The sequence below is a fragment of the Vitis vinifera genome, chromosome 3, assembly GCF_030704535.1.
Source record: "Vitis vinifera cultivar Pinot Noir 40024 chromosome 3, ASM3070453v1".
NCBI classification, from domain to species: domain Eukaryota; kingdom Viridiplantae; phylum Streptophyta; class Magnoliopsida; order Vitales; family Vitaceae; genus Vitis; species Vitis vinifera.
The window spans coordinates 13,248,421-13,392,599 of NC_081807.1; the positions used below are offsets into that span (position 1 = coordinate 13,248,421).

At 35.1% G+C, this 144,179-nt stretch overlaps 2 protein-coding genes across 6 annotated transcripts; both read left to right on the forward strand.

Annotated features, from left to right (window-relative positions):
* The first annotated feature begins 17,448 nt into the window (after nt 1-17,448).
* Nucleotides 17,449-79,967, forward strand: LOC100266027 (CSC1-like protein HYP1). 5 transcript variants are annotated; one of them, XM_010646878.3, is made up of 13 exons: nt 17,449-17,724; nt 17,827-17,904; nt 18,785-18,875; nt 19,562-19,908; nt 30,609-30,764; nt 35,286-35,349; nt 35,623-35,832; nt 44,141-44,332; nt 62,591-62,889; nt 76,153-76,429; nt 76,884-77,159; nt 77,799-78,032; nt 79,368-79,967. In XM_010646878.3, the coding sequence occupies exons 4-13, from the start codon at nt 19,628-19,630 to the stop codon at nt 79,524-79,526; spliced, it is 2,148 nt and encodes a 715-aa protein (XP_010645180.1). In that variant the 5' UTR covers nt 17,449-17,724; nt 17,827-17,904; nt 18,785-18,875; nt 19,562-19,627; the 3' UTR covers nt 79,527-79,967. The 5 variants fall into 5 exon arrangements, with proteins under 5 accessions (XP_010645180.1, XP_059591996.1, XP_002269926.1 ...); XM_059736013.1 differs by lacking the exon at nt 18,785-18,875 and having other exon boundaries at nt 17,827-18,008; XM_002269890.5 differs by lacking the exons at nt 17,827-17,904; nt 18,785-18,875.
* Nucleotides 79,968-82,493: 2,526 nt separating this feature from the next.
* On the forward strand, nt 82,494-86,982 carry LOC100242077 (protein argonaute 7). The gene is made up of 3 exons (XM_002268637.4): nt 82,494-83,351; nt 84,045-85,266; nt 85,409-86,982. Exons 1-3 carry the CDS (start codon nt 83,030-83,032, stop codon nt 86,868-86,870), a joined length of 3,006 nt encoding a protein of 1,001 aa, XP_002268673.1. The 5' UTR covers nt 82,494-83,029; the 3' UTR covers nt 86,871-86,982.
* Nucleotides 86,983-144,179: the final 57,197 nt, after the last annotated feature.

Consider the following 144,179-nt stretch of genomic DNA (forward strand, 5'->3'; position numbering starts at 1 on the left):
AAAATATTATATATTTTATCAATAATATTTTAAAATAAATAAAATTATTTTAAAATAACTCGAATATTAAAATAAAATGAAATAAAATAAAATTACTGATTACTTAAAATAAATTATTTTATCTATCAATAATAAATTTTATTTTGTACTTTTTTGTAAATTGAAAATTGAAAAATACTAGCCAGTTTGGAATTATAGAGAATTCTCCCTAACTTCTAAAGTAAATCATTGAACATTATTTACAATGTTATAATTGTCAATGTGCTTGAAATGCTCTTATGAATTTAATATGGGAAGCTTTTTATGAAAGGAAAGAGAAAAATTTAGGGTATAATTCTCAAATTCAAAGTTTATTTCAAATTTCAATATTTGCTTCATTTTCTATTTTTTTTTTTTTTTGCTTTTATATATTTATTTGTAGAATTTATTTTGATTTATTAATTGTTTCCTATCCTGGTTTAAAATGGTATTAAAATCAAGTTTTGCTTGAAATCTTAGTGATATTATGATTTGGAACTGCATGCAATTATTGATTGAGTTTTGAGTTAGTTTAAATTGAATTTTCTATAAACAGTTTGATCGATCTAGATGACGGTGTTTGAAATATAGAAGGAGTATAAGTCTCATGTTGATGTGCTAGTGGTCCCTCTTTAAAATATTATTTGAATTTAATAGAGGATATGAATTGTTTCCTATCCTGGTTTTAAATGGTATTAAAATCAAGTTTTGCTTGAAATCTTAGTGATATTATGATTTGGAACTGCATGTAATTATTGATTGAGTTTTGAGTTAGTTTAAATTGAATTTTCTATAAACGGTTTGATCGATCTAGATGACGGTGTTTGAAATATAGAAGGAGTATAAGTCTCGTGTTGATGTGCTAGTGGTCCCTATTTGAATTTAACAGAGGATATGAATTGTTTCCTGTTTAAAATGGTATTAAAATCAAGTTTTGCTTGAAATCTTAGTGATATTATGATTTGGAACTGCATGTAATTATTGATTGAGTTTTGAGTTAGTTTAAATTGAATTTTCTATAAACAATTTGATCAATTTAGATGACGGTGTTTGAAATATAGGAGTATAAGTCTCGTGTTGATGTGCTAGTGGTCCCTATTCAAAATATTATTTGAATTTAACAAAGGATAAGATTGTGATTTTTTTTTAACAATAAATAATATTATAAGGAAATTAAGTAAATATAGTTCTAGACTTGTTATAATGGATAGTTATGCATATAATTTAGATGATTACACATATATTTCTAGTCAACATGCTATAAATATAGATTCCTTATTTAATTAAGGCTCAGTTACGAAATTAAAACTAGGCTTAGAATGAATACAAATGAAAACTCAATTGCATGATTTGTCAAAATTTTCAAACTTTAGTCCAAATGTTCATATTTTTTTATAGAGAATCTTATTCAAAAAAAATTTACTCATTATGATAATCATGAATTTCATATACATACTATGAAAAAAATATGGAAATAGTTGAAGCTATAAACCCAAAAGAAAATGTAAAAGAATTTGTAGAAGAAAAATTGAGAAGGGCAGTAAATGAAGTAACACTTTACAAAAAATAGTTAGTTCAAAATTCCAAAATAACTAGATTTTTACACCAATATACTATTAGTTCAATAGGAAATACTGTATATCTAGATTTAGTCTCTTCATAAATAAAACATAAATTATTTGATTTTTAATCTTTTCAACTTTGATTTGAATATCTTTGTTTAAAAGATTTTCTTCTATTATTTTATGATGTATTTCTTTTCCTAGAAATTTGATTTGTTGTTTTTTCTTTTGGATTAAATTTATTTGTTTATTAACAGAGTTTAATTCTTTTGTCTCTAGAGTATTTAGAAAATAGAAACAAATTTCTTGATTTTCATAAACTGTTTTAATTCCTTCTTCATAAACCGTTAGAGGATAAAGAAGGCTCAAGAAAGGTGTTCCTAAAATCAATTCTTTGTTCATATCTTTTATAAGAAGAAGAGAAATTTTGTAACAAACATTTTTGTTACTCCATCGTAAAGAAATTGGGGCACTTGTAAATATTAAACTTTTAGATACTAGAAATAACATAATAGGAAAAGGTCTTTTAGCTAATGCAGAAATTAATATGAACCAAAATTATGCGGTGTTATATACCACAATTTTGTATAGATCTTAAAGAATTCACAGAAAAAGTAAAAATAACTATAAATACTAAAGGCTATGATATGGAATTAGGAAGTAAGAACCTTAGTATAATTATAGGATTTATAGGAAAAATCACTAATGCTTTAAGTTTAAAATGCATGATGGAATTTGATGATGTAGTAAAAACCTTTAAAAGTAGAACTTTAAATATGATAGAAGCAAAACCTGTAAAAAAAAAAAGACTATTTATTAGGACGAGAATGAGAATTACCCTAAATAAATAAACCAGTAATAAAATATTCAACCTCTAGTAGTCTATATGAAAATAAAGATGGGAGTGCTAGTATAATTTTTGGAAACTATAAAATCGTAAATGTAGAGATCGGAATCAAATAGTGAGATAAAATCTGTGAATGTTACCACAATACAAGAAAATATTTTATTAAACATAGAAATGGAAGAAAATCTATATAGGAATTCAGAATTAAATAATATAATGTTAGAAGAATTTAGCAACCCAACATTATTAGTAGAACATGTGATCAAGAAAATTTTGCTAACATAATGTGTAAAAACTATACAGATGAACAAATAATTGAACAACTTTATAAAATTGATTTGATTAAAAAACTTGTAGATATAGAAACAATAAATCAATTTATTATTCAACCAAGGGTTGAAGAAAAACAAAAAATACTTCCAAATGAATTAGTAAATACGATAAAAGAAGAAAATAAAAAGGAATTGGCAAATTTAAAAATTGAAATAGTAAGGTATAGTAAACCAAAGAGACCTCAATAGAAAACACAAACAGAACCCTCTAGTTTTTTGCAACCAATATATGAATATAGAACAATATTAAATATAAACAATACTCAAGACCTTAAGAAAATTGGGAACAATCCTTAAATTCACCTGGTATAGTAGTATTCTTTGAAAATCAACAAGAAATTTATGAATTTTGTAAAAGTACCCTTAGAGGAAACATGTTACAATTTTTTAGAAACATGGAACAAGAAAACAATAGCTATTTTTAGAAAATTAGAAATAATTTTAGCATAACTGTGTTTTTAAATTTAATAAAACTATATTTTTTAGGAACAACCCAAGAAGATTTAAATGAACATGCAATATATCTCCATAAGCTAGAACAATTGAAATTGTGTAACCTGATATGTAAATATATATATATATATTAAAAATACAAGGACCTGTCGGACTTAGATTATGGAATGAATTCTCAACCTTTGAATACAAAAACTCTCCTTATATAGGTGCTAGAATAGAATTTGTAAAAAAATGGTTAGAAAGAGAATGTATAAGTATAGGGGGAAGAAGTCAAATAAATAAACAAGATATAAATCAACAACTTTATAGAAAATTACATATAAGAGAAAATCTAGACATGTGATGTAGAGAATATAATTTTAGAAGACCCAAGAATTACGAAAGATTTTTAAAAAGGAAGTCAAAAACCTTTTCTAAAAAATGACATTTTCAAACAAGGTATAAAAACCTAAAAACTTTTGGACAAAAAAAAGAACTAAGGAAAGGAAAAGACAGTGTAAATATTATCTTTGTGGTCAAGAAGGTCACATAAGACCCAAATGTTATGAACTTAAAAAACCACCAAATGAATGAAATAGAAATAACTCAAGTAAAAATTAACCTACTAAATAAATATCAAGTAGATAGTGAAGAAGAAGAACTTATTAATGAATTAGATTTTGAAAGCAAAAACTTAAGTGCATATATATAGTTTAGATGATATTGAAACTGAAAAGGATGAAGTTTGTATGATTATTGAAAATGAAGAAAATCAACTTAACAAAACTCTTTTAAATCTAGAAACAACATTTAGAAAGTAAAATAAACATTGTGAAAAGATTTACAAATAATAATAAAAGGGAATATCCTAACAGAAAAGAAAAACAATTCAAACTCTCGGGAGATGAGAGAACCAATAAATCTTGTAAATATAATCATATAGACAAAAGAACAAGTGAATACGGCAAATAAAGTTAAATATATTATATTTCCAACAACAATTAAATTAAAAACCTTAAAATCAAAACTAGATGTAATGTTAGATACTAGAGCTAACAAAAATCTTTTAGTTGGAACCTTAGTACCTCAAGAAGACCAACAAATATTAATCCAACCATTAGAATTAGTCTAATATAACCAAGAAAAACTAATATTAACTAAGTATATTTCAAATATACTAATCATAATTAATAATAAAACCTTAATACTACCTCGGACTTATCTTGTTCCCATTGTAAGTTTATACCCTTTTATTTTAGACTTAAATATTGTACTTTCTTTACATGGAGGCATAACAAAACAAAATAACCAAGTTTGTTAGTTTTCATTCTAAAACCACAACAATTGTTTATACAAATATAGAAAGCATGTGAAATAAATCTCATAACCTTATTTCTCACCAAATTAACAAAATAGAAAAACAAAAGAATAATATAATAAATGATTATTTAGAACAACTAGAGAATGCAACTAAGTTTAAAAAAACCTAATATCATAAGCAAAAGAAAATGGGAATTATAGGAGAAAATCCTAAAAAATATTGGAGTAGGAATCTGTAAAAACAAATAAAAACAATAGATGTAACATGTAACTTTATAATACAAAAGAATTTAAATTCAAATAGAAGAACTATTGCAAAACAATCTCATTAGACCAAGCTTTAGTCCTCATAGATTGTCAAGCTTTTTGGTTAGAAACCTTAATGAAGAAAAAAGAGGAAAAGTTAGGATGGTTATTAATTATAAAATATTAAATTGTAATATATATGATGATGCCTATAAAATACCAAATAAAGATTCTTTAATTAATTTTATTCAAGGATGTAAATATTTTTCTTAGTTAGATTTTTAAAAGTAGATTTTGGCAAATTAGATTAGATGAAGATAGCAAACTATGTACAACGTTTTCATGTTCTGGTGGTTTATATGAATGGAATGTAATGCCATTCGGACTAAGAAATACTCCACAAATATTTCAACGAATGATGAATAATATTTTTAGTAAATATTTCTTTGTTCTTGTATATATTGATGATACTCTAATTTTTTCACATACTTTTCACGAACATATAAAGCATTTAGAATTTATTTTTGAAGAATTAATTAGTCATGGATTAATAGTAAGTAAAAAGAAACTAAAATTATTCAAAACCCAAATAGAATTCTTAGGACTAGAATTAGAAAATGGACAAATAAAATTGTAAGACCATATAATGCAATAAATAAATAATTTTCCGAACAAACTAGAAGATTTAAAAACCCTTCAAAACTTTTTAAGATTATTAAACTATGCTAGACCTTATATAAAAAACCTTAGTAGATTAGCTAGACCCTTTTATAGTAAAGCTAAAAGAACATGCCAAAAATATTTTAACCAAGAAGATATTAAACTTGTACGAAAAATAAAGAAGCTTATAAAATATCTTTCAACCTTACATTTACCTTTAAAAAGTGAATACAAAATAGTCCAAACTGATGCTATAGCCAAACAAGGTAGGGAGGTGTACTTTTAGCAATAACTAACAATGGAGAAAAAAAACTTTGTAAATATTATAGTGGAACTTTCAATGACTACTAAAAGAACCTTAGTTCTACAAACTTAGAAATAGAAGTAATAATTTTAGTCTTAGAAAATTTTCAATTATTTTTTAACCAAGAAAAATTTACCTTAAGAACCGACTATTCAAATATTAAAAAATTCTTTGAAAATAAAAAATCTTCATAATAATCTAAAAAAAATATGGATAAAGTTTGAAAACTCTCTTATTGGTTTTAAACCTAAATTTGATCATATTAACAGAAAAGATAATATATGAACAGATTGGTTAAGTAAGTAAATAATTGTTGATGACTAATTTTATTTTACAGGAACATGGTTCAAAGGAAACAAACTAAAGCCAGAACCTTTCAATATAGAACCATATGTTTGAACAAAGTGTTAAATCCAAATGTAAGATTTAAGTTTTTATATTCCTAAAACCTTTTTAAAGAAGATAAGGTTATTGTATATAATTTTTTGCCTTTAAAATCGCAATGTTTTTTTAACCAAAATCTAGAATAAGCCTATGGAAAAACTATGTCAGCCTTAGCCCAACACCTACAAAATCTTCAAAATCAACTTATTGTCCTAGAAACCCAAAATTTTCAAAACCTCAAAATTCAAGAAAACCAAGAAAAATTGATAAAAGATTTGAAAATCAGCACAACATCAACCAATCAAACCAGTTTCGATAATCAACCTGAAATGCTTAATTTAATTAGGAAGTTAGCTCTTATTTCTAAACAATATGAAAAACTTGTTGTTAAAAATATAATGGAAAATGATAATTACTCTTTAGTTGAAACTCTTAAAAACCAAGAACTTTTGTATAAACATTTTAAAACAAAAAATAGGGTATGTGGCATATCAAGACCCCGATTTCTTCTTTGTTATATATCTTGCTTATGTAAATATGTTTATTGTAAATAAATAGATTTTTTATCTTGTACCTCAGTTTATAGATCGGGGAATTTTAAAAAATATTTTCATAAACCCTATATCTTAAATTCTTGAAAATTTTTCGGAAAAATTAAAAGATATTTTAATCTATTTTTTTAAAATCGAAATTCAGATCGACATTTTTTTTAAAACCATTCCACCCTTATTCCAAATTGTTGGATCAATATTATCAGCTTACCACCATGTTTATATAAAACATAATGAAGAACCACTCATTTCTCAACAAGAACAAGAATGGGAAATGACCCATTCAAATGAATTTCCATAATTTTTTCTCTTGATTTAGAGCTTTTCAAATTTATGACCATAGACCTACTCGAAATAAATTATTTCATCTTATTGGAGAAACAAAAACAATGTCTATTTGGAGAAATCAACCTTTATAACATACTATAGTTCCAAAACCTTTTACAGTCCCTCAAGAAGAAGATTTTATAACCGAACTTACTATAAAATTATCGGAACCATCTGCCTACTTCAATGATAACGCAACATTCTCGGATAGTTAGTTTTACAAGATTAAGAAAAGAAAATACCAAAGGAAAAATATTTTAAAATAAATTTGAAATTTATTTATTTATAAAATAATAAGAACTATGAATAAATTCAATACAATCCTCAAGAAAATACAATATAATTCTCTACAAAATCAATCCATAAAAAATATTATTGATCTCAAAAATAAAAAGCCATAGAGGAGGTAATCATAGTCTTAGAGAAAGGCATAGATAACATTTATCTATTATTAGAGATGAGAGGCAATCATAGTTCATATATTTGTTTTTGGTGATCATCTAGATTTTTAGTTTTTATTTAATTACTATAAATAATTATTTTGAATCAAAATTTATTAAGTAATAGTGATTTTCATCATATCTCATCCTATTCTTGTGGGTTGGTAAAGATTACACTTCAAAAAAATAATTAATAATATTGAGTAGTTGAATTTATTATTTTAAATAAAAAAAATACTTGTGTGATTTATTTTATTTTTAAAAGTCTGACACTCCTATGGGTTATCTCTTGAAGACTTGCAAGATGCTTAATAACTAAAGTAAAAAATAAATGATAGTGAAGTTCAATACACAACTTTTCATAAACCAACATCAATATTAATACTTTCATCTTAATTAAAGTTATTTATGATGTTATTATTAACTTACCAAATCAATCCATATTCTCACAAAGAACACTTCATAATATGCATGATCCAAACCTCTCCCTCTACTTTCATATTTAATTCATCAACTTTGAATTTATTTCAAAGTATACATTAAATCATTAAATTCTTATTCTCATTTATGAGTTTATTCTTGGAATAAAATATATATTTTTAAAGGTTAATGAAAATATATGTTGTAGAATTAATTAGTTAATGAAAAATGATAAGGAAAAATAATGCTCAATTGAAATATTTTAAAAATGGGATATAAGTGGTTTTTCTTTTGTCATTTTTAATTAATAAAAACAAAAAGATGTTGGGTATTTTGGTAATTGTGGGCCTACATATTAACATTGTACATTAAGCTATCTTATTTTAGTCTAATTAAATGTGATCAATTAAGATATTTTTTGGGCTTTTAAAACATCTCTTATATACACTATATGAGTTTTACAATGTGTAGAGACCAATTTTATTTTATTTATTAATAATGAGCCAATAAATAAAATAAAATAATAAGGGGTATAAAATGGTTTATGGTCCACAGTCTAAGCCAGGAGAAAAAAAATTGCATATTATTCACATCTCATCAATGAGTGATTGAGGATTCCCTACAATACTTGTTTCAGATGTGGAAGACAAGACCCAAATACAACATCTTATGAGATCAAGTTTTATTATCTATCCATGAAATAAAGTTTTGTCATTTATCTAGATGACAATTAGTTTTTATCTTCATTTTGTATGATTCATGGTTCTCAACAAGTGGTATCAATGCCACTTTTGTTAAATCTATCAGGATTAGATTTTATTTATTTATTTTAATTAAAGGTGATTCATGGTGGGTAGAGTTTTTTGAATTTGATTTCCATTCATTTATCCACCCTTGTTTTTTTATGTTTGGTTGTAAGGATTTTATTTTTTTATTTTTTTAACCCAGATTCCTCATATTTTATGTTGTAAATAATTTTTCATAAATCATTTTTCCCAATAAATATCAATATTTTCTATCGAAAACTATTTTTTCTTGGATTTTTTTTGCATAATTTTGGGAGATAATTTAAGTGTTTTGAGAATTTTGGGAATACATAAGAAGTGGTTGGGTGATAATGACCTATTTTTCGCCATTATCTTGTTGCATATAGATAAATTTAATCTATTGGGTCATTTGGATATTGGGCCTAAGTCATTTAGTCTATTGGGTCATTTTGGATTGTTAGACCTAAGTCTATTTAAGTTGAGTCATGTGATGGGTAGAATTAGGTTTTTGACTGACCCATTTGACATTTGATCAACTTGTTTAACCGATTCGGTTGGACCTTTGCTTACCATTTTGACTAGCTCGATTTGACCGTTGACTTTGATTGTTGACAAAAAAAAAACCTTCTTTGCATGTTTAAAATCCAATATTTCAATATAAATTAAATTGAAATTATATATCACCAAAGTGAGCTCTATTATGTAAATTTGTTTATCTTGAAATATGTGGATTTTATTAAGGAATTGTATTGAATAGTATCTAAATCTATGCATAAAATAATCGGCCAAAAGGAAGGTTATTTTTTGTTAGATTTTAGACACTTGTAGTAGTAAATATGTGAAATTTTGGTGATGTCTATGCATGCAACAAGTCGATCCAAAGATAAGCATATTGTTGGCAGGATTTGTTATCAATATTTATTAACTACATTTTTTATAATAGTACCATTTACAAATTATTATTCATCCATGTAAATATATAGTACATCAAGCAAACCTAATTAAGGGAAAACCGTGAGTTTAGGAAACATTCCTAAACAATGCCGTGAGTTTAGGAAACAATCCTAAACAATAGCTCCTAGAATATATCATAATATCTCAACATTTAGGAAACAATCCTAAACAATAGCAACTACTTTCCTAGAATATATCATAATATCTCAACAATATATTATAAGAGCCTATCTTATTGCTTTTATGTCATGTGTATACATGTGGTTAATTTTATTTACATCTTACATGCTTAAAGTAAATGACATTGTTGTTTATTGTGAGCTTATTATTTTATTCTACATTAAGTTAATGCTTCTTTTATATTTGCTAACATAAACAACATTCCAGTGCTTAATGACAATAACTTCGAAAAATGGAAAGAGCATATTACCATTTTATTTGGGTGTATGGATCTAGACTATGCAATCTGGATTGAATAACGTCATGCCCTTACTAATGATAGTATTACAAAACAAAGAACTAACTTTGAAAAGTGGGAGCATTCTAATCGCGTAAGTCTTATGATCATGAAACACTCTATTCCAGATACCATCATGGGTGCAATGCTTAAGCCAAATAGAAAATCGATTTGTTGGATCTGAAAAGGTTGAAATGAACACCATTCTATCTAAGCTCGTTTTAATGCAGTACAAAGGCAAAAGGAACATAAGGGAGTACATTATGGAAATGTCTAATCTTGTCACTCAACTGAGGGCACTAAACTTGGAGTTATTTGATGACATTCTTGTGCACATGGTCTTGATCTCTTTCCCTACACAATTTAGTCCTTTTAAGATAAATTATAATACTCAAAAGGAAAAATGGACTCTTAATGAGCTCATTACTTAGTGTGTGTAAGAGGAAGAAAGATTGAAACAATAAAATATAGAAAGTGCTCACTTAACTACTTTCTCTCATGACAATGCTGCCAATAGGAAAATGAAAATGGATGGCAAAAGAAAATGAGATGCAAATAGTGGGACCTCACAACATAAGGTGCAACAAAAACAGGATAAAGTCATCACTTGTTTCTTTTACAAGAAATGTGGACATGTGAAGAAAGATTGTTCTAAGTATGCAAAATGACTCATCAAAAAAGGTAAACTTCTTAACTTTGTTTGTTATGAGGTTAACTTAGCTTTAATACCAAATCACACTTGGTGGATGGATACAAGTGAAACTACTCACATAAGTGTTACAATGCAGAGTTGTCTAAGGAGTCGAGTGTCAATTGATGCTAAAAGATTCATTTATATGGGAAATGACAACAAAGCTCATGTTGAGGTGATTTGTTTATTTAGATTGCAATTAGAATATGGTTGTTATTTGGATTTGGATGAGACTTTTTATGTAACGTCATTTGGATGGAATTTGGTATCCATTTCTTGTTTGGACAAATCTGGTTACTTTTGTTCATTTGGAAATGGAAAAATTAGTTATTTTTCTTTCAATATTCAAATATGATTGGTATAGGTTCTTTGATTGATGATCTATATAAATTTGATATTAATGCCTCACATATTAATGAATTCTTGCATGCAAGTAATTGTGGTACAAGGCGTAAATTAACTGATGATCTTCCATGTTGTGGCACAAGTGTTTAGGACATATTTCTAAATAAAGGATTCAAAGACTTGTGTTAGAAGGAATTATTGATTCCCTTAACTTTTCAAATTTGAAAAAATGCATTGAATGCATTAAGGGAAAACAAACAAATGTCAGAAAAGTTGGTACCAACATGAGTTTAGGTGTCTTGGAATTAATTCATACTGATATTTGTGGTCCATTCCCTATGACTTCTTGGAATGGTCAATAGTATTTTATTACTTTCATAAAGAATTATTCTCATTATGGGTACCTATACTTGATTCATGAGAAGTCTCAAGCATTGGACGTTTTCAAATTCTATAAAGTTGAAGTTGAAAATCAACTTGGAAAGAAAATTAAAGCCATTAAATATGACTGTGGTGGTGAGTACTATGGTAGATATGATGGATTAGGTGAACAACGTCTAGGACCTTTTGCGAGATACTTGTAGGAATATGACGTCGTTTCTCAGTACACCATGCCAGGGACTCCAAGTCAAAATGGTGTAGTTGAGAGATGAAATCAAACCTTGAAGGATATGGTAAGAAGTGTGATAAATCATTATTTTTTGCCATAATCACTTTGGGGAGAAGCCTTAAAAACTGCAATTTATATCCTTAATCGAGTTCTTAGCAAAATAGTAGCTAAAACCCCATATGAGCTATAGACTAGAAAAAACTGTAGTATTAGGCATCTTCATGTTTGGGGTTATCCAACTAAGGCTAGGCCATATAGGCCTAATGAAAGAAAACTAGACTCAAGAATAGTAAGCTGCTACTTTGTTAGGTACTCAAAAAGGTCAAGGGATTTTAAGTTTTATGATCCCTCGATTAAGTCTTTTTTTTTAGACGGGTAATGTTAAATTCATTGAGGATGTTGAATATGGTGGGAGTACTGGACTCAGGAGCTTTGTCTTTGAAGAGGAATATGTTATTATTTCTATAGTTGCAACTGAAAATGATCAAGTAATTATGCTTGACATTATTCAAGATGCAAATCTAAACAATCCTAAGTTATCTCCCACTCATATTGAAGAACCTACTCTTATTCATGAGAAGGAACAACAACAACCTCAATTGGAAGTGTCATTAAGAAAATCTACTAGGGAGAAGAGAATGACGACTCCAGATGATTATATTGTGTATCTCTAAGAACATGAGTTTGATATGGGACTAGAAGATGATCCAATATCTTTCAATCAAGCTAAACAAAGTGTAAACTCCAAAAAATGGATAGAAGCCATGAAATATGAGATGAAATTAATGGAAGATAATGATGTTTGGGATCTTATCGAATTAACTGAAAGAGTAAAACCAATTGGTTGTAAATGGATTTATAAAACCAAGCATGATTCAAAATGCAATGTTGAAGATATAAAGCACGTCTAGTTGCCAAAGGTTTCACTCAAAAGGAAGACATTGATTATAAAGAGACTTTCTCTCCAGTTTCATTAAAATACTCTTTTAAAATCATTATGGCGCTTGTAGCTCATTATGATTTGGAGTTACATTGGATAGATGTGAAGACTGCGTTTCTCAATGGTGACATTGAAGAAACCATATACAAGGTGTAACCAGAGAATTTTGAATCCAAAGAATCAAACTTATGGTATGCAAATTAAAGAAATCCATCTATGGTTTAAAGCAAGCATCTCGTCAATGGTATCAGAAGTTTGTTCAAGTGATTACTTTTTTTGGTTTTAAGGAAAACACTGTTAATTAATGTATTTACCACAAGATCAATGGGAGTAAATTTATTCTTCTGGTGTTATATGTTGATGATATTCTGCAAGCAAGCAACGATATCGACCTGTTGCATGAAACTAAGAGATTTCTTTAAAAAAAAATTGAAATGAAAGATCTTGGTAATGCATCCTTTGTGTTGGGCATACAAATTTATCAATATTGGTCTCATGGTATTCTTATCTTATCATAAAAGGCATATATTGATAAAATGCTTAGTAGATTGGCATTAAGGATTGTGCACCAGGAGATACGCCCATTGCTAAGGGTGATAATTTAGTTTTCTTTAATTCCCAATGAATGAAATTGAGAAAAAAGAAATGAAGAACATCCCTTATGCTTTAGCAGTAGTGAATCTCATGTATGCTCAAGTTTGTACTCGTTCGGATATTGCATATGTAGTTGGTATGCTTAGCAGATATTTAAGTAACCTAGGAATGGTTCATTAGAAGGCAACAAAATGGGTCATGCGATATCTACAAAGAACAAAAGATTTCCTGTTCACATATCAGAGATATGATCATTAATTTAGATATCATAGGGTATTTCGACTTAGACTTTGCTAGTTGCCTCGATAACAGAAGATCCACTTCTGGCTATGTTTTTATGTTGGCTAAAGGAGATGTCTCATGGAAGAGTGTTAAGCAATCAATCATAGCTACTTTCACCATGGAAGCAGAATTTATAGCTTGTTATAAGGTATCGAACCAAGCAATATGGTTGCAAAATTTTATCAGTGGATTGCGTATTGTTGATGGCATTGAGAGACCATTAAGGATAAAATTATATTCTAAAAACAACAGAAGCTCGTTAAAGTCGAAACATATTGACTTGAAGTTTCTGGTTGTTAAAGAGAGAGTTCAAAGTTTTCAGGTGTCTATTAAACATACTAGTACAAACTTCACGATTGCAGATTCGCTTACCAAAGGTGTACCACCTAAACTGTTTCATGAGCACGTGGCTCGTATGGCTGTGGTTCATCTTAGTGATATATGCTTGTATAGTGGGAGTCTATTAATTGATGTTCATTAGTTAATGACAGGTTTTTCTTATCTGACTTAAATATTATTCTTATTTTGTTTATTGAAAACTCTGAAATAAAGTTATATTATTTCAATTGTAGTATTGCATAAAGTTTGAAAGTGTGTTGAACTATTTTGAGTTATAAAGTTGGACCAGTTGGAAATAGGCATGATATGTGATCACATTACATGAAATTTCCATGCTACACATCCATACTTGATCTATTTCGTTGATTGTATTAATGTGGTAATCATTGATGAGTCTAGTTATGAAATATGTAACGCCGATCGTCTTGATTCTATATTGGTATAATTGATGGTCCAAATTATTTTGAGATGCTTACAGTTAAGATAGCAAATATTGAGCTCACTATTTTTGTAATGTATAATTGTTTAATGACATATGTGGCCCAAGTGGGAGATTGTTGGGTATTTTAGTAACCATGGGCCTACATATTAACATTGTACATTAAGATATCTTATTTTAGCCTAATTAAATGTGATCAATTAAGTTATTTTTTGGGCTCTCAAAACATTTCTTATATACATTATATGGACTTTACAATGTGTAAAGACCAATTTTATTTAATTTATTAATAATGTGCCAATAAATAAAATAAAATAATAAGGGGTATAAAATGGGTTATGGTACCCAGTCTAAATGAGGAGAATTTTTTTTTGCATATTATACACATCTTATTAGTAAGTGATTTGAAAATTTCTTGTAATACTTGTTTCAGATGTGGAAGACAAGACCCAAATACAACATCTCAATGGATTCAAGTATGTCTTCCGATATTATTATTCTATCGATTTAGTATGAGATTTTAGTATATTTATCATCTAGATTTTTATTTTTATTTTTTGGGATTAAGTGTTATTATCTAGAAATAAAGTTTTGTTATTTATCTAGATGACCATTAGTTTTTATCATCATTTTGTATGATTCATGGTTCTTCGAAAAAAGATACTTTCGTGAGATCATGAGTAAAAATTATTCAATTTTTCTAGTTAATATTTTTCATTCTTATTTGTTTTATAAAAGATCAGACTATTAATTAGACTAGATTCCTTGAAAAGACAAAAAAAAAAAAAAAAAAAAAAAACTGAGGTTTTAGATATTTACCAATATTTAACTTTATAAAATTTGTTAAAAAAATATTTTATTTTCCTATTTTTGAAACGTAAGCATGAGATGTTTTATAGTTATTTGATCAATCCTTTTAAAAAAGTCATAAAAGAATAAAATTACAAGGATAAGAATGAGTGAAATTCTATCACCCAAATACTTGGGATAAACTTAATGATATTAAAATGATTTTTTTTTGTCAAATTTATATGATATAAAAAAAATTCCCTTATCATAAATAAATATAGTATATGTATATGATATGAGATATTTGATTGGATGATTGGATTAAAAAGAAAAAAATATAAGTATATTCGAAAAATGCGAGGAGACGTGTTGTCAACAATTAAATAACATGTCACTTAAATAATTATAATTATTAGTAACTACATGATTTAACCTAAAAATTTTAAAATCAAATAAAAGATAACTCACTACTAAAAACTATATATATTTTATATTTTTTTTTTCTATTGGACTATTAGAACATTTAAGTATTTAACTAGTAAACTTTTTAGATTTTTTTTGAAATTACTAAATATAAATCACTTGATAATGATCATTTTTATTTAAAGTTATTTATATAATACAATGATATTTATTGTCATCATTGAAACTTTGGCAAAAATCTCAAACCGTATCACTTGATAAAATATCAAATATTTAAATAAAATTTAATTTTATTAACAATTAAATAAGATATAGGTTATGTTTGGTTCTTGGAAAGTACCAAGAAAAGAAAAAAAATAAAGGAAAATGGTTTTTTCATATTTGGTTTTACTATAATTTTTTAAAATTAAATATAATTAAAATTAGTTAGAAATTTATATATTTTAAAATTATTTAATATTTATATAATGGACGAAATTAAATAAAATGAGTTTAAAGAAACATATAAAAATAATTTATTAATTTAAAATTTTATTTGCTTCATTTTTTTCTTTCATTCCACTTTACCACTTTATTTTCTTTATCTCACATTTTCCCTCAAATTTTCCGATAATCAAACATAACCGTATAACTTAAATAATTGTGTAGTTATTCGTAAATTAGTAATTCCAAATGTTTAAAAAATCTCAAAATGAAATAGAAGATAACCTATCACTAAAAAAATGTTTAATAAAAAATCATTTTCATTAGAATTTATTTTATATATATATCAGGATTTAAATAAATTTAACTATATACACATTAAATAAAAATTTAACTATATATTAGGATTTAAAGAAAAGGTTAACCAAAAGGTAGATAAACTTTTAGAACAAAGAAAGACAGGATCATTGGAAGAATAAAAATTAAATAACCTTTTAAAACAATTTGAAAACTTTAGTTTAAAAGAAAAACCAATAATTAGAACGAAAAATAAATCATTTTGAACTAAAAAGTTTAATAATAAAACCATGGAAATATTAGAAGCTATAAACCCTAAAGATAATGTAAAAGAATTTATCGAAGAAAAATTAAAAAAGCAATAAAAGAAGTAACACCTTATAAAAAACAATTAGTTCAAAATTCTAAAATAACTAGATTTTTAAATCAACATACTATAAGTTTAATATGAAATATTGTATATTTAGACTTAGTATCTCCATAAACAAAACATAAACTATTAAAAAATAAAACTGATAAATATATGTATTTAGGAATAATTCTAATAGGAATAATAGGACTCAATCATAAAGAAATTGAAATACTTATAAATATTAACCTTTTAAATACCAAAAACAATATAGTAGGACGAGCAATTTTAGCTAGCACAGAAGTTAATATGAACCAAAATTATACGATCATTAGCTGTATACCTCAATTTTGTATAGATCTTAAGGAATTCACAGAAAAAAAATAAAAATAACTGTAAATACTAAATGTTATGATATAGAATTAGGAAGTAAGAACCTTAACATAACTATAAGAATCAAGTTTTTTTTTTTAATTATGATAATTTTTCTAAAAGAAAAATATTATTTAAATGGGTTGTCTAAAAACATTATCTAAATTGATTATATATAATAATGATAAGATATATAAACACATATAATACAAATGATAATGTTATTTTAGGAAAAGAAAGTGGACATATAATAATGATAAGAAATCTGAATTAATTACATATAATAATGATAAGATAGAAAAGTATATGATAGAAATTGACAAAGATATTTTTAGAAACAAAAAGTGTGGTATAGATAACCATTTTGATACCGTGCTCTAAAATTTTTACATTTGGCGCATAAACGGACACGTTTTAATATGAAATTATATATATATATATATTTCTCATCTGCCTCCAAAGTATATGATGTGAAGTATGGTGAGGTGGGCATTATAATTTTGAATTTGGACCGTTGAAAACACGCCAAGCCTTTGTTCCAAGTGTGAAAGGGTTTGGATTGACCATAGTTTTGACTGGCCGTTGGCCGACTGATCCTCCCCGCCTTAACAACGGAACCGGTCCACCGATCAGTCGTTGTCAACCAATGGAATTATGCCAATTCACTTCCACTCTTTTTCTTCTTTCTTGGACAGCACGTTGTGATTCACCGCCTCTTTCCCAACAGGGGGTTGCTGCTTTTTGAAAAACTATCTATCCAAAGTAAATAGATCACTGCTGCTCAGTACGTGTCATCAATCCGCGTAGGTAAACGAGATTTGATTTTCTTTCGTTTGCTTTTAATTTTTTTCACTGTTGTGGAAATTTCTGGGCTTCGTTGCTTTTTATTTTAATTGGTTAATGTTTTAGGGTTCTATTAGCTAGATTTGGGTCTGGGTTTGGTGAATGGTCTGAAGCGCCTGGGTTGGCAAGAGAGTGCTATACATGGTAAGATCTTGTTCAAAGTCTGTGAAATGGGCATTATGTTGTTGTCCCTCTCTGGAGTAGAAAACCTCAACTTTTGGTTTCTGGTAATTGGGTTCTTATGGATGGTAAGTTGGCTGCATTTTTAGAGGAAGGTGGATTGGGGAAATGCTTTCAGAAAACTAAGAACTTCTGTTTTTCTTTTGAATGAAGGAAACTGGATTTGGTTCCTGATATTTTAATTTCTTGGGTCATGGGCATGGTAATAGTTTTGTGTGCCTAATTTATTTCTTTTGTTTTTCTGGTCACCCATAGTGTTTGTAAGTGTCTCTCTTATGGCGGTCTTTCGATTACCCTCTTGTTGGGGCTACTGAAGTTCATGTATGGGATTTTTATGTTCATATTGATTGAAAGAGGCAATTTTTGTACGGAGGGGAAATGAAGTGTGGTGAGATTGATTAAATTGAAGTCCATCCAGGGCGCTTCCTCTTTTTTTTTTTTTTTTTTTTTTGCAGTTTGGAGCTTAGGGTCTTTGACCCTAAAACTTGGATCAGTAATCCTTGCCTGAGCTTGGATTTGATGAATTGAATAATTATATACCTTTCTATATCAGTGAGTCAGCATTGTTGAATTATGCATGATGGTAAAGTTTTCTGAATGTTGTGCATTCTGACTAAAGAACTTTGGATGCATGATTAGGTGTAATGCTTGACAGGCCATACAGCTTTTAAATTCTCTGTTTGTCACAGTATGTGAGATAACTTTGTAGTACAATACCAAGCTAGCTTATCTTAATTATTGGGTGTAAATAGCAGGATATTTGCTTTGAATTCTAGTATGTGATCATTTCTTTGTTTGTTTGGGTGCTATTTTTTTTCAACCTTTATTTTCTCTCTTTTGATAGGTAACAAGGATGGGGTATACAAAGGATAAGGCTTATAAAAGAAAAACAATCTGAAGAAAACAACAGCAGTCTTAGTGACATCTCATTCATGGTTACAAAATTTCATAAACTTTATTGGATTTAGTGAATCTCTCCATAAGTTTCATAAGAAGTCTTAGCTTAAAATCTTGTATGCCTAAGTTAAGTCTTTGGATTCAAGATTTCTCAAATTTGTATGAACTATCTAATGATTTTTTCTAATCCTCAAGTAGTTGAAGTATAAGCCGAGTTTTGCAACTTTGCTCCCATGCTCATTACTACTTCAAAATTTTGAATAATTGTTCCATACATTTCATTTTTGAAGCATTTATACTGTGGATTAGTAAATTAAGTACAAAATAACATGATTCATGCTCTGGTTTTGGTCAAGGAATACATATGCACCAAGATGACCGTAAGTTCTAGTTGATCAAGAAAAGCAAAACAATGTTGTTTTATTTTGATCCCTTATTTTTATTTTTATCTTTTTGGGGCTGGGAATGTTGGAGGATTTTATATTTTGCTGTATACCTCTTGCTTATCATGTGCATTAACCTATCTCTCTTGGGAGTGATAATATTTTATTTTTATTTTTTCTGTTATAGAAGTCAGAAAAATGAGTAAAATGCAACAAAATTCTTTTCATTTTAGGTCTTGGTTTATGGAGACAGTTCCTTCTGCACCTTACAACCTGTGCCTTGTAGAGTCCTTATGAATTTTAGTTTGTCATTCCTAAGTATTTCCTTTGTGCTGTTGCAGTTAATCTTTTGGTTATGAGGATTTGATTGGTTATCTTTACCAAGAGTTTGAGATTACCTTGAAGAAATGCTTGTGTCTTCTCTTCTAACGTCTCTGGGAATCAATCTCGGCCTGTGTATTTTATTCTTTATGTTGTATTCTATACTGAAGAAACAGCCAGGTAATTTTGAAGTTTATGCGCCACGCTTGCTGGCTGAAGGAAAGTCTAAAAAGATAAGCCATTTCAACCTAGAGAGGCTCTTACCTTCTCCTGGTTGGGTGAGAAGGGCATGGCAGCCTTCAGAGGAGGAATTATTATCATCCTCAGGCTTGGATACAGTGGTTTTTATGCGCATTTTCATCTTTAGGTAAGTTCAGTTGTTTCTAAAGAAGAGTTTATTACTAACAAATGAAGCTTTAAAGGCTTAAAATGACCTTTTTTTTTTTCAAAAAAAAAAAAAAAAAAGTATATCAACTTTACATGTGTGTATTTCTCGATGTGACTTCATATCATAGTAGCCTGGAAGTATTATGTAAGGAACTTGACATTTATCAGCTGTTGCGAATGCTGCTAAACTTGCTAACTTGCTTGAACAAGAATGTGTATTTGAATTCCTTGTTGGTCTAAACTTTGAGTTAGATTTGGTAAGAAGTCGTGTCCTAGGAAAAAATTCATTCCCTTCTTTACATCAAGCTTTTTCCCTTGTATGTATTGAGGAATCCAGGTTGGAAGTCATAATGAAAACACCATTTGTACCATCAACTAAAATCTTTGCCCTGAATATCATGGTTGGGAAGGGCATTGTAGGAGGAGAAATGGATCTAAGGTGGTGCAACTATTACAAGAGATCATGGCATATCTGAGAAAAATGTTGGAGATTGAATGGAAGGCCCCAACAAGGAAACAAGGGAGTAAGATACTCTATAAGTAACAAAAGGCTGAACCCTAAGTTTGTACCTACTGCAAATACAACATCCACTGATGCTACTATGAATACTCCACCTACTGAGGACATGCCATTCACTAAGGAATAGATTGATCTTTTTTACAAGATCATGCTAAAATATGAGTTTCCTTTATCTTCCTGTGCTTTTGCACAATTTGGATCACATGGTAAGGCCTATAAAATCGGTTCGGTTTCTAATTCCAACACCTAGATTCTTAATTTTGGGGCTGGTGACCATATGGCTAGAAAATCTAATTCTTTTGTGTCCTAATGTACATCTTCTGAGGAAAAGGTTTAGGTTGCTAATTATTGTTTTTTTCTTGTAAAAGGAAAAGGAAATGTGATTTTCTCACCAGCAATTACTATAAGTTTAGTTTTAAATGTTCCTAAAATGACCTGCAATTTTTTGTCAATGAGTAAACTTACAAAAACCAGTAATTGTTCAGTCATCTTCTATCCTAATTGTTATGTTTTTTAGGTTGTGTCTTTGGGAAGGATGATTGGCAATGCTAACAAAAAAGATGAACTTTATTATCTAAAACATAGGCAAGGAAAAAAGCTTCAAGCCTATCAAATAAAGGGAACTCCGGAAAGAACTGAGTAAGAACATTGGTTGCTAAATGAAAGATTAGGTCCTTTTAATTAATTAATTAATTTATTTTTTGAAATTGTTTTAGAGGATATGCAATAGCCTAGATTTTTCCAAACTTAGATGTTATGTGTCTGAGTCAGCAAAGAATCACTGTGTTTCCTACCCTTTGAGTAATAAACCAAGTGATATTCCTTTCTTTATTATTCACTTTGATGTTTAGGGACCTTCTTGGGTTCATTGTTTGTGTGGTGCTAAGTGGTTTGTAAGTTTTATAGAAGATTGCTATAGGATAACATGGATTTATCTCTTAAAAGAAAAAGCTAAGGCAATAACTACACTCAAGTTATTTTACAAGATGATTCCAAACTCAATTTTGTGCACGAGGTGATTAGATCTGAAATAGGAGGAGAATACTTCAATGAAAAAGTTGGAATTTTTTTTGCACAAAATGGTGTTGTTCACCATTCTAGTTGTGTTTGAACCTTGAACAAAAAAGAGTGGTGGAAAGAAAAATTGGCACTTACTTGAGGTGGCTCAAGCATTAATTTTTGTAAGAAATGTCCCTGAACATTTTGGGGTAATGCTATTTGCGCTACTACTTATAAACTGAATGCCCTCTAAAACTCTCGGCTTTGATACTCCATTAACAATCTTGAAGAGTCAATTCTCTCATATTCCAAGTCTTGGTTCTCTTTCTCTCTCAGTCTTTGGTTATAGTGCATATGCTCTTGTTCCTAGTAAGTATAGATCTATACTTGATCCTACAACTATCAAATGCCTTTTCTTAGGATACTCACCTACAAGAAAGGGATATAAATGTTTTCATCCTCCATCTAGGAAGAAATTTATTACTAATGATGTAACTTTTTTTTTGAAGAAGAAAGGTGCTTAGCAAGGGGAGAAAACACAAGGTGAAGATCAAATCACAATCATGTTCTATTCCTTTACCTATGCCTACTTAGGAAAATGAAAGAAAGGAGGGGAATTAAACAATACGATAAGGAGAAAAAGATACTAAAAAAGATGTTGAACTACTCATTTACTCTAAATGTGGATTGGTATAAGAGTTTGTTCCCCATATGCACGACCCATACTCATTCTAGAAGAAGTTACAACTTCCAACTATAATCCTTTAAATTCCACACCAGATTCTTCTAACTCCACTCTTGTTGCTGGTATTGACGTGGACATTCTTATTGAAATCCGAAAAGGTGCAAGGAGTTGTACCAAACACCCTTGTCCAATTCTATGTCTTATGACAAGATAAACAACAATTACAAAGCCTTTACAACTGAATTGGCTAAGGACACAGTTTTGAAGAATGTGAAGGAAACCGTTGTTGATCCCAGATGGAAAGATGCTATAAATGAAGAAAGGAAGGCACTAAACAAGAATCAAACTTGGGAGATTTCTAATTTACCTAGAGGGAAACATTTAGTTGGATGTAAGTGGGTGTTCACCATCAAGTACAAGGCTGATGGCACCATGGAAAGGTACAAGGCATGGTTTGTAGCAAAGGAATACACACAAACATTTGGAGTTGACTATGGAGAAACTTTTACACAAGTAGAAAAGTTGAATTCCATTCGAATCATACTATCTCTAGTAGCAAACCGTGATTGGCTACTCTAACAATTCAGTGTGAAGAATACACTTCTATACAACAACTTAGAAGAAGTCTTATGGATACTTCACTTGGTTTTAAAGACCAATTCCACAAAGGGAAAGTTTGTAGACTTAAGAAGGCATTATATGAGTTAAAACAATCTTTAAGTGCGTGATTTGGGAGATTTACTCAATCTCTTCCCAAGTTTGGTTATCGATAAAGTCAGAGTGATAATACTCTATTCAAAGATTGAGAAGATGCAAAGGGACTTTCTTTGGTCTTGGGCGGGGGAAGGGAAGAAAGATCATCTTATCAGATGGGAGGTTGTTAGTAGACCAAAGGAGTTGGGAGGTTTGGGCTTTGGGAAGACTTCTATGAGAAATATTGCTCTCTTAGGGAAATGGCTTTAGAGGTTCCTTAGAGAAAGGAGTGGTCTTTGGCATAAGGTTATTGCGAGTATATATGGGACACATCCTAATGGATGGGACGCCAACATGGTGGTTAGATGGTCACACAGATATCCTTGGAAGGCTATTGCTCAAGTTTTCTAAGTGTTTTCCCCTTTCGTCCGCCTAGTGGTGGGCAATGGGGAGAGAATTCGTTTATGGGAAGATTTTTGGTGGGGTAACCAAACTTTGTGTTCTCAATTTGCTGATCTTTACAGAGTTTTTCTGTGAAAAACCTCACTGTCTCAAATGTCCTTGGCAATTCCTTTTCACTATCTTGGAATTTTAACTTTCGTCGCAATCTTACGGATTCAGAAATTGATCTCCTTCAGAGATTAATGTTCTCCTTTAGTTTTGTGCGTTTCTCTCATTCTTCGGTAGATTCAGGAGCGTGGTCTTTGTCTTCGTCAGGATTGTTTTTAGTGAAATCTTTTTTCTTGGCCTTGTCAAAAGTCTAAAATCCTATATTGTTCCTTCCGGCCAAGTTCTTGTGGAGTTCAAAAGTCCCTTCAAAGGTTAAGGCCCTCGCTTGGTTAGTAGCACATGGAAAGGTAAACACCAAAGATAAGTTGCAATTGAGAAGACCCTACAAATCTCTCTGTCCTCAATGGTGCATTCTTTGCAAAGGAAATGGAGAGTCGATTGACCACCTTTTTCTTCATTGTCCCATTACCATTGGATTATGGCACAAGTTGTTCAATCTAGCAGGGTTGGTTTGGGTCCCTCCAAAGAGTTTTGAGGACATGTTGGTTATTACTTTTAAAGGCTTGGGGAACTCATTAAGAGGCAAGACACTTTGGAAAATTGCTTGCCTTACCTTGATTTGGATGGTGTGGCAAGAGAGAAACAATAGGATCTTTGAGGATAAAGGGAGAACGGAAGAGATGTTATGGGATTTGATTCGGTTTTATTCTTCTCTATGGGCTTCTTGTACTGAAGCATTTAGAGGAGTTCCTCTAAGTGTTTTACAACTCAACTGGATTGCGGTTTGCGCTTCAAAAGTTTGAAGATTGTTGGGGTTTCTTTTTGTTTTTAGAGTTCTATTGTTGGGAGTTTTCTCCTTTGTTCAATTTGTGTAGGAAGGATCTCTCATCCTTCCCTTGGTTTATTCTCTTTCTTTTGTAACTTTTCTTTCTCTTGTATCTTTTCTTCTATTAATATATTCTTCTTCGTTTCTGATAAAAAAAATAAAAAAAATAATACTTAAATAGCCCCTTGAGAAAAGATGATCATACCCTACTCATTAAACAACCCCTTGAGAAAAGATTAACCATATCATCTATATTAAAAATATTATTATGACAAGTGATGCCTTTGAAGAGATTCATTAGATGAAGAGCAAGTTGGCTAAGGAATTTGAAATGAAAGATTTAGGAAATTTGTAGTATTTTCTTGTCATTGAAGTAATGAAACGGTTATGTTAGGATGTAAACTTGTAGATGCTCTTGTTGATCCAAACCAAAAGTTAGCAGCCAAAGAAGGTAGTGTTCTTTTAGATAAAGGGTGATATCAAGGCTTGTGGCAAAAAGGCTGATTTTTCTATCTCATACTTGGTTAGACATTGCATATTTTGTTAGAGTTGTAAGTCAATTCATGCATTGTTTGCTTGAAGAACACACGAATGTTGTGATAAGGATCCTAAGGTCTACCACAAGGAAAGTACTCCTATTTTCAAAGAATAATCATTTACATGTTGAAGACTATACAAATGTGGATTAGGCATGGTCATTAATTGATCAAAGGTTAACTATTGGCTATACCTTTGTTGGAGGTCTTTTTTTTCCCGATCAGAAACAATAGATGTATTGATTAATGTGAAGAAAACATGAGAACAATGAGAAATCCTCCCTGTGAGATACAAACTTGATCAAAAGATCCAATAAAGCCTCTACTTTATTAGGAGAACTGTACAAAAGGAATAAAAAAGACTATATAAGTATAACATCTCCTGAAATTCATTTGGGATCCTCACCATGTAGGCCCAACCCTAAGATGTACATATTGAAAACCAACTAAGCTGAATGACACTTAATGGAAAGGGTTTAAAAATATCAATACAGTAGGTCCAAAACAAAATATAGAAATGAAGTAAGTCCCACATCATCTCAGACATCTTCCGAGTATCCTAAAAAATCCTAGCATTCTTTTCTCTTCACACAATCCATAACAAAGTGAGACAAACAATCTTCCAAATCATCTTGAAAGCATTTCAAAGGAGATCAAGTGCCATTTTAGGAATTTATTCTTCAAGTCTTTAGGAAGCTCATGGAGGATTGAAGGTTTGGATTGGTCTCCTATTTTAGCAAAGAGTGCCGAGTGGTTGGATTTCCCTTTTTTGGAAGAGAAGATTCACAATGCTGTGTTGCATTTAAATACGGAAAAGGCCCTTGGCCCAGATGGTTTCACCATTGGATTTTATTAGCATTGTTGGGAGACGATTAAGGAGGATATTTTAAGAGTGTTTTTAGAGTTTCACAATAATGAGATAATTAATCAAAACACGAACATTACCTTCATTGCTCTAGTGCCAAAAAAATAGTCAAACTAGTAGGATCTTAGATTATAGACCCATTAGTTTGGTTACCAGTTTGTACAAGATCATAGCCAAGGTTCTTTTAGGGTTATTGTGTAAAGTCCTTCAAGACTATTTTTTTGACTCAAGGTGCTTTTGTTGAGGGGAGGCAGATTGTGGATGTTGTCTTGATTGCTAATGAGGTGGATGAAAAAAGGAGATCAAAAGAGAAAGGGGTAGTCTTCAAAATTGATTTTGAAAAGGCTTATGGTCATGTTGATCGAGACTTTTTGGACCATGCACTTGAAAGAAAAGGGTTTATTTCAAGATAGAGGTCTTGGATGAGGGGATGCTTATCTTCGGCGATTTTTGCAATCTTAGTGAATGGAAATGCCAAGGGTTAGGTTGAGGCATACCAAGGTCTACGACAAAGAGATCTCCTTTCCCTTTTTCTTTTCACCATTGTGGATGATGTTTTAAGTAGGTTGATAGTGAGAGCAGAGGAAAGAGGTTTATTTGAGGGGTTTTTAGTGGGCAAAAATAGGACTAGGGTGTCTCATTTACCATTTGCTAACGACATCTTCTGTTTTTCTAGCAAATTTAGTGGGCAAAAATAGGACTAGAGAGTTACAATCTCGTAAGCAAATTTTGTTGGTGTTTGGGCATTTGTCATGGCTAAGGATCGATCTAAATAAAAACACTCTGGAATTAACATTAGTCAGGATCATACCACCAATTTGGTTTTTTTGCTTGATTGTGCAGTCTTTGAATGACCTTTAATGTATTTGGGTCTTCCTTTAGGAGGGAACCCAAAATCAATTTCCTTTTGGGATCCAGTGTTGGATAGAGTCTCTAGGAGGTTGGATGGATGGAAACAAGTTTTCTTGTCATTAGGAGGTAGAATTACCCTAATTCAGTCTTGCTTGTTGTACATCCCGAGCTATTTTCTATCTATTTTCAAGATTCCAACTTCAATAACTTTAAGGATTGTGATACAAAGAAATTTTCTATGGTCAGGTTCTGGGGAGGGTAAAAGGGATCACTTGGTCAGTTGGGACATAGTGTGTAGACCTAAGGAGTTCGGTGGGTTAGAGTTTGGGAAAATTAATTTGAGGAACCAAAATTTATTAGGGAAGTAGCTTTGGAGGCATCCTAAAGAAAGTTTTGCCCTTTGGCATCAGGTTATCTTGAGTATCTATGAAACACATCCTAATGGATGAGATGCCAACAATATAGTTAGATGGTCACACCGTTGCCCTTGGAAGGCCATTGCACATATTCTCCAAATTTTTTCTACACACACTTGCTTTGTGGTGAGTGATGGAACCAGAATTCATTTTTGGGAATATTTATGGTGGGTGGACCAATCTTTATGCTTAAAATTTCCAAGACTTTTCAGATTCACCACAACTAAAAACCTTCCCATTTTAGCCATCTTGGGTAATGACACTTCTTTGTCTTAGGATCTTATTTTTCGCCGTAATCTAACAGATGTGAAGATTGAGGATCTTGAAAAACTAGTGTTCTTACTTTCCCATGTTCATTTGACTTCTTTTATTCTAGATGCGAAAGCTTAGGTATCGTCTTTTTCAGGAGTTTTCTTAGTAAAATCTTTTCTTTTAGCCTTATTTAATTTATCAGATTTTGTTCATTTCTACCCAATTAATTTTTTGTGGAAATCAAAAGTCCTTTCTAAGGTCATGACCTTTGTCTAGTTAGTAGCATATAAGAAGGTAAATACCAATTACATGCTACAGTTGAGAAGGCCTTTCAAAGCCCTTAGCCCTGATCGGTGCATCCCATGTAGGAGGAATAGTGAGACGTTGATCATCTCTTCTTACATTGTCCGATTACTTTGGGATTATGATATATGATTTTCTCACAGGTGGGGATGACATGAGTTTAACTAAGCAGTATTCGTGATATGATGATGATTTCCTTCAAGTGTTTTGGGAACTCTATTAAATATAAGACTCTTTGGAGGATCGCGTGTCTTGCTTTGCTATGGATTGTGTGGAGAGAGAGGAACACTAGGATTTTTGAGGATACTTGGAAGATGTTGGAGATTATGTGGGATTTGCTTCATTTCCTTGTTTCTTTTTGGGCTTACTGTACGAACATTTTTAAATCCTATCTTTTGAGTGTAATTCAACTTAGTTGGCTTTCGATTTGTACACCTTAGGGTTGGGTCTACAGGGTTAGGAGCTATTACACTTGTATAGGCTTTTTGTACTTTTTGTATAACCCCTTGTATAGTGGAGGTTTACTCATATTATTTTTATCAGGTTTGTATTTCACGAGGAGGATTTCTCATCCTTCTCATGTTTTATTTATTCTCAATTAATACATATGTTTGTTTTTGGTATATAAGAAAAAAAAGAATCTTGCCTCTAGTAGAGTTCCCAAAACACATGAAAGAGATCATCATCATATTGCGAATACTATCACCATCCCAGCTTGTGAGAATATTTTGTGCTATCACCCCAAAATAATCAGACAATGTAGGAAGAGATGATCAATCGTCTCTCAACTCTCCCCTACATAGGATGCAACAATTAGGACTAAGGGCTTTGAATGACCTTAGTTGTAGCATGACATTGGTATCTACCTTCTTATGTACCATTAACCAAGCAAAAGTCCATGACCTTAAGAGGGACTATTGATTTTCACAAAAAATTTTGCTAGGTGGAAAGGAACTAAATCTGATAAATTGGACAAGGTTATGAAAAAAGATTTTATTGAGAATACTCTTGAAGAAGAAGGTACCCAAACTTTTGCATCTGGAGTAAATGGAGACAAATGTACATGGAAGAGTGAAGTCATTAGTCTTTCAAGATCCTCAATCTCCAAATCAATTAGGTTACGATGGAAAATAAGATCCCAAGACAAAGAGGTTTCATTACCTAAGATGACCGAAATGGATAGGTTTCTAGTTGTGGTGACTCTAAAAAGTTTTGGAAATTGTGAACACAAAGGTTGATCCCACCACCACAAATCTTCCTAAAAACGAATTCCGGTCTCATCACCCACCATAAAGTGAGTATATATAGAAAAAACCTGGAGAATAAGTGCAATGGCTTTCTAGGGACAACGATGTGACCATTTGACTATATTATTAGCGTCCCATTCATTAGGATGTGTCCCATAAATACTCAAAATAACTTTATGCCAAAGGGCGAAACTTTCCTTAGGATACCCCCAAAGTCACTTCCCTAATAAAACTTGATTCCTCAGAGCAATTTTCCCAAACCCTAAACCATTGAACTCCTTAGACCTACACATTAGATCCCAATTGACCAAATGATTCATTGCCCGAAATTTGTGAACTTATGTGGATTAAGACTCTACTGGAGGAGCTTTGAGTAAAGATTCAAGAACCTATGAAGCTATTTTTTGATAACGAAGTTGCAATCAACATTGCTCACAACTTAATTCAACATGACAGAAGTAAGCATATTGAAATTGATAGACACTTCATTAAAGAGAAGATTGAGGTTGAGATTGTTTGTAGTCCTAACATTCTTACTAAACTTCAATAGATTTGTTTACTAAAGGAATTGTGGGAATAAGTTTCATGTCTATGGCAAGCAAGCAAATTGGGCATGCAATATATTTTTGAACCAACTTGAGGGGGAGTATTAGAGATCTATGTAAGTCCTTAATTTTAAGTATCTAATTGATTGTTAATTTGTTACCTTGTATATTCCTAGTAATTAGTTGTTAGATTAGCCCATTATTATTGTTTTATAGGACAATTGTATTATAGTTAGAAATGGTTGTAGAATCTTTGCCTTATTTGGTAACAACTTTGTATAAATATGTGTATGATTCTTGTTCAATTAATATAATTTAGAATTGGTTTTGACAAAATAGAATCTTTATTTCATATAAGATATAACTAGTTTTATTCTTGGTAGACTATATATTTATATTAATATTTCTTTTATACGAATAATATTTATTTTCCCTTTATATTGGTCTCACAAAGCCTTCTATATTGGTTTCAACTTTTTTAAAAAGGTTTTTTGTTTTTTAAGAAAAATTTCAAAATATGAAAATGATGTTTTTACTTTTTTCCATTTTTTTGAGCTTAGTTTTCTAGAAAATTAAAATAAAAAATATCATCCAAACATATTTGTAAACTTGATTTTTGTTTTCTTTGAAAATAAAAACAAAAAATGGTCTAAAAAAACAAACCTTGTAATAATCAGTGATAGCTCTTAAAAGATACATTTCAAAAGTGATTATGAAGGTTTCAAAGGTGATTATAAAGATTTGAATTTGATAGAATAATTGAATAATTTAACATATATATAGGGATGGAAATAGAACGGGCTATCCCATCCCAATCTTGTCCCGTTTATTTATATTTATTCTCATCCTTGCTCAAAAAAAAAAAAAAAAAAAAAAATTAAGTGGGGTAAGGTAGGACGAGTATTGAAAATTCCCATAACTATCCTGTCCCAATTAAAAATTTTCAACACTTTTCAAAATTTTTTAATTTTTAAAATTTTAAACTTTATTAAAAATAAATATAATTTTTAAATAAAAAATATTTTAAATATTTATAATTTATTTTTATGAAAAGCAATATTTTATTTATTTTTAAAAATTGAAAAATGAAAGAAAATCAACTAAAGTAATTTTTTATTTAAAATTATATATAATCGGGATGGGATGGAGCGGGACAAAGTCATACCCGAACCCTCCCTAAACCCTTCTTCCCAAACCCGCCCGGAACTCGTTTGTCTTTTATCCTAAACCCTTCCCATTAGGAGTGGGATTGGGCAGGTATTCGGGAAAACCTGCCCCATTGCCATATCCCACTGCCATATATACATATATATAGATGGCACCTCTTGATGTGTGTTTGTGTGTATTTTGGATTTGATTGATAACAATATATATATATTTCATCATGATACATCTTCATTCTTGCTTTTATTGGCATTCTTTTTTTTGCAGTTTCAGAGTATTTCTGGTTGCTGGGATTTTAGGGATCTTTGTTCTTCTTCCAGTGAATTGCGTGGGAGATCAGCTTAAGTCCATAGACTTTTCTGATTTTTCAAATAACTCGTTGGACTTATTTACCATTTCAAATGTAAAGAATGGCTCAAAATGGTAATTACTTTAACACTAGATCATAACATGTTGCAGAACTAGAATGAAGTTATTGTGAAATTTAGAATGTTTGGGATGGTAAGGAGACATGGGCTGACAATGCAGTTAGTGGTAGGCTTCTATGACAAAAAATCAACTTGACTAAAGTGCTTTATCCCATTTATGATTGAAGCAACTTTTTCTTGTGTGTTAAAGGCACGAGTGGCTAGAAATTTCGGCAAGTATATTTTGTACTTTGTTTCTTATGGGGTTTCACTAGCATTGTCCATAGGATTATATTTTGCATTACCCATTTCTTGTTTTTCAACAATGAAACATTTATATGTAGTTTTATCTTATGTATCTTAATAAAAAGACAATACCATTATTCTTTGAAAAGAGACACTTTATAAATGAAAGAGAAGGTAGGTTGTTAAAACAACAAAAAGTGCCAAGAACAAAGAGAAAACCTTTATTGTAAAAGACCATAATGTTCTCTTATAAAGAAAGATTCTTCAACCAAAAGAAGCACACAAAAAAAGAACCAAAAATGAAAGACCAACCATACAGTAAAGACAAGACAAAAGAATTCCAACCATCCTGCAAACAAGTGGTTGTGGTAGCATAAGTTTGATGGCTAGTGTTGTATAATCTAATAAAGAAGAAACAATCTAACTCAAAAGAGTTTGAGGTTTAATGTCATGCAAAACCATGCCTATTCCCACACATGAGATAACTCACACCACTATATAATAGTGAATGTAACCAGAAGTGAGAAAGAACGGATAAAACACTGCTTTCTTAATTATCATACTAGAAAATAAAGATATTACATTCTGATATATAGACTAGGTTATCCAACCATCTCCTTTGTTCTAGGAAACTGAAAAACAACCCTAACAATCTGGAGGATTTTTCAAATTCCAAAACAACCAGATATAACAACCTGATTCAAATAATAAAACCCTATGCAAATAATAAAAAGAAATAAAATAAATAAGATAATCTCTAACTAATCAGATCTGAATAATTTGAATTATTCCGGACTCTTCTACAGTGAACGTTATTGAAGAAAGAGATTGTAGACACAAAACCCTAACTCAAAAGTAACCTCATGTTGCCTTGCTCCCCTGGGTGTCAATATTCTCTTACATATCTATAAAACTTATATTTGTATATACCTTGTGTAGGGTCTCATGTGTTTTATCCTCATGATCTAGGCTATACATATAGATATTCCTAATCCAATTCCATAATAAATAAGGAATTCTACTTTCACAAGGAAACCTCAAAACAAGACTTCGCCTTTATAAGAATCTTTTTCATTAAGAAGTCTTATGTAGATAGAAGTCCGAGTCAAAATTGTCTGAGGGGGCTTGTTGTCACTACTTGGCATGAGGAATGATCCTACAAGATTGGAGTTTCTTAAGAATGGATTGAACCGCCATGGGATCTTTTTTTGATAGGAAACCGCCATGGGATCTTAGAGGGTGATGATTGCATGAGGGTCAAACAATAGTAGGGGGAAGTGTTGTAGGCATTGGGATGGGGATGGATCTCACTTATGATGGGTAAAATAGTGAATTGCCTCTGTTCAGTAGATTTCTGGGACTGGATACAAAAGGGTTGAAAAAGGGTCCTTTATGGAGCAAAGATAAGGAGGATAGCTTTCTCATCCAAAATTGAAAGTGAGCTTTGGAAATTGGAATTTTCATTGAAGTATAATGGTACAACAAGAAAAGTGGGGAAAGGAACGGGAAGTAGCAACAAGGGGTGGGAACTAGCTACGCTTTCTTAATAAAGATTATAGTTGTCTTAGAATATTAGAGTGGTTAATGACAGGAAGAAACATAAGGTAATTAAGTTCTTGATACAAATGCAGAAGGCTAATATGGTTTTCTTGCAAGAAACTAAGGTGCGAGAGATGTCGTTGCAATTAGTGAGAAGCCTATTTGTGAGGAGATTTCTAAAGTAGGGAGTTATGGATGTTAGGGCATCAGCTAGTGGTATAGTGGTTTTCTAGAACAACTAGGTATTGGAGTTTTTAGAAACGAAAGTGGGATCCTTTTCAATTTCCTATCATTTTAAAAGTTGTAGTGATGGTTTTATAAGAGTTTGTGGGCTTGTCCATTAGAGGGGGAGAATGGGATGATCTTTGGGCAGAATTGGGGGACATTAATTGGTTGTAGGATGATCCTTGCTATATTTGTGGGGGTGGGGAGCTTTAACATGGTCAGTTATCTGGGGGAAAGGAGGAATTGTGTTAGGATAACCTCAGCAATGAGGAAATTTTTGAAGATAATTAAGGAGCTGACCTTGCAGGATCTCTTGTTGAATGGAGGGCTTTTGATTTAGTGTGGAGGCATGAACATTCAGTTTATCTTAAGGCTGGATCAACTTCTAGTGTCATAAAATTGGTAGGATCATTTAGTGGGCATTTACAGAGTAATTTGTTATGTCTGATTTCTGATCACATATGTATCTTGTTAGATAGAGAAGTGAGAAGGGGAAAAACTCCCATTAGATGTGAGAATATGTGGCTTAAGGTGTAAGTTTCAAGACTTGAATAAAAATTGGTGGATGAGCTACATGTTCAGGGGCTTCTGTAGTTGTATTTTGGCTTTGAAATTGAGTCTTCAAGATAGACTTAAAAGTTTTTAAGGGGTTGAGGTAAGGCCTCATCTTCCATATTTATTAGTTATGATGGAGGCTTTTCGTTGTCTTCTAAAGGGGTTTCATTTAGGTTTTAAGGTGGGAGGTGACGAGATGGAAGTGTCTCACCCGTTGTTCTCTGATGACACTTTTATTTTTTGTGAGACATGCATAGATAAAATATTTTGTCATTGTTTGGTTTTTTTAATATGGTTTGAGGCAATTTTCAGATTGAAAATCAATCCGGAAAAGAGTAAGTTAATTCCAATTGTGGGTATTACTAATATGGAGCAATTGGTGGTTGTACTAGGGTGTTGAGTGGGGTGTTCCCTTCCATGTATCTGGGTCTCCTTTTGAGAGCTTCCTACAAATTGATGGCAATCTTGGATGTGGTGAACGTGGGGTGTTGCACTCCTTGTTTCTGAAGACTATTCCATGACTGGAAGTTGTTGGTGTTGAAGTGTTCCTATTGAGATCATAAAGAAAATTGGTAAAGAGGGGTGTTGAAGATAGGTCGGTGTGGATCGTTGCAAAAGTGAAAACTTCTCATTTGGATCTTATTATTCTTGGACGGATTATGGGAATTACAGCCTTTTTCGGCAGATGTTATTTGGAATCCATTGGTTCTAACTGAAGTGAGTTTGTTTTTTTGGTGCCTAGGAAGCAGTTTGGAAATAAATTTTGACCATGGATAAGTTGAAGAGGAGAGGATAGACTTTGATGAATAAATGTTTATGTGCAAAGGTCTTACTTCACTATGCCAAAGCAAGAATCCTATGGTAGCTGGTTTTCTCCTTGTTTGGAATAGTACGGGTGCAAAATTCTACAGTTAAAATAACACTTCTAGTTCTCATGGATCCTTCATCAGGAAGAAGCGGAAAAAAGCATGGAAAGCTACTCCTTTGTATTCGTTTTGAACTATGTAGAAAGAGTAAAATCGAAGGGCCTTTGACAATACGTAGCTCTTAGATCCAGAGCTTAAAAGGGGTTTAGAGGTTAGGTAGCAAGAAAGAGGAGAATGTTTTCTGTTTCTCTCTTCTTGTTCTTTTCCTTGTGGCACCCTTGTGTATGTCTTGTGTATAAAACAACCGTCAAAATCTCAACTACATTGAACCTCCAAATCAAAACAACACTAATAAGGGAAGAAAATTCCCTGTAACTCACCACCAAAATCCTACCTATAGGGTTTAAGGTTCCTCTTAAAGCCTTGGAGAAAATCATCATATCAAGAATGCTCCTCCAGCTGCTGACTCAGCCCCATGAGGAGAACTATCTTTGTCACAGTTTGTAGTAATAATGCAACCAAAAAAGATGGGGTGATGCTTCTCACACTTGCTGTATGAGATGTATTTGTCATGGCTAATGGCCCTATAAAGGTTTCCTATTCTGAAGGATGTTCTTGGTATTTGACCTTCTTATTAGCTACTAAGGAAAGATCCTTATTTTTGGTGGGACCTTTATCTTTCAAATAAATTTGATTGAGGGAACTGGAATCAGGTTATCTCTCTTGGAAAGTATAAAGAAGAATTTAAAAGAGAACAGTCCATTTGAGTTCAAAGATCTACATCTTTCAAACAGCAAGAGCAATCAAACAACGTATTTAAATAATTTTTTGGGTATTCTTTCTAGAACTTGAGTGGCATTTTAGGCATTTTGGCATGGAGAATAAGTTTCTAGTTTAATCAAAACCTTGAAAGTAGTGTACCATATATTTCATTTTGGGTTGATCTGCGTGCAACCAAACTACACATCATATTCTTCAAGAATTATCTGTTTGTGCATTTCTTGGGAGAGGGATCTCTGATTGCATACAGAATAGAGCTTTGTGTTGTGCTCTTGAATTCAAGAAAAGTTTGAAGAAAACCTTATTAGTTTTGACCTTTGTGGCAGGTTATGGCTTCACTTCTGCTCTGTATATATTGTCACTGTATGGGTCTGTTATCTTCTTTACTATGTAAGTCATATCTTTATGCAGTTATACTGTGATAATGTCTTAATTCTTTATTTAACAGGATTTGGTTATATTTAAGCCCTTATCCCATTTATATGAGATGTGAGTGTTATTTATTTATTTATTTTTTACATGTAACATGATTTATTAAAGCAATGTGGGCTCTGTATTTATTTCATCTTTCTATTGCTTGTGAGTTTCATAATGCAGATAATATTTTCTCTTTACAGTTACTAGTTTGTTGAACTTGGTGCTGAATGGTACTTGATTCTGCAGGAATATAAATATATTTCTTTGAAAAGGATCGCTTACTTTTATTCATCCAAGCCACAGCCACATCAGTTTACTATCTTAGTTCACAGTATCCCTGTTTCTGCTGGGAGCAGTGTTGGTGACACAGTTGAAAATTTTTTTACCGAGTATTATCCTTCTACATATCTATCAAATGTGGTGGTTCGTCGAACAAACCGACTTCGGGGTCTTATTGTAAGCATTTTCTTTGGAGTTTTTATTTTTATTTTTTTAGATTTTAATTTTATTTATGAAAAATACTTATAGCTAAATTATTGGAAAAATCATGTCGGCTAGTTCCAATGAAAACTTAGACAAGTTCAGGTTTCTACAATGAAGGCAGAAAAAAATCAGTACTCTGATATCATGTTTTTTTTTTTTTTTGATAGGAAATGACAAAGGAATATATTGATAAAAAGAAAGTACAAGAGAAGGATGAGGAATCCTCCCACCAAAGAAAAACAAAACTACAAGGAAACAAATGTGAGAAAATACAAAGTAGAAACAAACAACTGCTCTAGGTTAGGCTAACCCATTGGAGTTACACACCGCTAACCAATCAAGATGTATCACATTAAGGGGAATCCCCTTAGAAACCTTAGAACAAAAAGCCCAAAGAGAAGCAAGGAAATGAATCATGTCCTAAAGGTTCTCTGAATTCCTTGTTTTATCCTAAAAAATCCTTGCATTTCTTTCCTGCCACACCACCCATATTAAAGCGATGCACGCAACTTGCCATAAAACAATCCCTCTCTTAGAAGATCCAAAACCATTAAAATTGGTAGATAGCATGTCAAAGATGCTCCTAGGAGGGACCCAATCTGTCTTTGTTAACTGAAATAATTTGTACCACAACCCCATCGTTAGAGAGTAATGAAGAAAAAGATGATCTACTGTTTCTCCATACTTCATGCACATCATGCAAATGTCGGGACTAAGTGCTTTGTAGGGTCTTCTCAACTGTAGTATGCCGTTAGTATTTACCTTCTTGTGAGCCACTAACCAGACAAAGGACTTGATTTTGAAAGGGACTTGAGAATTCCAGACTAACTTGGTAGGGAAAACTGAAGGCAAATCTATAAAATTGGGATAAGGCAAGAAAGAAAGATTTGACTGTGAAAAGTTCTGAAGGAGATAAAAACCAAGATCTCATATCTGGAACCGAAGGTGATAAATGTAGATGATCAAGAGACCGCATGAGACTTTCTAAGTCTTCTATCTCGGAATCGGAAAGGTTACGGCGGAAGTTAAAGTTCCAAGAGAAGGGGCGAGTGGATCCGAGAATTGAAGAAATAGGAATGTTTTTATCCGTGACTACTCTAAGTAGTCTTGGATAACAGACCCCCAGAGGTTGATCCCCCCACCACAAGTCTTCCCAGAACTGAATTCTTTTCCTATCTCCTACCATGAACCGAGTAAACTTGGAAAAATCTTGGAAGACTTGTGCAATAGCCTTCCAAGGACAACGATGTGACCATCTAACAACAGTGTTGGCATCCTAACCATTAGAGTGTGATTCATAAATGCTTAAAATGACCTGATGCCACAACGCTGAATCCTCCCTAGGATACCTCCACAACCATTTCCCTAAGAGAGCGAAATTCCATAAGGAAATCCTTCCGAAACCTAATCCCCCTTTCGTCTTCGGATTACACATTACATCCCAGCTAACTAGATGATCTCTTTTGCCTTTCCCAACCCCAGGCCATAAAAAATCTCTTTGCAACCTCTCAATTCTTGCTGCCACGGAGGCGGGAATCTTAAACAAGGAAAGGAAGTAACAAGGCATATGAGTGAGACAAGATTGAATGAGAGTTATCCTGCCTTCAAAAGATAAATACGCCTTTTGCCACCCATCTAATCTGCTCGAGATCCTCTCAATCACAGGATCCCAGAAGCCACCAGACTTGGGGTTCCCACCCAGAGGAAGACCCAGGTAGAGTATGGGCCACCCAGAAGCCTTACAATCAAGCAACTTGGCCAACCTATGAAGATGATTCTGACCAAGGTTAATGCCATAAATATTACTTTTGTCAAGGTTAACCTTTAACCCAGAAATATGCCCAAACACTAGCAAAACACTCTTGAGAGTTAGCAAGTCCTCTTCTCGAGTACTAGAGAAGAAAATGGTGTCATCTGCAAATTGTAAATGGGACACCCTTGTTTTGTTCCTACCCACCCTGAAACCCTCTAAGGCATTTCTTTCCTCTGCTCTCAATAACATCCTGCTCAATACATTTGCTACTATGGTGAACAAAAAGGGGGATAAAGGGTCTCCTTGTCTTAAACCTCTAGATGCCTTAACCCACCCTTTAGCGTTTCCATTCACTAGGACTGCAAAAGACACCGAGGACAAACAACCTCTCATCTATTTCCTCCATCTAGGATTGAACCCCTTTTTCTCCATCACATGGTCATAAGCCTTTTCAAAGTCAATTTTGAAGTCAACTCCTTCCCTTGATCGTTTTTTCTCATCCACTATCTCATTGGCTATGAGAACTGCGTCCAAAATTTGTCTCCCTTGAACAAAAGCTCCTTGAGTGGAATGGATGGTTTCATGAAGTATCCCTCTTAAACGCCCTGCTAACACTTTGACTATAATCTTGTAAAGAGTTGTGATCAAGCTAATGGGTCTATAGTCTGATATCTTCTTTGCCATGCTTTTTTTGGGTAACAGAACTATGAAGGACGCATTAGTGCTTTGATTAATAATCCCGCTCCTGTGAAACTCATCGAACACTCTCACTAAATCCTCCTTAATCACATCCCAACAATCTTGAAACACTGCAATGGTAAAGCCATCAGGCCCCGGTGCTTTATCCCTATCCATCTGAAAAATGGCCTTAGAAATCTTTTCTTCAGTAAAAGGGGATTCCAACCTAGACGCACTCTCTCCAGATATAGGGGACCAATCTAAGCCTTCAACTCTCCAAGACTCTCTAGAAGGACTAGCATAGAGCTTTTCAAAATACCTTAAGATCTCCTCTTTGATGCTCTCTGAATTATCCAACATCGGACCTCTTTCATTCTCCAACACCTTGATAAATTTCCTTTTTCTCCGTCCGTTAGCCACTTTATGGAAAAATTTTGAATTACAATCCCCTTCCTTAACCCATTCCACCCTAGCTTTTTGTCTTCAATGAATTTCTTCCCTCAAGATCAACTCCTTTAACTCCCCTTTCCTTAAGGCTCTATGGATTAAAAGTTCAGGGGAGAGACCCCCTTCTTGCTCCATGGAGTCAAAGTTAGCTAAATCTAACAAAATGCTTTTTTCCCTTTCAATTAGGTCTCCAAAAGAAGTTTTATTCCACTCTTTCAATTTGGCCCTAAGGAATTGTAATTTCCTCATGAACTTGTGACCTTCCCACCCATCTCCTTGAAACTCCCTCCACCAACTTCCAAAGCTCTCCTTAAAACTAGGATGTTGCAACCACATATTCTCAAACCTAAACGGTGTTGGGCCCCACTTGAATGGATTGGTTTCCAAGACTATCAGCCAATGATCCGATGTCCATCTAGGAAGAACTTCTTGAAGACTTTGAGGGAATAATTGTTCCCACTCATTTGAGTAGAGAAAACGGTCTAATCCCTTGCATACGGGATGCTCTTGCATGTTTGACCAAGTGAATGATGCTCTCTTTAAAGGAGGATCTATCAATTTGTTTTCTCTTATAAAGTTGTCCAAGTCCTTCATGCTTGGGGTCAAACTAGCACCTCCCAATTTTTCTGAACTTCTCCTTATGACATTGAAATCTCCGCCCACACACCAACATGGGGAAGAGAGTCCAAAAATGTCTGAAAGCTCCACCTAAAAATCCTTCCTAAGCGTTGTGCTATTTGGGCCATAGACGGCTGATAACCAAAACTGTACGCTTCCATCCACTGCGAACTTGACTGAGACCGAAAAGGAACCTAATACCACCTCCTCACTGTGCAATTTTTTAGAGTCCCAAATGACCAAAATCCCACCCGAAGCCCCGCACGCTGGAAGGGCTGCCCATTCCTTATTTCTGGCTGTCCACACATTACCCACAAACCTTCTGTCACACTTTGCCTTTTTTGTTTCCTGAATCATCACTACATCCGGTTTTTCAGATCTCAGAAAGTCTTTAACCACCCTTCTCTTTTTCCTTGAACCCAACCCCCTGGTATTCCAACTAATTATCTTCATGGATTAAACACATGGACCCTAATCCTCCAAACCAGTTCCAACTCTTTTCACAAACCTTTGGAACATTTGCTCTTCCTCCTGGAGTATACTTTTATATCCAGAGACTTTAAGACATTGCGCACTTTTGCCATTTTCTTAGGGGATATTCCATCTATTTGGAACTCACTCGATAGGGAGCCCGCAGAAACACCCTGACTAATTGTAGCCTAGTTGGAAGGTGGATTTGTTTTAGGCATCAATGGGTTAACACTCTCGGTCAACTGGTTAGGATAAACAGTCTGGTTCACCTCCAAAACGAGGTTAGGGAAGCCAACACAAATTTGACCCACAGTACCATCGTCATCTTTTTGAAAAAATATTCGGAGTTCTCACGGTTTTCCAAAGGATTCAGAGACTGAATGTCTAAACTGGTAAGAATGGGGGCAGCAGGACTCAAGAAGGAAGAAGTGAAACCACAAGAAGGGGGAAAATAAGACGAGGGAGACTGAAAAGTTGAAGACGGGGTTACCTCCAGATTTTCCGCGACCAACAATCCACAATTCCCCATAAATCTTAGCCCTTTACCTCTGATTTTTGGCGTAGAAGGCAACACCATGACTGCTGAGCCATGAGGATCGGACCCCACTTGGCCCAAAAATCCTTCCTTATATTCGTTGGAGTAGAAATTGTGCAGGGCCGCTTCGTTTTTTGACGTCGAAGCCCCTTCCCCAGAGCGATTCTTTCGGATCCTTGGATAACGGAGAGAGAAGAGAGGACTCGCACTAGATCCTCTTTCCACCAGATAATCAGCCCCTAAAGCCTCAACTTTTGGGTTCTCATCGATGTCTACCTTGTCCTTCTCGCTCAAAAGAGGCTCGCTGCGACACTAAAGACCTTGTCGGCGCTCAGAGCTTGGAGGGAGAAGGATAGACCACAGCTTCTTTGAAACGATCATCGTTTTCTTCTTCGCGGGACTACTGGTCTGAGCCTCAAGACAGTATCCAGAAGCTATTTTCCCCTTTCTCGCTGTGGGCGAATCATTTCCGGTTCCTGACGACGTCTCCGTCTCAACTAGGTCTTTTCCTCTTGGGCTAAGACGGGCCTTTAGATTTGCAGTCTGCTTTTTCAAATGTTGAGCCAATCTTAGATAGAGGCTGGGCCTTCCTCTCATAGGCCCGATAGTCCTCAATAGCGGAGGCCTCATCCCCTTCGGCCCTTTCTCCTCCCACTTCCTTCTTCTCAACGGGCCCATCGTCCGTTTTATTTGAATTCGAATTGGGCAACGACTGTACCTGCTCTCCCTTGCTACGTGTCCCCTCTGCAAGAACCACAACCATACCCCTTTCTCCCCCTTTCCTCGTTCTATTATCCTCCCCGACACGGCATCTACCCCCAGCTGTTGATTTAATTTTCTCCACCCGCCTTCCTCCACCTGTCCCCGTGTTAGATGCAAAGGCCTCCCGAGTCGACTCGCCCTTTACGCTACCTCTCTGAAAGTCTTCTTCTCCAACCACTACAACGATAACTGTAAACACCCAATCCCCATCTGTCACCTCGAGTAAAGCTGGGAGGACTGACCTGTCTTTCATTGCGATTCTTACCTTCGCCTTGCTAAGATCGGACAATTTTAACATTCGTCAATCAATTTCAGTCACCGTCCCCTATTGCTCTACTATTTTCTTCAAATGTACCTCAGACCAGAGATGAAATGGCAACCCCCGTAATTCGATCCAGCCTCTTCTGAACTTCCCCTCTATTTCCGTATTTTCCTTCGACGACCATCTTCTCATCTGTACTGAAATCCTTCCCTCAACCCGTAGGTTCCTCAAGTCTTGGAGAAAGAGAGCTTCCTTTATTGTTTCGACGAAAAAAACTCCTTTTTCGCCTGAGAATGGTACAATCGTGACTACTCCTTTCTTCCCTAATTTTCTTGCCACCACTTGGCTAACCTCAACCCAGTTAACACTATCCTCAATGCATTCACACACCACTGCGTGCGCCCACCTCCCAATAGGAACAAGGCCGCCTCCTCTTGGTCCTTCGCCACTGACCACTTTTGCGAAAGACCGATGTAGGGGACCCACGTGACTTTGTGAGAAACTTTCCCCTCTGTATTGCCTTTCTTTTTCGACTGCATTCGACGAGAGGACCACCAACATTGAAGACAATGCTCTTTTAATATTCTTCCATCCTCTGCCCTCCTCGCCCTCTGGAATAATCAAATAAGAATATTTTCTTTTGGTAGCAAACTCCGAGATCCTTATGAACCTTCCATGGTCGTTGAAGCCAACTTCCATCAAGTGGGCACAACATTTTCCCCTGAACTTTCTGTTGAAACCTAGGTGACCCTTCATTTCTATGGCTTTCGTCAAATGTTCGATCATCCACCCGACTGCTTCCTTTTCAAAACCTAAGATGAAAGTAGAGCCTCTACTGTGCTCTGTGATTGAGCACCAAGTTCCTCCGTGCTCGCCTTCCAACCTAACCGAGAAGGTCTTCCTCTCCACGAAAACCTTCACCGACCTTACCATTCTCTCTTCAAACTCTCTGTTTTCAATTATTCCAGGCAGGTGGATTGTGCACCCCTATCATTTGCAGTTTTTAGCAAAATCAAATTACTCTGATACCATGTTGGAGAGTAAAAATTGGAATACTCTTTATTATCATTTTCAGAAATTACTTTTGGTGCTGTATACACTCAATTATAAACAAGAAAAAAGGAAGTAGACTATCAAATTTAATCTCTTCTCAAGAATGCTGCCAAATCTAAGCTTTTCTAAACAAATTATTCAACTATTGCTATGCATAAATGGAGAAGAAATGCAAGAAAATAAATCATTATACATGGAAACAAATCAACCACTAATTTAGGAATATTTGGACAAAAATATACTATTAAAGAGAATATAGTAATACTATTTCATATTCAAGCAGTGAGAATTTTGGAATCACAGCAGGAAGGCCTTAATTAAGCAAAAACTAGAATCAGCCACCAACAGCAACATATTCTAGGTCTTTTTTTTTTTTTTTTTTTATCAATACAGCAACATATTCTAGGCCTTATGCTTCAACAGTTGACAAATCATCAACCGAGACTAATTGGTGCAAATTTTATTTACATCAGTTAGGCACAATGGTCTTCCTTGCAACCACCAGTAGATATGAGGTAGGAGGATAGAAGAAAGAATAAAGAAAGTAAGAGAAGAGAGAAGAAGAAGAAATGGTGGATATGGAAAGAAGGGGCAGTAGACCAGAATCAGACATGGATTTGCTCTAATAACATCTTGTTTAACCGAGAAGGAGAAAATAGCAGTCAACATCAGAACATAGTTGGCTGGTAATTCCTGTATTTATAGGATAATTCTTGTAATTCTTGTCTTGACCATGGTTACTAATAATGGAAGCAGATTTGGGAGGCACACTGCAATACTGAAGCTGAAAAATAAAATGTCCAAAATCATTGGTGAAACATGAAATGCAGAAGTACTCTGAAATTGAAGGAAACTTAAACAAAACTCAATGAGAAAATTTATCTATCCAAGTATGAAACCTTGAACAAAATCTTAATGAAATTTCAGTCTAAGTTTCAAATAAAATCTAGATATGCTTGTGCGTTTAAATTTAATATTTGTCTAGTTTTTTAAACGAAACCTTTGGGTAAGGTCAAATAAAAATTCCATCCTTCTTTTCAAGTCTAGTCATCCTTCCATTTCCCCAAATTCTCAATTCCCCTCATGTTATCTTGGGTAACTGAAAGACCACTATGCAAAATCATGCAAGCAACCTAATAGTGCATGAAACAGCTATGATGTGGAATACTGAGATCTAATTATTGAGTTTTTTGAACATCAAGTTAGCCTCGTCAACTGTTATGCCACCTTACTTGGAGAGAATACTGTGATTTAAGAGGGTTATAAAAAATATAAATATTTTATATCATGAACAAGACTTGCAAAAGCAACCACATGGATATTGAATGAATCCTTTTCATTTGGAGGATTGTAATGCTGGGGCCTAAGATTTGACATTGTTGTATGATTTTGTAGTTACTTTGATTAGTTTGTAAGCATCATAATGTTGAACTTCATCTTCATGATTAAAGAGAATTCTCATTGGAATGCTACAAAACCAACAATAAATCTATCTATGAAGCTGTAGCATGTGCATGTAAATTTGTCTCTATTTTTTTTCATATCAGTGCGGATACTTTTAATCCATGTATTGTTCATTTCTGGAAGTAAGTTGCAGAGCAAATGGAAGGCTTGTTTTGTGGTTTGCATGCCTAAATAGAATCACATACTACATTACCTTTTTGGTATGCCTTGAGTTTAACAACTGTTCATCCTTTTCTAGAATGATGCAAAGAAATTGTATAAAAAACTTGATCGCTTACAATCAGAGCCTAATCAACCAAAGCTTAAGCGAGGTTGCTGTTTTGGGCTGTTTGGCGAGAAGGTTGATCTTGTGGATCAATATGAAAAGAAGCTAGAAGGTCTAGAGGAGAATGTAAGATTGGAGCAGTCAGAGGTTTCATTGGCAGGGGAAGTATGTAGACTGTTTTCTTATCTTGTTTCTTCAATTGTACACATATTTTCTTATCTGAATTTTTGTACTTGCAATTTTATGCAATATGTGTGATAAACAAAGTGATTCAACAGATTGTGAATAATATAGTGCCTCAATGTGTGCTTTTCTTGAGATCATATGAAATGTAAACTTTATAATATAATCATCTTCCATTTGCAATAAACAGAATAAATTTGTGTTGACAAATGCCTTAATTTCATAATGTAGTGTTCACCTTTTAATTCGTTAAGAAATTTCTATTAGCAAACATTCTTATAAAAGAGGTTCCCTATTTTTAGGTTTCCTTATGGAAATAGGATTCTTCATTCACTAAGGAATTGGCTTCCTGTATAATGCGAGGAAATACTTATTACAAGATGGATGTAGGCCTGCAGTTATACAGCATATATAGAGACATGAGGGAGAGATGGGAGACACCTAAAGGACCTAGTAATATTATTTCAGGACTTAGAGGTTAGGGTGAGGGTACTAGGGGTAAGGGAACATAAGGTTGTTTTGATGTTTAGGTTTTGTATGTGCTCTCTTTATGGATGCATTTATCTCTTTATGTGCTCTCTAACAGTTTTTGTCATATAAAAAAACATTTATCTTGTTCGCAAATGTGGGCATAGTTTCGCCAGATTGCATCAGAACCCTGTGTCTCTCTTTATGTATGCATTGACATATCGTTCATGTGATTGTACAAATTGTAATGTCAAAGCTTCCACTGCCACAATTAATCAGTATGACATTAGGTTAAGAGCAGGAGACAAGGTCGAAGAATTCAAATCCTTCATAAAGAGTTTAGAGTCAACATGACACATGTAGGAAAATATGATGAGTTTGGATCAAGATTTATCCAATAGGCTTCTAGATTTAAATAGGAAATTAGCATGCCAAAGATCAACCTTGGAACCCCTAGGATTGATCCTAGGTGTTGGAGTCAATCCTAAAGTCCCTAAGGTTGATACTAGGCTGCTGAAAAGTGGCAATGCTGGTAGAAAATGGAAACTATCCAATTTTAATCAGTTGGATTTGATTCATTCAAATCATGCAATTATTAGAAACCAAAGACGGTACAAGTTCAACCTGATATCCATAAGGGAATTTTATTGAAAATAGAATTAGTTGTTTTTACATCAACATGTGAACACATGGAGCATGTACACGGTTGATCTAAAATAAGTGTAGTCCTATCCATATATTGGATTATGGAAGGTGGAAATAATAGAGCATCTTGAGTCCTGTGAAGCATTTCCATGTGGTTATTTCAAGGCAAGTACAAAGATAGGAATTGTAACAGGATTCTTAATGGAGTGTATGTTATTGATTGCCATGATCATGGTGCCTTGGATGCAAATTGAGGAACTGTTTATTAGAAAATGAATATTGACTCGATAAAACTTGAGCTAAGGTGTAATTGTTGAAAATGTCTTAGTTTCTTATTTGCTTCACCTACTAATTCCTTAAGAATTTCCTATTATAAAAGATTTTTGTAAAGGAGGTTTCCAATTTTGTGACTGACTTATGAGAATAGCATTCTTATAAACTGAATGATTCCCCTATTTCACTATGTCATAAGGGAAAAAGTTATGAAATGGAGAGAGTTGTAGTTGTATGGGTATGTCAATATAATAGAGATATGAGTGACAAGTGGAGTAGGGCAACATATGATTGTTTTTTTTTTTTTTTTGATTAGAAACAAAGAAAAATAAATTAATAAAAGAAAAGATATAGGAGAAAGAAAAGATACAAAAGAAAGAGAAGAAACCAAGGGAAGGATGAGAGGTCCTTCCTACACAAATTGAACAAAAGAGAAAACTCCCAACAATAGAAATCTAAAAACAAAGAGAAACCCCAACAAACTCAAACTTTTGAAGCGCAAACCGCAATCCAGTTGAGTTGTAAAACACTTAAGAGGAACTCCTCTAAAAGCTGTAGTACAAGAAGTCCATAGAGAGGAATAGAACATAACCAAATCCCATAACATCTCTTCCATTCTCCCCTTATCCTCAAAGATCCTATTGTTTCTCTCTTGCCACACCATCCATATCAAAGTAAGGCAAGCGATTTGCCAAAGTGTCTTGCCTTTTAATGAATTCCCCAAGCCTTTAAAAACAATAACCAACATGTCCTCAAAACTCGTTGGAGGGACCCAAACCAACCTTGCTAGATTGAACAACTTGTGCCAAAGTCCAATGTTAACATGACAATGAAGAAAAAGGTGGTTGATCGACTCTCCATTTCCTTTGCAAAGAATGCACCATTGAGGACAGAGGGATTTATAGGGTCTTCTCAATAGCAACTTATCATTGGTGTTTACCTTCCCATGTGCTACTAACCAAGTGAGGGCCTTAACCTTTGAAGGGGCTTTTGAACTCCACAAAAACTTGGTCGGAAGGAACAAGATAGGATTTGAGACTTTTGACAAGGCCAAGAAAAAAGATTTCACTGAAAACAATCCTGACGATGACAAAGACCATGCTCTTGAATTTGCCAAAGAAGGAGAGAAAAACACTGAACTAAGGGAGGACATTAATCTTTGAAGGAGATCAATTTCTGAATCAGTAAGATTGTGGCGAAAATTAAAATTCCAAGACAGTGGAAAAGAATTGCCAAGGACATTTGAGACAGTGAGGTTTTTCACAGAAATAACTCTATAAAGATCAGCAAATTGAGAGCACAAAGTTTGGTTACCCCACCAAAGATCTTCCCAAAAATGAATTCTCTCCCCATTGCCCACCACTAGGCGGACAAAAGGGGAAAAAACCTGGAAAACTTTAGCAATAGCCTTCCAAGGACATTTGTGTGACCATCTAACCACCATGTTGGCGTCCCATCCATTAGGATGTGTTCCATATATACTCGTAATAACCTTATGCCAAAGACCACTCCTTTCTCTAGGGAACCTCCAAAGCCATTTCCCTAAGAGAGCAATATTTCTCAGAAAAGTCTTCCCAAAACCCAAACCTCCCAACTCCTTTGGTTTACTAACAACATCCCATCTGATAAGATGATCTTTCTTCCCTTCCCTGCCCCAGACCAAAGAAAATCCCTTTGCATCTTCTCAATCTTTGAAGCTATTGATGCTGGGATTTTAAAGAGGGAGAGGAAGTAGCTAGGGATGTGAGACAGACAAGACTGAATTAAAGTAATCCTCCCTCCCAAAGACAAAAAGGTTAAATATTGTAGAGCTATAATCCACTCAAAACCTACACCTAATCTCACATTTGCGATGCACCACCATCATGCTTAGATACAAATATCTCTTACGAACCCAAAAAACAAAATCATGATTTTTTAGAGTTTCTAGTTAGGCGTAAAGAATAATGACTTAATGCCTAGGCGCATGAGTTCTTGAGAGAACTCTCTCAATAGGCATATATTTGAAAAAACCTAGTGGACTTGGAATCAATTTAGAAATCATATTTGAAAGATTTGGTAAGATTTCATATTTTGCCAAAAAAACAATTTAGAAACTTGAGAATCTTAGAAAGATTTTCTTTTCTAAGTTCAAAAAGATTTAGAAACATTTTCGTTTTTAAATTCTTAGCTTCAAGTCCTTTCCAATTTTCTTCAAAGATTTGGAAAGATTTTCTTTTTTAAATTCTCAATTGACCTTTTTTTTTTTGTCCAAATTGTTTCTATTATTTGGAAAGATTTTCCTTTTTAAATTCTCAATTTAAAATTGTTTCTAAATTAATTTTATTCCCCATTTTCACGTAAGTCCACTCTATGCCCTTTTATGTCATCATTCTCATTTAACTTGACCATACTTGTTTAATCCCAAGTTGATTATGCAGCAACCTTTAATCTTCAAATGGAGAATCAAAGAAAAGTATGTAGAGTCCTAAACAAGGGTGGATGAAATAAAATTACCAACTTAATCTAAATCGCCTAATGCTCTAACATTATGTACATTGAAAGAGGCTCATCCATAGTGAAAGCATATAATACAAATGAAAGGTTAACTAAGTAGAATTTGAGCCAATGCGGAAATTTTCGGGAAAAGTTTAGAATAACTATTTTGGTTAAATATGTAATTCTCTTAATAATTTTCTGTTGGGAATGCTTCTTGTAATGAGGTTTTCTTATAGAAACAACATTCCTTTCTTATTAAGGAATTGAGTTTATAACATCCTTAAGTTGTCATAGGGATTGGGGATTATGGAGATATGAGGTAGGAGAACATGACAATGTTTCTGATCTCAATTTAAGTTGAAGATATTAGAAGTCAGGAGACATGGTATTTTCTTAGGCCTTGAGTTTTGTATTTATCCTCTTTATGTTTTAATAGTTTCTATGAAATAGTGTGAAAGTGTGTTATTGACTATATGATTCAACCACCAAGATGGGCCAAATCCTTAACCCAAGAGTGTTCTACTCCAAAGGCCCTTATAGGGAGTTCTATCCATTGAAAAAGTAGTGTCTTCAAAGGTAGTAGGAAGAACAATAGAGGTAGTCAGCAAGTACGACCAAAGTAGAAAGTGCTCCTTATTAGAAAAAGGAATATTACTCAAACCTTAATAAGGAGGGAGAATTATACTTACTCAAAGTTAAGTACAATAATCCCCTTTGCCTTTAATAGTCATTTATATCTCTATCAAAATACACACATCCTTCAATAATGACATACATACACCCTTAAGCTAAGTAGGAATCCTATTTTTTTTTTTTGATAGGAAACCACGCGTGAATATATTGATAGAAAAAGAAGTACAAAAGGAGGATGAGGAATCCTCTCGCCAAAAGTAAAACTAAACAACATGAAAAAATAACAATACACTAGGCCATCCCATTGGAACTATTGGATCTATACAGTGCTAGCCAATCAAGTTGTAATACGTTAAGGGGGATGCCCTTAAAACCCACTGAACAAAAAGCCCAAAAGGACGCAAGGAAATGAATGGAATCTCAAAGATTCCCTGAATTCCTAGCTTTGTCCTCAAATATCATAGCATTTCTTTCCCGCCACACAACCCAGATTAACGCTATACTCTCGTTTTGCCATAGAATTACCCCTCTCTTGGACTTGCCAAATCCTTTGTAATTGATGAACATCATGTCTGAAATGCTTTTCGGAGGTACCCAATCCATCTTGGCTAGCTGAAAAAGTCTATACCACAACCCCAACGTCACTGAACAATGGAGGAAGAGATGATCTGCTGATTCTCCTTGCTCCATACACAACTTACATATGTCAGGGCTAAGAGCTTTGTGGGGTCTCCTCAATTGTAGCAATTCATTGGTATTTACCTTCTTGTGTGCCATAAGCCAGACAAAGGCCTTAACTTTGAAAGGGACTTGAGATTTCCATACAAACTTAGTGGGGAAAAATGGAGATGAATCAGGCATTTGGGACAAGGCTATAAAGAAAGACTTGACTGTGAACAAACCTGAAGACAATAAGGACCATGATCTCGCGTCTGAAGCGGAAGTGGATAAGTTCATACAATCTAGAGAGTGCATGAGGCATTCTAGATCTTCTATCTTAGAATCGGTTAAATTACGACGGAAATTAAAGTTCCATGAGAAAGGGCGAGACGAACCGAGAATTGAAGATATATGACTATTTTTATCCATTACTACTCGATATAGTCTTGGATATTGGTCTTTAAAGATTTGGTCCCCCCACCACAAATCTTCCCAAAAACGAATTCTTTCCCCATCTCCTACGATAAACCGAGTATACTTGGAAAAATCATGAAAGCCTTGTGCAATGGCCTTCCAAGGACAACGGTGTGACCATCTGACTACAGTATTGGCATCCTAACCATTTGAGTGTGTCCCGTATATGCTAAGAATGACCTGATGCCATAGAGATTCCTTAAAGGTATCTTCCCAATCCCCAAACCCCCTTTAACCCTCGGCTTGCACACTGCATCCCAGCTAACAAGATGATCTCTTTTGCCTTCCCCAACCCCTGACCAAAGAAAGTCCCTTTGCATCCTCTCGACTTTTGCAGCCACTGAAGTTGGAATCTTAAACAGAGAAAGGAAGTAGCTAGGGATATGGGAAAGGCAAGAGTGTAGGAGAGTTATCCTACCACCTAAAGATAAGTAAACCTTTTTCCATCCATCTAATCTCCTAGAGATTCACTCAATCACTGGATCCCAGAATCCACAAGCAGTTGGATTCCTTCCCAAAGGAAGACCCAGATAAAGTATGGGCCAATCTGAAGCCTTGCAATCAAGCATCAATGCTAACCTAGAGAGATGATTCTGATCAAGGTTGATGCCAAAAAGATTACTCTTGTCAAGATTGACCTTAAGCCCAGAGATTTGACCAAACACTAACAATAAACTCTTAAGAGTATGCAATTCTTCCTCTCTAGGGTTAGCAAAGAGGATGGTATCATCTGTGAATTGCAGATGGGACACCCTACATCTATTTCTACATACCCTGAAGCCCTCCAACAAATTTCTTTCCTCAGCTTTCAACAACATTCTACTCAACACATCTGCAATAATAGTGAACAGGAAAGGGGATAAAGGGTCACCTTGTCTTAAGCCTCTAGATGCCTTGACCCACCCTTTAGCATTACCGTTCACTAGAATAGCATAAGAGACCGACGACAAACAACCTCTCATCGAACTCCTCCATTTAGAACTAAATCCCTTCTTCTCCAACATGTGATCCAAAAAATCCCATTTCACATGGTCATAAGCCTTTTCAAAGTCTATCTTGAATACAACTCCCTTCTCCCCTGATCGCCTTTTCTCGTCCACAATCTCATTGGCTATAAGAACTGCATCCAGAATTTGTCTCCCTTGAACAAAAGCACCTTGAGTGGAGTGGATGGTCTCGTGTAGTACTCCTCGTAGACGCCCTGACAATACTTTTGTTATTATTTTATATAGACAAGTGATCAGACTGATAGGTCTAAAATCCGAAATCTTCTTTGATTGACTCTTTTTAGGCAAAAGGACTATGAAGGAAGTATTGGTGTTTTGATTAATAATCCTGCTATTGTGAAACTCTGTAAACACCCTCACTAAGTCTTCCTTGATCACATCCCAATAATCCTGAAACACTGCTATGGTGAAACCATCAAGCCCCGACGTCTTATCCCTATCTAACTGAAAGATGGTATTAAAGATCTCTTCTTCAGTGAAAGGGGAATCCAACCTAGAAGCACTCTCTTCTAATATAGGGGACCAATCAATACCTTCTACTCTCCATGACTCACCAAGAGGACTCGAGTAGAGCTTTTTGAAATAAAGTAATATCTCCTCTGTGATGCTCTCAGAATTATCCAACACCAAACCTCTTTCATTCTCCAAGAATTTGATGAAATTCCTGTTTTGTCTCCCATTAGCCACTTTGTGAAACAACTTTGAGTTACAATCCCCGTCCTTAACCCATTTTACCTTAGCTTTTTGTCTCCAATGAATTTCTTCCCTCAAAATTAGTTCCTCTAGCTCCCCTTTTATTATAACTCTTTGAGCTGCAAGATCAGAAGAGAGAGCCCCTTCTTGTTCAATGGCATCAATGTTAGCTATTTCATCCAATATGGTTGTTTTCCTTTCCTTAAGCATTCCAAAAGTATTCTTATTCCAATCTTTCAATTTTGCCTTAACGAATTGTAACTTCTTCATAAACTTGTGACCTTCCCAACGATTTCCTTCAAATTCTCTCCACCAATTGCTAAAGCACTCTTTGAAACTATGATGTTGCAACCACATATTCTCAAACCTAAAAGGTGTTGGTCCCCACTTGAACAGATTGGTATGCAAGACAATTGGTCAATGATCCGATGTCCATCTAAGAAGAACTTCTTGAAGGCTTTGAGGGAAGGAAAGCTCCCACTCATTTGAATAGAGAAACCGATCCAATCTCTTACACACCAGTGACTCTTGCATGTTTGACCAAGTAAAAGAGGCATTCCGTAATGGGGGATCATGTAATTCGCATTCTCTTATAAAACCATCAAAATCCCTCATGCTGGAAGTGAATCCAGATCCCCCCAGTTTTTCTGATCTTCTCCTTATAACATTGAAGTCACCTCTCACACACCATGAAGGATAAGTAAGGCCAAAAAGGTTTAACAACTCCACCCAAAAATCCTTCCTAATTGAGGGATTGTTTGGTCCATAGACTGCAGACAACCATAATGGTCCGCTTCCATCCAACAAGAACTTGACTGAGACAGAAAAGGATCCTATTACCACCTCCTCACCGCTCATTTTTTTTGAGTCCCAAATGATCAAAATCCCTCCTGAAGCCCCACACACCGGGAGAATAGCCCACTCCTTATTCCTAACTGACCAGACATTACCTACAAACCTTCTGTCTCACACCTCTCTTTTTGTTTCCTGAAACATCACTATATCCGGATTCTGAAGTCGCAAAAATTCCTTAACCACCCTCCTCTTTTTCCTAGATCCCAACCCCCTTATATTCCAACTTATGATGCTCATAATAACACCTCATTGCCCCTAAATCTCCAAACCATCACCACCAAAGCTCAATTGCCTATGGCAATTCTGTTCTTTTGTCTTTAATACACCTTAATATCCAAGGAGCTTAAGACCTCACAAACTTTAGCCATTTTCTGGGGAAAAGACCTTCTATTTGGAACCCACTCATCTGGGAGAATTCTGAGTCTCCTTGGCTTACTGCACCCAGAATAGGGGCCCCATGAGGCGAGCTGGGATTGGTCTTATCATACTTAAAGCTCTCAGACATCAGATTCAATCTAGTTAGCTGGGACACCGCTTCAACATGATTAGGATTGCCAACATACCCAAGATGATAATCCTCAACAACATTTTTTTTTGAACAATTTTCAGTCAACACTCGGTTTTTCATAGGAATATGGGAGTGAAAGGCTGAAATGGAGAGATCGGGATTAGAAGGACTTTGGTATGGAGGAGCCACACTAGAGAAGGGAGACTGAAAAGGCAGAGAAGGTTGAGAAGAATAGTGAGACGATACCTGGAAAATTCCCACTTTCGTCATTCCACAGTACCCCTCAAAGATAAGCCCTTTTTCTCTGTTTGCGGGATAAGAAGGATGATCTGAGACTGAAGATCCACTACGAGAATAACCCACAAAGCCCTTAACACCTGCTTCGTTTTCTCCTATAGCATTATTGCGCATTTTATCCTTCTCTTTTGACATAAAAGGAGCCTTAAGAATATTCCTTTGTTTTGCGATTTCCTCCGTCGGCGTCGTTCCTTCCTTGGAACACCCTTGAAACAACTGTGATCCCGCTTCGACGGCTTCTTCCAATGGAAGAGTATCGCTACCTGTCGGTGATCTCTCAGTCGTGAAAGGCTCTCCTCGGCTTCGATCCCCTTGTTGGCATGCAGAGCTTGATGGAAGTAGAACATTCCACAGCTTCTTTGAACCACACTTCACCGTGGAGCCCCTCCGTTGGTTTTCAGATTCCTCGTAGCCTACCTTCGCCTTCCCCTTTGCAGAGTGAGTAGCTCTGTGTGACGGGCCCTTCGACAATCTGTCTTGCTTGCCTCCCAACTCTTGGCCCATCGACTGAATCGGGCCTTTCCCAGGGACTTCCCTCTTCCAGCCCACATCAGTTTCAGACAGTGGCCTGGGCTTACTAAAAGTTTGGGCCCTTGACAAATGTTTGGAGGCCCAGATCTCATCCACGAGATTTGATTGGGCTTTGACCCTACTTGCCTGCCTTGGCCCAGCACCACCTGCTCTCAGGCTTTTTAAATTTGAACTGAAAGACGTTGGAGGCCAGCTGTTTCCCACTTTCATCCTATTCGTTCCACGTGTCCTCCCGGGACCATTTTCAGCCTTTTGACCACCTCTCCACTCGATTGTTCTGTCAACTGCCCCAGCCGAGGACCCCTTTCCAGCCGTTGATCTATCTTCATCTTCCCTCTTTCTGCCAACTGTCCCCGAGTGAGCCTCAGCCAAATGCGGTGTTGACTCACCCATCTCTCTAACCTGCATGCCATCTTCCTTCCCAACCACTACGACTGAGACTGTGAAATCCCAACCCCATCTAACACCTCAATCAAAGTGGGAAGCACCGATCTTTCTTTCATAACAACTCTCACCCTAGCTTTGCTTAGATAAAAAAATTTCAGTGTTCGCCAATCTATCTCTGTCACCGTCCCCCACTGCTCCATGATTTTCTTCAAGTGAACCTCAGACCATAAATGGAATGGTAAACCCCTTAAATCTATCCAACCTTCCTTGAATTTCCTCTCTATTTCTGAATTTTCCTTTGGCGACCATCTTCTCAACAAGACTGTGATTCCTCCTTTAATCCTGATGAACCTTGACTTGTGTAGTGATATAGCTTCCTCTAAGGTTTCTATAAAAAACAATCCTTTTCCTTCGGTGAATGGGACCACTGTCACGCCTTTTTGCCCTAGCCTTCTCGCCATAGCCTGGCCAACCTCAGCCCAGTTAACAGAATCATCGTGACATTCGCACACCATGGCCCTCGCCTATCTCCCTACTGAAACAAGGCCGCCTCTCCTCGGTCTTTCTTCTCTGACTACATTCACGAAGGATCTTTGCAAGGGACCCGCGAATTTGTGCAAGTTCCTTCCTTCCCTGCTCTGCCTTCCTTTTTCGTCAAAACTCGAGGAGGGGACCACCAACATTGAATACAACACTTCCTTTAAAAGTTCCCATCCCCTGCCATTGTCTCCCTCAGGTATTACCAGAAAAGTTGACTTCCTTTTGGAGGTGAACTCTGATAATCTTATAAACCTGCCATGAATGTTGAAGCAAACCTCCAATAGATGAACTCTGGTCTTTTCTCTAAATTTTCTGTTGAAACCCATAAAAATCTTCATCTCAATGACCTTTGTCAATTGTTCTACCAACCAACTAACCTCTTCCTTCTCAAAGCCTAAGACGAAAACAGAGCCTTTACTGTGCTTTGTTAGTGAACACCATCTTCCTCCGATCTCTCCCTCGAAACTAACCCAGAATGTCTTCCTCTCCACTGAGACCTTCAAGGTCCTTCCCATCATCCTATGTGCTTGAACCTGGCTATCTGAAGCTAGAGTATTTAAGTAGGAATCCTATTAGAAACTAGGAATTCTTGAGAATGAAAGCAATCCTTTTGAAAATAGGAATTCTTGAGAAAGACAATAAGGATGCTGCCCAAAAAAGGAAGAATAGCTAAAATTTGACAATCCTTCAAATTTGAGGAGTCAAACTAGTATGGAAAAGCTTTAATTAGGATGAAACCTTTAAGGTATTTCACAAAAAGGAAAAATCATGAACTGCAAACACAAAAAAAAAAGTAAAATTACATAAACAAGCACACAAAAAAAGAAAAAAACAAAAACAAAACAAAAAGAAAGAAGAATAAAAGGAAAAATAAATGATAAAAGAAATAAAGAAAAATCCTAATGTTCACTTAGTTAAGGTTATTTTGATAATTTGCAATTTTTTTGAGTCAAAATTAGTGGTAGTTGGTTGTATCCTATTTAGAATTTGGAGATTTTTATTTTTTTTTTGCTAGAATTGCTTGTGCTTTTACAAGTGTATATTTTATATTTTACTGAATATATATTTTCTTTCTTCTCATGGTATAGCTAAGTTTATATAGCTTTGTATTTATTCATCAGGAGACTTGTTAAAAGAGTATACATATACATACATATACAAGTACATACATACATTCATATGAGACTCATTTAGTCTTCTACGAAATACTGCTAGAAGATCTTAATAAGATTTTAAGGTTTTTCTCTTTCTTCTCTTTGATGGTGAGATTTTATTGTTTTCTCTTCTAGGTATGACAACTAGATGGCCTTGGTTCCCTAGATTTTTATTTTATTTTTATTTCTTTGTCCATTGCACACGTAACATCCAAGTCCACCATGGTCATAACCCCTTACCTCTGTAATTTACAAGTGATGGGCCTTTGAACCAAGATCCAACCATCACAGAACCCGACTCCTATAATTATGATTGGTCCACCACCCATAGTCATCATCAACCCAACTTTTTTACCACTATAACATTGTCATTCTCATTAGAATCTAGACATTTGCCCACCATTCTCACATTTGGTGGAGAAATTGAGAAGAAAATTTTATCATTCTAAACAGAATACCCATCTGGTTAATATATAAAAAGGATAAACTCTAGGAGTGTTATAGAAAACTAAAATTACCCTAAATCAAATCCCTATAATTCAGTAAACTAAATCCCTATAAATCAGGGATTAAATCCCAAAAAATTAGGAATTACATTATCTCTCAAATTTGAATCTATTTACATAAAATACAAAGTCAAAACCCCTTAAGAAACATGTTTCTCTATACTTCCCCCTCAAGCCGGTGAGTGAATAACATGCATTGGCAACTTGTCAATTATTGCTTGAAACACGGTATTGTTTAGACCTTTGGTAAACACATTTGCTAATTGACCGCCTAAGGAGACGTTTGGTGTGTAGATGAAACCATTCTCCAATTTTTCTTTGATAAAGTGTTTATCTACCTCCACGTGTTTGGTCTAGTCATGTTGCACAAGATTATGTGCAATATTGATTGTTGATTTGTTGTCATAGTAGAGTTTTATAGGCACTTCCTAGTTAATCTTCAGATCTTTTAGAATTATTTTTGGCCATAGTAATTTACGAATCCCAAGTTCCATTGGTCTAACTTCTACTTTGGCGCTTGACCTTGCTACAACATTCTGCTTTTTACTCCATGTTATCAAGTTTCCATTAAGGAATGTACGATAACCTGATGTTGAGTGTCTATCAACCATTGATCATGTATAATCAACATCTGTATAGGCTTCAAGCGTCAAACTTGTTCCTTTCTTGAATAGAATCTTTTTCCCTAGTGTTCCTTTGAGATAGTGTAGTATTCGATGAATTGCTTGGAGATGTTCTTCCTTTGGATTGTGCATAAATTGACTCACCACACTAATAACATATGCAATATTGGGTTTTGTGTGTGATAAGTAGGTCAATCGACTCACTAATCTTTGATAGTTTCCTTGATCTACACTAGCATTGCTATTATTATCACCAATCTTATGATTAGGCTCAATAGGCGTGTTTGTTGGTTTACAAGCTAACTTCCCAGTTTCCTTCAACAAATCTAGCACATACTTCTATTGGGACACAAAAATTCCCCATTGTGATCATGCCATGTCAATACCTAAGAAGTACTTCAACTGGTCCAGTTCTTTAATCTCAAACTCTTTCATCAAACACTTCTTCAAACTATCTCTTTCCTTCTCATCATTCCTAGCCACAATATATCGTCCACATAAACTAACCAGGCCGTAACTCCCCTTGAAGCTGTGTGCTTGATAAATAAAGTGTGATCGCCTTGACTTTGCTTGTATCCATTGTTAATCATCATTTTCGCAAATCTCCTAAACTAAGCTCGAGGAGATTGTTTCAAACCATACAAAGCCTTCTTAAGCTTACACACTCTTCTATGTTCTAGATTCTTGCCAAATGCAGGAGGAATTTTCATATAGATTTCTTCTCAAGATCCCCAAGTAAGAAAACATTCTTAACATCAAATTATTGCAAATTCCACTCAAAGTTGGCGGCCAAGGATAACAACACCCGAACTGTATTCATCTTAGCTATGAGTTCGAAGGCCTTTAAATAATCTACTCCATAAGTTTGGGTATATATCCCTTGGCAACAAGCCTTGCTTCATACTTTTCAATTGATCCATCTGCCTTGTATTTTATAGTAAACACCCACTTACAACACACTAAATTCTTTCCTTTTGGCAACTCCACCATCTCCTATGTTTTATTTTTGTCTAGTGCTTCCATCTAAACACTCATGGCTTGTCTCCACTTTTCACTATTTAATGCCTCAGATAGGGTTTTAGGAACATTAACAATGTTTAGTTGGGTAAGGAAGGCTCGGTAAGAAGGTGACAATCTATCATAGGATATTAACTGAGCTAATAGGTAAAAAGGGTGTTTGGTACACTCTCATGTACCTTTCTTGAGAGCAATGGGTTGATCAAGATCATTATTATCAATAGTAGCACATAAATTATCAAAAGAAGATTCTGGTAAAGCACTGAACTCATTTCCAAAGATTGGTTTTAACTCTTGGATTTGCACAGGTTCAACAATAGACTCTTTTCTCCTTGAATATACCTGTAGTGGTCTAATAGGATTATGCATTACACTTTCCTTAGTAAATGACATGAGGCTAGAAGAGGATGGTTGGACAATAGGCAAAACAAGAGGGTGATTAAGACTAACTGCGGGCTCAGATGAGGAAGATTGTGAAATGGAGGGAAAGTCAAGTAAGAATGAATCTTTGTCCTTATCCTTCGTCAATGATGTCTTCCCTTGAAGATAAGGATGGGTAAAATAATCCTCTCTTTCAACCAAGGTTACATCGGCGAAAACAAAAAATTTCCAAGAAGGGGGATGGTAACATCTATAACCCTTTTGTGTTGGAAAATATCCTATAAAAATGCAATTAAGTGCACGTAGATCTAACCTTCCTCTGTTATGACCATGAATGTGGACAGAAGAGACACAACCAAATATTCTAGGAGTGAGATTATTTGAGGTATTGAAGTTAGGAAAAAACTGAGAAAACAGTTGCATAAGACTCTTGAACCCTAAAACCCGAGAAGGTAACCTATTGATGAGGTGGGCAGTTGCAAGCACCGCCTCCCCCTAATTGTGTTTAGGAACATTTTTCTGGAATAAGAAGGCACGAGTAACAGTAAGAAGATGACCATTTTTTCTTTCAGTAACCCATTTTATTGGGATGTACTAATGCAAGATGACTCATGTATAATCCCTTCTTTTGAAAAACAAGGTGACAAAACTTGATTAAAGTAGTCTCGGGCATTATTAGACTTGAACTTCTTTATGCTTACACCAAATTGAGTTTTGATCATATTATGAAAGTTTGGAAAGACACTGCTGACATCAAATTTCTGTTTAAGAAGAAAGATCTAAGACACACGAGTACAATCATCAATATACACAACAAACCATCTAGGCCCCGAAATATTAGGAACCTGAGAAGGTCTCCAAACATCACTATGAATAAGAGAAAAAGGAATAGAGGTTCTTTTATTGCTAATTGGAAAGGAAGCACAACGATGCTTTGCAAGTTCACAAACTTCACAATGAAAGCTCTCTACATCTAATTCTTGGAACAATGAAGGAAATAAAACTTTGAGTATATGAAATGAAGGGTGTTCTAAACGAAGATGATGAAATCAAATCTTGTCCTTATTTGAGATGGAGCTTTCGGTCAGGTATGACAAAGGAAATTTGTTCTCAATCCTATTTTGATCACCTGGTACATCAAGATAGTAAAGCCCCTTTTTTTCCTTAGCAAGTCCAATTGTCTTCCCTGAACTCCGGTCTTGAAGAACACAATGAGAAGGGTAAGAGACTATATGACAATTCTTATCTTTGAAGATCCGATGTATGGACACAAGATTAGTTGAAAGTTTTGGAACATGAAGGACATTCTCTAAGGTAAGAGATGAATTTATATGAATTTTTCCTTGACCAACTGTTGTTGTCAAAGAGCCCTGCTATGGAAATTTTCTTGTTACTTGGGCAAGGTGTGTAGGAACTGAATTTCAAAGCAAAGTTGGTCATATAGTCCGTGGCTCCTGAATCAATGACCTAGGAGTCTGAAAGAGGAGAGTCTGAGACATTAAATGTATGAGAAACTGAGTACTTACCTGAAAGTGCTAAGGAGCAAGCACTAGAGGGTTTTTCTAATGATTCCAACAATCTTTTCAGCCTCTCAATATCCTCCTTCTTGAACTCTCCATCTGTTGGAGTCTCATTCTCATCGTTTGGTGGATTGCTATTGGTGAGATTTGCTTGTCCTTGAACTTTTTTCTGTTGTCTGCCATTAGATCTCCATCCCCTATTATTGTTGTTGAAGTTTGGTGGTCTTCCATGCAACTTCCAGCACGTATACTTAGTGTGCCTAGGTTTCTTGCGGTAATTGCACCACCTGGACGAATCTGGTTGTTTGTTTGCAGCATTGGGCTGATTTTCTGCAACAACATTTTTCATATTTCCTGTGTTTGACAGCATAGCTGAGCTTTCTATCGTAGGTGTTTCACTCCACTCGATTTGTAGAAGTAGTTTCATTTAGAGATGGTAGGTCCTCTTTTCCTAGGACCTGAACTTGGACTTTATCAAACTCCAGATTTAGACAAGCTAGGAATTCAAAAATTCTTTCTTTCTCAACAAATCTTTTCAATATGGCAGCATCCTCACTATCCTTCATTTGAATGCATTGATAATGATCCATCTCTTACCACAAATTTTTCAGGAGATTGGCATATTCAGTCACGGATCGCTCACCTTGTTTGGTGGCTGAAATCTTTGTCTTTATCTCAAATATCTGTGCTGCATCATGTACCTTTGGGTCTGTCTCACTGCCTCCCAAATTTCTTTAGCTGTGGACAAAACCATGAAAGTGCTACTAATCTCAGGCAGCATTGAATTCCAAAGCCATGACATAATCATGGAATCTTCCTCTTCCCAAATCTGGAATTTGGGATCACGTTGCTCTGGTCCCATACCCAACAAGTGACTGATTTTTCCTTTCCCTGTCAAGCACGTCTTCACAACTTGTGATCATTGCAAATAATTCTTCCCATTCAATCGATACATGGTGTGAATTCTTTGAAGCTCTCCATTGGACTGATTTGGCAGCCCTTCAATTGGCTGTACTGCAGGAATGTTGGTGGCTTCAGATGTCTTAGACATGGTGGGTTTTTTTCTGATTCTTTTGAATGGAAGGAGCAAAGAACCAGAAACTCTGATTGAATAAGGGGCAAAGAACCAGAAACTTGGATTGAACAAGTGGCAGCTAACCAGAAACTTGACTAAAGAAAACTACTAGGTCTTAAAAAGATAACCAGGTTGACAAAGGACAAAAGAATGTGAATTCTGTGAGCCTAAGGCTCTGATACCATGTGGAGAAATTGAGAAGAAAAATCTTATTATTCTCAAAAGAATACCCATCTGGTTATATTAAAAAAGGATGAGCCCTAGGAGTGTTATAGAAAACTAAAATTACCCTAAATCAAATCCCTGTAAATCAGTAAACTAAATCTCTATAAATCAGGGGTTAAATCCAAAAAAAATCAGGAATTGCATTATCTTCCAGATTTAAATCTATTTACATAAAATACAAAGTCAAAACCCCTTAACAAATGTGTTTCTCCACAACTTTAAACCTGTCATCTCGCGGATCCCACTTATATGTAACACCTAAAGTCACCAGCCTCCACCACCCTCTGTACTCTTCACTGCCACTGGCTTATTTCAAAATTGTTTTCAATATTGTAGTGGCCACTACACCATCCATCACATTTGATCCTGTCCCATTAAATATCTCAGGCAGCCATAGCCATCATCCAATTCACACAATCTCTCATCCAACTCTACCAGACAACAATCCTATAATTTCAACCATCTCCCTTACCACATCACATGAGCAGCTCAATCCCATTACTCATACTGTCACACCGTCCTTCCTACCTTGCCCTTTAGCAATTGAACCTTCTTCCTCTCTGAGTCTCATGGTCTCTCATGTGATAATAATTATGCTTAAGATTGCTTCTTCTGCAGTTAATAGCATTCGTAAGTGCTCACAAAGCAGGAAGACACAATATATGGAATGCTACATAAATATACCTATAAGAGTAGGGAAAGAAATAAAGGAATTGTATAAATTGGTGGCACTTATCAAAAAAAAAAAAAAAATTGTGTAAATTGGTGGCAGGGCAGATTCCAAATAGTGATCATTTCCATTAACTTGGTTCAGAATTTTATATTTTAGCATTTTGATGTTCCAATTCTTGCACAAGTGGGAAAATCCACTTTGTAGAAATGAGAATGTCCACTTGAACGATTTCATCCCAAGCTATGATGTAACAGAGATGTGGATGAAGTGCTAGAAAAACTGTATGTTCTGTCACTGATTTTCAAATTTCTGAAAAAAATTTACATGTTTGAATGGTTCTTTATTAATTATCTGTTACATAAATGCTGTGCATATCAAATTTTTCTGGTTAAATACCGTTGAAATTTTGCTCCTTTGCTGTGATGTTATGTCATGCTTTTACCTTGAGGTAATGACAGAGTTGTTAAACTCATATTTTCTCAATGATTAATTGATATATACCTTATGCGTTTAACTGTTGGATAGGGTGTTAAGCACTTGCAGTTAAGGTAGTTTTAGATGAAATCTGTTGGATTACTGATGCAGACTATTGTTGTTCTGTCTTGTCACTATAAAAGGATGTTCGAGCTGCCTTTGTGTCCTTCAAGTCTCGTTATGATGCTGCAATTGCTTTTCACTTGCAACAATCAATCAATCCTACACAGTGGGTCGCAGAGCAAGCTCCAGAACCTCATGATGTTTACTGGCCTTTCTTTTCTTCATCATTCATGCGACGATGGATTTCTAAACTGCTGGTCATAGTTGCATTTATTCTTCTTACAATTTTATTTCTTATTCCTGTTGTCATTGTGCAAGGTCTTACCAACCTGAATCAGTTGGAAACTTGGCTTCCCTTCTTGAAAAGCATTTTAACCCTGTAAGTGTTCATTTTATATGTTTGATTCTTCATTATCATTGTAATCAGAAGCAGCATCAATAGAACAATCTATCTAGTACTGCTGATTAATTGCTTATTCAAGAATGATCAAGAGGAAAACTATATTTTTCTTATTTTTCACCATGAGCAATAATAGTACATAAATAGGAAAGATGGCAACAACCTATCATGGATAATTCCTTAATTCTAGGACCATAAAGTTATTGTTAAAACTAAGGGATAAACACATAAAATTGAAATACAAAAATGAGATTTGGAATTGATCCTTATCTCTTTATTTAAAAGGAGATAAACAAATCAACTAATCCCTATTAATTGATCCGTATCTCTTTATTTAAAAGGAGATAAACTGGTCAACTAATCCCTATTTAATAATAAGGATTTTATTATCCGAATTCCTACACTCCCACTCAAGCTAGGGAATAGATGTCTATCCTTTCCATCTTGGAAATCAATTCCTCGAACTTCACCCTTGGAAATACAGATGCTTATTTATATACAACTATGTGTGCTGAATTCTATCTACAGAATAGGAATTGAAAACTGAATTAGAATAAAACTAATTCCTAAACTTCATAAATCTTCAACAATCTCTTACTAAAAAAGAAATTCGATGTTGTTTAGCAAGGACACAAGATTGACAATAGAAATTACTAGAATTACTATCTTTAAATAATGAAGGAAATAGTGTTGTTAAGACTAGAAAAGGAGGATGTCCTAAATGGTAGTGTCATAGCCAAATCTTTTCATAAGTTTTCTTGAAACTTGAGACCAATCCTTAATAGACTTTCATGCCTCCAAGTTGTATCTAAGTGGTATATTCCATCTCTCAACTCAGCATGCCTAATCATCTTCCTTTAACATGGTCCTAAGAATGACAACCGGTTGGAATAAATGTAACCAACCAATCAAGATCTTTGGTAAGCTTTCCTATGAACAAATTATATGAGAGTTTTGGAACATGTAAAACAAAAGTTAGAGACAATAAAGAGAAATTTGTACATTTCCCTGTCTAGCTGTGGGTGAATATGTTCCATCAACAACTTTAATTTTTTACCTTCTTGAACATTGGATTCCTGAAACTAGCCATATGGTTAGAAGTATGTGAATCTATGATCCATGTATTGAGAAAACAAGGTTTTTAAGAAATAATAACTATTGTGTTTCCATTCTTCAACTGTTCAGAGCTCTTCTCCTCACAAATAAGCACAAATGCCTTTTCAAGATCAGGAAAGGGAAAAAATCGAAAAAATTGTGTTTCCAATGCCTTATCACATACTTCATCAAACTAAAGGTTAAGTCCCACCAAAAATTGAAAGACTCACTCCATCTCCAACACATCTTTCAACTTCTTCGTGTTGGCAACAAACTTCATTTCTAACCTTTTGATAAAGATCTAACTTTGTCAGTAGACCTTTAAGAGTGTCGTAGCAATTTGTAATGTTGGATGATCCTTGCCTTGTCTTGATAATATGCCGTTTTATCTCAATATTTTGAGTAGCGAAACCTATGTTATGGTAGGTTTTATTCACAGCTTCCTAAATGTGTTTGGTTGTGTGAAGGAGAATGATGCAACACATGATCATCGTTGGTTTCTATTTTAAGCTCATCATTAGTTTCCTTTAATTTCTATTTTAAGTTCATCATTAGTTTCTATTTTAAGATCATTAGTTTCCTTTAATTTCTATTTTAAGTTCATCATTAGTTTCCTATTTCTAGTTTTAGTTTATAATTATCTTTGTTTCTTATTTCTTTCCTAGTTTTTCTAGTTTCTAATTATCTTCGTTTCCTATTTCTAGTTTCCTATTTCAGTTATTTCCTTTATTTTTGCATTACAAACATTATTTAAAAACTTATTGTGATTGTTAGAAGTAGTTCAATATAATTTATCAAAATTATTCCCTAATTTTCAAATCCTATTGTGATCTTTGTATTTGTTCTTGAGTGTTTTTCCATTTCGTTTTGAAACAAACCTTCTGCAGCACCAAAATTGGTATCAGAGCAAGGATTTTTACCTCAATTTGATGGCTAACAACGGTTCCAATGGGAAATGAACCATCGACGATGAACAATTGTTCGAAAAAAATCAAGTAACAATTGAAAAGGCAAAAAAAATAGAACTTTGATGAAGGTTTAGGCACGATGAACTGCAAAGTTGAAAAGTTTGAAGTGGAAAAAAAGTCTTTTCAGGTGAAGTTTGAAGGATCGAATGGTGGAACTCGGGTTTCAGTAACAGAAAGGAGCCGTGGTTTTGTTGTATCAGTAGGATTTGGAAGGGAGGAGGTGGTTTGGTTAACGGAGCATTTAAAGAAAGCTGTGGAGTTGGAGAATACCAGGGGATTCACACGAAAGTTCAGGGGCGAGAATAAGATCCATTTGATGGAGATTTGCTTCAACAATAGAGGGCGTTTCATGAAAATCACCGAGATTGCCACAAGAAGGAATCCTTTACTTCTTGTCATCCCCGAGGGTGATAAAGGTAGTGGATGGGAAGTCCTTAGGAGGGCGATTATTTCAGTGCAAGATTATTCTGATCAAGTCGGAGAAGAGCGGAAGAAGATGTTTGGCATTAATCAGTTGAGCAAAAGCAGATATAGAGGTGGCCGGTCATACGCAGAGGTGGTTGCAGAGGATGGAATTAGGAGTGGAGTTCCAGTAGCAGCTGAAAAATGGGCCAGAGCCGTAATATGTGAATGCAAAGAAAAAGTTCAAGACTGGACTGATGAAGGCAAGGCCATTGCGAGGTTGCTGGGAGTGAAAGGTATGGTGTCTATAAATCCCATTTCCGCCTTTAAGGGGTGTTTCTTTGTGAGTACAGCAGGAAGAGCAAAATGGTTACAAGAGCAGGAGAGGCTTTTAGTGAAAGGAAGGCTTGTTCTCCTAAGAAGATGGTCGCCAAGAGAAAATATGTTTACTCCTGGAAAATTCAGAAGGGGTTGGTTAGTGTTGAAAGGCCTTCCTTTTCACTTGTGGGAGGTAGACCAGCTGAAATTCATCTTGAAGAAGTGGGGGAGGGTGACGGAGGTAGCAAGGGAAACCGTGAAGCTGTTGGATTTGACGAAGGTGAAGCTGTGGGTGGAGATGCATCCTAGAGTCGTGCTTCCAGCGTTGCTCGAGGTGGAAGACGGGGCCTGGAAGCATACTGTAGCAGTTTCAGTCATCGGAGAAGAGGGTGAAGACGGCAATGTCACGTCCGAGACATCCCACTGCAGGTACGAGTGGTTGAAAGAAGGGGGTTGCGTCTCTCAGACGCCAAAATTTGCAGAGGGGCTACGAGGTAGTATCAGGGGTAATGAGTGCTACAGGAGGGAGCTTCTTCCCCGGGCACGCTATCGGCGTTCAAGTACGAGCATGGCGGCCAAAAGGGAGAATGGATGGGAAGGGAGCAGATTGGGTTTTGTAGAGGAAGTCATTCTTGGGCCCACAGGGCCTGAGTCTTCCACTAAAGCCCATCCAGTTAGGGCCCAAAAAGGGAGAAGGAGTCGTGGGCTTCACGCTGGCCCAGACGTCCCTCAAGCCCATGACGCTGCCGCATCCCTTTCTTCTCCACAGAGAGCGGGCTCCTCAGCAAAGGCGACCACGCAGCCTCGTTCAGGTGATGAGAGGGCCGGCGTCGAAGCAAATCTTGGAGAGGATGGTCGGGCCGATGAGTTTCAGGCCCTGATTTCATCCAACCCTAGCCCACCTTCAGAGATAGAAGAGGAGAGTTATGGTCGTCGGACTGTGGGTTGTAAGTCATCAGGCCCGTCGGGGTTGGGCCAAGTTCAAGGCGGCTCGATGTCGTCTGGCTTGAGATATGGGTCTCGAGAGAGAGAAAGTGCAGCAAGAAAGGGGAAAGCTTCAATGGATCAGAAGGAAGACTTCACGCAAGGGGAAAAAACGATGGATTCAAGGGAGATGTGGTCCAAACTCTTCCTTCCAAGCGCGGATCGCCGTCATGGACAACGGAGTAGCAGCGAGACTCTTCCCCTACGGAGCGCAGCGTCATTTAGCGAAGGCCACAATCTGGAAGTGGATGGCGGGATGGGATCTCATCAGACTCGAGGTATCAGAGAGAGTCCCATCTTCCGTTGTCTTCTGCCAAGGAATTGCAACAGTTGGTCGAAGGAGGAAACCTCGCCGTCAAGAGGAGTGGTGGAATCGCGAAAATCCCAACTCAAAGAAGACAAAGGAGGATTTACGGGCCGAGCGGGGTATGATCCTGGTAGCTCTTCAGTCACGGTGTCACCTTCTATTCCAAGAACCAGAGGTAAAGACATCATTTTGGGAGGAAATTGTGAAGTTCCGGGAGTGGAAAGCTTGGAGGTAAGTCAACCTTTTTCTTCTCAGCCACCCGAGCCTTATTCTTCTCCGTCCTGTAATCTGGCAATGAATCTTCCGTGTCCCTCCGGTCCTCATCTCCCATATTTAGAAATTCTTTCCCAGTCTTCTTCGGTAAATCAAGGTAAATTCAAAATTTTTCCCGAAATAGGCGATGTTGGCCCATTAAATTTTGTTGGCATCCCTGTCCATGTTGAGGAGGAGAATCAGAGAGCTGTTTTTAACCAGATGTCCGAGAGTTCCACCCCTGGGAAGTCTTCTAACCTGATGCCAGGCAGTCCGGGGGTTAATGAGGCATCCCCGCCGGAAGACTTTCTTATAGATGGCCTGTCCCCCAGGAAAATGGCTAAAGTACATGAGGTCCTAAGCTCTCTGGACATTAAGGTGTACTCTAGGAGGAAGAATAGAGGTCCATAGGCGTTTGAATTCAGGTGGATTTGGTTTGGAGGGTTAGGGCCTGCGTGTTTTTCCATGAAAATCATCAGTTGGAATGTTAGGGGTTTGGGTTCAAGTAATAAGCGAAGAGTGATTAAAGATTTCCTTAGGTTAGAGAAGCCGGATGTTGTGATGATTCAGGAAACAAAAAAGGAGAAGTGCGACAGAAGGCTAGTGGGCAGTGTATGGACGGTCAGAAATAAGGATTGGGTTTTTCTCTCGGCGTGTGGGGCTTCTGGTGGGATTTTGTTCATTTGGGACTCAAAAAAGTTGAGCAAGGAGGAGGTGGTATTAGGCTCTTTCTCGATATCGGTCAAATTCGCCTTGGGGGATGTGGACCTCTTTGGATTTCTGCAGTTTATGGTCCAAATAGTCCCTCACTTAGGAAGGATTTTTGGGTGGAACTTTATGACATTTGTGGTCTAACTTTGCCGTTGTGGTGTGTGGGCGGTGATTTTAATGTCATAAGGAGAAGTTCAGAAAAATTGGGGGGCTCTAGGCTAACTTCAAGCATGAGGGACTTTGATAGTTTTATTAGTGAAAGTGAATTACTTGATCCACCTCTTAGGAACGCATCATTCACTTGGTCAAATATGCAAGAGTCTCCCGTGTGCAAGAGATTAGACCGTTTTCTTTACTCAAATGAGTGGGGGCAGCTATTTCCCCAAGGCATTCAAGAAACCCTTATCAGAAGGACCTCGGATCATTGGCCAATTGCTTTGGATACCAATCCGTTCACGTGGGGCCCAACTCCTTTTAGATTTGAGAACATGTGGCTGCAACATCCTAGTTTCAAGGAGAACTTTAGAAATTGGTGGAGGGGTTTTCAAGGAAACGGATGGGAAGGCCACAAGTTCATGAGGAGATTACAATTTGTTAAAGCCAAAGCGAAGGAATGGAATAAGCTTTCTTTTGGAGTGCTTAATGAAAAGAAAAAAAGTATCCTCAAGGATTTAGCTAACTTAGACGCCATCGAGCAGGATGGGGGTCTCACCTCTGAATTGTTAGGTCAAAGAGCCTTAAGAAAAGAGGAGCTAGAGGATTTAATTTTGAGGGAGGAAATCCATTGGAGACAAAAAGCTAGGGTGAAATGGGTTAAGGAAGGGGATTGCAATTCTAAGTTTTTTCATAAAGTGGCTAATGGTAGGCGAAATAGGAAGTATATCAAGTCATTGGAAAATGAAACGGGCTTAGTGTTGAATAATGCCGCGAGCATCACAGAGGAGATCTTACTCTACTTTGAAAAACTCTACGCGAATCCTATAGGAGAGTCTTGGAGTATTGAAGGTTTAGATTGGTCTCCTATTTCGGAAAAAAGTGCAATAAGTTTGGTTGCCCCTTTTACAGAAGAAGAGATTTCTAAGGCCATATTTCAGATGGATAGGGACAAGGCTCCGGGGCCTGATGGCTTTACTATTGCAGTATTCCAAGACTGCTGGGATGTGATTAAGGAGGATTTAGTGAGAGTGTTTGCAGAGTTTCATAGGAGCGGAGTTATCAATCAAAGCACTAATGCCTCTTTCATTGTTCTTTTGCCCAAAAAGAGTACGACAAAGAAAATCTCAGACTTTAGACCCATTAGTTTGATCACTAGTCTCTATAAGATAATAGCCAAAGTGCTCTCAGGGCGTCTAAGAGGGGTCTTACATGAAACCATCCATTCTACTCAAGGAGTTTTTGTTCAAGGGAGACAAATAATGGATGCAGTCCTCATAGCAAATGAGATAGTGGATGAGAGAAGACGATCAGGGGAGGAAGGAGTCGTCTTTAAAATTGATTTTGAAAAGGCTTACGATCACGTAAGGTGGGATTTTTTAGATCAAGTGTTGGAGAAGAAGGGGTTTAGTCCTAAATGGAGGAAATGGATGAATGGATGCTTGTCCTCGGTATCTTATGCAGTATTGGTGAATGGTAGCGCTAAAGGTTGGGTTAAGGCATCGAGAGGATTAAGACAAGGAGACCCTTTATCCCCCTTTTTGTTTACTTTAGTAGCAGATGTATTGAGTAGGATGCTTGTGAGAGCAGAGGAGAGAAATATGTTGGAGGGTTTCAGGGTGGGTAGAAATAGAACTAGGGTATCTCATTTGCAATTTGCCGATGACACCATCTTCTTTTCTAACACTAGGGAGGAAGACTTGCAGACTCTCAAGAGTCTTTTGTTAGCATTTGGGCATATTTCTGGACTTAAGGTCAATTTAAACAAGAGTAATATTTATGGCATCAATTTGGATCATGCTCATATTTCAAGATTGGCTGAGACACTTGGATGCAAGGCTTCTGGCTGGCCTATACTATATCTGGGTCTTCCTTTGGGCGGGAACCCCAGGGCAAGTGGTTTTTGGGATCCTGTGATTGAGAGAATTTCAAGAAGATTAGATGGTTGGCAAAAGGCATACCTATCCTTCGGCGGGAGGATAACTCTCATCCAATCTTGCCTTACCCATATGCCCTGTTACTATCTTTCTTTATTTAAGTTACCCGCTTCAGTTGCTGGAAAAATCGAGAGGTTGCAGAGGGATTTTTTATGGTCAGGGATTGGGGAAGGTAAAAAGGATCATTTAGTCAGGTGGGATGTCGTGTGTAAACCGAAGGAAATAGGGGGTTTGGGTTTTGGGAATATATCTCTAAGAAATCTTGCTCTTTTAGGGAAATGGTTGTGGAGGTACCCTAGAGAGGGTTCAGCTCTATGGCATCAGGTCATACTAAGCATCTATGGTTCACACTCCAATGGTTGGGATGCTAACACAATAGTCAGATGGTCACATCGTTGTCCTTGGAAGGCTATTTCTCAAGTCTTTCAAGAGTTTTCCTCGTTTACTCGATTTGTGGTAGGAAATGGGGAAAGAATTCGCTTCTGGGAAGATTTGTGGTGGGGGGACCAACCTTTGGGATCCCAATATCCAAGTCTATTTAGAGTAGTCTTGGATAAAAACATACCTATTTCTTCAGTTCTTTGTCCTACTCGTCCTTTCTCTTGGAATTTAAATTTCCGTCGTAACTTGTCAGATTCTGAGATTGAGGACTTAGAAGGCCTCATGCGCTCTCTTGATGGAGTGCATTTATCTCCTTCGGTTCCAGATGCCAGATTGTGGCCCTTGTCTTCTTCAAGGCTTTTTTCAGTTAAATCTTTCTTTCTAGCTTTATCCCAATTTTTTGGTCCTCCTCAGGTTTTTCCTTCTAAATTCGTTTGGAATTCTCAAATTCCTTTCAAAGTGCAGTCCTTCATCTGGTTAGTGGCACACAAGAAGGTGAATACTAATGACATGCTACAAGTGAGAAGACCCTACAAAGCCCTTAGTCCGGATATTTGTATTCTGTGCATGAAGCATGGGGAATCAGCTGATCATATTTTTCTTCATTGCTCCTTGACGATTGGGTTATGGCACAGGTTATTTCAGTTAGCTAAGATGGATTGGGTTCCCCCGAGAAGCATCCTTGACATGATGTACACCAAATTCAATGGATTTGGTTCGTCTAAGAGGGGGATAGCCTTGTGGCAAGCTGCAAACATCGCTCTTATTCGGATTGTGTGGAGGGAAAGGAATGCGAGGATTTTTGAGGATAAAGCAAGGAATTCAGAGGCTCTATGGGACTCTATTGTTTTCCTTGCTTCTCTTTGGGCCTATTGTTCCAAGGTTTTTAAGGGGACTCCCCTTAATGCGTTACTTCTTGATTGGATAGCTGTATGTACTCCATAAGGAGTGGTCTTTTTAGAGCGTTTGCTCGTTTTTCAGTGTATTTTTCTATAGTTTAGCTGTCTTTGGCAGGAGGATTCCTCATCCTTCTTTTGTACTTTTTTTCTATCAATAAATCTTTGTGTCGTTTCCAATCAAAAAAAAAAAAAAATCAAGTAACAACTCGACGGGATCGACGAAACTCTTCGTAACCTCACACATATGGTGGCTGCGTTGACTGTCAAAGGGAAACGCGAACCCATGGAGCAACGACCAGACCAGTGTGGCGACCGGCCTGTGGGGGCTACAACGACCAATGCCAGCCACAAATTGAGCCAAAAATCAACAACAGAGGCGCGGTTCGCATGGGCCCAGTCATGAATCACAATTTTCGCAAGCCCTTTCCATTAGGAGTGTATGAGTGGCGGAATTGGGGAGTTCCTAGGTGACGTGACAATGATGACCTCTGACAAGGAGTTTTGGCCGATAACGATAGCGAGTTTGAGGCTAGTGGTGGCTTTCCACGAGTGGCTGCAAGGGTTTTTGATGAACAAGATGAGTTTTTCCACTTTTTTGAGATGGTGATGATTTTTTACTTCCACAATGGAAGAATATTCAACAAAGGCAGCAACGGAGGTTGAAGTATGCATTTAGAGAAGAAGATGATTTTCATTTTGATTATCATGCTAACGATCAAGGTTAAAATAACAAAGGATTTAAGATGAAGAGGAATTTACTGAGTTTCAATGACCGATTACATATTGAAGATTTTCTTGATCGGGTTCATACTGACGAAAACTTTTTCGACTATTTGAATATTTCAGAAGAAAATCAAATAAAGCTTGTGGCATACTAGTTGAAAGATGGAGCTTCTGCATGGTGGGAACAACTTATATATAGTCATCAACGGTAGGGAAAATAACGTGTTTGTACTTGGCCCAAGATGAAATGATTGTTACAAAGGCGATTTCTCCCTTTGAATTATGAACAATTTTTATACCAACATTATCAAAATTGTCAGTAAGCCAACTGTACAATGAATGAATACACGGAGGAATTTTATCGATTAAATGCCTGAGTTAATTTGTCTAAGACAGAGGATCAATCAATTGCTCGTTATATTGGAGGCCTAAAGCTAGTTATTCAAGATCGACTGGCTCTTCAAGGGGTTTGGACCATGGCAGATGCAGTTAATTTGGCAGTGAAAGTGGAAAATCAGATCAATAGGTCCACAGTGTGGACTCAGAGTAACTTTTGGCAACCAACCCAATAAACTTCTTTTGCTTTAAAGGGGTCAACAACTTTAGGCAACAATGATAATAACAATAAAGAGGCCCCTTCAACTCAAAATTCGGTGCAAAATCGAAGTGGAACTTCAGCTCTTGTTTGATCTAATACTCAAGGCCAGAACTAGCAGCAACAACAAATCAATAATGATCCTTATGTGTGTCCAAATCTTGGGAAATGTTTCCGGTGCAACCGACCAGACCATCTTTCAAATAATTGCCCAAACAGATGATAAAGAGGAACAAGTTCTCGAAGAAAATATCTACGAGAGTGCTGAGTTTGCAGAAGGGGATGTGGGGAAAGAAGTGACATGCATTATCCAATAACTTTTGCTTGCCCCCTAAAGAAGCTAGACACTCTCAACGACATAAAATATTTTGGATTCGATGCACTATTCATAATAAAGTGTGCAATGTGATCATTGATAGTGGCAGTAGCGAGAATGTTGTTTCCAAGGCTTTAGTGAACACTAAATTTGAAGACTAAGAAGTACCCTTCTCTAAACAAGATTGCATGGATTAAAAAGGGTTCGGAAGTTCAAGTGCCAGAAGTTTGCAAGGTTCCTTTGTCAATTGGGAAGTATTACAAAGATGAGATTGTATGTGACGTGGTGGATATGGATGCTTGTCATATTTTATTGGGGAGGTCGTGGCATTATGATGTTGATGCCACTTATAAGGGTTGAGATAATACTTTTGTCTTTTGATGGTTTGACAGAAAGATTGTTTTGATGCCACTGTCTCAATTGTCAAAAAACAATTTGGTTACTGAGAAAGATAAGCCGCTATTCACCAATATAATGGGCCCAAATTTCTTTAAGCAAGTCAAGGAGCCGAATTTTGTTGTAGCATTGGTAGTTAAGGGCCAATGTGAAGCAACTATTGATATTCCCACCAAGGTTCAAGAGGTACTTGCTGATTTTCCTGATTTATCTCCTAATGAATTACCTAATGAGTTACCTCCTATGCAAAATATTCAACACCATATCGATTTAATACTTGGAGCTTGTTTGCCTAACTTGCCACATTATCGTATCAGCCCAACTAAGTATGAAGAGTTGTAGTGACAAGTTAAGGAGTTGCTTGATAGAGGCTTGGTTTGTGAGAACATGAGTCCTTGTGCAGTCCCAGCTTTACTCGCCCTAAGAAGGATGGTAGTTGGCGCATGTGTGTGGACAACCATACTATCAACAAAATAATGGTCAAGTATCGCTTTCCTATCCCACATCTTAATGACATGCTTGATAGGTTAGAAGGTTTTGTGGCTTATATATATATATATAAAAGGGTTAGAAGGTGTTGTGGTGTTTACCAAACTTGATTTACGAAGTGGCTATCACTAGATTTGTATTCGACCAGGCAATGAGTGGAAGACGACTTTCAAGGCTAAAGATGGCCTTTGTGAATGGCTAGTGATGCCATTTGGGCTATCAAATGCATCAAGCACATTCACGTGGTTGATGAACCAAGTGCTTCATCCATTTATTGGAAAATTTATGGTGGTTTATTTTGATGATATTCTCATTTACAGTAAGAATGAGGAGATGCACTTATCACATCTCAAGATTGGTGGTTTATTGGAAGATTGGTGATGATGCTTACAAGATTGATCTTCCAATTGATATGAACATTTCCAATACTTTCAACATTGCTGATATCTTTGAATACTTTCCCCCAGATGAGTTTTCTTTGTAGCCACAAAACTCGAGGACGAGTTTTCTTCAAGTGGAGGGGATTGATGTAGCACACGATCATCATTAGTGTCTATTTTAAGTTCATCATTAGTTTCCTATTTCTAGTTTTAATTTCTAATTATCTTTGTTTCCTATTTCTTTCCTAGTTTTCCTAGTTTCTAATTATCTTCGTTTCCTATTTCTAGTTTCCTATTTCAGTTATTTCCTTTATTTTTGCATTACAAACAGTATTTAAAGGCTTATTGTAATTGTTAGAAGTAGTTCAATATAATTTATTAGAATTATTCTCCAATTTTCAAATTCTATTATGATCTTTGTGTTTGTTCTTGAATGTTTTTCCATTTCGTTTCGAAACAAACCTTCTGCCACACTAGAGAAGGTATGTTTTGCTGATCTCTGGCTGCCTAGAATTCAGCAACCAAGACCTCACCATCGAGTTTTCAAGCTCCCAAGTCTCATTTTTCCCATTTGTCTCTCCAATAGCCACACCATTATTCTGCCGATTGGTATTTGGCTTGACTACATCAAAAGACGATCCTTTACTTGGTGGGCCTTCTAACATGACTGTTTCTTCTATTAGCTTCTAACTTACAATTGACAACACTTCATTGAGAGATGGAAGTGTTTCTTTTCCAAGAATCTGCACTCTTAACCTGATCATATTTAACATTTAATCCAGCTTAAAAAACTCTCTTCCTTTCAACAAATTTTTGTAGCATGGCTCATCTTCACTTTTCATCTTGAAATTTTGATGATAGTCCAACTTAAGCCACAAACTTTTTAAATTATTATAGTAATCAATTATAGACAAAGTACCTTGATGGATGAGATCTTTGTTTTAATTTCATAAATCTGAGTAGCATGTTGTACCTTGGAGTATGATTGCTTAACGGCCTTCCAAATCGCCTTCACTCCTAATTTGTGGTTGCGTTGAGTTGCAAAGCCAAGACATTATAATTGAATTCTCTTCATTCCATGCAACAAACTTTGTGTCATTCAGCTGTCACGGTTTGATTGGAATTTTGGGTGGGGGGAAGATTTGGACATTACTAGATATGTCAAACATATTGAGAAAACAAATAAAATATAGAGAGCATGGGAAAACCACCAATGACAGTTCTATTTCTGTCTATTGATTTTGGCAATGAAGGCCAAGAATCATTAAAGTTGCAGCAAGAAGACTGCACTTAGTTATGACAATTAAGGCTGAAGAACAGAGAAAGAATTTGCTCTGATACCTTGTGAACCATCATGGAATTGTATTTCTTGTATTGATGGAGGAATTTACAATGAGTATACACAGGGTTTACAGGGACTTGAGAGAGTATGTCATGGCAACTTATGTTGTAATCCTAATTTAGTCTCTATAAATACAAGATTCAAGTGAGTACAAGCACACTGCATTAGGAATATGGAGTTATTTCTCTCATTCTCTCTTAATTCAAACAATTTCAGGCGCTTATAATTATTTCATTATGTTGTTCTCTCTTAATTCAAGCAATTTCAGACAGTTGAAATAATATCTTTATGTTGTTCTCTCTTGATTCAAGCATTTTCAGGCACTTGAAATTATTTGTGTGTCAATTCTCTATCTGTAGTTTTACAAATATTACTATATATTTGTTGAAAGTGTTTTCCCTGATTTTTCATGCTTAAGAAAAATTTCACTTTTTGACAATTATCATTGGAGTGATTTGTGCTATTGTATGATCTGTAGCATATATTATGCAGTTTCAGAACCAAAATTGTAGAAATTAGTTAACATTTTCATGTTCAAATCTTATTGAGTTCAGTAATTTGATGGAAGTACTGAAACTTGAAGTCTTCTTGCAGAACTATTGTCAGTGAAGTAATCACAGGATACCTTCCCAGCTTGATACTTCAGCTGTTCCTGAAAGCAGTGCCTCCAATAATGGAGTTCTTTTCTTCCATTCAAGGATACATGGCCCTTAGTGACATAGAAAAAAGTGCATGCAACAAAGTACTTTGGTTCACAATTTGGAATGTTTTTTTTGCAAACGTGCTTTCTGGATCAGCTTTATATCTAATTAACATCATTCTTGATCCTAAGAATATTCCAGCAAAGCTAGCTGTTGCTGTCCCTGCACAGGTGAGAATATTTTCATCTATGGGAAAAATATTTACAGTTTTATCTAATGATTTTGGTAGAATACGTTGTTTCAGGAGGGACAGTTGATTTTTTTTGGCATTAACTTAGCTCAGTAATAAGCCTCTAGTTGACTATTGGACCAAATTATAGAGTCAGCCATCCTTTTTTTGGCAGGCAGTTGTGCCCTTCAGGGACATAGCTGCATTCCTTGTGTATTGTTGTATCTCATTTGAAGAAAGCCAAAGTTGTAGAGACAGGTTTAATTTGGAAAGAAAGTACATCACTGAGATTGTTTAATAAGTGATAGTAAACTCAGTCTGAAAAGTTTACAATTTAGTTGGTCCATGAGATACCAAAAAGGAATACTTAATACCATCCCATGATACAATCAAGTTTCATTGTTTTGATATTAGCTTTATTTTCATTGTTATAACATTGGTAATTTTGGATGTAGGCATCGTTTTTCATTGCTTACGTCGTCACATCAGGATGGACGGGCGTTTCATCGGAACTCTTTCGTGTAATCCCTTTTATTTGCAGCTTAATAAGAAAACCTTTTGTGAAAAGTGAAGATGATGACATTGAAGTTCCATCTATTCCCTACCACAAGGAAATTCCAAAAATCCTTTTCTTTGGTCTTCTTGGTATAACATATTTCTTCCTGGCTCCACTGATTCTGCCCTTCCTTTTGGTGTACCTATGTCTTGGATACATCATATTCCGTAATCAGGTCAGTTGGATATCCTTCAGTTCTTTTGAACCATGAATTTTATATTTGATGCCTTCCAGTTTTATCATTTCCATACAGGCACTCTAGTTATATTGAAATTCACTTTGGTTAGATAAATCATTTTTTCATGAACATACATGATCAAACAGTTCATACTTTGGCCTTTTGCGTTATTAACTCCTTTCACATGCTGGACTACTGTTCATCTAAGGCAAAATGTGTCAGATAAAATGCGATTAATTATCACTACGGTGTTATCATTCAGCTAACTTTGAATTGGGCATTGGGTAAAAAACACACTGTTGAGCAGGTCCTATCTGTCAGCTCCATGTAATGTTCACCACTTAATTGGATGATCAGGACAGTCCAAAATTTTCAGACAGCATTTCAAACCCATGTAGGATATTATTATTGTATAAATGTATTTATTTTAGAAGATGAGTTATATAAGCTAGGAAGCCTTTTATGCACGCCTATTAAGATATTTCTCTGTTTTAAAGGGGTACTGAAAATGAGGGTACTGCAATTCTTCATTTCATATTTTTTTCTATTGGCTAGTTTTTATGTTGCTCAAAGCTTTTGGAATTAATTTGGAGAAGCTTGTACTAACACACTCTACCAACATATTTTATAATGCAGTTCTTAAATGTGTATGCTCCCAAGTATGAAACTGCAGGGAAGTTTTGGCCTATTGTCCACAATTCAATGATATTTTCTTTGGTACTGATGCATGCCATTGCAATTGGAATCTTTACAGTGAAGAAGCTCTCCATAGCGTCAACTTTAATATTTCCACTTCCAGTCCTCACACTTCTCTTTAATGAGTATTGTCGGAAACGGTTCCTTCCCATTTTTATTGCTTACTCAGCTGAGGTATGTTTATCCATTGTAACATTATCAGACCCTTGCATGCTTCAACTTTGCTCTACTAATGAGATTATTCTGAATTTGAATCATAATTCAAATTGTGGAGACTATCTGTTCTGACTACTTTCTATATTCCAAGAGTTGATATTGGCATAATAAAGAAAGTGGTCTAACACTGATTACTAGAAGAGATCATCCAAAGTGATCATGGTGTATCATGACATATTATACACCAAGAAAAAAGAATAAATTTATATGTTTTAGGTCTGAATAAATGTGTATCGTTATTATTAAACTATCAACTGACCTAAAAGCTTGAGTAGTTAGGTAGTAGGCCAACAATTTATATCAAGTTTATTTCTGCTAAAACCTTGAATCACGGGAAATCTTCTTTTTAGGCACGTACATGGTATAATGCATATCAAGCTCATTTAGGCTAATAGCCCTAACACCATGTCTCACAAGAAGCCTCTTCATGTAAACTAGGCTCTAATGTCATGTATGCTACTAATTGCCCTAAAAACTTAAACTAATATGTGATAGATCAACAATATATATCAAACTTATTTGAGTTATAGCCTTAACAATTATTTAGATCATTTTATGGCATTGTATTATAAAATAACATTGTGATTGAACACAATTTTGGCACATAGAAAAAATTGATTTGTTGGTGGTATCATCATCTATTGTTTTTTATCATGACCATGTAATCCATGCTCAACAATAATGTTAAGCCCACCCCTTTCATGCTTTCCTCACAGCCTTTCACATCAATTGAACAAAGGTTTCCAAACAATCCACACCAAAAAATAACAAGAAGAAAAAAATTCACTTAACAGAGAAATTATACAAACTGGCTAATTTGATAATTGATATGATAACTCTACTTTCACCTCTGAATGAGTTCTGTTCATGGCTTTTACCTTCAGTTCTACTGTCTCACCACTGTATGGTTCAAGGAAAAAGGACAAGGTGATGCATTTGAACCTTAGAGTCTAGGTATGTAGGTTTGGGCCTAATACTTACAGTGGTTGTTTTGTCTACGTATACAATACTGAAATTGTTGTTGTTGATGTTTAGTTTTCTTTTCCTCTGTTCTCTAGGAAACCAAAGGGCAAAAAAATTGGGGGAAACAGTATCTGATGGTGTATATTGTTTCTTCTTGTTATTTGGAAATATGGACATCAGAAAAGGAAATAGAGTGGTAAAATCACAACCATATTAGCTAATGTAAACCTGATACATCAAGGGGATCTCACTGTATGAAATCTTTGTATCACTTCAGCCATTCCATTAAATTCTCGGCCCTTATCTTTTCCAATGCTTCTGTGTTTTCAGAGTTTGATAAAGAGGGACAGACAAGACCAGAATGAGCCTTCAATGGATGAATTTTTCCATGAACTGGTTACTGCTTATCAGGATCCTGCTCTCGCACCAATTCAATACTCTTCAAATAGGGACAGCCTTACCAGTCCCCTTATCTCTTCTGAAGTTTGAGGCTGGGTATTGGTCAGCATTCCATGATGCTGAGGTGACTTAAAACAGTTGGTGTGCATTATGTTGTGATGCTTGGATTTTCTTTTTGAGCAAGTGCCTAAAGGAAAGCACTTCCCTCATTGTGTTGGGGGTCATCTTATCCAATTTTTGTAGATTGAGCATAGGCATGCAAAGCAACCATCTACTGTTGATGATGAGCTGTGTTCCATCCAGATTGAAATGTGGACTGTCATGAACTATTGATGAATGCATATGTGGTATCTCAACTCATCACTTTCTCTCTTCTCTTCTATGCTTCATCAAAAGTTGGCAAATGTACCAACTGTTTGCAATGTAAATGAGTCACTAAAAGTTCACTGTTTGCAATATGAATGGGTGGATAAAGGTTGTTGACTAATAACATAGGAAATAGGAATATAACTTTTATCTCCATTTCTATTATTGCTTTCTCCTAGGCCAATCAAGATCACAATGATGAAGCAAAATATCATAACATAGGAACAGTACTGATCAGAAAAGGTAAGGACAGCAATCTTCTTTCTCGATTCAGAGCAGATTGTCAAAAGTTGCTTTATCTCCATTTGCTTAAGTCATGTTTATGGAATGACTCCTTTCAAACTATATTTTAATGAGAGAAAGAGAGTGATCAACGACACAATTATGATATGCATTGCTAACTTTGAGATTCTTTCATTGGATGCTATCATCTCAAATTTGAATTGAGAGATGCAGAGCACATAGCAAGCTATCCATGCTCCATCTTAACCTAGAGTTAGTCTTGTCCAAACAACCTTGATCTTTTTGTGAGTCAATGACACTATAAGAACACAAGGACAAATGCTAGGGATCACATAAACTGTGAATCAGAGCATACATGAATTATAGGATGAAATTTGGGACTTGGCATCTAGGCACTGTGCTCAGCTCTTTCTTAATAGGTGAATTTATTTCTTCTCAATTTGATGCAATGAAAGAATATTCACCTCATGCATGATGATAATGTGATGTCCCACGTTGGATAAGTGAAAAATCTTCTGATCATATAGATGTGTTTTAAATCCCCCAAGACCCCATTGGGCCAGCTCTGGGCAATACCTGTATGTATGATTGGGGGGGATTGTTATAGATTGTGTGTTTGATGAGAATATATATACTTAATTAGAAGGAAAAACTGGTAGGTTGTCACTGAGCTTGTTGAATTCAATGAACCTGCCAATAGGACTAGGTCCAATAATTCTAAGACCACCCATATAACTTGAATGTGATAGACGGATTGTGATTCACATTTGCCCCTCATCCCTCGTATTGTTTTTACTGAGCTTGTCTTTGCTTGTTTTAACTTTTCAAATGAAGTCTAGAGAAAGCTTTGGACTGCTACTTTATTTGCAGAATCAGTAAAGAACATGTAAACAGTCAAGAGGCAAGCATTAGGTACTGTAACTTTATTATGGGCACTGCAGGATTCATTAATTCTACCTAGTACAGAGATAACTCCTCACCTATCAACTATCTTGAATGCCATATGCACAATGATGTGATCACCCATCTCAAACTATCCTCCATTAAAAAAGAAAAAAAAAAAATTCAAGTTATATATCATTATGCCATGATATTAAAATAATAAATCAAGGTAAAAGAAAACATGTTGACTTCCATCTCAATGAAAAAGACCAAGGGGGTGGGAAATTTTCTTTCCTATTGTAGATTTTGTTGTAACCCATTTTGGGATTTTACTTTGAGAGCAAGGTTCACATCTCCCTATCCCTTTATAACTTGTCCTTTTTTCTTCCATTTTTCTAGGGGTCTATACTTGATGTTACAGGAAACGAAAACCCTACCTGGCAACCCAGGTGATGGTATTATCACACTAAAGTTTCTAACTGAAACAGTTATGGTCTGTTGTGGCTATGGTGGACAAGCTGAATATTTATTTGGCCAGAGCTGTAGTTTTCCATTAAAATACCAGAAAGCACATGTGCTTTTCTTTGTGACCATCATAATGAAACTAAAGTGAAGATAAGACCATCATCACAACTTTATAGTTGGCTAGTGATTAGGATGCCTAAGATTTCCTCTCTCAATTCAGTGAGGGTTAAATAACAGCCACCCAATTTCAAGCTTTCAGCAAGGTGGGTAACTTTCTTTTCCTCTTGGCAGGTAATTGAGGCACATGGCCAATGTGATTGAGCCAAGTGTCAGCTTGCAACAACCCTAATTTTTTTGTCCCTACACTAAGGAATCCGTATAAAAAAGAAGTGGGACTACGATGAGTGTGATGTGGTCCAACTCAAAATTGAGTTGAAAACCCTAGGCTCCATACTAATTATGTTGTCCCATCACCACATTCCAACAATGTTTATCCTCAGAAATCAAAAAGACCCACCTCCCCCTTCCCAAGTGCAGGAATGGTCCCTTGTCATCCCACTAAGCATTGAACATGTTGACAAAAGATGGAGCAAAAGGGGGGCTGTTACTTGTAAGCAGAAGTGGATGGAATAAATGAAAAAGGGTCCTCAGGCGCAAGGGCACCTTCGATTGTTTTTCACCTGTTTTTGGTACAAGGGGGATTGGGTTCAGGCAAATTGAATAAGAAAGAGGGGAAGACCTAGCCCCAGCATCATATCAGCAAATGTGATATGTCTAATAAGCAATTAAGAAAGAAAGAAAGAAAGAAAGAAAGAACCCCCTCAACTCTTGACCCTGCTGACATCTCTTTGCCAACCTATCTCATTGACTAATAATTACTTATTGTAATGGGGTTCTTCTATATGCCCCTCCTCTGTCCACTGTCCTCCACCCTTTTTATCTTTTGGGTCTGCGGAATGGACCCAGTAGGATCCAGTATGTCTATATGCTAAAAACTTTATTTATGGGATATCATATCCAATTGATCAAGTCCAGGATGCGAAGACATAAATAACACGTTAATCAAATTGAGCCAAAGAGAACATGAAGAGTTCAATCACTCTCGACGGCAGTATGATTAAAGAGTAAAAAAGGAGAATAAACCTTGCTTCTTCCTCTTCATTTGACTTCAAAAAAGATTCCAGGAAAAAAAGAGGGGAGGAAAAGGGCTAGCATAGGCTTTTATATATTTTTGACAGGTAGTCCATCGATGATAACAAAACTCCCACTTACACAGATAGGATCATAGGAATACTCTTTATTATGCACAGATTGCATACCTCCAATTCCAAATTCACATATCCGCCTCATGGTGTGTGTGGCCTTTTCCTTTCTTTTTAAGGAACCCAGGTGCCTCCCTTTTCCCTTTGAATTTATCATTCATCACCATCAGAACCTCTTTCAGATTTTAGAACTGGACATAAAGAATCAGAAGAACTAAAACCCAGACCAACACCCCTCCCCTCTCACTCTTAAATAACTAGTTTCTGCTGAGAACTCCCCCACAGATATCAGAAACATAGCCTCTCTCTCTCTCTCTCTCTCTCTCATGCTCAACAGCCCTTTTCTCTCCCACTTTTTCCCCTCTCTATCAAGTCATGGAAGAAACAGAAGAGTCCAATGCTAACAAGAAATGCACTCCCAAAAGGAGTTTCAGAGGAAGGACCAACCCTCATGACCATCAGTTGTTGCAATACTCAAATCCTTTCAGGTTCTCTAACCAGAACCAGTACCAGAGCTACCCAGCTCTTCTCCCTCTCCCTCCTCCCATACCTTTGCAACTAACTGCAACCCCGCCTCTGCCTCAAAACCAGAGCTGTAGATCAAAAACCCATTTGCATAAACCTTCATGGAAGCAGAACAACCCCCCTCGTGCCACCTCCTCCGATACCCAGGTCTCAGTACTCACAGTATTACCAGGTACACACTGTAGGGGAACCCTCTTCTTTTCTTCGTTCTTTTTCTTCTTTGTTTCTGTTCTCATTTTCCCCCGTCTTTATAAGAGCATATATATGAGTTTGATTAAGAGAAAACCCACTTTTCTTGCGAAGGGGATTGTGATATTTTGGTTTTGTCGTCTATGGATAAATTCTGTAGAGTGGCATTCAGTCATGCATCCACCCATAGCTGCATAAATGACTAGAAGAATCTGTTTTCGAATTGGAAGCGAAGTATGTTACGGTTGTTTTAAGATTTGTGTGAGCCTTGCAACTCTATGGAGTAATGCCTGAGTGACAGCATCAAGGTGTCACCCAGTTGAGGTTTTCCATCTTCACAGAGGCAAGCAATCGTCTTTATGCAAGAACATTAGAGATTCTTGGTTGGATGCCTCAGCAACAAAATATGTTGAAAACCCAAATGGTCTTTGATTGTTGTGTTACATATTTGTTTATTTATTTTCCAAATATGACTTTCTGATATACTGTGTTTAATCAATCAGCAAGGGGAGACTGATGAACTTGCCAATTCTAATATGAAAAGTTCATAGTTTTTTCTTTATCTTTTTCTTTACAATCTTTGGGTATTCTACCGTCGTACTTGGTCTAGCTTTAGACTCCATAGATTGTTTAAGTAGTCGCTTACATTCTTGTTTCTGGTCTCCCATCCAAACAGCATCAGAGGACACCCAGCGGCGAGCCAGTTCCCCCCTTAGAGGAGAAAATGGAAGGAAGGTCATGGGTGCCACACAAGCACTGGTGGCTGCAAGAAGACCAGATTCTGGTGGAGTAGAAGGGCCAGTTATCTCTCTCTTGGCAAACCATTTTCTTGTCCAATTTGATTCTTTGCAGAGAATTTTCCATTATGATGTTGAGATCTCTCCAAATCCTTCCAAGGAAGTTGCTCGAATGATCAAGAGAAAACTAGTAGAGGAGAACTCTGTTGAGCTCTCTGGTGCTCTTCCTGCCTTTGATGGACGAAAGAATCTCTACAGCCCAGTTGAATTCCAAAATGACAGGCTTGAGCTATTCATTAGCCTTCCAATTCCCACTAGCAAGTCATTGTCCCCCTCAGGAGACTTGCAAGAGAAGCATCGACAGCTTAAGCTCTTCCGCATAAACATCAAGCTTGTATCCAAATTTGATGGAAAGGAATTGAATAGCTACTTGAGCAAAGAGGGAGATGATTGGATACCACTTCCTCAGGATTATCTTCATGCTCTGGATATTGTTTTGAGGGAGAGTCCCACTGAGAAGTGTTTGCCTGTGGGGAGATCCCTGTACTCGAGCTCAATGGGAGGGACTAAAGATATTGGAGGAGGAGCGGTTGGATTAAGAGGGTTCTTTCAGAGTCTTAGACCAACCCAACAAGGACTTGCTCTCAATGTGGATTTTTCAGTGACTGCTTTCCATGAGAGCATTGGAATAATACCCTACTTGCAGAAGCGAGTTGAGTTTCTTCGAGACCTTTCCCAAAGGAAGACGAGAGGTTTGACGGGCGAAGAAAGGAAAGAAGTGGAGAAGGCATTGAAGAATATTAGGGTCTTTGTACGTCATAGAGCGACTGTTCAGAGATATCGGGTGCATAGCTTAACTGAGGAAACTACAGAAAATCTCTGGTTTGAAGACAGGGATGGGAAGATTCTGAGGCTGGTGAATTACTTCAAGGATCACTATGGCTACGATATACAGTTCAGGAACTTGCCATGTTTGCAGATTAGTAGGAGCAAACCATGCTATCTTCCTATGGAGCTTTGTATGATCTGTGAAGGCCAAAAATTTCTTGGGAAGCTCTCTGATGATCAAACTGCAAGAATACTTAAAATGGGCTGCCAAAGACCACGAGAAAGAAAAGCCATTATTGATGGGGTCATGAGAGGAGCAGTTGGGCCAACAAGGTAATCACATGATAATATCTAATATAGGGTTGGTGGGTTAGAGAAGAAGATTGTTCTTAATATTCTCTTCAACACCTACAAATTAATCTGGTTTTTCTTCCATTTGTTTCTAACAAATTTGGTTTCTTTTGGCTTTTGACAGTGGCAGCCAGGAAAGAGAATTCAAACTCCATGTTTCAAGAGAAATGACACGATTGAATGGAAGAGTTCTTCAACCTCCTAAGCTAAAACTTGGTGAGGGTGGGCATGTAAGAGATCTAATTCCTTCTCGTCATGACCGGCAATGGAACCTTTTGGACAGTCATGTGTTTGAAGGGACTTGCATAGAAAGGTGGGCACTGATTAGTTTTGGTGGCACTCCTGATCAGAAATCCAATATTCCCAGATTCATAATCCAGCTTTCTCAAAGGTGTGAACAATTGGGCATCCTTCTTAACAAAAACACTATCATGAGCCCCCAGTTTGAACCAATCCAACTTCTCAACAATGTCTCCCTTTTGGAATCCAAACTGAAGAAAATCCACACAGCTGCATTGAATAATCTCCAGCTCCTTATATGCATAATGGAGAGAAAGCACAAAGGGTATGCAGATTTGAAGCGAATTGCTGAGACCAGCATTGGGGTTGTAAGTCAGTGCTGCTTGTACCAAAATCTTGGCAAGTCGAGTTCACAGTTTCTGGCAAACCTGGCTCTCAAGATCAATGCCAAAATGGGAGGATGCACTGTTGCCTTGTACAATTCACTTCCTTCCCAGATACCACGGCTGCTTCGGCCTGATGAGCCAGTCATCTTTATGGGTGCTGATGTGACTCATCCTCATCCTCTTGATGATTTCAGCCCCTCCATTGCTGCTGTGGTTGGGAGCATGAACTGGCCAGCAGCTAACAAGTATGTTTCAAGAATGAGGTCCCAGACCCATCGTCAAGAAATCATCCAGGATCTTGGTGCCATGGTTGGAGAAATACTGGATGATTTTTATCAGCAAGTATCCAAACTCCCCAAGAGGATCATTTTTTTCAGGGATGGAGTGAGCGAAACCCAGTTCTATAAGGTGCTCCAAGAGGAGTTGCAAGCTATAAGAGTGGCTTGTTGTAGATTTCCCAATTACAGACCTCCCATTACTTTTGCAGTGGTGCAGAAGAGGCACCACACGAGGTTGTTTCGGAATGAAAGCAACCACCCATCTTCCACAGGAAACCAGTTGTTGGAGGAGAACATTCCCCCAGGGACAGTTGTGGATGCTGTGATTACACACCCAAGGGAATTTGATTTCTATCTTTGTAGCCATTGGGGGGTGAAGGGAACAAGCCGACCAACCCACTACCATATATTGTGGGATGAAAACCATTTCACTTCTGATGAAGTACAGAAGCTGGTTTACAGTCTATGCTACACATTTGTGAGATGTACAAAGCCTGTGTCGTTGGTCCCACCAGCTTACTATGCCCACCTGGCTGCATACAGAGGCAGACTCTACCTGGAGCGATCAGAATTCACTACATTTACAAGTAGTACTTGTGCACTCTCCCGAGCTGCCCCTCCTAAGACTACTCCTCTACCCAAACTCAGCGAGAATGTTAAGAAACTAATGTTCTATTGCTGATATGTTTTTTCTTGAATTCTTGAATTCTTGAATTACACCACATGGATGGATGTAATATAATCTTATATGTTACATTCAAATTTAAGCAAATTAATTGCAAAAGATTCTCATATATGTATGTATATATGTAACAGGGAAACAAGCATCATCTTAGATTGAGTGGAACTCCTCTCCGGTCCTTACTAACCAAACCAAACCAAACAACAGAAAAACAGCAAAACAGTGGTTGCTCCTGCAGCTGACCCTAAAACAGTTGCCGGAATAAAGGAAGAGGAGGAGAGAGAAATGGGGGGGCAGTTTGGGAATAGAAAGGAGGACAAATGGTGTAGAAGAAGAATCTGGTTAAAGTTACAAGTGTGGCCCTCGCCAGTGAGTACTATACTCCATTTTTCCATTTTTCCCTTCTTCATGCATGCAACAAGAGCAACATGAAGAATTGCTGGAGGAGGGAGGGAGAGAGAGAGAGAGAGAGGAAGGGAAAGAAATAATAAAAGAATCCTAAATCTGGGGACCCAGTATATGGGGATGGTAGAGTACTACAGCAGGTGAGGGCAGTGCCTGAAGCACTGATACTAGCAGTGCCAGCACACACACATGAATGGGGAAGAATTAGGATGAAGATAAAGAGAAAGGAAACAAACAAAATAAAAGCCAAAAAAAGATGGGGGCTTTGAAGTAAAGCCACTGCACTCTGACTTTCGACTTCCCATTTTGTCTCTTCGCACCTCTCTGTCTCTTCCTCCGTCTCTCCCCCCTCTTCACCTCCCCAGTCACCAGTCACAACCATTCATTTCTCTTTAGCTTTTCTCTGCCGGGCCAAAGTACTAGAGGAGTGGGGTTGGGCAGGATGAGCAGGTATGTAGGGACCAGGGGATTGCAGGAGCTTTTGTCTTTGCGTGGGGCCTTTTCTTTAAATTCAGCTTTGCTGGGATTCTTTTTCTAACAACTCCTCCGGAGACGTGTCCAAGGAGGATTGGCTCATAATGTGGCTGCTGACGCTGGCTTGCATTCTTCCTCCTCCTTCCAAAACTCTTTCATTCTGTGAATGTGTTAAAAGACAAATCTTCTTCAAATTTACTCACCATATCAACAGACAGCAATAGGGTAAAGGTGAAGGTAAAGGTGAAGGTGAAGGTAAAGGTAAAGGTGAATGTAAAAGTAGAGGAGTCAAGCCCTTAATCCAAGCGCCTTTCTTCCTGCAATAAACTCTCATTAATTCATTCACTCATCTGTCATTTCAATCCAAATCTACTTCCAGCCGCACCCATAAATCAGTTTTGCAGTGGTTATATGAGGGAATCATAGATGGGTGCCACCATCAAATCAAATCAAACGCTGATGAAATTAATATCATCCTTAGAGGCATGGTTTCAATTATGATACCCAAAACAATTTCTCAATATCATACCTCCAAATTTTAGCAAATGGGATTGTAAAATATGTAAAAGAATTGTAATAAAAAATTAATTTACGGTTATAAGTATTTGTAGTAAAAACAAATTGAAAAAGTTATGGGGTAACTTTAATGATTTATAACCTATACACCATGTTTGGGATTTGTTTTTAAAAACTAAAAAATGGTTTATAAAACAGTTGTATAATATTTTATAAAACAAAAGTTTGTTTGGAACTTGACAATCTAATTTGGAATACAGTTTTCTATTTTTGAAAACAAAAAAAATATCATTTTGAATTCAAAACATATTTTGCTTGAATTTCTCTAAAATTGATATTTAGGAAATTGTTCCCAAAATACAATATTTTAATATAGCACGCTTAAATCATTTTTCCTTTACTTTTGCTACTATTTTAAAAATAAAAAACACTTTCATAGGAGAACTTTTATAAACTTGGTTTGTGTGAAGATCTTCAAAGGTCCGAGTTCATCGTCTTTTTTTGTTTTGTTTTGTTTTTTGAGCTCAACATATATATCCACTCATCTCAAATGGAAAAAATGAGAAAAGAAAAAGAAAATCTTAGAAAACTTACAAAAATTTACTTTATTTCGAGCTAAAAATGTTGGTCTTTTTTTTTTTTTTTTTTTTTCTTTTTGCTATCTATTTTAACAAAATTTTGATCCTTTATTTATGATGATCGATTTCATCCTCATCAATGGAGAAGGTAGTGGGAGAAACTAGAACTAATTTACCTTTTTTTTTTTTTGCTTACAATTATTCTTTATCATGATTCAAATTTTGAGCAATCTAGAACTCAATCTACGACCTTGGGTAAAAGGTTTGACTCTAAGGGTCAAGCTAGCAATCAGGAAAACCCTAGATCACATAAGGTGCATTAAACCCTTATCCTTTTATGTGAATGTGTTACAAAAGACAAATCTTCTTCAAATTCACTCACCATATCAGCAGACAGCTATGGGGTAAAGGTAAAGGTAAAAGTAGCGGAGCACAAGCCCTTAATCCAAGTGCCTTTCTTCTTTCAATTAAATCTCTTTAATTCATTCTACTATACATTCACTCATCCGTCATTTCAATCAAAATAAACCAGTTTTGTTGTGGTTGTATGAGAGTATCATAGATGGGTGCCACCATTAAATCAAATCAAACAATGATGAAATTAATATCATCCTTAGAGGCATGGGTTTGATTATGATACCAAAACAACTTTTCTATTAGATGTCTCCAAATTTTAACAAATGGGATTAAAAAATATGTAAAAGAATTGTAATAAAAAATTAAATTACTCATTGGTTACAAATATTTGTAATTAAAAAAAATGAAAAAGTTGTTGGGTAATTATTATTTTTGATGATTTATAACCGAGACTATGTTGGGATCAGTTTTTAAAAACTAAAAAATAGTTTGTGAGAATTGTTGTATGATATTTTGGAATATAAAAGTTTGTTTTTAGAAAACATCTTTAAATAATTTAGAAAACAAAAGTTTGTTTTTGGAAAACACCTTTAAAAAGTTTTCCTTTACTTTTGCTACTATTATGAGAATGAAAAACACTTAGTATTTTTGGTTGCTAAACTTGCTTTATGTGAAGATCTTGAAAGATCTTAGTTCATCCTCTTCGGGTTTGTGTGTGTGTTTTTCTTGAGTTCAACATACTGATCTAGTGATCTAAAATGGAAAAAATGAAGAAAAAAATAAAATCTTAGAAAACTCAAAAAAATTTACTTCATTTGGAGTTGAAAATGTTTGATGGTTTTTTTTTTTTTTTTGCTTTCTATTTTAATTTATGGTGATCATTTCATCCTCATCAATGGAGAAGTTAGCGGGAGCAATGTTTTTTGAATCGGATATTGAACCGGAAAAGTTACCAGTTCACAATTCACTAATCAAATTAGTGATTGAATAATGGTCAAATCAATGACATCATCATATATAATTCATATTTTATTAAATGATTTTTTTTTTTAGAAAACTCACAAAAATTTACTTCATTTAGAGTCGAAAATGTTGGGCTTTTTGTTTTGTTTTTTAAATTTTTTGCTTTCTATTTTAACAAGTTTTTTATCCTCTACTTATGGTGATCAATTTCATCTTCATCAATGGAGAAGTTAGTGGGAGCAATGCTTTCCGGACCGGATATTAGATCGAAAAAGTTATTGATTCACAATTCACTGATAGGATTGGTGTTGAACTATGGTCAAATTGGTAATGTCATAAATATATAATTTATATTTTATTAAAATTAAAAATAATTATGATTTTAATAGTATTTTATGTCAAATTAAATTATAAATATAAATATATAATATATTAAATTTTATTAAATAAAATATGTATAATATTTAAATATGAAGATATAATTAAGATGAAAAAAAATTAGAATATTTAATGCAATTACATATCTATGTATTTTGTTTTTTAAAAACTTTAAAAATGATCATATTAATTAATTTATATTATTTTCATATTTATCACTAATAATTATTATAAAAATAATAGTAGCTATAAATATTTGTATTTGTTTAAATATTTTATATGATAAAAATTTAAAAGAAGTATCAAGTATATATAAATATTTACCATATTATTAATCAAATGGTCATGCTACCTATTTTGTGAGAATTGTTGTATGATATTTTGGAATATAAAAGTTTGTTTTTAGAAAACATCTTTAAATAATTTAGAAAACAAAAGTTTATTTTTGGAAAACACCTTTAAATAATTTTCCTTTACTTTTGCTACTATTATGAGAACGAAAAACACTTTCGTATTTTTGGAAAATTTTGCCAAACTTGCTTCATGTGAAGATCTTGAAAGATCTTAGTTCATCCTCTTTGGGTTTTTATGTGTGTGTGTTTTATTTTTTTTGAGTTTAACATACAGATCTAGTGATCTCAAATGGAAAAAATGAAGAAAAAAAAATCTTAGAAAACTCACAAAAATTTACTTCATTTGGAGTTGAAAATGTTTGGGTTTTTTTTTTTTTTTTTTTGCTTTCTATTTTAACAGGTTTTTTACCCTCCATTTATGGTGATCAATTTTATCCTCATCAATGGAGAAGTTAGTGGGAGCAAAGTTTTCTGAATCAGATAATGAACTGGAAAAGTTACTAGTTTACAATTCACTGGTCAAATTGGTAATTGAATCGTGGTCAAATCAGTGACATCATAAATATATAATTTATATTTTATTAAATGAAAAAAATGAAGAAAACAAATCTTAGAAAACTCACAAAAATTTACTTCATTTGGAGTAAAAAATGTTGGGCTTTTTGTTTTGTTTTGTAGTTTTTTTTTTCAAAAAAAAAAATTGCTTTCTATTTTAACAAGTTTTTTATCCTCTATTTATGGTGATCGATTTCATCCTCATCAATGGAGAAGTTAGTGGGAGCAATGTTTTCTGAATCGGATATTGAACTGAAAAAGTTATTGATTCACAATTCACTGATAAAATTGGTGGTTGAACTATAGTCAAATCGGTAATGTCATAAATATATAATTTATATTTTATTAAAATTAAAAATAATTATAATTTTAATAGTATTTTATGTCAAATTAAATTATAAATATAAATATATAATATATTAAATTTTATTAAATAAAATATGTATAATATTTAAATATGAAGATATAATTAAGATGAAAAAAAATTATGATATTTAATGCAATTACATATCTATGTATTTTGTTTTTTTAAACTTTAAAAATTATTATATTAATTAATTTATATTATTTTCATATTTATCACTAATAATTATTATAAAAATAATAGTAGATATAAATATTTGTATTTGTTTAAATATTTTATATGATAAAAATTTAAAAGAAGTATATATAAATATTTACCATATTTACCATATTATTAATCAAATGGTCATGCTACCTATTTTGTTAACCATATGCCCAAGTTCAATTCCCTACCATGCAAAGCTCTTTTTATTATTACCAAAACCTATCTCACATCAAAAAATCTACAAACCACTTATACTTGCACACATTAGGAGGGAAGTATATGGGCTTGGAATGAAGAAACTTGGGCCATAAGGATGGGGAGCCCATCTAATTTTTGGTCAAATGATGGTTGATTGGTTTGCATGAAATTGGACAGTCCGTCCAATTTGCTGGTTCAGTCGATGGCTTCGGTGGTTCGACGGTGGTCCAACCTCTGTCTGATCCATTTCACTAAACTAGACTAGAAATCCTATCAGTCAATGATTAGACTAGTTGGTTCGATCCGATTTTTAAAACATTGAGCAGGAGAAACCATAACTAATTGTTAAAGTTTGTTTGTTTGTTTGTTTGTTTTTACAACTATTCTTGTTAATAGATGGTTGTTTAATTCAAGAAATTTGAAGAAATCAATGCATCTATGCATGCAAGGTTTGGCTTTTTGTGCTTTAAAACTATTTTATGGTTGTTTAGTTTAAGAAATTTGAAGAAACCAGTGCACCAATATATGCAAGGTTTGGCTTCAATATTTGCATTTTTTGGGATTTGGACAAAGTTCCATGGGCAAGATGGATTGTGGCTAATTTTTGGAACTACGTTCATGGATGGATGTGATCCATAAACTTTTTTAATGAACAAAATAAATAAACATGAGTTTTCTTTAGATACCTTACTTTGATCTCATGCTTATTTATTTTGAATTCAAAGTAAATAGAAACAGAAATCGAGAAATTGATTGAAACTGGTTTCATTAGGGAGGTAAAGCACTCAACATGGATTGCAAACATCGTTCTAGTTAATAAAAAGAATGGGCAGATCCGTGTTTGTGTTGATTTAAGATATTTAAACAATGCTTGCCCAAAAGATGACTTCCCATTACCAATCATCGAGCTTATGGTTGATGCAACTACTGCTCATGAAGCTTTATCTTTCATGGATGGATCATCGGGGTATAATCAAATACGAATGGCACCAAAGGATGACGGGCTTACTGCATTTTGTACTTTAAAGGGTACTTACTGTTACAAAGTGATGCCTTTTGGACTAAAGAATGCAGGTGCAACGTATCAATGTGTCATGCAGAAAATCTTTGATGACATGCTCCATAAGAATACCGAGTGATATGTTGATGACCTGGTGGTAAAGTCTAGGAATAGAGAAGACCACTTGCGAGATCTTCATATGGTGTTTGATAGGTTAAGAAGGTACCAACTCAAAATGAACCTGCTCAAATGTGCTTTTGGTGTTACTTCTGGTAAGTTTCTAGGGTTTATTGTTCGACACCATGGCATTGAAGTGGATCAATATAAGATTACAACCATTCGAGATATGTTAGAGCCAAGGAATCTTCAAGAACTTAGAAGTCTTCAAGGATGTCTTGCTTTCATTCGACGATTTATTTCAAACCTTGTAAGACAATGTCAACCCTTCAACCGACTTATGAAGAAAGATGTCCCATTTGTTTGGGACGAAGCTTGTCATAATTCCTTTGAGAGCATAAAAAAGTATATGGCTAATCCACCAATCTTAGGTGCTCCTATGGAGAAAACTTGTATTACACAAGAAAATGAGGAGAACAAAGAAAGGGCATTGTATTACTTAAGTCGAACTCTAACAAGATTAGAACTAAATTACTCCCCAATAGAGAAAACTTGTCTTGCTTTAATCTTCTCGACAAAAAAGCTAAGACATTACATGCAGGCATACACGGTACACTTAATAGCACACATTGATCCCATTAAGTATGTGCTATCAAAGCCAGTTCTTTCAGGACGATTAGCAAGATGGGGGTTGTTACTCACTGAGTATGAAATAATCTACTTCCCTCAAAAGGCAATCAAAAGACAAGCACTTACGGACTTCTTGGCAGATCATCCTATCCTTGTAGCATAGGAAATTTCAAACGACTTCCCTAATGAGGAGATCTTTTATGTTGACGTTTTTTCTTCGTGGATGATGATATTCAATGGGTTAGCATGCTATGATGGAATAGGTGCAAAAGTTGTATTTGTCTCACCACAAATATGATACTACCATATTCATTTATTCTTAGTGAGAGATGCTCCAACAACGTCGCTGAATACCAAGCCTTAATTATCGGGCTACAAATGGTGATTGAAATGAAAATCACAAGCTTAGAGATATGTGGGGGTTTTAAGTTGGTAATCAATCAACTTTTAGCCTTGTATGAGGTTAAAAGTGATGACTTAGTTCCTTACTTCCAATATGCTACCTAATTGATGAAAAAGTTCGAGAGAATCTCTTTAGTTCATATTCCACGAAAAGAAAACCAAATGGCAGATGCTCTAGCTAATCTAACTGCAAGTTTGACATTGCTTAAGGACAAGACTATACATGCCCATTTTTTCCATAAGTGGGTACTACCACTATTGCCAATATTACAACAACAAGAAGTAAACGCTACATCAGTCTTCACTATTTATAGTGAAGATTGGCGACAACCATTAATTGACTACTTAGAGCATGGGAAGTTACTTGATGAACTAAGGCATCGAACAAAAATACGACGTCGAGCTCACACTTCATTTACTACAAAGAAACACTTTATCAACACTCATTCAATGGATTACTTCTTCGATGCCTAGGAGGAGAAGAGGCAAATCAAGCAATTGAAGAAGCTCATTCTGGGATTTGCGAGCTCACCAATCAGGGCCAAAACTTCATTTTTCAATCAAAAGAATGGGATACTATTAGCCAACTATGGTTAAGGATTGTATGGAATATGCAAAAAAATGTCAATCATGCCAATTCCACTCAAATTTTATACACCAACCCTTTGAGCCACTCCATCCTACAATTGCATCATGGTCATTTGATGCATGGGGACTTGACGTGGTCAAACCCATTACTCCTAAAGATTTAAGGTCGGTAAGTGACTTATGCACTGACAAAGTAGTCCCCTCCTCAAAATCTTCATTATCATCCTCAAGAATAGTTACAGTCTTCTCCTTGAAACATTTGAAGAACATCATCTTACACAAAAAAAAAAGAAAAAAAGAAAAGGAAGGTAGAAAGAGAAATGAATAAAATATGGGTCTAAGTTTTTAAATACCAATATGCATTCAAGTCAAGCCAATTTGCATAGGTGAAGACTTTAGCACATAAGTGCCAAAAATACAACACCGCATAACATCAGGGCTATAACTTGTTTGCATAGATACTAAGTATTATTCTGGTTTTAATTAAATGTTAAAACTTAAACACCATTATGCATTCAAGTCAAACCAATTTGCATGGGTGAAGACTTTAGCACATAAGTGCCGAAAATACAACATTGTTTCGCGCTAGGGCTATAATTTGATTACACGAGGGTCAAATTTTAAATATTCATACTTTTTATGGATATTTAATTTTATTAAAAATTACCCCTAAAGTATTAAGGTGATTTAAAAAAAATTAAATTACCTGAAATCAAATTCGTCTTTACAAATGATGAAGACCGACTTGTGTTTGAAAAATGTAAGTCTTTTTCTTCCTTCAGAAAAAAAAAGTTAGCAAAAAAAAAAAAAAATTGAATAAATAAGGAGAACACGTGTCAATATGAAATCACTTATGGAAGGTTTCACTTTTTCATGCATATTATATATATTAAAAGAAAATCTCTACCATTTTTCAAGGAAATTATATATATATATGTAGCTAATCATGTCTCCAAGTTAACCATCATTGTGGCTCGCATCTCCACTAACTTTGGCACGTCTCCACTGACTTCGGCATGCACACCAAAAACGACCTCTTATACTCGGCCATTGTGGATGCCTCCCCAAAACTTGATGTTGAACGACACAACATGATCTCTAATGCATACATAACAAAAAAAAAAAAAAAAACACTTACAGGTTTGAAGAGGTGAAGATTTCTCGCAGTGAATTCAAGCTGAGTTTCTCAAAATTGGGTTGGAGATCACCCAAAAAAATGAAATAATTTTTTTAAAAAGAATTCAAGTTGGGTTGAAGAACACCTAAAAATCAAAAGAGCTCTTTGAAAAAGTTCAAGTCAAATTTCTCAACTATTGTCCAATTTATATTTTTTTTAAAAATTTGTATTTAGGGATGACAAATTGGAAGAGGATTGAAAGTGTAAAGTAAGGAGGAAAATGAATTGGATGAGGATTCAAAGTGTAAAACAAGAAGGTAAACGAAATGGAGTTTGGAAAAAAGTGGGAAAGAAATATCTTTTTTGAAAAAAATAGGAAACTTCCTATTAAAATATTTCTTTGGAAAAAAAAAATTACTTCAAGACTCGCCCTATCCACATGACAATGCATGTACGTGATGCATTTTGAAGTGGGGGCATTTATAGACATAAAAAAAAATAGTGGATTAAATTACCACTAATTTGGTCTTCAAAATAAATAAATAAAAATAATAAAATTAATAGAAATCCTCTTATGGATAAGTTTCCCTAATCTCCAACTATAAAAATGATAATAATAATAATAATAATAATAAGAAAATTATTATTATTATTATTATTATCTTGTTGGTAAAACCTGTCAAGAGAAGAAAAATTGCTGAAATCAATGAACTAGATCCCTTGAATTAAGCAACTGAAATTCGGGAATTTGAAATTCAAATTCTCTATCTTCACCTATAAATAAAGGTGTCTTCTTTTAAGAAGAGGAGAAAAAAAAAAAGAAATTAGAAAAATCTAGAAAGGAAAATCTTAAGGAGAAAATCCAAAGGCGACTTCGTATGGGAAAAGAGGTTTCACAACAAAAGAAAAAACTTCATCAAATCTCCTTACAAATTCGGTAAATGACAAAAGAACTGCTACACACGTTCTTCGCCATTCAACGAGTTCATTCGGGAATAAGCCACTTGTAGCCCTTGATTGATCTTCAAAATCAAGAAAATGTCATCGTCGTTCTTCAAGTTGTGGTCAAAGCGAAAGAATCAGAGGGAAAATATTCTTTTGTAAAGAATATTATATTTGAGATTGTACCTACAATATTTTTAATTTCAATAAATATTTTGTTCGCATTATTTTTCTATTTGTTTTGCTAATTTTGTAGGACCTTTTACGAATTTATGTGTACATTCTCAACTACCAAACAAGGGTTCAAAACAATGGCCTTGTAGAAGGAGCTTTCTTTGTTTTTAAAAAGATGAAATTATGCAAAAATAAATGTTTATAAACTTTAGAATCGATGAAAAATTTCTATGTTCTAATCAAGTATATATTTATATTTAAAAATATAATATTATAAATTATTTGTTTTTACACCATCATGTTAATGAAATTATCATTTTATAAAACAAATTCCAAACAAGTTTTTTTGTTTTTGTTGTTTATAAAATTATTTTTATTGATTCAACCAAACATGTCTTCTTGTTCATTAGAACAAAAAATTGTTTTTCAAAATTTAGTTTCCAAAGGCCTTTTTGTTTCTAAAAATAGTTGAGAATTGTTTTTGAAAACATTCTTAAACAAAGTTGAAATTCTTGAACTACCAATTTTCCTAAAAGTTTAAGTTATTAGGAAAATTAGTTATTTAATATGGTGTTAGAACCCTGTTTAGTGGGAGTATTGGGATTGAGCCCCTAAAAACAAGATATAATGTAACAAAGATAGACTTTATCTTCTCTAAGTTATTCTTTTTATGCATTGACATTGATTTGAGCATTCAACTCATATATCTTACATTGTACATTATTTGGGTGCATTAGGAGTTGCATAAAGGATACAAGTTATGGGTCTCTTATAAGTAGATAAGTTGTCTATATTTAGTTTATGGATCTAGGCAATTTAGTAAAAATTGTAGTATACTACCTCCTAATTGGAGGATGACTAGTCTTGGCCGTCGAGATGGGTTTCCCTTGGTGAGTGCACTAGCGTATATGATGCACATTAAACAAGAGCTACAGTGAATCATAACATAAGGCTACGATTGTCATGATTCACTAAACTACTACTATACCTCATGGATCTTAACCTTGAGACGATATTGAGCATGTGTCAAAGTCAATAAGAGGCTCTGACCTATGGGTGACACCCTAAAGTGGTGACATATCCTTATGGATTGGGTCACTATTGATGGAGGCTAGTGACAATAGGTATTCTCAATAAAGGCACCATGATATCTCATGGGTTTGGGATAGTGTGTCCCTTTGGGCAATCCAAAGAATATGTGATCTAGAAGACTATGGTCATAACATTTCCTCTAGTGGAAATTTGACATATGCTCCTTGGAGTTAGAGTATGTTAATTGATCACATAATAAGTGAGATCTGTAACTCAAGGATTGAAGAGGTAATCTTGATAGGTGATAAGACTACCTTATTAGATTACGGACACCAGTTCATAGGGAGTCTGCATGTAGTGGATATTAGGTCACGAACTCAAACTTCATCTCATTGTTATTAACATAAAGTACTAGAGTATGTTTGATTATTTGTACTAAGATGTTGAATCAACTTTAAAATTGGATTTTGAGAGAGCTAGTACTCTTATGGGTCCCAATGGTTCTTACTCGATCTCATAAAGCTCATATACCATTATGACATAGTTTATGAGGGTTGGATTGACTCTAGGTTCATTTTTGTGAATAAGGGTGTTTTGGTAATTATGCAAGGTTGCATAAGGGATAGTGAACAAGGTCTTTGGATTACGCTAATTAATTACTTAATTAGATGGCCATGTGTAGACCCTCCATTTTGTCACCTTAGCACATGGCCTTATTAAGTGCTCTTTTAGTACTCTACAATAGTTCTTGGTGTCCCATTACTACTCATATAACTTACCTTTTTTAGCCACTCTGGATAGTAGATACACTTTTATGACAACTTGTTTAGACATATTTAGGCCCATTAGACACTCCCTAGGTCACTTAAGCACTTTTCCAATCACACTAGGCACCTAGGCCCACTAAGTACCTAACTCACTTAGGTTCACCTGGGCCCATTTAGATTCATCTAGGCCCACTTAGGCACACTTTGGCCCATCTTGACATATCTCGATCCATTTTGGTAACCTTTAGGTAATTCCTACATGGCTTATGTAGTTCGCATGATTTGCATTTTTAACACTCACATGTACTTAATTTCTTATTTATTTATTTTCCTATTTATTTATTTATTTTTTATTTAGTATTATTTGTTTAGTTATTTTCTTATTTTTCTTTATTTATTTACCTTTTTTACAAAAATTGCATGTGGTTGGTTATCTTGTCTCTTTTATTATTATTATTATTACTTTTTTTTTCATTTCTTTTTTTTTTCAAAATGTTTTTTTTAGTATTTACTTATTTATTTAGGTAAAAAAAAAAAATCATGCAGCATGGATTCATTATTGGAACTACACTTCAACTAGGCCTCACCACAACTAGGCCTAACCAATCACCTAAGTTTTTCCGAGGTCCCACCTTTGCATGGCCATGCATGACCATTTGGGTGCATATCATCTTCTTTATATGCATGCAATCAACTAGGCATGAGCACCAACATTTGAAAGGTGAGGAAAGAGAAAAAGAAATAGAGAATTGGAAAAAAAAAAAGGGACAAACTAGGACTTGGGGAAATGAAAAGAGATTTGAACTGCATGGAAAAAGAGGTAGGCTATGATTTAAAAAGGGACTTGGAAGCCTTCAGGAGGAAGGATTCTGAGGAGGATAAGAAAGTTTTTTTTTTTTTGGAAGAAAAATGAGGAGGAGAGATCTTTAGGATTTAGAGAGAGGTTGAGGGGTTCTGGAAAGGAGTGGTTGTGATTTTTTGAGGAAAACAAGAGGGAAGAAAGAAAAAGAATTTTGGAAAAGAGCAGGGTGAAAGACTAAAAGGGGAGAGAGGTGAGAGGTTTTGGAAGAGGGTGGTTCTGTTTTTTTTTTTTTTTTAGGCAAGAAAGATTGAAGAAAAAAAATAATTTTGGAAAAGACTAGGGTGAGAGACTGAAAGAAGGGATAGACAGAGAGAGACCAAGGGAGAGATTGGTTGGTGGAAAATAGGAGCAAAAAAAAATCAAAGAGTTGTGAGGAAGAAGGAAAAAAAAAAAAAAACCACCCAAAGAGAAGCCACATGTAGACCCTCAATTTTGCCCTTTTAGCACATGTCTTTAAATCCACTTCCAGTGCTCCACGGTAGTTCCTTGGTGGCCCATTACTACTCGTACGACTTACCTTTTTCTGAGTCACCTTGGAGACTTTGGTTAAGGGATTATTTGATCCCTTATCGTGACCCTTGGCAGCCCTAATTTAGACTTAGGCTTTTCTTGTTTTTTTAGGATAGCCTTTAGATACACTTGGCCCATTAGGCACCACCCTAGGCCCGCTTAGTCTCATCATAGGCCCGTTTAGGCACACTTGACCCATTTGGACATTTTTAGCGTGACTTATTTGACTTGCGTGTTTGCATGGCTCGTAGGGCCCATTTTTTTTTGTTAATTTGTTTAATTTTATTTTATTTTATTTCGTTTTCCTCTTTATATTATTTTCCTCAACTTATTTATTTATTTATTATTTTTACCATTTTCTAATTTATTTACTTATTTATCTATTCATGCAATTATTTAACTTCTAAAATTTCATGTTTTTGCAAGGAAACTTACCATTGGAGTTTAAGGAAAGTGGGACTCTCCTTGGAAGGTTTTGGAGGAGAATTTGAAGTTGGGAAGATTGCTTTTGAATTGGAAGATTTAAAAAAGGACAAGGAGAAAAGAAGAGAGAAAATAGGAGATTTGGCCTTTTTTTTTAGGGAGATTTAGTTTTAGGGAAAGGCGTATATATACGTGAGAGAGGAAGGAGAAAATGGAGATTTTTTTTAAGAAAGAGGAGGACACATTGGAGCAGCACGTATTGGAGTCTAGAGAGAGACGAGGAAGAAGGAGTGACCGGGCAACAAAGGATTTTTATCTGGGAGATTATCTTCGTACGGGAGAGGAAAGATAGCTAGAAGCCAAGCCATTGTAGCGAAATTACTCAGGTACGCTTTCAACTATTTTTTATGCCTTCCTTTATGTTTGATTCCTGATGTTTCTCCGACAATTCTGAGTGTTTACTTTGCTGTTTGGAGTGGACATCAAGGGCCATTTGTTTAGGCCGTTGAATCGAAATTGTCTATAAACTTGCTCTGATTATGATTGTGTTCTTGATTCTTTTTTGAATCTTTCTACAAATAGATTAAACAGGGATTTATGTTTAAGTTTGGATGTTTGTTGAATCTTGATAAAGCTTTAACTAAATACGTTGACATGTTCAATTCTTCAAGCCCTTTCGAAAACAATGAATTGTGGCTTACCTTCTTGTCTTCTACTTCTATGTATTACTTTCACCTACCACTTTTGGTGCTTTGGGCTACGGAGACCATAATGGCATGAGTATTTCATGAAAGATAGAAACTTTATATAGGTTGCGTAGAATGTGGGCTGTTTGTGGGGTTTGGCACGTGATTACAGATTATTGAATCAAATCGGGTATTCCTCCTTCAAGGCAAGAAAGTTATTAAATCGAGTTCCGGGTGTGATTTACTGTGGATTCAGAACTAGCTTCTATTTTCAGGCTTCTCTGTTCGTGGTATTCTGGGCTGGAATCCTAGCGGTTTCAATAGTGGCAATACCTTCAATCGAAACTACTGTCATGGAAGGATAATATTGCAAATATCATTAGTATTATTCAAGCCAACAGGGCATATGGAGATGTTGAGTTTGTTTTCCGAAATGTTCGTTTCGTCTGATGAGGACCAGTTCCAAGCAGCAACAATGATATGTATTAAGTGTGGGAATAGAGGGAAGAGCAGATCTGTTGTCTGTGGATGACCCGGGTGGAACATGATACAGCTTTGTGGGGGATACAAAGCTATTGATGAAGACTGGTGTAGAGGTTGCAGTTGATTTGACTATATGGTTGAAGGAGATTTTCAACAATGAATGAAAGCCTCCAGCAGAGTCCTCTGTACACAGTGACAGAGTCTTATAAAAAAATTTTGCTGTCATTCTTGGATTAGCAGCTCTGAAAGCCATAGGAGCAGGAAATTTGAAGCTTAATGATGATGCTGGGTAGAAGCCACAATCTTGTATCATTATTGTACAGGGAATAGAGTTTTGTGGCTGATATATTTTCAATTCCAATTGTTGTTACAACGTCTGAAGCTATTATATCTTGTGTTCTTAAGTTTATTGAGAACCTGTTGGACCTTGATAGCGAATTGGAATGATGAAGACATCACAATAAAAAAAGGTTTTACTTCCGAACATTAAGACTCTCATCTGTAGCTTGCGTTGTCTTTCCCAAAGTTGTAATGCAACAAAAAAGGAAAATAGTCAAATATCCTGGAGAAACAGAGCTTAGAATTTTCAAATTGTTGTCAAAATACATAAAGGACCCGTTGCAAACAAGGAAATTCGTTGATAACTTGCTCCCATTTTTAGGAAAGAAAGCTCAAAATTCTGATGCATGTGTAGAAGCTTTGCAAATTATTCGAGATGCTATACCAGTTTCAGAGAGTGAAACTTCTCCAAGAATCTTGAATGTTATTTCTCCTCTGCTAATTTCTGCTGGGCTAGATATACGTTTGGTTATTTGTGGTCTTCTTGGTGTTCTTGCTGAAACTGACCCTTAGTTACTCTCTGTGGCAAATCTCATAAATGAATTGAATGTGACCTCTGTTAGATGAAACGGGTGACCTGGGCCTGGATTATGACACCATAGTTCATGCTTATGAAATGACTAAAATGTAGTTCTTTTGTAAATGGCCATGAAATGCTTGAGGTAATGGTAACATTCATAGCTGATGGTTGTTGGATTGAAGCATGCATTCAACACATATGGCAGATGCAATGGGCAAAGAGACTTCTGTTCAGAAGGAATGGATTGATTTACTGAGAGAAATGGTGTTGAAGACTCCAGTGGTGTTAATTTTTTTTACTCCTTCAAGATCCTGTATTATCTTAATGTGTGAATGAAGCTGGACCAATGGAAGATGTTGTGAAGGCTCTATTTGCCTATGGGCTCCATCTAACTAGTCGTTATTGCAGTTTAGAGACCTGCTAGAGACATTTCTTGGGATAAATATGGGTAAAACCTCTGTGAAGGAATACAATGAATCTCGTATTATGCTTATCAATGAAGTTGCTGCTACACTTTCAGAGAGTGGAAAAATTGGTGCATTAAACCTCATTTTCAGGCAGCCCCTTCTTGGGAGGTTTCCTCCTACCAGTTTTTTGCTCTGAGGGAAAAAGATTGGGTTGAATGTGAAAAGATGGTGAGCTTTATCAACAGATTACCTGAAGGTAAAGAGAGCAGCATTCGTATCAGAACTGAACCCATTGTGAGGCAGATCTTGGGATTCTCTTAGCCATCAGCTAACGAACGTCCTAGTTGATACAAGTGCTGAAATTTTTATTGGTTAGACTATGAACCTCGAAGAACAATCGAATGCTTTTGAAATCAGCCAGAGACACATCAAAATCGCTGCACTACTGGAGGGTTACATTGCCCTAAATCCAGCCAAGCATTTCGCCTTTGTTTCCCATAGTTCTGGATGATGCTCTGCCAAGAGGTTCTGGAACACTCAAATATTTTAATTGGAGGATTTCTAATGCTTCAATAACACTCAGCCCGTAATGAAGACTCAGTTTGTGATGAAAGAGTGGAGTTTCTGGTAGCCACCTATATGTCAGAGTGTAGAATCAATATTTGCTCCTCTCATAGAAACGAGCAGTTTTCACAGCAAACCAAGTGATCAAGACAATGCACTCAATCAAGGCTTGGGAGACAGAGAGAGTTATGGACTAGTACCCAATCAGATGCTAAACCTGCTTGTAATAAGGAGAAGTTCTTTGACATGATTTCTTGTAATTCTCATGCTCGCGGGACTAGGGATGGACAAAACGGGTCCTTTATGCAAATGAAGATGGATACCAAGACCTTTTGGCAATTTTCAGCAGAGACCATACCTAGGTTATGACTGGCATCAAGTCTCAGTACAGGACCATGTAGTCTTATATGATGGATGGGCTCATTAACAAGTAATTCTTCCAGAGACAACCACAAGGTTGGAATACTGTTTTATGTGTCAGAAAGAATTGCCTCTCGCATACACTGATCCTTTGGTACAGAGATTGAGAGACAGCAGCACAAGCTCTATATCTGATTCAAAATCAACATATTACGACAGCAAGCACTCGGCATCTGATGCTCTGCTTCTTCTCTTATCAAGGTTGCCTGCATCTTTCATCCCAATGGTTCTTTCTTACGAACTTGTCCATTGTTTAACGGACATGCTTTCTATTAAAGACATTTGGCTGTATAAAGTTGCACAATATTTTCTTAAAGAACTAACAGATTGGGAGATTTGATTGCATTATAACGGACCAAAAAAAAACTGTTAAAGATTTGATGGCAGAGTTCAAAACAGAATCTGGATGCATGTCGTGTAATCAGAACTTAATTAGCATGTTTATGGATGAGGGTCATGCTTCGGAGAAAACTTCTGATCAGAGTTAGACAACAAATGACAATCCTTTACCAACATTTCCCATATTTTTTTTGGGGATGTTCCCATTGTAATCAGATTGGCGGTGTAGGGATCTTAAAAGATTAGATGAATTCCCAGGAGTGAAGGACACTGAATTCGGAATCCGAATGCTGAAGTTACCATGATTTGTAAACAGTTACAGATTGTTCATCATGCAATAATGACTAGTGCGCTAATTCAGAATAAGCTGGCTGAGCTGTGATCTTTGTTTGATTTTATCTTCTCTAGGAATTTGGGAGTGTTGCATATATTTGAAGCAGAATTTACAGTTCTTATATCTGTTGGTGGCTATGCCAATGCTTCTCCATTACATGTATCCACCATTTACAAGTGTGCAGTAGTCCTACGTGACTTGACTATGCCATACCTCCTGCGACGTATGAAAGCTGATGTGAACGCTCAGATCTCAAACAAGTCTAATCAAGCAGTACGATGAGAAGCTCCGTAAAGTTATTGTGGCAATAGGTTCTTCACGATCTAATATCCTGGGTGAGGCTAATATCAACCTTGCTGATTATTCCAATGCCCGAAAGCCTTCTACTGTTGCACTGCTTCTTCATGGATGCAATTCTAGAACTGTATTACATGTTACTGTGCCGCTGTTAACTTCTAAAATTAGGTTCAGAGAGTTTGAGCAGCAGAGGGAACAGAGAGAGAGAGGGTTGCAGATGAACATTGGACAAAATAGGCGTTGAAACATGAAAGTTCGCTAAACAACTTGCTGTTGAGATTGCTTCAGGAGAGGTTCTTACGGAAAAGGTTTCTATAGTGAAATTAGAGTATTCAAAACTCAATGAGGACCTTGAAAATCTTAGAAATTATAAGTCAATTTCCGAATTTGCTAGGAGGGAAATTATCCAGACGGATTAGGATGATAGATTTGAGGATTCACAACTGAGATGGCTAAAGGGACTTTTAAATATGGAGGACAATGAGCAGATTGGTGAGAAATCCTTTTATAACTTCTCAAAGTGTTTGGGAAGCACCTCTACTGTTTAAATGAACTGAACGTCTTCTCAAGAAATGCTTGCTTAATTCACTAAGTTGGCTGCCTGAATTGAATTACTGTAATATCAGTAAAGGAAAAGTAATAAAGGCTCAATGAAGAAACTGTACCTTGAGGATTCAGAATTGGAGATTAAACTTGATGTCATTCTGGATTTACAATCGAAAAGGCTTCCTATATGGCTAAAACAGAAGAAGATTCAGCAACTTGACACTGAATTGAAACGACAACCTGGTTGTGTGGATGATAATGATGATGAACTTAATGGAAGTCAACTATTTGAGTAGTCTGTGATTGAAGCTTCAAAAATTGAGAATCGTGACACTCACTTGTTCCTCATAGAATTTACTTGGCATTAATTCTTTGCAATCTGGTGGATTACCCAGGTTGCATGACTCGTGAACAGGGTGTTAAAAATGTTAATTACTGGAAATAGGTAATGATTACTCCTGCACTCATGAGACTTATAATTATCTGCAAACCATGGAGCTTGTTTCAGATGGCCAAGGAGATGAATGTGCCTGAATTATTGAGGCATATCAGAACGTTGCAGCAGAATGGAATTAAGGAAATCATCTTCAAATTCAGCAATGCAGTCACAGCCAAACCCCCAAACCCCACTCGCCATGACCAGTTCGGTGCACACTACTCTCTTCCCTTCTCACCCCTCTTGTTTTCCTCATGATTTTACGTGTTTTGAATTGTGTTTTCAAAATCGTTTTCATCCAAATAATCCTGATTTTAGAGAATCATCTTTAGACCTTCTCTAGGCAATAAAATCCAGATTTCAACACCCTTTTGCTGCCATTTTCCTTCTGGCACAAGTTTTCACTATTTTTTATTTTTTTATGTTTATTTTCAACCATTTTCTTGATTTTTCCGATTTTCTCAAGCATGAACAAACTTCATGATTCCAAGCAATGGAATTTATGGAATCAAGTCATGCGAAATTGATTAGGGCTTTGGTGGGGGCCCAACATTCATAACACTCACTTCAATACTGTTTGCTTGATATGATGATTTTTTATTCTTCTTGATGAAATACTTGAATTCACTTTATATCTATTGTTGAGATACCCCTGTTCCCATAGACGTGTGGATGCCCACTAATCAGGTACGCTCTCTTTACCTCCCAACTCTAAAATTCTATGAATATGTATGTTATCATGAACCATGACCATGTTTAATGTCATAATTGATTGTCTTGATGCTTGTTTGATCATCTTTGATAAAATACATATAATGTGTGTTATACTTCTATACTAACTCTGATGTTTTATGATAGCGCTTGAAGAGCGGTTCAGGTACGCACCCTAACTCTCTGTTTTTGTGATTTGATCTTGTTTAGCATGCAAATCTTTTGAAATCACCTAGCCTACTTAGGTATCCATAACTAACCGATTAATTGCCATATTCCCCTTAACTTAGTCAGTAGAGACCTCTTTAGGGCTTAGAGGGGTGCTACCTCCTAGAGGTACCTTCCCAATAAGTAACCTGATCCCCGGACCAAGACTTGGGTTTTCAAAGACACGCTTTTCCAAAAATTATGGAGTCATTTTTTTTAGGGTTTTATTTCTTGTTTTATTTTCCCTTCAAAAATAAAAAATAAAATAAGTGGCGACTCCAACTTTTTTTTAAAATTAATTTTTCACAAATAAAAAACGAGTCTCGCCGATCGAGTGGGGGCGCACGTGAAAAATGCGGGTCCACACCACACACCATCAAGATCATGTCATATTCTCTAACCTGCACTCATCATCAATGATTTCAATCACCATCAAAGAAGACACAAAGGTAAGTTTTGATAGCCCTATTTTTATTTTGAATAAAAAGCCAGTAACTTGGAGATGTATACTAGTCATGGAAGGATGTTAACGAGATGCTTTGTTGAATCTAAAAAGAATAACAAATAGATATGGGAATGAATGGTGGGCAGACTTGGAAATGCTTTGTTTAGTTTAAAAAAATAAATAAATGTGATATGGATGATAAATTATCATAGATGAATATGTAAGTGGCTAAAACTTAGTTTTATTTTTTTTCCTTTTTTTTTTTTGGTTTTCTATGGTGATTAATGTTTGGCTTCAGATCATTGAAAATTCTTGAGATGAACAGTTCAAAGATTGATTATGTGTCTCCCGTGAATAAATTGATTGAATTATCAATAATCGGCAACTTAAGTGTAGTATATTTGGACATGATGGCTTACCAATTTGGTCCAATGTTGGCAAAGTTAAGTAATCAATCTATTCCCTTATCATGTTTTTTTTTTAGTTTCTAGGTTTTCATGCTTCAAGCTCTAAGTTGGCTTTTTAGCCTCTCATGGGGGTGATGTCACATTTGCAATCCATAATTGGGTAAAAACCCATAATTTGAATAAAAAAAAACTAAAAACAATATATTCAATAAAGAAGAAAAGAAAACAAACCAAAGTCCTCATTCTCTTCCCCACAAAGTTGTCAAACTCTCGAGAGATGATCTAAGATTCCTAAACCTTAGAACTAAGAGATTTTATATAATATCATCAATTACCTAATATGTGGCATACTCTCATTGGCCACTTATTACAAAATAATTACCTAAAAATGACAAAAAAAATAAAATAAAATGGTGATTTATAATCATGTGGGGCCCATTTAGGGTGGATGGAGTGCCTTAGATCCAATTCCCAAGGTAGAAGAGGCAAAACATCAAAGTGGTAGTGGGTGAATTCGAAATTGGGGTCATTTTGAATTGGATTTTGAATTCATAAGTTGAATTTTCGAAATCATTTCGAAATGGTCATTCAACTTTGTGCAGTTGTCTTCAAATGGATATAATTTCTTCATTTAAGATTTGATTTGCACACCATTTTAAGCATTAGACTCCTAACTTCCCAAGCTTTGAAATGATATATAGTATGCTTAAAATGAACTTTAGAAAGTACTCAAAATTTTTCCTCAAAGTCAAGGAACATGTTGCTACCAGATTTTGAGTTCTAAATTTCCATACAACTTGATGAATCTTGCTTCATGCCTCATTTCCCATGTTTTCTTACCTTATTTCTTACTCTATAATGGTCATTTCTCATCTCCCAAACCCATGATATCCTTGTCTTGCCTTTTCTTATGGTCCATGAGTCTTGACTCGCTTATTTCCTCATTTAACCTTTTTTTGATCTTTCAAAAGCTAAAGTGATTCAACTTGCACCATTTTCTTCCCTTGAACCTAAGATAAATCTCTGAAATACAAGTTAAATTCATGGTTAGGGCCTTAGCATTGATTTAGGTCAATTTGGGTGATTTGAGTGTCCTTTGGTGAACAAATGATATCGAATATGTACTATTAGAGCACATATTTTGGCTTCAATCAATGATTAGTGTTGTTTGCCTGACTTAGGATCTTTGCATCAGACATTATACTAGGACATATTCTATTTCCTTTGGGTTATTGAGATTTTCTTGATGGTTGGTACACAAAAGGATGATCAGTGATTTTTTCTTGACTCAAGATTTTCGCATCAAATGTCATATTAGGGCATATTCCCTTTTCTTTGATGAGATTTACTCCAGCGTTGATGCATAAATGGATGATCAGTGTTGGTTGCTTACCTCGGCTTTGACATCAAACATTATACACTAGAGCATATTTCCCCCACTTTGGTAAGATGATCAATCATTTACCTCACCTTCATAGTTCCTCGGTCCACTTGAAGGATTTTCATTTTTACATGAGTAGTCACTTTTCAAGAGATTTCATTATGTGACTCCATCAAAGCATTTTCAAGTCTCGATTTTTTTCATTATACAATTCCTGACAAAGTATTTTTTAGATTGAGACAATGGCCAACTTAGTTTCAAATTGAGCAATGGCCCCAGACTTTCGATGATTTACAATATTAGGGTCTCCCCATATGATATTTGTTATGATAAAGGTAGATCACACCAGGTTTTACCCAGGGAGCATTGATGGACTCTTTAGTCATCATGAGACAAATTGTTTCCACCACAACTATTCCGTAGATTGGGTTATCCAAATGAGTTGTGATGTATGCACTTTAAGATTTGTTTTTAGATGAGTTGTGATGTACAAACTTTGAGATTTTTCCTTTTCTAATTTGCCAAAAAAGCATCTTTTGACACATAGAGAGTTTTTTTGGTTCAAATTTTTTTAGAGGTTTTTTATTATGATGCACCAATTTTTTGACCTGTTGATTTCAGTAGATGATTGATTCATCGGTTGTTTTAGTAGTGTGAGCACCCTGGATAGGGTTTTTTTCCCCCTCCAAAGCCTAATAGTGTGATCCTTGGTATTTAGAGTCTATAGTTTGAAGCCCATTTTTTTCCTATTTGCTTTCAAGTCTACCTTTGTTTTTTAGTTCCTTTTAAGCCTTGAGCCTTATAGCCCTAAGCTATTCTTTCTTTTTAGGCCTTGAGCCTTGTAGCCTTGAGCTATCATTTCCTTTTAGGTCCTAAGCCTTGTATCCCTAAGCTATCATTTCTATTTAGGCCCTAAGCTATCCTTTTTATTTAAGCCTTAAGCCACGTAGCCTTGAGCTAACATTTCCTTTTAGGCCTTGACCCTTGTAGCCCTAAGTTTTTTTTTCCTTTTAGGCCTGAGCCTTGTAACCTTAAGTTATTCTTTTCTTTTAATCCTTGAGCCTTATAGCCTTGAGCTATCATTTCCTTTTAAGCCTTAAGCCTCGTAGCCTTGAGCTATCATTTCCTTTTAAGCCCTGAGCCCCATAGCCTTGAGTTATCCTTTCCTTCTAAGCCTCATAGATTTGAGTTATTCTTCTTCTTTCTAAGCTCTCAGCCTTATATCCTTAACTCCCCTTAGGCCTTGAGCCTCATAGCCCTGAGGCAACCTTTTTCCTTTTAAGCCTAGAGTCTTTCCAACCCTGAACTGAGCCTTCATCATTTAGTCACCCTTAAGTGGTTTGATCTGAGGTTTGCGTATCACACTTTCCTTTTAGTCGATCAGTCATAGAACTCGAAGTTCATAGCCCTGAGTTGTTCATATAGCCCTATGCTATTCATCGTAACCCTGAGTTACTCATTGCATCACAACTCAGAGTCGTTCATGTCATCCACAATCCTAAGTTGTTCATGACATTTAGAGCCTTGAGCTCACGACTAAGAGTCGTTCATGTCATCCACAACCTTGAGCTATTCATAACACTTAGAGCCTTGTGCTCATGACCTAGAGTCATTCATGTCATCCATAGCCCTGAGTTGTTCACAGTATTTAGAGCCTTGAGTTCATGACCTAGAGTTGTTCATGTCAACCATAACCCTAAGCTATTCATAACATCTAAAGCCTTTCCACAATCTTGAGTTGTTCATAGCATTTAAAGCCTTAAGCTCATGACCTAGAGTCATTCATGTCATCCACAATCTGGAGTTATTCATCACATTCAGAGCCTTGAGCTCATGATCCAGAGTCATTTGCATCATCTGCATCCCTAAAATGTCCATTTTCATCATTCTAGTCACCTCTAAGTGACTTTGACTTGACACTATGAGTTGGAAAGCACCCTGATTAGCTAGCATTTAGAGCTCTAAGCTCATAACCTAGAATCGTTTATCTCATTTGTGACCCAAAGTCGTTTATCTTATTTGTGACCCAGAGTCATTTATCTCATCTGTGACTTAGAGTCATTCATAGCATTTAGAGTGTTGAGCTCACGACCCAGAGTCCTTAATCTCATCTATGACCTAAAGTCATTCATAGCATTTAGAGCCCTAAGCTTATAACTGAGAGTCGTTTATCTCATCATGGCTTAGAGTTATTCAAATCATTTAGAGCCTTCAGATCACGACCTAGAATCATTCATCTCATCTTTGACCCATAGTCATTTTTAACATTTAGAGCCCTAATCTCACAACCCAAAGTGATTTATCTTATCATGACCCACAGTCTTTCATAACATTTAGAACCTTAAGCTCATGACCTAGAGTCGTTTATCTCATCCATGAACTAGAGTCATTTGTAGCATTTAGAGCCCTAAGCTCCTAACCCAAAGTCGTCCACTTTTATTTATGATCTAAAGCCATTCTTATCATCTTTTTCTATCCTTGTGCAATCATCACACATTTTTTTCTTCCCTTATTACCCTTTTTGTGCATAGTTGTTCCATCCTTGTTGTTGTGACCCCGTGTTTGAGCTCACCTCATTTGAGTCATTGTTTGCAATTCCGCTCACATTTTCTTACACTCATGATCTCTACCAAAAAAATGCATATTTGTAGATCTTTCATTTTGTCCCCTAGCACATGCCTTATTAAGTACTCTTTCAGTACTCCATAACAGTTCCCGAGTCGCCCTTTGCTACACAACTTAATTTTTTTTTTAACCACCTTGGAGACTCTAATTGGGGGATTTATCTGACCTCTCATTGTGACCATTGCTAGCCTCGAGTAAGGTTTAGGTTTTTCTTTTAAGATATCCCATCAAGGAAACACTTAGCAACACTAATTCACATCATAGGACACTTGGGCACTTTTCTGTTTGCTCTAAGTCACTTAAGTACAAAAGTTTGCCCTAAGACACTTGGGCACGTTTTTTTATCACGCCTTAGGCTCATTTAAACGCACCATATCCCTTTTAGACACATCTTGTATGGCTCGCATGTGACTTGTTTTTGTATGGTTGCATGACTTTTCATTTTTATTATTATCTATTTATTTATTTCATCTATTATTTTGTTTATTTCCTACTTTATGTTATGTTCTTGTTATTTCATCAATTTTCCATAACACTTTTTCTTACACGTCTATTTAATTTAATAATTTTATAAAATGTTTTTATTTAACCCAATAATTTTGTAAAATGCTTTTTTTTTAACCAAATAATTTAGTAAAATGATTTTATTTAACCCAATAATTTAGTAAAATGTTTTTATTTAACCTAATAATTTTGTAAAATGTTTTATCTTATCTAATAACTTTGTAAAACACTTTTATTTCATCTAATCATTTTCTAAAATACTTTTATTTACTTAATAATTTTCTAAAAACACTTTTATTTAATCTATTAATTTCCTAAAACACCTTTATTTTAATCTAAAAATTTTGTAAAATAATTTTTTTTTGCCACTCCAATATTTTTTTTACTTATTTTCTAAAACACGTTTATTTATTTGTTTAATTATTATTATTACATTTAATCTATTAACTTTGGAATTTTGTAGGGAGATTTATCAATGGAGAGTTTGGCTTCTTTGGGAGAGAAAGACATGCTGCCTTTTTAAAGGAGAATTCAAGCCTTATTTGAGGAGGAATTTAGATGACATTTAGGATATATATGAGTTGCACTAGGAAAGAAAAAAAAAATTGGAAAGAACAATAAGGCAGGTCAAAGGGAGGCAAATTCAATCCACGTTCACAAAATAATAAACGTGAGAAAGGTAGTCGACGGGTTGTGATCAGTGGAGATATGCAGCCCGCGATGGACGTAAAGAATGAAAGAAGGAATGCAATCTACCATAAGGAAGGATAAATGAATGATTTGGGGAAAGAGATATCCAGGCCAGAATGATTTTGGGAGTTTTTTTTTTTATTGAGGAGAGAAAAAATAGTCGGGATTGAGAGCTGTTGGAAGGAGAAGTTAGCATGATTTTTTTGGAGATACCATCTTGATGAAGGAAGGATTTTTGAAGGATTTCTGAGTGGAGGAAGATTCTAGCCTAATTGAGAAAGATTAAAGAGGTTTTAGGATGATTTTTCTGGAGAGAGTCAGGATTTTATTTATTGGGAAGATCCCTTGTTTTGGATAGAGAATCAGTCCGTGTTTCAGAGGGTATTCGGTCTACTGTTTTAGAGGGAATCATTTTATTTATTTATTTATTCGATGGGGACTCGGGGAGTTGGGACTGCAATGGGCTACAATGACTTAAAATTTTCGAAGGCTACAATCTCTTGAAGGCTACGTACGGCACCACTCTGATACAATAGTAAGATGCTTCATTGACATATTGCCAACACACATAGGAAAGCTCTCTCCACAGCACAGGCTAGTTTTCAATTGAGTTTTTTTTTTCCTTATGTTTCTATATTCTTAGTTATTAAATGTTTAATATTTTATGTTAGTTAATTCATTGAACATTTCTAAGATTAGTCTCCCTCCATCTCATATGAATTTATGGCTCCCATACTTTTAGTTGTTGGTTTAATATTCAATTGTTTATGTGATGTCCTTAGGTTGATATTTTCTTTTATTTTGGTTGTTTCTAATTAATTCTTGAGTTTTAGATTTTTAGTTTTGAATTTAATCCATACTATTGCTTTAGTTATTAATTTTAGCTTGATTGATCTCATATTTTTTTTAGAATCTTATAGTCTTAGCTTTTGTTAAATTCATGTGTTGTCCTTAAGTTGGATTTTTTTAGTTTTGGTTGTTTCTAATTAATTCTTGAGTTTTAGATTTTTAGTTTTGAATTTTATCCATGTTATTGTCTTAGTTATTAATTTTAGCCTCATTGATCTCATGTATATTTTTAGAATCTTATAGTCTTAGTTTTTGTTAAATCCATGGGTTGTCCTTAAGTTGATTTTTTTTTTTTAGTTTTGTTGTTTCTAACTAATTCTTGAGTTTTAGATTTTTAATTTTTAATTTAATTCATGCTACTGTCTTAGTTATTAATTATAGCTTGATTGATCACATGTACTTTTTAGAATCTTATAGTCTTAGTTTTTGTTAAATCCATGCGATGTCCTTATGTTGATTTTTTTTTTTAGTTTGGTTGTTTTTAATTAATTCTTGAGTTTTAGATATTTAGTTTTGATTTTAATCCATTCTATTGTCTTAGTTATTAATTTTAGTTTGATTGATCTCATTTAGTTTTTAATATTTTATAGTCTTAGTTTTTGTTAAATCCATGCTATGTCTTCAAGTTAATTTTTCATGGGTCCCCTGTAAGTAGATAAGTTGTCCATAGTTGGTTTATGGATTTGGGCAATCCAGTTGAGACTATAGTGCACCACCTCTTAATTGAAGGGATGACTTGTCTTGGCCGTCAACATGAGTTTCTTATGGTGAGTATACTAGTATATGTGATGCACACTGGACAAGACCTATAGTGCATCATGATGTAAGGCTATCAATTGTCATGATTCACTAAACTACTATACTGCATGGACTTTCAACCTTGAGAGGATATTGAGTTTGTGCCAAAATCAACAAGAGACTTTAACCTATGGGTGAGACCCTAAAGTGGTCATATATCCTTATGGATTGGGTCACTATTGATGTAGGCTTGTGGCAACTAGTATTCTTAATAGAGGCACCATGATATTTCATGGGATTGAAACAGAGTGTCCCTTTGGGTGATCCAAAGGACATGTGATCATGAAATCTATGGCCACAATAATTCCTTTAGTGGAATTTGACATATGCTCCTTGGAGCTAAAGTATGTCAGTTGATCACATAATAAGTGGGATTTGTAACTCAAGGATTTGAGAAGTAATATTGATAGGTGATAGCAATACTTTGTTAGGTTATGGACACCAATTAATGGGGAGTCTGCATGCAGTCTATAGTAAGTCATGGACCTGAGCACAAGGTGTCTCGTTGTAATTTACATAGGATACTAGAGTTGAATTAACTCTCTGTAGTAGGATGTTAAGTCAATTTCAAATTTTGATTATGAAGAAACCAATACTCCTATGGATCTCAGTGGTCCCCGTTCTGAGCTCATATTCCTTAATGACACAATTTATGAGGGTTTGATGGATTTTTATTTCACTTTTGTGCATAAAGGCATTTTGATAATTACGCAAGGTTGCACAAGGATAAGTGAGTGGCACCTTTGGACTAGGTTAATTGATTAATTAGGGCATTGTATGGTTAATCAATCAATTAGCAACCTCTTTGGGCTAGATTAAGTGACCCAAGCCCATGGTGGGCTTAAGTCACTTAAGCCTAACAGGAAGCCTATAAATACTCCCTTAAGGGTTAGGGTTTTATTGCCTTACCATTCTCCTCTTCAGTCTAGAGAGAGAACTCTAGCCTCCACCCTTGAGATCTCCACCATTTCAATGCTTAGACACAAAGAAGAGTCATCAGGTGGAATATCATGGTGTTTACGAGATCTACTACGAATTTGGGGTTATCTACATCCATTGGAATCGATCTAGGAACATTCAGACCAAAGGTATGTGACTTTATTCTCTAGATCTATGTTTTCTTTGGTATTCTTATTGTTTTTTAATACTTGTTTATCCATTGCGATAGATTTAGAGAGCCTAAGATAGATTTGCATGCACCCTACATGATCCAAGGCATGTGAATGGAGTAATCCAGGGTTCCCAACATTTACCAGATTTATCATCGATTAAATTCTATCTTAGTTTAATTGCCTTAGGAATTTTAGCTATTATTTTGAGGCACTATGATATCTAATTTATATTTTGAGTTCATTAATTGTGTCTTCAATTAGATCTTATCCTAGTTCAATTACTTTTGGAATTTTTTGTTGTTATTTTGATTGATTCCATAGTATTTAATTTATAGTTTAAGTTTATTAATAGACATTTTGATCAAATCTTATTTATTTGTTTTGCAAATTTACGTAATGTGACTAATAATTTTTTATTTTATTTTATTGAATCCTATCTATTTGTCTTTAAAGTTCGATTGGTAAACAATGTAATTGTTTTGAGTCAGAAAAGAAAAAATATATATATCTTATCAAAAAATGAATTTTGGCAGCCAAAAGGGGATCCGAGTTCACTTTTCTTATTTTTTTAAATCCCTCTCATAAAGAAATCAAAAATCCTTATTTTGTATATATTGTTTAAGGTTTACTAGTTCACTTGATCCATTTTTGCTTCTTTTAAAAATCGTCTTCAAAAGTATTTAAACCATCAAAAGGATTTGGAAAAAATACATATATATTCTTTCTAGGTTTAAGGCAAAGACTATATTTTCCTTTAAAATCATGCAACTCATTTCATATAAGTTGCATTCTACTTTTTGGTTTTCCAAAACGTTGTTTTTTTATTCCACTTAGGTTTGAACTTGTGCTCCAAAGCTAATAGTAATACACATGCTAAACTTATGAATATTAATTGGGGACTTGATGATACCCCAACATAAAAGAATCTTTTCAAAGCTCATCTTTGGTAACATTTTTGCTACTTGTTGTAGTCATAACCATCAATTTTTTTTGGAATTATATACAAGATGTATGTGATAATTGATGATTCCATATATTATTATCATTTTTGCTATTTAGATACCAAGCATGCTAGGATTTCTTTCTTTTATTATTTATTACTACTATATTGATCTATCCCCCCATGTTTTGTAGAAGCGCATTATAAGTTATCTATTCTATTCAGGTATGCTACTCACCTTTGCATCATAATTCCCTAAATTATGTATTGCTTTATATATGTTCATTATGTATTTTTTTTCTTATGTGATTGTCAACATGTTTAGCATATATTTTTTATTGTTTGTTTGACTTGCCATGATTAAGAGGCTAGGGGAAAATGCATGTTATGTGTTTTATTTTCTAAACTATCCTATCAGAGCCTATAGATCCATCATAGGGCCCTCCTCTAGCAGAGCAAACTATGCCCCTAGAGGAGACGACTATAGGATAGATAGAGGCATCCATCCCAAGCATTCCGACCTCTACAGCCGAGCCATCGTCTCCACATGATCCTCCCACCATCATCTGATCATTTACCTAGTTTCTTTTCTGTATTTCTTTACTTTAGTAGAACTCGTAATCCCATGCTTTTGATGTTTTATATATTGGGATTAGATGTATTACTTGTTTTGCTCTATAGTGTACTTTCTTAAAGTAATATATATCTATCATTTTTTTTTTAGTATTCTTGGCATAATTTTATTTTAATTCCTCTACTCACATCTTTTGTTGTTTTTGAAATATGTGGTTTCTCCTATTCTACTCAAACTTCATGTCACTCAGGAGGTACCACTTTCTCCCTGTAATTTCAATCACTCATGCCACATTGAGGACAATGTTCAGCTTGGTTGGGGGGAAGAGAGTTGAGGAAGGAAGTTTTTGTTTTAAATGCTAAGTTATTTTGATAATTTAGTTGATTTTTGCTTAATTTTTTAAAAAAATTAAGTTTTTTCTACTCTCTTTGGTTATTAAGGAAAAATTCTCAAAATAAAATGAGAGAAATTGAATTTTTGTTTTTCACTTGACATAGAGTTTGTATTATGCTTACTAAAGTTGATGAATTGTTGAAACTTCTATTGAATTCAACCTTAGTTCTTCCACTTTAAGCTATTCATACACTGTGCACAATAAGTTCCAATTATAAGATGAAAAACTATTTCCCTCTTGACTTAGGAAAATTTAGACTTGGTACCTTTGACCTCATTTAATAGTGTTGGGACACCTTATAAAAGGCCAATAAGCCTTTGGAGAAAAAAAGAAAGAAAAAAAAATGTTTTACTTGCCTTGAAACCCGAGCAAGGTCTGAGGGGTATATGGTGAAAATCTTTAAAACCTGGTGCCTTAAGCCTTCATTGGTTGGGAGTCACCAACCTCAATGCTCGTTACAAGGGTGAATAGGTGGATTTTAACATACTGTAGGTGCTTGGGTATTAAAATTCATTCTCAAAAGTCTGGGGTAAAATCCGAGGAGTAAGTGGTTGAAAGATCCTTAAAGCTTGATGCCCTAAGCCTTGATTGGTCCCGTTACGTGGACAATTTAGAAAACAATACCTTTAGCTTTGTACTTCTACAAGAAAAAAATTGTGAAACAAAAGGGTGCGTTCTTAGCCTATTAAATTTTGTCAATTTGCTAAGTCTTGAAAAAGAACTAGGTTGGGGGGAGAGATTAGTTTAGCATACTATATTCGGAAACTATCAAGTAACACTTAGATTTTTGTGGAAAAGTTAGGATTGGACCTTTGGGAGTTGAAATGACTTTAAAGCTTCAATTTGCATAATGTCTTCTCTTTATGAATTGTGATTAGGTAAGGTATTTGATAACTTTTGTTGAAATTTGAGTTTTATATCTTTAATGTTCCATGTGAGAGTTAGATCATCATGCCACTTAAATTTTTTTTTTGAAGTGATCAACATGGTTTTGTAAATTATATTACTGTTTATTTTTCTTTTTTTTCTCCTTCATTGCTAAGGGACTAGCAATATGTTGGTTGTGGAGAGTGATTACTACTCAAAAAGTGCTATTTTGTAGCTTGTAACTAACTCTTTTAAACAATTTTGAGTAGTAGTTATTACCTTTTAACTCAATTAGCATATTAAGTACCTTTGCAATCATTTCTAATCAAATTGTGTTAAGTTTTGGTGTTTTTGATTGTTTTTTTATCACCAAAGCAATCCAAGATTGAGGAGAGTTTTATAGAATCCATGGCAAAGCAATTGGAAGCTCATTTACATGAAGAATCCAAGCTTTGAAGCTTCATAGTCCTTTTCCAAAAGCAAATCATGAATGTAATGAGGGAAAGCAAAGAAAGAAATCTAACATGAAGAATTCAAGAGGATTGAAACTGTTGGACACATTTAGAGCATTTTCTGGAGTCCATTTCATGCATAATATATGTTGTTTTCGAAGCTCAGGAATTCAAGAATCCAATGCTTTAAACAGTGCGCGAATCGGAGTTGAAATGAAGAAGTTATAACCATTGGAAGCCAATCACACCAACCTGAAGGCCAATTTCACAGTTGCAAAATCAGCCTTTGGCTGTGAAATCACAAGGTGCTAGCTGCGAAATTAGCCTTTGGCTGCGAAATGGAGACCTTCAGCTTGCGAAATTTCGTAGCCCATCTTGCATGCCTACAAAATCCACCTGAGTGCTTCTAGATATTTGCGACCAACTCTTTTAGAATTTTTCTTCAGAAATTTGTTGTTTAAATCCCCATTCTCTCCTTGTAATCTACCAATCATAGGATTCCTTAGTTAATAAGTAAGAACAAAGGGTGAATAACCTCATATATATAGTTTGTAATTTTCTTTATAGAGACATCTCGGGAGCTTGTTCTCAGAGACAACTTTTTGTATAGTTTTGAAGGAAGTAATATACATAGCTTTGCTTTGCCTTACCTACTCACTTTGATTGTATTTTTATTACTAGCCAAACAAGCTCTGAGGATGTTTCCTCAGAGAATGAGTGGCTAGGCTTTTTGTCTCTTGGAGTTAAGGAAGTTGGGTAAGGTGTCGAGTGCAAGAATTGGAAGTTTTGTTGTTTCAGCTTTTAATGAAGAGAAAGTGTGACTCGTTAATGGTTTCTATGTTTTTAGTTAACTTAAAACGCCTTTAAATCACCTGGGCCAACACTTGGTAAGGCAAGTGATTTCTGTCCATTGAGATGCACTAGTTTATCTCTTGCAAGCCTTTGGGAGGTGATTTGAAAGTAGGATTTTCTTGAATAGCCAACACTTGGTAAGCTTTTGAACTCTAAGGAGACATCCATTAGTTATGTCTTGCGAGCTTGTGAAGGGAAATCCAAGGTTAAGGATCACCTTGAATGACAAATGCTAGGTGAGAGGCACGAGTCATTGCAAGATGAATCAGTGAGAGGGATTTAGTGTTTGAAGCCATAAAAGGGAAGCATCTGTACCATACCGGTTAGAGAAATAACTATATGTTAATTCTCTAATGCGAGGAAAAGATTTAAGTGACCGGAACTCTATTTTTGTATTAAGAGCCTGACCCTAGTGATCCTAAAACTCCAAGAAACGCTTTTCTTTATTAGTAATTTCAGTTACTATTATTTTTTGTTAGCTTAAAACCAATCCTTTTTCAACCAAAGATTATGTTTTCTTTTAAAAGCTAACCTTGAAATGAAAAAGCACAAATTCAACTTTGAATTAATACCAGTAGTAAGTTGAAAACCCTTCCTAGTGAACGATCCTAGAGCCACTATGTTATGCTAGCTGAGGCTATCCTAGTACATGGTGATATAGGTTATAAATTTTGTTGATTACTCCTATCTGACGACCAAAAATCAAGGTACACCAGCTAGGCACGAAATCATCTACCTTACTGTCAAACCACAAACCCTTAAACAATTCATCTTATTCATTCCATAATCCAGTGTGTGTTGTTTAATCCTTGTCGACCATGGAGTTAATTACATCCCAATTCAATTCTCTAAATATTGGGGAAGAGACATCATGTTCACCACTACCTAGCAATGATGCATCATTTTCTGTATTTTCATTATCCTCCATGTCCATAATATCCTCATTACCATCATTTTCATCAAAGAACTCCACATTGTCATCATCATTTCCAGGTAAAATATCAACATAATTTTCAACTGTCATTACAATTGAATTAGTGACCCCCGCCAAATCTACTCTAACTATAGGTTCCATGTCATTATAATAACTTTGCATATACATAGGGGAAGATGTGTTCTCTTCTACCATTTGTTGACTTGGACCTACACCTTCAATATGCATTGGGGTAGTAAAGCTACTTGGCATGGAGTGATGGTCAATTGAAGAAGTTTGACAATACATTTCAATAGTATTTAGAGGAGGAGATTGTGCGACAATAGTAAACATTATGCTCACATCACCATCATTTCGAATAGGCAAAATGACATAATTAACAATACCCCTTCCATTTGGAAAGGGAACTGAATATCGAAACACCATATTTAACTTGGTGTAAGTATGATTAATATTCAGAGCATGACACAATTTTGTTTCTAACTCATCAAATGTTATTATACTATTGATTGAAACAACTTTCTCAAGAGGACGATTATATCATACCCCAAATTCACAATCAATAATTTCACCACGAGTATAACACAACACTGTGGTGTAACCATCCATTATCAAACTTATTCAAAAGATTAACAAAGAAATATTATCATCAATAAACTAATATTATGGTGCATTGTCCATTACTAAATCTATTTTTTAAAAGTCATATTTTTCAATAATAATAATACACGGCTACTATTTTTATTATTATATTATATACATTCAAATAAATTAAATAACAATTTACTTTTATTTCTATTTCTATTTATATTTCTTAGATTTTAATATTTTTTAAATAATATTATATACAAAAAAGTAATTTAATACTAACAACCATTACTAAATTCAATTTTTTATTTTATTATAGATTCTAACATTTTACAAGTCATCTTTCTTTTCTTTTTTAAAATTAATAATACATAGTTACTATTTTTATTGTTATATTATATACATTCAAATCAATTAAATAACAATTTAGTTTTATTTCTACTTTTATTTATATTTTTATTTTGAGCTCTCAATATCTTAAAAAAAAAAAAATTCAACAATTTAAGACTAATATTAATTTTTTTTAAATATATAAGATAAATTCATAATTTTGGCTAATGTTCTATTTATATTTCTTATATTTTAATATTTTTTAAAATAACATTATATACAAAAAAATAATTTAATACTAATAACCATTACTAAATTTATTTTTTTATTCTATTATATACTAATATTTTAAAACTATATCTTTCTTTTCCTTTTAAAATGGATATTTAAATTTATATAATATAACATTTTAAATGTAAATTTATATATTTTATACATTTAAATATATTGTTACTATTTAACATTTTAAATGTACATTTACATATTATATACATTTAATACTCACGGTTACTATTTTATATTATACACAATTACTTTATATATATATATATATACCATAGACACCCAGGACAAGGTCATATGCAATGAAAACAGGAATTATGCCATGATTCAAAACAAAGAAGAGGGTTAGAAATCCAACAAGATAAATAACCAAAGAAATTTAAAAAGAGAAGGAACCTCAAACTTTTTAGTTCATAAATATAAAACCATCCATGATAGGAGGTAAACTGGAAACATAAAACAAACCATCCATGATAGGAGGTAAATTGGAAACATAAAACAAACCATCCATGATAGGAGGTAAACTTAAAATAAACTTGAAAATTTACATAATTTAAAAACCATCCATCATATGAGGTAAATCTTAAAACATAGATACATAAGGAGAAATATCTTACAATGGGAGGAAAGCTTTGAAGAAAGCTTGGGGCTTGAAGAGCTTACATATTGAGAGAGAAAGAAGAGAGAAGGGGGAGCATAAGCTTGGGAGAGATTTCAGATCTAAAATTCTAAGTGAAATTCTAGGTACTTACAAATAAAGATCAAGCCTCCTTAAATAGCCAAAAAGAGGGGACAAAGCACTGTTTGCTTTTTGACTAACTGCCATGAATAGTAATCTCGTGCATGAATAGTGAATAGTAAAATTCACTTTTCCACCGAATTGCACAGAAAAACCCACTTTCAGCTGAGAAGACTATTGACAGGCTGCTTTAGACTGTGTAGTCACATGCTTGCTGTTTTTGGTGTTGAAACTGCAAAGTTGTAAAATATTCTTGATGGAAGATAAAAGGCTAATGATTACTTGGATCTTCTTATTGGAGGAAGGATTCCTTCACAGTCGTCACCATTGTCTGGAATGTAGCTTGTTGAATCATCAGATTCTGCATAAAAATTTTCTTGGGAGAAGCTTGAGCTTCTTTCTTCAAGGATTTTCTGGAAATCTTGAGGGGTCTTAGCTGTTGCGAGCATGGCTTGTAACTGTTGCTTTTTGAGGAGAAACTGAGACATATCATCATTGGCTGAGACTTGTGTGGGGTTCTTGAGGAAATACTGCTTAACTGCATCAATAGATGCATCATTTTTCAAGGCATCCCACCATTTAGTTTTAAAAGTCCTTCCTAGAGATGGAAAGGTTGCTGATTCATCTGTAATAATAATATAGTTCCACTGGACTATCCAAGCAAGGCCAAATTTGCTGAAAAAGAATAGTAAATAGGGAAAAGCTGAAAGTTCTTTGGGGATATCAAAAGAACTTCTGAATAGCTCAAATCCATCCAAGATGGGCTTAGGAAGAATCTTAATAGTTGGGCCATAATAAGTCCACCAACTATAGAACCAAAATGGGAAAGATGAAAGTTGATTCTTAGATGGAAAATAGAACATCCATGAATGATGGAAGTCCCTATTCTGGATCAGAAAAGCATTAAACCATGTTCTCTGATAATCCCAATAATTAAAAAACCTTGGCTTTGATGGTTCAGAAAATTCCCTTGAAAGATTAGGATTTCCACCCCATTGCTTGACAGTAAGAATCTTATAGATATGGCAGGTGGAGAATGTCAAACCCATATTGCTGAATTTATCAGCGTTATGCTTAATTTTAACAGAACCAGTTTCTGTAAGGACTGCTTCATAAAGCTCTCTTGCTTTTAAAATATCACCAGAGGGATAATGAAAATTTTCTTAAAAAGCTTTTGCAGCAATCTCTCTAGGGTTTTCAGAGAAAAATTCTCTTTCAATAACCAAAAGAGGTTGATTTAAATCATTTTACCAATATCTTGATTTTGTTGAAAGAGATGTGGGGTTGGCAACCACCACAATTTGCTTGTTTGAAAAAGATGAGCTTAATGCTAATTCTTTTTGAGATGGATTAGCCTTAGTGACTTGCTTGAAGGTCTGGGACCCTGAAATGGCTGGGTACTGGGTGGCCTTGACTGGATTAGCTGGATCAAAATGATCATAGTACAAGGTCATCATCTTGTTAGGCATAGGGTTAGAAGAATGAAGTCTTGCTTCTTCTTCTTCAACTTGTTGGCTCCATAGCATTTTATGGGGAGAAGGAGCTTGACTGGATTGGGTTTTCTGGTTAAGAGCTTGGGTATTCTTTTTAGGGGCCATGGTCTCGTGAACCCTGCAAATTCCACAAGTTGAGTGATTAGGAATGAAACTTTCTCCTTTAATAAACTTAATTTGAAAATTAGGGTTTAAAATAATCCAATCAGTTAAATTATACTTAAAAGCTATATACTTAATTGTTTTCTTAGATGTGAAAACAACTTTTAAAATTCCTTGGTTCAAAATATCAGTTTGGAATTTTGAAAAGCATAAAGGAATGCTTAAAATATCATTTATAATGAGATTATGAATGAATTGGGTACCTAATATCTTAGGTGGATCATTTATTCTAACAAGATTAATTTCTTGATCACAAGGAGTGATGTTTTAAACAGGATTAGCAAATTCAAAAAGAATTTTCTTATCAAAAAGCTTTGTTCTTATACCTTGGTTATCTACCCACAAGGGATAAATAGAGCTTAAGAAGGGTATTCCTAGGAGGGTTTTTTCCTTAAGATCCTTAACAAAGGTAAAGGTTTGCTTAATACAGATGTCATGGTTATAGATATGAACATTAGTTAATTTATACTTAATGGCAAGTCTTTTGCCATTGCCTCCAAATAGAGATTGACTAGTCTCTTCACATAAAGGAATAGGTACAAGACCTTCTTGAAGGCAATTTTCAGCTGCTCCTGAATCAATCAAAGCAATAATATCAAAGACAAATTTATCTTTGACTACTATAGTAAGGGAGACTTCCCACCTCTAGAAGATAACCCTACTCACAGTATTCAAAAAAGAATATGTCTCATTATCATTAACATGAGAAGATTCTGGAATATCCATAAGGTTTTCTTGGTTGACAATTCTATTGATTTGTTCTTGGAGATCAGAGAGACCTAAACCTATGAATTGTCTTAACTCCTTAATCTCCTTTCTATACTGCCTAACTTCATCATAAAGTTCCTTAATGCTAACTTCCTTAGGAGACTGTTAGTCAAACCTATTTAAGATATCATTAAGGTTATAAGGATTTACAGTCTTCTTAGCTTCTACCTTAACAACAAATTTCTTAAAAACTTCATAAAGATTTTGCTTAGTCTTTTCATCTTCAACTTTCCTTAAAGTATCTAGGATAAATTCCTGATCTTGGCTTATGACATTTATAGTTTTAGGACGACAATTACAATTACCCTTAATACATTCTACTTGGTCACTAGAAAATTGGCTAGAAACTTCACCATTACTCTCTAGTTGGTTAATGTCATCTTCATTATTCGAATCAGTCCTTGATTCAGAATCTGTGGAGTTTAACATTACCTTACAAAGCATATTTTTTAGGTCATCTGAGACGCTTAAGTTATTAATCTTTTGCTTAACTCTACAATCTTTTTTATAATGGCCAACCTTGCCACATTTAAAATAGATAATTGGCTTGACATCTAAAGAGGTTTCTACCTTTTTCTGGGTATCTTTGTTGACCCTTCTTTGGACGTGTCTTGACTGCTTAGTATCATTCATCCTATATTTGTCATAGGTACCTCTCTTACTGTGGTAAAACTTATCTTTGCTAGGCTTCCTGCTTGGTTTTTGCTTAGAGGGAGGCATAGTTTCCTTTTGGCTGAAACCAAACTGGCTACAGAATGATCCAAATTCATTCTTGTAAATTTTTTGTTCATTCTTCATTTGTTGCTTAAGCTTGAAGTCATTGCACAAATTAATCCCTTTAGCTGTGACAATGCTTATAATCTCACCATAGGTTAGCTTATCATAAGGGATTTGACCATTATACTGTTCCCTTATCTTAATCCTAATTCTCTCAGAGAAAAGCTTGGGTAATCCTGAGATGAATTTTTCTTTCCAAAAGGACTGGTTACAATCTGACCTTAGCATGACTTTGGTTAGGAAGACTTCCTTATACCACCTAAAATCATGAAACTTGGGACACTTAAGGTTGGTTAAGAGATCGGCAGTTTTATCCTTAAGTTTTGCAAGATCTCCAATGAAATGCTTGGATATTGAGTAGATTAGAGTAGCCACTACATCCTCTATATCTTGGCCATCTTCGTCCTTAACAACTTCACTGTTCTCATTAATCCTATAAGCTTTTAGGATACTATTTCTATCATCAAAAGTGAGATAATTATCCCACCAACCCTTAAGCTGTCCTGTAAACCCAGCAACAATGGTCTGAGCTACAACATGATCTGGCAGTCTATTGTTTAATTTATAAGCTGTACTTACCATGGTCATTTCTTGAAGCTTAGTGAGTATGTTATACTCGGTCATATCGTCTATGTTCCATTCATAGATAGTATCACTGGTGTAGGAGGCTTGAGTATACTGATTTCTTTCCTCAAACTGCATGTCAGGAAAGGTAGGTCTAGGATAGTAATTCCTATTCTTAAAGGCTTCCAAATTGTTAATATCTTTTGAAATAGTTTGATTATGGGGTTCCTCAAACATCTTAATTAGTTCATCAGCTTCTTCTTCTGAACTAATATCACCTTTAACCATATTGATTCTCTTATGAGACTGGACAGTCAAAGGGGCAACTAGATTATCCTTTATCTTCTAGTTAATCCTATCAACAAAAGCCTGGTTAATTTGGGGATTTTCCTGGAATTCCTTAGAAAATTCAAAAGACTTAATTTTATCAGTGCTCTTAGTATTATTAACACACTTATAAGGATAATCTGGATATTCCTCTTGTTTGAAGAGTTCAAACCAAATCCAAAACTTGATATTTTTCTTTTCTTGTCCTAAGTAGGCATAGAATTCTTCTTGGTAAATGGCTCTAATGACTTTAGGGATAGTGCTAAAGAACCAATCATTTCTTTGCTTATTGACTTTAGAATAGAAGTTCTTTCTTAAGATATCCTTGTTGATCTCAAAATCCTCATCACTTAGGCTTATTGTGTTAATCATCTAGGAATAGGTAGGAGACATAACAGGGGACTCATCCTGTTGGGATTCCTGAGTAGACTCATTTTCCTTTATGTAAAATGGTCTAGCCACATTGGTGTGACTTCTAACACCTGTTAGCTTAATGTTCTTAGGATTTCCTGAGCTGAAACCTTCTTCTTCCCTAGTGGTTTTAACTGGGATAGAAGAGCTTGAAGCTCTAGAGGGTTCATAAACTGAAACTCTAGGACTGCTAGAATGTCTGAAAGAGTTGGAGAAAACCAGTTCTCCTCCTCCATCAGGATATTGAACAATTTGTTCAATCCTTTCAGATCGTTGTGCAATGGCTAGAACAGCATTAGCAAAATGCCAGTTTTCAAGAAACTCAACATCTTTTCACAAGATCTTCTTGGGAATGATGAAATCTGACTTATCTAGCATATCTGAGTGAAAGTAAGTGGTCTCACCCTTAGGACTAGTGCAAAGAGCCCCAGATCCAACGCTTGTGTTCATGCTCTTATAGGCAAACCTGGTTATGATTGAAACAGGACTGTTTCCTAGTTTGATCTTAAAGCCATGGGTCTTAATATGCAGGACAACATAATCTAAGATGTCTGCATCTCTTATTCTAACTATGAAGTTAGGATAACACTGGAAATAAACTGGGCCATCATTCAGTCCAGCTTGGACTGCGCCTATAATAGAATCTTGATATTCGAGATGCCTATTATCCCTTAAACACATGAGGTGTTTAAACCTAATCTTGTCAAAGGCTTAACTGCTACTTGAATCATACCAAAGTGTATGAAATTATAGCCATCTTTCTTATGATTTTCAATGGATCTGTTATCTAAAAGTCTTATGACTTGGTTGTCTTGTTCTAAGCTGACTGACATTTCAGAGGTCTTGATGGTATAATCTGTGAAAAACTTAAAGGTTCTTTTCTTATAAATTTCTTGATTAGACACCTTGGGTAACTTCCAATCATCTAAATCATTTTGGATCTTAGGATAATTGATTTCTTCACTGTTTACAACAGCATCTTCAGAATCACTAGATCTCCTAGACATGGTTCTGAAAATTGAACTCATTTTAGGGTTTTGAAATAGAGCCTAATAGCAGATTGTCAAACCTTATGAGACGTCACCCCAACCCTCTTACAGCCTAACAAACGCCTATCCACGGCTAACAACGGCTCAACCGGCAAGGCTCGCGCTCCTAGGCACACTGCTACCTATCCTAGGATAGGCCAAAACACCCAAAACAAACCCAACTTCCCTTCCCCATGGCTCTGATACCATAGACACCTAGGACAAGGTCATATGCAATGAAAACAAGAATTATGCCATGATTCAAATAACATTTTAGTTTTATTCATACTTTTATTTATATATTTATTTTGAGCTCTCAATATCTTACAAGAATTTTTTCAACAATTTAAGACTAATATTAATTTTTTTAAAACATATAAGATAAATTCATAATTTCAGATAATGTTCTATTTATATTTCTTATATTTTAACATTTTTGAAATAATATTATATGGAAAAAAAATTTAATACTAATAACCATTACTAAATTCATTTTTATTTTATTTTATTATATATTCTAACATTTTACAACTATATCTTTCTTTTATTTTTAAAATGGATATTTAAATGTATATAATATAGAATTTTAAATGTAAATTTACATATTATATACTTTTAATATTTAAATATATATTATATACATTTAAATATATCGTTACTATTTATCATTTTAAATGTACATTTACATATTATATACATTTAATACTCAGGGTTACTATTTTATGTTATACAAAATTACTTATATATATATATATATACATTTAAATATCCATTTAAATAAATCAAATAATATTTTAGTTTTATTTATATTTTTATTTTTACATTTCACTGTTTTACAACAATTTTTTCAATGATTTAAGACTAACATTAATTTTAAAAAATATATGCAATAAATTTATAATTTCGGATAATGTTGTATTTCTATTTTTTATATTTTAATATCTTTTAAATCATATTTTATGCAAATATATAGATATATAATTATTTTATTATTATTATTTTCCATTCTCGTTTTACTAATGTTTTATTTTATTGTTAATTTAATATTTTATAAAACATGTTATTTGATTGATAAACATAAGCAATAATCATATTATTTCATATTAATTAAATAAACTAACATCACTTTTATTTTTTGAATGATTTAATCCATTCATCTCTATATAATGATAATTTACAACAAATAATATTCTAAAAAAAATTGGCATAAATCCAATAAATTAATATATATATATATATATATATATATATATATATATATATATATATATATAGCAATCAATATCTATCATGCATTACAAAATAAATACGAAACAAAGGCAAAAATATTACATAGGAATAAAATAACGTAACTTTTATTTATTTTTAATGATTTAATCTATTTAAAATAAAATTTTTGTATAAATATTATTCAAACAAATATTACATAATCCAAATAAATTTAAAAACTTATATAATAATAAAAACCATACATTACAAAATATATAACTTGAAATAAAAATAAAGCAAAAATATTACCTTTCAAGATAAGCAGTGTGAGTGTCCAAAGAAAAGAGAGGAGATATGCGAAGAAGTTCCCAAAGAGAAATGAGATGGAAAGTGAAAAACTAAGTTTCAAATAGGGAAGAAGGAGAAAATGAAAATGAAGAGGTTTGAAGCCGATTTATATTGTAAGTGAAGTTGGGAAGAGGTAGGATAAGTGTAGTGTGTGGGATAGGGGGTGAACGTTTGAATGTTTAAGAAGAAATGACAATACTTGAAACGGTCAAATTGGATTGTTTAAACATTTAAGAAGAAATGACAACACTTCAAATGGTCTTTAAATTGGTTGAGTGATCCAATAGAATTATAGTGTAATAGTGTGTAAAGTGATGAAGTGCAATAGGTAAGATTATCCTATGGGCTATGGGTGTACTACATTGTTAGACTTGGGGAAATAATATGATGCATGTAGTGGAATTTTTGTGGTAAGTTAAATTCTACTAAAAAGTGTGAAATTATTCCTTTTACAATCAAATTTTAACTTAAAGATTAATATTTTTTATCTTAAAATTTATATAATAAAATTAAAACAAAACAAAATTATGTATTTTATAAATAATTATTTAATAAATTAATAACAATTTTTTTAAAACTCATTTTTCACATAAATGGATAATAGTTGTTTTTTAATTCCAAAGTAAGAGAAAAAAAAATAATAGATAAATATTATTTATCTTATATTAAATTTAGTATGTTATTTATATATTAAATTTAGTAAATAAAATTAATTAATTTTATAATATATATTTATAATAATTGTATTATTGTATGAGTAGAATAAAGAATGGAAAAATAGATTTTTGAAGGTTTTTTTTTTAAAAAAAAAATTAGTGAGATTTCTCACTTGTTATATATATATATATATATATATATATATATATATATATATATTTGTGTGGAGAGACGATTTCCCACTTTTTTTTTTAAGTGAGAATTTCTCGCTTGTTATATATAATTTTGTTGTTGTGTGGAAATCATCTCTTGAAGAGACGATTTCTCACTTGGTTCTTCTTGTTTTTTTTTTTTTTTTTTAAATCGTCTCTTCAAGAGACGATTTCTTACTTTTTTTTTTTTTTTTTTTTTTGTGAAAATCATCTCTTGAAGAGAAAATTAATGTTCACTTTTTTCTTTTTTTTTTTTTTTTTTTTGTGAAAATCATCTCTTCAAGAGACGATTCTCACTTCTTATTTTTTTGGAAATCATCTCTTATACGATTTCTCATATAAAAAAACTGGAATTTTAGAAATTGTGTCTTGAAAAGACGATTTTATATATATATATATATATATATATATAATTTTTTTAAAAAGTCATAAGTCGTCTTTTAAAGATACGATTTTTCACTTATAAATTATTTTCTCTTTCTTATCTAGACAAAACTAAAATAGATTTGAAATTATTTTTCCTACTATGATAATTTAAAATTTATTTTTTAAAACTATTATACTCTTATAAAAAAATCCCCTCTTCAAGTCCCATTCCCACACCATAATCACATTATTCATTCACCAACTTTCATTCTTGCTCTTCTAGTGAGCAATTATTTTTATATATTTAATTAATATTAAAATAAAGAAAAAAGAATACCTAACAAATTAAATACCAGCATGTCTTTTGGCACCCAAAAGTGATTAATCAGGTATGAACAAAAATGATAAAATTAAATATAAATAATATTTTTAATTCAGTAATTACCTACCATTTATCAATGAATATCAAAAGAGCCAATGAAAATCCCGACTTAATTTCCCATGCCTTACCCCAAAGAGATGGGTAAAAATATAATCAAAACAAAAAACACAAGCCTCTTGGTAGCCGTTTTAACAAAAACAATTTTGAAAAACTGTTTTTTATAACAATTTTTAAAAACGATTTTTTGATGTTTTATAAAATAAAAGTTTATTTAGAAACCTAAAATGATTTTAACCCATTTTTAATATTTTAAATATGTTTTTAAAATAATTTTTATATCTATTATTTTATTTTAAATTATTTTACATATTTATATAATTAATTTTTAAAATAATTCTCTAATAAAAACAATGAGAACAACTAAAAATAATTAAAAGATATTATTTAAAAATATAATATTTTATGTTTTTAAGAATAAAAAATAAAAAAATATTTTTTATTATCAAATATATTTTGAATCATAAAAAATTATTTTAAAAAATAATTATCAAACAGACTCATATTTTCTATACTAAACTCTAAGCACGATAGTGGAATAATTGGGCACAGAACAAGTACAGTTGAAAACTAGATCCACCCATCATGACTAAATTAGGGATTTCCACTCAATTGGAACTTTATTGTCTAACTAAGAAATAAGAATTTATATTTGCAGTCTCAAGATATTCTCCGAAATCACCTCATTTACACATTCATTTAAAACATTAGGATTACTCACACATTTATTCTCTTCTACATCTATCTTTCTCTTCCTTCTCTCAATTTTTTTTTTCTCAATAATAAATCTTAAGATAAACTGATTTTTCAAAACTTATTTGTTTAAAAAAAAAATTAAGATAAATTCAAAACTAATTTCAACATTTTCTATATTTTTTTAATATACAGACGTTCGTGGAATATGAATATATTTTAGGGATGATGATTATGCAAAAGTAGCCGAGAACAAAATCAAAAGGTTACCTTACTATATGGGAAAAGCATCAATTAGACATCCATAATTTATGTGCGCAAAATCTTTATGCTCACCCATAAACTTCACCATTTAAAGCATCCATAATTTATAAATGTCTTTATACATTTGATCATAATAAAAGATTAAATACAAATGGTGGCAACCAGCTTCACAATCACTGCATTTAAGAAAGATAAGATATCAAAGGCATGAAAGTTTATGAAGAAACTTGAGAACAAAGTTTAGAGAAGATTTGTTTGTTACCCTTATGAGCTAAGCTTCATAGTATTTATAAAATAGTTATGTAAGATAGCTTAACAAAATGATTAATGGATTTAACAAAACTTCTAATGAATTCCCTAAAGTTTAATTAGGAAGCTAATAGTAATAGTTATGGCCATTATGGAGACTAATTATGTGACACTAGGTGGAAACTAGTTGTCTATCCTCCACATGCATGTTCATGGGCATTGAGGCAATGGAAAGCTTTGTGCAAAAGCCCAAAAACTAGGAGCTTAACAAATGCTTGGTAAGGATATTGATGATCTAGTCAGTAGACGGAATATAATGAATTATCAAATCTTTTTTTAAAATTTTATTTTGGATGAAGTGAAGATCAAACTCAATATGTTTTGATCGAACGTGAAACATAGGATTAACTGTTAAACAAGGATCACTCTAATTATTACACCAAACCGAAGGGTAGTAGATTGAGGAATTAGTAGTTCCTTGAAAAATGATTGAGTCCACACAATCTTAGCTACAACAAAGGCTAATGCACAATAGTATGATTCAACATTACTTTGAGAAACATGGATGACCAAGAGACTAAGTTGGAGCCAAAAAACACAAGGTAACATTGGTGCTTTTGTGATCAATAGGGTAGGAAGCCCGATTTGCATTGGTATAACTTGAAGATCAAGAAAGGAAGATGATTGCAATTGTAAGCCATGAGAGGAAGTGCCTTTTAAATAGTAGATGATTCTCTTTACTACAAGCTAATGTGTATGTGTTACTTTGGCCATGAATTGACATGTCTTGTTAACACCAAAGGAAAGATCAGGTCGCATGATGATCACATACAAGAGTGCACCAATTATGCTATGATATAAGATTGCATCCAAGAGAGGCTTGCCATCGTATTGAGACAACGTCTTGCCAAAAGCTCTAAAGATGTTAGGCATCTTAGTGCAACCCAAGAGGTCTTGTATATACTTTTATTGATTTAAAAGCAATGTATTAGCAGAGTGAGCACTCTCCACACCAAAAAGGTAGTCCAAATCTAAGAATTAAAAGTTTGTAGACTTCTTCTATTTTCGCCTTAAGACAAGGAATCTTAGAAGTAGATGTAAACCCATGCTTGTATTGGATCCACCTTATTCTTAGTTTGGATTGGGTTGTCAACATGACTCCCTACATGTTTTTATTGTTTTCATCAAGATGATAATCATTGATACGAGATTAGATTGTTATATCTTATGAGATTATTTCTTAATTACATTAGAGAATGTGTATCTCATATCTTTTATTACATTAATCAAATTATAAACCGGTTTTAAAGTATTAATTTATAAAGAAAATAAATTTTAGGCACTTTTAATTAGAAAAATATTTTTGTAGACTATAAGATTAGATTTAACTTCATTTATACTTGTTATTTTTAGTTGTAGAAACTAATGTCCCAATTGACTATGGAAATGAAATACAAAGATTTTAGTTAAGTTGCACATTTAAGGGGTGTTTGGTTAAACTTAATACTTATTACTCAATAACTTAAATTGACTTTAAATTAAATTATACTTAAGTTGTTGACTTAAAACTCATTACTTAATTCTTACATTAAGTATTAAGGTTATTTGATAAAATTAACTTAAAATTTATTTTAAATCATCAAATTGACATATTTATCATAAATTATAATTAGGGTAAAGGAGGTTGGACAAAAATGAAGGTCGTGGAATAGTTAAAGAAATCATTGAGGTAATTAGGGCAAACGGGGATAAAAAGATAAAATAAATATGTGAATTTAAAAATAAGTTCATTGTTTTTACTTATTAGTTAAAAATTGTTTTTTACTTTAAGTCATATTATTAAATTATTTTACCAAACATGCTTAATTCACTTAATGACTTAAATTAATTTATTAAGTTGGTTTACCAAACACCCGGTAAAATTAAAATCTATAAGCATATTAAAAGCATTTAATCATAAATAGATCTCTTATGCATAAAAAGCTATATTAAAATAAGAATAAATTAAGGATGGTTTTCAACAGTTGTCTCCTTTCTCCTTTCCGTGCTTTATTTTTTAACTCTTTATTTTTGTTTGAAAATTTAATTTTCAAATATCGTATTTTATTTAATTCTTTTAATTTTTTAAAATTCATAAATTCAATAGATTATTTCTTTTTAAGTGTTTTTTTATTTATTTAAATTTATAAAAAATCATTTCATAGGTAAATTTTTATTTTTAATTTAATCATGCTCTATTATGAATTTTGTGAAATAATTTTTTTTTAAATATTTATTAAAATATGATAGTTTTATAATTATTTTTAAATCATTGGATTCTTTCAAAGTATCTTAAATGTAGAAATATTTTATTATTGATCTGACTCGACTCAATAAATGAGAAAATGGAGAAGTAGTTTTTACGAGTTTTAAAACCACCTAGAACTTGCCATTAAAAAAAAAAATTATTTTTTATTTTTTTTAGAACTCTTTCACCTTGAAAAAGAAAGAACACGTTTTTTTTTTCTCTTTCTTTGAAAATAAAAAGAAAAAGAATTGTTTTTTGAAGAAACAAAAGTAATTTCTCTTGAATTTTTTTCCAATATTCTCTATGAAAACGAAGGTTAAAAGTTACTGTTGTGCTATGAGAAAAAAATGGTTCTTGTGGGAGGTTCCCCTCCATGTGTCCCTTTCAAGCTCAAGACCCTTTGGTCGTCTAGGACAAGTATGTAACCTGTCTGGGATCATTTCGTCTGGCAATAGAAGTGAGAGGATTCCCTTCTCCAACAAAGCCATACAGAATCAACAACCTAGGCTTGTTGGACTCTCAGACGGGAAGATCTGTCTAGTCAAGTCTTTAAGACTTATGACATGATTGATCAATCACACTTGATGTCTGAACGTCGGCCCAGACACCTGACATCCAAGCGGTAGACGAGACTCCATTTAGCTCACAAGTCTACATCAATTAATTTATGCACATAATCCTAGACGTTGATAGGCTAAATAGACAGACAACTGCATGGTCTGAGATCTTAGCATGCCAGCAGATGGCACCAGCCAACCGCCCTTAACTAAGATGATTGCCCAACTATCCTAAGGACAATCATCATTATAGAAAAGGTTAGAGTGCATAGTTAACACTACAATGGCAGTATCATCAGCTCTATATAAACCCGTCCAAAAAGCACGAACAAGGTATGCGCGCATGCATACTCTCACTCTCTCCCACAAATAGTTAGAGCTACTCTTGTCTGACTTAAGTTTCGGAAGGGCGTGTTCAGACCACCCGTTCGGAGATCCTTTTGTGCAGGAAAGAAATTCGTTTGATTCCAGGGCAACTAGACGGATTCTTTAAGAAGCACAAAGAAAGGAAGAAGTTCGTCTGACTTTAGTAAAGCTAGACGGATTTGACTCTAGTTGGCTTAGCTTCAACATTGGCACTGTCTGTGGAAAGGACTAAGGATGTCAACACCCTCCATAACTCGATCATCAGCTATGGGTAGTGAGGGCTACTTTACTTGGCGTGAAAGTATGGAAAGACACCATCGAGAGAGTGATCAGTAGATATAGTCTCTGCTCCGCCAAACAAGGTGACTCAAAGAAGAGAATGAAGAGTTGCGAGCCCAAATGTCATCATCGAGCCTCTCTCAAAGTTGGCAACATCAAAGCTAGCGAACAACCTTAAGACGCACTGATGAGACATCTTTTCCTGGAAACGAAAAGTTCCCTTCTAGCAACCACACGACATGGTTTGAGGAGGAGTTTTTGCCAGCTCACCAAGTGCCGCTGGACGAAAGCACCGAATCTACTTGAGTATCAATGAAAAAGAGGTGCGACAAAAGGTCACATCTATCAAATACGATGCGAGCCAGATTGAAACCTTAGACACCATGCATAGAGGAAAAATCAGGCATGGTGGAAACCCTGGAGGCCCGTCTAGGTCCCTTAGCTGCAACAATTATGTCGGAGTGACCTTCTCATCCGTCAAGACAGCGATAAGTAGGGGCCTCAACGGATCGAGCTCCACCCGGCTCCATCAGTCGGGGGCTGGATGACAAGCTCTCTACACCGTTCAATCCCCATATTATTAATTATGAACCACCTTGAGGGTTCATAGTCCCAAAATTCACAACATACGATAGAACAAATGATCCATTCGATCACATCATGCACTTTAGGCAGCTCATGGCCCTTGATATAGGGAATGATGCACTATTGTGCAAAGTCTTTTTGGCCAACCTACACGGCCATACTCTCTTTTGGTTCCACCATCTCTCAAAGAATTCCATGAACAATTTTTGGGATTTATCGGAGACCTTTGTGGGCCACTACTAATGTTCAGCTCACCATAAGCAGAACATAAGCACTCTACAGAACATCAAGATGCAGGAAAACGAGTCCCTCAAAGACTTCATAAAATAGTTCGAACAAGTTGTGCTTCAGGTGGAGTCTTGTAGTATGGACGTCATCCTGCATATCTTCAAGCGAAGCATTTGTCCGGGCACGCCATTCTTTAAGTCTCTTGCAAAGAAACTACCGACAACGATGGACGACCTGTTCAGATGAGCAAATAAGTACTCCATGCTCGAAGACGACATCCGGGTGGCTACTCAGTAGGTCTTGGTCACCAATCGTCCGACTAGGCATGACCAAGCAGGAAACTCTAAGCCCTCAAACCAATCAAAGAAAGCTAACAAGAGGTGGGATGGCCAACATCAGCAAAATTAGGTGAGACTGACCCCCCCCTCAGTATCTCATATGAGAAACTTTTTCCCATGATCCGCGATCTGTTTGACTTTAAGTGGTCAGAGCTAATCAAAACAAATATGGTTAAATGGGATCAAAGCAGAAGGTGCACTTATCATAAAGATCACAACCATACCATCAAACAATGTAGGAGTCTTCACTACTTGATGGAAAGACTAATCAGAGCCGAACACCTGAAACAATATGTCCACACAACTGACGGGCAAAGAGAGACGAACCAAGACCTAGTCGTCCAAGCCTTCGCATCTTCAGCAGTTCCCAGAGTTGTCATCAACTACATCCATGGAGGCCCCATTGACGAAAGATACAACTCTAAATGGAAAAGACAAAGATTGCTCCGTGCGACCTTTGTAAGAGAGTGGGTCAACTCCGTTCAGCACAACTTTTTGGAAGGAAGTATGCACCTTGTTGATGGCACAATTACCTTCGCTAGCCAGGTATTACAACCACACGAAGATGCCCTAGTCCTAACACTAGGAATAAGTGGGTTCAACGTGAGAAGGGTTCTGGTTGATCCAAGTAGCTCAGTTGACCTCTTACAAATGTCAGCCTATAAGCAGATGGGCCACTCACCATCCGTCCTAGAGAACCTAGGGCGATTACTATCTGGGTTCAATGGAGCCACGACAACCTCTCAAGGTGATGTTGTATTGCCCGTCCAAGTTGGCCCAGTCACCCTAAATGTACAATTCTCGATGGTCGAGGATTTATCCCATTTCAATGCCATTATGGGACGCGCATTGCTTCAAGAATGAAGGTCGCTCCCTCTACATACCATCATATGGTGAGCTACCTCACTGAGGAGGGGCAAATCGATCTCCTTGGTAGCCAACTAGCCACACGCCAATGCTACTAGGTGGCCCTAGACTCCGGACATTCAGCCAGTGAAGAGACACGTCTGGAATCATCAAACACAAAGGAGCAATAGCAATTACTAAGCCTGGTGAGATTGATCCCCCTCAGTATTTCATATGAGAAACTTCTCCCGGTGATCCACGATCTATCTGACTTCAGGTGGCCAGAGCCGATCAAGACAGATCCGGCTAAACGTGATCTAAGCAGAAAGTGCAACTATCATAAAGATCACGACTGATTCGACTCATGGTAGCTTAGCTTTAAAGGCGTATCAACAAAATTTATACCTTAAATACTATTACTAAAGTAGCCAAACTACTATAGCATAGTGGTTCTAGGATCGTTCACTGGGAAGGGTTTTCGCAAACACTAGTGATATTCAAATTAGGAAAATAGGTGATTTTCTTATGGATGTTAGCTTTAAAAGAAGATGTAAATGTTTTAGAAAGATTTAAACTAATCTAAGCTAACATTAAAGACTAAAATGAAAGGGTGTAAAAACAAGTTTCTCAAAGATAGGATAGCTATGCTCTGGCTCTTATGCAAATTGGAAATCTCAGGATAGGCTCCTCGCATTGGGGTTGCAACTATGGTGATGCTTGCTTCCCGAACCGGTATGGATTTAGCAAATCAAGTTTTAATCCTTTAAAATGGAAAAATAGATGGTAGTGAATTTCATCAATGGTTATTCACCTTAGACTTCCTTTGAATGGCTCGTAAGAGATAACTAATGGTCTAAAGTCGAAAGCTTACCAAATATTGGCAACTCAAAGTCATTCTAGGTGATAAACTCACCTTTCAATGGCCATTGAAATTGGTTCTAATGGATTAATACAAAACTTGGAATTGAAAACCTCACCTTCCAATAGCTCGTAGGAGATAACTAATGGATAGAAATCCAAAAGCTTATCAAGTATTGGCCGTTGGAAGTTGTCCAAAGGAAATAAAAAACCAAACTTTGCATTAATGAACCTTTAATGAAAAACGTCTACCTTACCTTCCGGGTGCGAGAAATTTCCATGGGATTGCATCCAAGCCATCACATAACATCCATACTTTGAGAAACTAAAAGTTTTAGCCAATCATCCTCTGAGGAAAAGCCCTCAGAGGCTGTTTGGCTTCTAAGAAAATAAAATAGTAAAGAGAAAAGAGAGACGAGAGAGCTCTGTATATCACTCAGTGTAAAACGTAACACGCATGTTCTATATCTTCCAAGAGGTGATTTCCACCCCTTATATAGTCTTTACAAAAGCAAAAGCTTGTGATTGGTTAGTTACAAGGATAAGAAAGGAAATTACATCACAAAATACAAAGGAAAATATCTAAAGTGGAGTCAGCAAAAACATAGGAAAATTCGTACCACGCATGGGTTATGCGAATTTTGAAGGTGTTATGCGAATTTCGCATAACACCTTGTGTCATGCGAAATTTTCGCATAACCTGGATCAGTTGTCTTCCGAAGGCCATATCTTCCTCATTTCAGCTCCAAATCGTACACGGTTTCAAGCGTTGGATTCTTGACTTCTAGAGCTTTGAAATGGTATATAGCATGTAAAAAATGGACTTCGGGAAGTGCTCCAAAAGTGCAAAAGAAGACTGCAGCTGCTGTCCTCTGATTTTTTCACTTTGCTTTCCTCTTCTCCATTGTTCTTTACTTGCATACTTTGAACGACTTTGGCAAAGGGCTATGGAGCTCCAAAGCTTGGTTCTTCATGAATTTGAGCTTCCAAAAGCTTTTCCATAACTTGTCCAAGTAGCTCCTCCATCATTTGGCATGCTTGAATTGATTCATAAGCTGATAAAAACATGTAAACTTGCCACAAAATGGTTAAAACCAATTACTAAGGACCTTAATGAATTAATTGGGTTAAATGAATATGATTACTACGCAAAGGTGCTTAAAACCATTATAATTAGGTCTACAAAATAGCACTTTTTGGTAGTAATCAACGACCATACCACCGAACAATGTAGGAGTCTCCACTACTTAGTGGAAAGACTAATCAGGGCCGGACACATGAAACAATATGTCCAAGCAACTGGCGGGCAAAGAAAGACAACCCAAGACCTAGACGTCCAAGCCCTCGCATGTTCAACAGCTCCCAAATTTGTCATCAACTACATCCATGAAGGCCCCGTTGATGAAAGATATAGCTCTAAACATAAAATGTAAAGGTTACTCCGCGCAGCCTTTGTAAGAGAGTGGGTCAATTCCGTTCAACACAACTTTTCGGAAGAAAGTATGCACCCTGTCGATAGCACAATTACCTTCGCTAGTTGGGTATTACAATCACACAAAGATGCCCTAGTCCTAACACTAGGAATAAGTGGGTTCGATGTGAGAAGGGTTCTGGTTGATCCAAGTAGCTCAGTTGACCTCTTACAAATGTCAGCCTATAAGCAGATGGGCCACTCACCATCCATCCTAAAGAACCTAGGATGATTACTATCTAGGTTCAATGGAGCCACGACGACCTCTCAAGGTGATGTTGTATTGCTCGTCCAAGTTGGCCTAGTCACCCTGAATGTACAATTCTCGATGGTTGAGGATTTGTCCCATTCCAATGCCATTATGGGACGCGCATTGCTTCACAAAATGAAGATCGTTCCTTCTACGTACCATCCGATGGTGAGCTACCTCACTGAGGAAGGGCAAATCGATCTCCTTGGCAGCTAGCTAGCTGCACGCCAATGCTACCAAATAGCCCTAGACTCCAGATATTCAGCCAGTGAAGAGGCACATTTGGAATCATCAAACACAAAGGAGCAATAGCAATTACTGAGCCTGGCGGAAAAGGATCCACCTACAGTTGATCCACTCCAGCCATTATGCCTCTTGCATGACACGGATCGAATCACCTATACTAGCTCCTTACTCACACAAGATGAATTGGAGCTGCTCAGAAGTGTGTTTCAATGAAACAAGAACATCTTTGTTTGGACTCACTCGGATATGTTGGGAATCCATCTATCTATGGCCTCTCACAAGCTTAATGTCATATCCTCATCTCGTTCTATCTGGCAAAAGATTCGACGTTTCCATCCGGATAGGTAGAGAATCTTCTAAACGAAAATTGACAAGTTGCTAATGGTTGAATTTATTAGAGAAGTCAAGTATTTGAACTGGTTGGAAAACGTGGTGGTCGTTCCAAAGAAGAATGGGAAATGGCGAGTTTGTGTTGATTACACCAACCTGAATGATGTTTGTCCAAAGAATAGTTTTCTCTTACCCCAGATAAATCAGATAGTCGACGCCACCATCGGGCATGGGATGCTTTCCTTTCTAGACGTTTTTTCCAAATACCACCCATGTTCTAATCCCCATGTTTTAGCTGGATGAGGAAAAAACAACATTTGTTACACCTCATAGGTTGTACTACTACAAAGTCATGTCATTCGAGCTCAAGAATGCTGGTACTACTTATCAGAGATTAATGACAAAGATCTTCAAGCCCTTGATTGGCCGAAGCATGGAAGTCTACATTGATGACATTGTTGTGAAAAGCGAAACCTAAGTTGAACATGTCTAGCACTTAGAAGAAATGTTCCGCCTGATGCGGGCATACAATATGAAACTCAACCCAGCTAAGTACACCTTTCTAGGGTTTATGGTGGCCCAAAGGGGAATTGAAGTTAATCTAGCTCAGATAAAGGCGGTCCTTGAAACACTTGTCCCAAATAGAAAAAAGGAATTGCAACACCTCACAGGTTGTCTAGCAGCTTGTGGGTGTTTCATAGCCCGTTTCACAGACAAGCTGAGACATTTATTCCTCACGCTTAGGGGAGCAACCACATTTGATTGGACGGATGAATGAAAATAGGCATTTGAAGTAGTCAAGCATTACCTCACTAAACTGCCTATCCTGAGCAGCCCTAAGTATGGCAAACAACTCTATATGTATCTGGCTGTATTTGACTATGTGGTTGGTGCCATCCTATTTCGAGACATACAAGACAAAGATCAAAAGTTCATCTACTATGTGAGCAAAGCAATGGTAGATGTAGAGACTCAGTACTCTAGAATGGAGCAGACGGACCTAGCCCTAAAGAGCGCTGCCCAAAAGCTTCGCCCATACTTCTAGGCTCACCAAGTGGTTGTGCTCACAAATTAGCCACTTCGAGTTACCCTACACAAATCGGATCTGTCTAGACTAATGTTGAAATGGGTCATTGAGTTAAGTGAATACATAATCAAATACCAACCAAGGTTAGCATTGAAATGACAAGTTATAGCCGACTTTAGAGTCGAACTCCCTCAAAAACCAACACATCCAGTTAAGTCCCCTAGAAAGCAATGGTGGACACTTCATGTAGACGGAGCATCCAGAGCGTCCGATTCCGAAGTAGGTCTGATCATGCAATCACTAATAGGAAAACTAGTAGAGTAGGTTATCTGTCTCAACTTTTCTGCCTCCAACAATGAAATAGAATATGAAATCGTCCTAGTTAGGCTAGACCTTGCCATAACATTGGTTGCAACAAGGTTAGAAATCAAAAACGACTCTCAACTAATTGTCGAGCAAATTAAAAAAAAGTACAAAGCAAAGGATGAACTCATGGCTCGTTACCTCGCCATGGTGGAAGATCGCTTGAAAAAGCTAGATGAGTGGGTTATTAGATGGGTACTGAGGAAAGAGAACTTGAAGACGGATGTATTGGCTAGAATAGCTATCAATCTCCCTATAAGAGAGGTAGTAATGCTGCCCTCGTCTACCTCCAAGCCACACCCTCAATTACACCAGAACCAGTATAGAGTGCTAATAAGGTGGACCTCGACTGGATGCACAACATCGTGAAATAGCTCAAGACTGGAAAACTACCGGAAGACAGGAAACAGGTGCATAGACTCCACTTACAGGCCGCCTGCTTCACTTTGATTAATGACCAGCTTTATAGACAATCATTTGGAGGTCCGTACCTAAGGTGCTTAAGCGATCCAGAAGCCAAATATATCCTAGCCCAACTCCATGAAGGTGTGTGTGGCAATGATATAGGCGGACGAACCCTAGCGCATCGCACTCACACGCAATAGTACCATGAAGCAAGATGATGAAAACTATGTTAAGAGGTGTGATCAGTGTCAAAGAGATGTTCCCTTCCCCCGTGTACCTTTTGAAGCTCTCAACACTATCACAAGTCCCTGGCCGTTTGCGTAGTGGGGGATGGACATAGTCGGCCTCTTACCCATTGCAACGACTCAAAAGAAATTTCTGCTTGTAGCAACTAACTATTTCATCAAGTGGGTAGAATCAGAAGCCTATGCCGGCATCAAAGACAAGGACATCTCCAAGTTCGTTTGAAAAAACATTGTGTGCTAGTTTGAAGTCCCACAAGCAATTGTGGCAGACAATGTGCCACAATTTGATAGTATTGTCTTCCAAACATTCTGCTCGGAGTTAAACATCAAGAACCTATATTCAACACCTCGCTATCCTCAAAGCAACAGGCAAATAGAGGCAACAAACAAAACCCTATTGAGTACACTAAAGAAAAGGTTGGAAGAAGTCAAAGGGAAGTGGGTAGACGAACTATCCAGAGTCTTATGGGCTTACCGAACAACATCTAGATGAACAATAGGGGCTACTTCTTTCATCCTAACTTATGGGATGGAAGTTGTTATTCCAACTAAAGTTGGTATGCCTACCGCCAGAACGATCGTACAAGAGCAAAAGGACAATGATGAGGAACTCATAAGACATTTGGATTGGGTAGATGAAGTACGAGGAAAAGCGGCTATCCGGATGGCTTCTTACTATCAGAGAGCGATCACTCATTAT

Coding starts and splice junctions, on each gene's coding strand:
- LOC100242077 (XM_002268637.4), top strand. CDS start 83,030: ATGGAAGAAACAGAAGAGTCCAATGCTAACAAGAAATGCACTCCCAAA. Junction 83,352..84,044: donor AGTACTCACAGTATTACCAG/GTACACACTGTA, acceptor CCATCCAAACAG/CATCAGAGGACACCCAGCGG. Junction 85,267..85,408: donor GGAGCAGTTGGGCCAACAAG/GTAATCACATGA, acceptor GGCTTTTGACAG/TGGCAGCCAGGAAAGAGAAT.
- LOC100266027 (XM_059736013.1), top strand. CDS start 19,628: ATGCTTGTGTCTTCTCTTCTAACGTCTCTGGGAATCAATCTCGGCCTG. Junction 44,333..62,590: donor AGGTTTCATTGGCAGGGGAA/GTATGTAGACTG, acceptor TCACTATAAAAG/GATGTTCGAGCTGCCTTTGT. Junction 78,033..79,367: donor TTATTGCTTACTCAGCTGAG/GTATGTTTATCC, acceptor CTGTGTTTTCAG/AGTTTGATAAAGAGGGACAG.